The 129,457-nt window shown below is 40.4% G+C and overlaps 8 protein-coding genes across 14 annotated transcripts in view; 7 read left to right on the forward strand and 1 right to left on the reverse strand.

Moving 5' to 3' along the window:
- LOC114461779 (tetraspanin-33) overlaps positions 1-3,174 on the forward strand; it is a 10,547-nt gene extending 7,373 nt beyond the window's left edge. Inside the window, exons 4-9 of one of the 3 annotated variants that reach the window (XM_028444138.1) lie at positions 131-255; positions 328-402; positions 560-655; positions 728-856; positions 1,622-1,783; positions 1,867-3,174. In XM_028444138.1, the coding sequence (XP_028299939.1) occupies positions 131-255; positions 328-402; positions 560-655; positions 728-856; positions 1,622-1,783; positions 1,867-2,043 (764 nt within the window). In that variant the 3' untranslated portion in view covers positions 2,044-3,174. The remainder of the gene's footprint in view (positions 1-130; positions 256-327; positions 403-559; positions 656-727; positions 857-1,621; positions 1,784-1,866) is intronic. The other 2 variants (XM_028444139.1, XM_028444140.1) reach the window with 2 other exon arrangements.
- A 3,295-nt stretch (positions 3,175-6,469) lies between these two features.
- sgta (small glutamine rich tetratricopeptide repeat co-chaperone alpha) lies at positions 6,470-20,903 on the forward strand. Of its 3 annotated transcripts, none has more exons than XM_028444035.1 (11): positions 6,470-6,598; positions 13,170-13,277; positions 15,636-15,739; positions 15,840-15,918; positions 15,998-16,097; positions 16,190-16,315; positions 16,388-16,586; positions 16,678-16,715; positions 16,788-16,997; positions 18,175-18,291; positions 20,761-20,903. In XM_028444035.1, exons 2-10 carry the CDS (start codon positions 13,178-13,180, stop codon positions 18,278-18,280), a joined length of 1,062 nt encoding a protein of 353 aa, XP_028299836.1. In that variant the 5' UTR covers positions 6,470-6,598; positions 13,170-13,177; the 3' UTR covers positions 18,281-18,291; positions 20,761-20,903. The 3 variants fall into 3 exon arrangements, with proteins under 3 accessions (XP_028299836.1, XP_028299837.1, XP_028299839.1); XM_028444036.1 differs by having other exon boundaries at positions 16,211-16,315; XM_028444038.1 differs by lacking the exons at positions 18,175-18,291; positions 20,761-20,903 and adding an exon at positions 17,591-18,112.
- A 116-nt stretch (positions 20,904-21,019) lies between these two features.
- LOC114461736 (excitatory amino acid transporter 5-like) lies at positions 21,020-40,495 on the forward strand. 2 transcript variants are annotated; one of them, XM_028444033.1, is made up of 11 exons: positions 21,020-22,158; positions 22,798-22,877; positions 25,515-25,730; positions 32,756-32,798; positions 32,871-33,075; positions 33,999-34,098; positions 37,068-37,301; positions 37,751-37,945; positions 38,010-38,144; positions 38,233-38,329; positions 39,310-40,495. In XM_028444033.1, exons 1-11 carry the CDS (start codon positions 21,937-21,939, stop codon positions 39,466-39,468), a joined length of 1,686 nt encoding a protein of 561 aa, XP_028299834.1. In that variant the 5' UTR covers positions 21,020-21,936; the 3' UTR covers positions 39,469-40,495. The 2 variants fall into 2 exon arrangements, with proteins under 2 accessions (XP_028299834.1, XP_028299835.1); XM_028444034.1 differs by having other exon boundaries at positions 22,021-22,171.
- Positions 40,496-42,283: 1,788 nt separating this feature from the next.
- Positions 42,284-73,113, forward strand: thop1 (thimet oligopeptidase 1). The gene is made up of 14 exons (XM_028443536.1): positions 42,284-42,393; positions 45,300-45,506; positions 50,064-50,212; positions 50,292-50,402; positions 50,544-50,646; positions 51,728-51,885; positions 52,103-52,238; positions 56,830-56,972; positions 57,049-57,272; positions 57,347-57,548; positions 64,439-64,625; positions 64,725-64,853; positions 67,733-67,869; positions 72,930-73,113. The coding sequence occupies exons 1-14, from the start codon at positions 42,381-42,383 to the stop codon at positions 73,062-73,064; spliced, it is 2,034 nt and encodes a 677-aa protein (XP_028299337.1). The 5' UTR covers positions 42,284-42,380; the 3' UTR covers positions 73,065-73,113.
- A 1,145-nt stretch (positions 73,114-74,258) lies between these two features.
- On the forward strand, positions 74,259-77,115 carry tm2d1 (TM2 domain containing 1). Of its 2 annotated transcripts, none has more exons than XM_028443539.1 (6): positions 74,259-74,400; positions 74,948-75,021; positions 75,155-75,263; positions 75,366-75,460; positions 75,522-75,595; positions 76,853-77,115. In XM_028443539.1, the coding sequence occupies exons 1-6, from the start codon at positions 74,282-74,284 to the stop codon at positions 76,961-76,963; spliced, it is 582 nt and encodes a 193-aa protein (XP_028299340.1). In that variant the 5' UTR covers positions 74,259-74,281; the 3' UTR covers positions 76,964-77,115. The 2 variants fall into 2 exon arrangements, with proteins under 2 accessions (XP_028299340.1, XP_028299341.1); XM_028443540.1 differs by having other exon boundaries at positions 75,369-75,460.
- Positions 77,116-79,316: 2,201 nt separating this feature from the next.
- LOC114461457 (growth arrest and DNA damage-inducible protein GADD45 beta-like) lies at positions 79,317-82,137 on the forward strand. The gene is made up of 4 exons (XM_028443541.1): positions 79,317-79,455; positions 79,774-79,875; positions 79,954-80,158; positions 80,598-82,137. Exons 1-4 carry the CDS (start codon positions 79,412-79,414, stop codon positions 80,739-80,741), a joined length of 495 nt encoding a protein of 164 aa, XP_028299342.1. The 5' UTR covers positions 79,317-79,411; the 3' UTR covers positions 80,742-82,137.
- Positions 82,138-91,014: 8,877 nt separating this feature from the next.
- Positions 91,015-113,676, reverse strand: LOC114461455 (uncharacterized). Its single transcript, XM_028443538.1, has 5 exons — positions 113,318-113,676; positions 107,954-108,050; positions 93,105-93,258; positions 91,368-91,501; positions 91,015-91,282 (listed from the first exon to the last, which is right to left on the reverse strand). Coding segments are annotated over exons 1-5 (675 nt in total). The 5' UTR covers positions 113,606-113,676; the 3' UTR covers positions 91,015-91,280.
- A 3,002-nt stretch (positions 113,677-116,678) lies between these two features.
- On the forward strand, positions 116,679-128,267 carry rtca (RNA 3'-terminal phosphate cyclase). The gene is made up of 12 exons (XM_028445454.1): positions 116,679-116,699; positions 116,782-116,860; positions 117,343-117,443; positions 118,014-118,157; positions 121,119-121,242; positions 121,326-121,384; positions 122,608-122,749; positions 123,012-123,133; positions 123,330-123,388; positions 126,677-126,771; positions 127,900-128,004; positions 128,066-128,267. The coding sequence occupies exons 2-12, from the start codon at positions 116,816-116,818 to the stop codon at positions 128,162-128,164; spliced, it is 1,095 nt and encodes a 364-aa protein (XP_028301255.1). The 5' UTR covers positions 116,679-116,699; positions 116,782-116,815; the 3' UTR covers positions 128,165-128,267.
- The last annotated feature ends 1,190 nt before the right edge of the window (positions 128,268-129,457 follow it).

Here is a 129,457-nt window from a genome sequence, read left to right on the forward strand (position 1 = left end):
GTGTGTGTTAGTTACATTCCTGACGATGAAGTTTTTCCAACATGTTTCAACGTTTTCTCTGACAGCTTATCTCAGTCAGTTTTGTCTGTATTTATGGGGACCATGTGCCTGACTTTGTGTGTGTGTGTAGATGTGGTGGACACCCTCACTGTAGATCCAGCTCTTCTGCTGATTGTGGTGGGGTCAGCAATGTTCCTCATTACATTCCTGGGATGTTTCGGAGCGCTGCGTAACGCCACCTGTGTGCTGAAGACGGTACGACGTTTAAACACACACACACTGATTTAGTCACTTAGATAGTCTGACATGCTGTGGTTCCTCCTCCAGTTCCTGTCCATCCTGGTCCTGGTTCTCCTCCTACAGGTCGCTGCTGGAGTGGTTGGATACTTGTTCACAGACACGGTGAGACCAGCACACACACATTCTACCATCATGGATCTATACATTACTATTATTATTATTATGATTATTATTCACATTCTTTTAAATTATCACAATTTATTCTAAACAATTAATTTTTGATTTTATATATAATGTGTGTGTGTGTGTGTGTGTTGAGATGATGGAGAGGACAGAGAGGCTGATGATGAAGGCTGTAGTCCGGTACAGAGAGGACCAGGACCTGGAGAATGCCATCGACTTCATCCAGAAGAAGGTGAGAGGAGGTGGGAGGAGCCCTGAGTGGTCAGAGGTCAAAGGTTGATCTGATTGCTGCTGATTGGACCAGTTCCAGTGCTGTGGAGTCCAGAACTACAGAGACTGGTCCCAGAACCTCTACTTCCAGTGTTCAGACTCTAACCCTAGCCTGGAGGCCTGTGGGGTCCCCTTCTCCTGCTGTGTCCTCCAGCAGAACCAGGTCAGAACCTACAGTAATAATAATAATAAAAATAATCATACATTTTATTTATAAAGCACTTTTCAGACAATAAAGTGCAGCTCAAAGTGCTTTACATAATTTAAAAAAAAGGAAAAACACATACAGAATGACACACAGGATCAAAATAAAGACACAATGATGACAATGGCACGTGCACGGCTACAGAGGCTCCATGAGGAAACACTGGATGAGAAAAGAGATGATTAAGGACAGTAAAAATCTAAAAAAGTCTAAAGATAAAACAAGCTGTAAAACTGAAACGATGGCTCATTGTGAGTGTGTGTCCTGACTTTGGGAGTTACTAGAAGGTCAGCGCCAGAGGACCTCAGGACCTGAGAAGGTTCATAGGGTAAAAGTAGTTCTGAAAGGTGAGAAGGCCTAAGACCATTAAGACACTTAAAAACCTTAAAATGGATCCTAAAACACACGGGGAGCCAATGCAGCAATTTTAAAAATGGTGTAATGTGTTCCCGCCTCCTGGTCTTCATCTGTAATAGTTGTAAATTTGAAATAGTTTAATGTGTTTTTGTGTGTGTGTCTGTCATTTGTGTGCTTTTGTTGTGCTTTTTCTTTTGTCATTTTGTGTATTTTTGTTGTAGGTTTTATTTTTTTGTGTAAATTTGTTGAATGTGTGTGTAGTTCTTGTTGCGTGTGTTCCTGTGTGTGTGAGGTAGTGTTCCAGCCCCTGCTTAGCCATGAGCAGAGGAGATGAAAATCACTAATCTGCTACTGGTTCCTCTACAGACGGTGCTGAACACCATGTGTGGTTATGGGATGCAGCAGCAGGAGGATGCCTCTGCCTCTGAGGACGTGTTCACGGCTGGTTGTCTGCAGACCATCGTGTCCTGGACCAGGACCAATCTGCTGCTGGTGGGAGGGCTGACAGCCGGCCTGCTGCTGCTGGAGGTGACCCTCCCTTCACTGGTGCACATCACATCACAGCCCATAATAAGCAACATGTGACATCATTGTTGCCATTGACAACACAGCTGTGTGTGTGTGTGTGTCAGGTGTGTATGATAGCTCTGGCTGCTGTACAGATCTGTTGGATTAAAAGAGTGCGAGCACAGGAAGAGGAGGAGTCTGCAGGCAGACGACAGGACAGGAAGGACAGCTACTGGTACCCAGCGTTCACTGACTTCAACGACCAGTGGTCAGAGGGCTGATGATGTCATCACACGTCATACATGTGATGGGCTGAAGGTTGAAAATGGGAAAAAAGCTGAGTTATGCCCCTTTTTGTTTATATAATTATATCTCTGTGACATGTTAATTTCCAAATATTCTGATAAAAGTGTTATGTTTTTTGCCATATGTGCCTGTTTTTTGTCTCCCTCTTGTGGCTCTTTGTTTTTCTTTTAGGCTTGGTCCTGGTGGGGCGTGGACTCCGAGCAGGCACACCTGGTTCCAATGACTCATCACTGCAATACGAAAGCCTCAGACTCACCTCCACTCATCGTTGGATTGTTCTAGAGATATCCTGAAGTCTGTGCCTTTTGCCAAGTTTTATTTTTGATTCTGGACTTTTATTCTTCTAGTACCCGAGCCTGCTCTGGAGCCACTCCCAGGATCAAGCCAAGAGGACACTTTTTGTTAAATAAATTCACGTCGACCCACACTTTGGGTGTTGTTTGTTTATGGGTCCAACTTAACAACCCTAACAAAAAGTGATAAATGCATTTTTTGTGTAGTTTTATTATTCTGGAATATTCCTTTTTTCTTAATCGAGTTTAATAATTATATGAATACTCTAAAGTTTTTAAGAAACAAAAAAGATGAAAGAACTCTGTTTTTGAATGAAGAACTGTTTCCTGTGCCTCAGTAACATAATACTGTGATGTCTATATTACTTCATTATTTACTAGTGATTACTTCCCTTGCTTTATTTGTTTTATGTTGTTTTACTGATTTGTAAAATATTGCAATTTGCACATAAAATTTAAATATATATATATAAAAAACGTCATTGATGCACGTCACTTATTGATGCATGATAATTACTCCTTATTTCTTACTATTCTAATGAGCCCGCCCTGTTACCCATCGATGCTATGTGCTAAGCTAACTGCAAACATGTTTGGAGGACAACAAAAACATGAAAATTTTTCTGACCAGATGGGTGTTTGATCAAACCCAGTTCAGAATTAAGTCCAGGTTTAACCTGAGAGTCAGCCTTTGTAAAGCCTGGTTCTAACTGGGAACAGTGGTTTCATCATGAGAAAACACCTTGGTTACCATAGTAACACAGTCCATGTGTCAAACCTGCTCCTGACCAGATTTAATCTGCTGAGTCACTCTCATGAAACCACGTCATCATTATTAAAGAAGTCATTTAGTGATGATTTAAAACATTCAATAAAAACCTACGAAAAGAAAAATCTCCTTTGTGTCTCGTGATGCTCTGTCACTCTCTAATCATTAAATCTGTAAACGATTTAGTGGGTCTGATGAGAACGTTCACTTAATCTAAACATTGTCAGCTGATTGGCTGAGCTGGAGTGATTGAAGCTGAGAAATGGTAAAAGGGGGCGTGGTCACGGACGGTTTAGCTGAACCAGGTTTGAACCATAAGTCTGGTTCTACTGAGAACATTTTGATCAAATCCCTCCAGAGGTGTGTTCCATAAAGGAGGTTTAACAAACTCCGGGTCAACATACCCCATGATGGAAACTCTGGGTATCTGATTCATTACAGCTGGTATGAAGTGGATCAATCAACTCTGGTAACATACTCATAGTAAGGGTGACGGGCTCGGGGTGAGCGTCAGGACACAGGCCAACGTGCCATTTGCTGTGAACAGGTGGATATGAAGTTTTGGAAGATGTGATTTAAAGAGTGAAAGTTACAGGCCAAAATGTGTTTGCACCCATTATAAAAATTTGCGCATATTTTACCCGAACAAACTCATTTTGATAACTGGATATCACGTCCAACTGAAGACTCTACGTGCCAAGTTTCACGCTGATTGGACAAAACCCCAAGGAGGAATTAGTAAAAGTAGATATTTCAGTTTTTGTGATTTTGCGCCAAGAAAAGTTAGGTGGAAATGGGCGTGGCCTAGCCCAGGTGATTCAGTGCTATTCAAGGAATCTGTGGATATGAACGTTTTAAATTTGCAACAAACGGTGTGGGAGTTATTGGCCAAAACGCGTTGACCTTTGTTATAGCGCCACCTACTGGCGGACATATGTGAATTTTTGCGTCCAAGGTCCCCTGGGGGTTTTGGACCCAACCACCAAAGGGCACCGCCCTACCTTGCACGGTTTATTCTGCAGCACCACTTTTACCCAAGGAAACATAATAAATATAATAAAAATCCTTACGATTACAATAGGGTTCCTAGCACCGCTGGTCGTAGGTTCCTTGGCCCCCGCGGGCTTGGCCCCCTAAATATAGGAGATGGGGGAAAGAAGCTGTTTTTGTGTCTGGAGGTTCTGGTCAGTTTGTGACCGGGGTGGGAGGAGTCAGCTTCAAAATCCTGGAGGGGTTCAGGTCCTGGAGGGAGGGCAGATTGCAGCCGATGACCTTCTCTGCAGAGTGGATGATACGCTGCAGTCTGGCCTTGTCCTTGGCCGTAGCTGCAGCGTACCAGATGGTGATGGAGGAGCAGAGGATGGACTGGATGATGGAGCTGTAGAAGTTCACCATCATCTTTGTTGGCAGACTGAACTTCTTCAGCTGCTACAGGAAGTACATCCTCTGCTGAGCTTTTTTGATAAGGGAGCTGATGTTCAGCTCCCACTTGAGGTCCTGAGTGATGATGGTCCCCAGGAAGCAGAAGTTCTCCACAGAGCTCACTGTAGAGTCTCCCAGGGTGAGGGGGGTGAGGGGGGCTGGGTTGTTCCTGAAGTCTGCTATCATCTCCACTATCTTTAAAGCATTGAGCTCCAGGTTGTTCTGGCTGCACCAGGACACCAGCCGGTCTGTCTCCCACCTGTAGTCAGACTCGTCTCCATCAGAGATGAGACGATGATGGTCGTGTCGTCTGCAAACTTCAGGAGTTTGACCGACTGGTGAGAGGAGGTGCAGATGTTGGTGTACAGGGAGAAGAGCAGAGGAGAAAGAACACAGCCCTGAGGAGATCCAGTACTGATGGTCCTGGAGCAGAGATGGTTTTTCCCAGCTTCACGTGCTGCTTCCTGTCAGACAGGAAGTCTGTGATCCACTTGCAGGTGGAGTCGGGCACGTTCAGCTGGGAAAGCTTGTCCTGAAGGAGAGCTGGGATTATAGTGTTGAAAGCAGAGCTGAAGTCCACAAACAGGATCCTGGCGTAGGAGCCTGGGGAGTCCAGGTGCTGGAGGATGAAGTGGAGAACAGCACTAATCTGTAGTTCTAGTCTCAGAGATGGACTGTGCTGGTCCAGGACCAGGTTCAGGAGCAGGTCTCTGTAATCCTGGTAATAATCCCTGTTGTTCCTGGTCGATTATTGTCAGTCACCTGTGGCTCATCTGCTCCATATTGGCCTCACGTTCATCTGATCAGATTAACCCTAATCCACACACACACACACACACACACACACACACACACACACACACACACACACACACATACACGAGCGCATTTACTGGAGGAAAACGTACAGATCAAATGTATGTAAAGATGTTTTGACTTTTAATCAGTGGTTCACTAGTTACAGTGTTAGTTTACACTAGTGGGAATTATATTTCCACATGTTAAAATGTATTTTTGACATGTGGAAATGTTTTGACTAGTTAAAACTTATGTACAGATATCAGTAATTCCTTTTTCACATATAAGAATAACAATTATAGATAACAATTCCATTTATGATATCTGAAATGTGAGAACAATTATCTACAATTAACATTATGACTTAGTAAGAATTGAATTCTGCATATCAACAATTACATTTGCAACTAGTCAAAATGATATTATGATATGTGACCTTAGAATAGTAATGTGTCAGACTTGAAATATAGATAACTGAAATTAAATTTGAATGGAAGTCAATGGGACATTGTGACTGGTTGTAATGAAGTTCCACATATCTACATGGTGATTTACACTAGTGAATTGTTGATATCTACAATTAATAGTGTAGCAATACGGAATTGTAGATATCAATAATTAGAATTGCAACTAGTCAAAATACATGACGGATATGTGGACTCTCCGAATTACGTCAAAATTGTATTAAAGATAATTACAAGTAACGCTACTTATGAGATGTTTAAAGAGCTTATCATAGTGTTTGTGTAATTGCAGATGTGTATTTATAGATTTGTTTGCATGCTTGTTGTGCCATACTCTGCATGTTGATGACATTGCTTTGTACTTGTATTTATTATTATTATTATGTTCCTGTTCATGCACATTAGATAGTAGATACTCATTGGGAATCTATTATCGAGTTTTTGTACATTTAAGTCAAAGTGTAGAAAGTGGAACATAATCTTCACATAAACTTTGGTTTAAATTCTAAAGGAAAACTATGGAATCCCATTCCCGCCAGTTAAAAAAAAAATAAAACTCGGAAAAGTAAAATAATTTAAAAAGTGTTCTTTAAATTACTATTTTACTTTTACTAGTTTTATGCTCCTTGTCTTGTTGTAAAACTACGAAGAAGAAAAAGTCATCTTCCGGCGCCGTTAGTGACGTCATCATTGCTCGTCGGTGTCTAGCTAGCAGTGAACGGTAGACAGTTCGTTAACGGTTCGGTTTCCGCCTTCACCAGCGGCCCAACCTCGGACACGGCAGGTAGGACATCGGGCCCTCGAAAAGTGACCCGCAGCGGCCCGGGGACACAGCCCCCCACCCTGAAAACCAGACTGTTAGCGAGCTAACAGTTAGCTTACCGCTGCTAATACACGTTAGCGTCACCAAAGCTTTCATCGCAGTCACTAAAGTGTTAGAAATATGAAGTGTTCTCCGTACAGACGATCAGATGTGGAGGAAACAGTTGCATTAATGTTAATATTTTAATGTAAATGTGCCTTCATGTTTGGACATTTAGGACCAGATCTATTCTTGATATGTCTGTGGCAAAGGACAGAGACACATCTACAGGTGCTGGTCATATAATTAGAATATTATGAAAAAGTTGATTTATTTCAGTAATTCCATTCAAAAAGTGAAACTTGTGCATTATATACATTCATTTCACACAGACTGATGTATTTCAAGTGTTTATTTCTTTTGATGTTGATTATAACTGACAACTAATGAAAATCCAAAGTTCAGTATCTCAGAAAATGTGATTATTATTTAAGACAGATACAAAAAAAGATTTGTAGAAGTGTTGTTCATCTGAAAAATATGAAGATGAAAAGTATGATCATGTACTTAATACTTAGTTGAAGCTTCTTTAGCCTGAATTACTGCAGCAATGCAGCGTGGGATGGAGTGGATCAGTCTGTGGTTCTGTGGTAGGTGTACTCACACTGGTAACCAGGGCCGTTCCTAACCAGCTCTGTGCATGTGTGAAACCATGGGGGGCCATTGTCTGGCCTGCGTAGGTGTGAACTGCACCACAGGGGGGTTAACGGCCCGATGGTCCTGCTAGAAGAGGTGGTCCAAACAGCGTGCCAGACTGGCACGGTTGGCCGCGCATGCGCACGCACAACTCGACTCGACCTGTGCGCACAATGTGATGACGTTGGTACCGCGCGACGCTTTACGGCACATAAACATCCACATTCCACAATGATAGCGGTGTCAGAAGTGCTCGTTAGCTGATATATATGAACAACACCACAGAGAACTCATGGAGGAAGAGGACAACATGACCATCAGGACTTCTCTTTGTTCAGCCGACAGCGGGACAGTAACGGAGTGTAGCAGCTCATCATCAGGTCTATCCGGGTATTTCCGAGGGTATAAATATACATATAAACACATATTACTGGTATATTAACCCATAGAAACCAGAAAAAATGGAAATGGGACATTTTACTGCTGCTAATGTATAAATAATATAAATATATATATATATGGTGTTTCAGTGTTCTGGGACACATACTCACTAACTCTGTAGAATGAAAACAAACACAGTGTCTTGAGGAGCAAAGTGTAGTGTATTAATTTATTCATCTAAATGTAACCATAAACAGAACATCACAAATACAAGCCCAAATAAATGAAATGTCTGAAAGAAAGGTAATAATTTTCCAAACAAAAATCAATAAGCCAGAAAATAAAGTTCAACCTTTTGCAAAATGTAACATGAACCTTAAAAACAAAACATTTAAACATTGGAAGTACAAGGATGGGAATATTATGACAGCAGAACCTGGAACAAGACTGTAAACTATTTATTTATTTTTAATCTTATTTTATTTCTCTTCTTAGGTCGTGTCGTGTTAGTGAACATGTGATAATACCAATTATCAGTATGTGGAGTTCCTGTTAGTCCTGTTCAACTATAATGAATTGATCAGAAATCTACACGTGTCCTGTTCTCATAATACCAGTAATATGTTACACATTACAGCCGTAAAATGTCCCATTTCTATATGTTTTGGTTTATATGTGTTAATATACCAGTAATGTGTTTATATGCATGTTTATACCCTCAACATTACCATGGAATTTTGTGTTTTACTCAAACCCCTCATCATCACGTCTCTGCAGAAGAAGACCCTCCACTGCACCTCAGCACTTTAACAACTCACTAATTTCATAATTTAAATACACTATTTCTACCTTTGTTTTTCTGTTTACATGTTGTTTGCTTTGTATTTAATAAAATAGTTTCTCTAACAGTTAAATCTACACATTTATACTGTATATAATACACATACAGGATGATGTGTAACAATAATCAGTAAAATTAGCTGTAAACACATTTTGTAGAACTAAATATAAAGTTATGATGTGAACAGAAAGAAAGGAAGACGAGCCAGATAATTATAAACTTTAGAATATAATACAATCATAACTTTTAATCATAAATATGACTCTTCTCAAAACAACAAACTTTGATATCTTTGTCACACAATATCTAAGCTTCCAGTGAATAATTTACAAATAAAATAAGTTCACTGATGATGACATTGAGATCTCAATGTCAGTGAACTTTTTTTATTTGTAAATTATTCACTGGAAGCTTCTCTGGTGGTGTGTGTTATTATTATTATTATTATTATTATTATTATTGTATGAAGCCAACATTACTGCAGCTCTGCACATCATTGTTGTCCTGTTAAAATATTTTTATACAAAGACTTAAAAACAATCTGAAATTAGTGCTGACTCAAGTAAATCACCTTTATTATACATTATAACAATCTGTTCCTTAAGTCTCTAAATTATTGAAACAATTAAAAACATCTCCTAAAAAATAACATTACAGAAAATGAAATAATCATTTAATATACATTTCAATAAATAAGTGCATCCCATTCTGTCTGTTGTCTGTAGAAGTGATGGGTCTAGACCTGATGATGAAACTAGGATCAGCTCATGGTTTTAATGTCCAGGGAGGGGCGTGGCCACTCTGTATGGACTTAAAGAAGAAGAAATAAAAGAAGAGTTAGATAATGTCATGTTCATCAAAAGGAAAACTGAAAGTGATGGAGATAAATATGATCAGATGGACACAGACACACAAAGTTTAAACAAACACACAAATACTCTGTCCTAAACTGTCTCACACATTAAAATCATCTATTTACACTTATATTAATGTACACAAAGACTAGCTCCACAAAATCAGAACATTTATTGATCCATAAATTAAACTGATCTTACCTTTATAGGCTCAGTTTCCTCCTTTGTTTTTAAATCTATTTGAACCTCCATTCATGGTGGTTTTTATCATCAGAGACTCTTTCATTTTTAATAAATCCACCGTTATTTGGTCTGTTTTAATCTTACTTTCTCACTCACTTGGTTCTCTTTGTTCCTTGTGTCGATTTCATCAAAACAAAGCAGCATCTTTAATGTTTCTGTTACGTGTGAGTAAAATTACCACAATGTACCGACACTGGCTGTAAAGAGCAACTTCTTATCTTTCATAAACTGGTGGAATTTCTCCGATAGAACAAATATGAGCAGAGTTAGTCATTTAAATTAACATGATGCGTTCAGGGGCCCTGGGAAACCCAGTTTGTGAAAAGAGCACGTGTCTGGGTAAATCTTGGTTTATAGTTACCCTACGCAACAGAAAATATGAAATTAACAGAATGTACTGTCAACAACAAACCCAGAGTCGCTTAATGGTGACGTAATGCCATACGTGTCATAAATTAACGTGATGATGTGTTTCTCTGTGGGAACCGAGTTGAGCTGGTGATCACGTCTGTTCTACCGTGTCAGAAAAGGGACAGGGAGGGGGGGATTCCTGCTGTGAGCTTGGAACGGCCCCAGTTACCAGTGTGAGTTCACCCTAACAGATCAACCTGGGCTCTCATAACACCTGTTCAGTACCACAGACTGATCCACTCCATGCCACGCCCATTGCTGCAGTAATTCAGACAAAACCAACTAAGTATTGACTAGGGGTGGGAACCTCTGGGTACTATACGATACACGATACAACGATTACGATTATGATTATCTCACGATATGACGATACTGTGATTATCAATATATTGGTCAGAAATCAATCTACGATAATCTGACATAAGGAGAAAAAAAAGATTAATTGAAAAAACAAAAAATTATATCTCTGAAAGACAATAAATTGAAAAAGTGTCCTATGAACAGTGAGACTATTTTATTTCTGTAAATAAGTGTCATCATACCAATGTAAACTAATAAGTATCTCCAATAGTGATTTATTTATTATTATTATTCTTATTCTTATTATTCTTTTCATTATTATCTATCCTACTTTTTTCTACTACTGTAATGTGTGTGTTTCTGACCCCAATTTTTAACAGTCTTTACTTAATTATACACTTATTTATTGTTTATTCTTCTTTGTCTTTGTTAATGTTTTTATTCTTTATTTGTGATGTGTTCTGTGGCTGTAACAAAAGCAATTTCCCTCTGGGATCAATAAAGGAATTCTGATTCTGATTATGTAAACAATAAATAGGGTCTTTATTACCAGTGACATCATTATAGTGAAGTATTGCAGTAAACAATATATTGGTTCCTTCAACAAACAGTGACAACATTTCTGTGAAGATGTACCTGCACATTTTAGTGAAAAAGCAGAAAATGTTTAAAAAAAAAAAAAAAATCGATACTTAACGTGAGCATATAGATCAGTGATCCTCACTATTTTTTTCACAAGAGCCACATTGGCAGTGCAAAATCAAAAGGCGAGCCACTTTTACGACAACATACTAAGTCACCTTTGCAAATGTAAATTGGACATTCCACAAAAAAGAAATAACACGGCCAATACATTTTCATTGAAGACCAGATTTATTTTAATACTGGGATGAGCGGAAGCTGGCATGCATGCCCTTGACTTTATTCATGTTATATTTGTAGTTTGTAGGATAAGCTGCTCCACCTCTCTTGGAGTTCCTTGGCTGGGCCTCTTCTTTGCTCTTTTTCCTTAAAAATAAACAAATACATTATATATATAAATAGCTTATCAAGTCACTGTTACTTAAATAAGATCATAGATATATTTTGATTAAACATTAAATGAGGTAATGATCAACATTGTCATCACTGATATACCAAACATTTATAGATACATTTTATTTATAACAGAATGCAAAACAACTTCTGTCATGTTCATATCAGATGGTTTGGCTGCACTTGTTTCTGCAGGAGATGCTGCTGTAGCACCATCACCATCATCATCTCCCTGAACACTATCTGTTCCCTGTCCTTCTCCATCACTCATCTGATTGTTTACCTCTGAGTGACAGCAAACAATATATGAAACACATTACTATACATTTTAAATCATTATACTAGATTTAGATCCCCCACTAGAAAAAGCCCTGTGATGCATAAAGGCCTGAATATTAACCTGGTATATATTTCTATATGTCTGCACTGATAAACAAACCTCCAGTCTCTGATGGTTGACCATACTTTGCAGTCCTGTCTTCCTCAACCCCCTGCCCCATGTTGCTGCTTGTCTCTCGCGGTGAAAGAAAGGGGTCAACAAAGGACATGACAACAGGGTATTTCCACCGTTTGAAAATAGCTGGTGTTAGCGGCTAATGCTATCATTAGCTAATGCTATCCTCGCTCACTGCCGACTTTCAAAGATGAAAACTACAGAGAGAACATTTACCTGCTGCTCCACCTCCTCGCTGATTCTCCTCCACACCAAATCCTTCCTGGTCCTGGTTAAAATAACAGGCCGTGTCATACAGCTCCCTGTGGTCACACACCGCTACGATTAGCTTCTCCTCAATGGTTGAACGGGTGAAAATACTGGTTTCCGTGTTGCCTGCCTGACGTCATTGCCAACAAGGACTCTGATTGGCTTTCGCGCCTGCGCGTCACGCGAAACAGCCGCTGGAGTTCAATATTTTCAACTCAAGCGAACGGCGAATATCACGAAAATCGGGAGCGCGCTTGCAGCAGCCTTCGCTTTCCACGCGCGAAACAGTCCGCGCCGCCCCACCGGCGAATAATTCGCCTCCCAGCGCGTCTAAACCATTGACTTTGCATGTAATCTGTTCGCTTGTGCCGCAGAAACCGCGTTTGGTGTAAACGCAGCATAAGTCCATTGTTGCATTGTCGGTAAACAGTAGAGAGGATGCATTCAAAGGCAAATGGGCATTGTGAAACTGTAAGCTACCATGCAAGCCGCCAATTATAGCGTAACGAGCCGCATGTGGCTCGCGAGCCGCGCAATGAGTAACTGTGATATAGATAAACGATCGTGCGGAGAAAAAAAAATATTGCGATATATCGCCGTATCGTCACACTCCTAGTATTGAGTGCTGTACATGATCATACTTTTCAGATCGACAACATTTCTACAAATCAGTTTTTGTATAGTTCTTAAATAATATTCAAATTTTCTGATACTTAATTTGGGATTTTCATTAGTTGTTATAATCATCAACATTAAAAGAAATAAACATCTGAATTATATCAGTCTGTGTGAAATGAATGGATATAATATACAAGTTTCACATTTTGAATGAATTACTAAAATAAATCAACTTTTTCACAATATTCTAATTATATGACCAGCACTTGTATGCTCTATACATCTATGAAGGAACAGTGCCTACTGACCTTTAATCAGTGATGATTTATTCATGTCATTTGATGTGACTAAGAATTAAACTAAAGTATGAAGTAAATGTTATATTGTTTGAATTTTAATGATGTTTAAAAGTTCAAAATGGAAGGAAAGCAAACGTTTGGTTTAATTTAATCTGTGGCTTTTTTTTCTCAGACGTCATCATGAGTGATCACAAACAACTCGCCTTCTCCATCATACAGTTCCTACATGACCAACTGCATTCTGGGAATCTGAGTTCAGGAGCTCAGGAGAGTCTGGAAGGTGTATACACACACACACACACACACACACACATATGCATATTATCATTTCACAAATAATGTTTGAGATCATATCAAACATTTCATGTTTTTGACCTAGTGACGTGTTTTTTTTTTTGTACATGGCGAAAAAGGACACGAGAGAAGCAGTTTGCTTATCTAGGCCCCGTCCCCTGTTTTGTACACCGAAAATTTACATCAAAGCTTGTCTCTCTGGTCAAACATTCTTAGGTTGTTCTGAACAGTCCTTTTTTGTGTAGGATTTATTCTCATCTGTAGTCAGTGTTATCTTTTTTTTTTTTATTCCTCCTCCTCTCCATCGTTGTTCGTGTCGGCCTTGTTCCCTGCCAGACATTGTTTGCGTTCCTCCAGTTCAAGAAAAGTTCATCATCTTTCGAAGTTGTTCGATAGGTTTTTCCCTTTTCATCCTTGACGTCACCACTCGGGAATGTCTCTTTTGGACACACAAGTTTGCAGCTTGTTTTGTCTCTACATCAAGGTTATTCCAGGTGTTGTTAGTTCTATTGGCAGTGTTGTATTTTCCGCTGTTAGATTTTCTTGTATAAACACATTATTATATCTTAGTTCATAAGCAAGGTAGTAATGTAATCCTTAATCACCCCACCACCTAGCAATTGAAATTAATAAATGACAGACCTTTTTTACTCTTGGTTTCCACATTGAATTCGGTGTCAGTAAAATAATCACAGTCTGAGTTTTGTTTCCAGTGTTTATATAGATCTGGGTCCATGTCCATGATTACCATCAGTAATGTTATTGTTTAGGTGGATCCTTCGTATTTTCCCAAGTCTTCCATCGTTTTGATGAATATTGGTTTTCCGTTCTCTTCTCCCAGTAGTGTGATATAAATCCTGCAGTTTTTCGTCCACGTCTTTAGAATCTTTCCTCCTTTTTTTATTTGGCGTGCCTTCCATGCAATGCTTGCATTTCGTTTTGTCAAGTTTGCATTAATAAATACCTTCGTTTCCTTCAGTTTTTTGCCTTGCTTCAGTAGTTCTCCTTTAAATTTCACATTCGTGAAGGTGATTTTTACAGCTCTGTTATCATTTCTCTTTGGCAGGAGATGGCAGGAGTTGATGTTGTCAGGGTTCAGGACAATGTCCTTCGACTCCAAGTAGTCAATGACCTGTTGGTCAATCGATTTTGTTTCTTCGTCACTCGAGTAACTCCTGGGTTTTATCTTTAGGCCTGTGAACAACCAATTGAATTCCTCTTAAGATAAACATTTTTATTGGCAGATTTAACATAAATGCACTGTCAGCTTCTTTAAAGAAATAAGAGTTTATTTAGATTAGATTAAAAGCTGAGCTCATCTTCCTGAAATCTTCATTGTCCACCATGGACAGTGGGAACATGTCATGTTCACAATGTATAATTATTCATCTGTTCATTGATTACTATGCCTAAATTAATGGCTAATGTACATACTATGGTGTGCTCTACAACTGATGACCCTACTCTCTGCAATACAATTAAAATGAATAAACACAATATATTGTTGTTAATATAATATACCTAAACAAATAACAGACAATGACCTGCGTCAATGTGCGACCATCATAATATCATAATAATGTGAATGAAGCAATAAAGTAACTGTAGCATTTTATTTTCTAACAATACTTCACTAATACACTTTTTCACATAATGCGTTGCCATGTGGCCGTTAAAATTAATTCCCGTTCTTTACATCTGTTATTAACGTGTTATTAATCTGTCATTAACATGACGTGTCATTAACATGACACGTTATTGTGTTATTAACATGACGCGTTATTGACGTGTTATTAACATGACGCGTTAGTCACGTGTTATTAACATGACGTGTTAACATGTTATTAACATGACGCGTTATTAATGCGTTATTGACGCGTTATTAATGTGTTAACATGACGCGTTATTGACGTGTTATTAACATGACACGTTATTAATGCGTTATTGACGCGTTATTAACGTGACGCGTTATTAACGTGTTATTAACATGACGCGTTATTAATGTTACGTGTTATTAACGTGACGTGTTATTAACGTGACGTGTTATTGACGTGTTATTAATGTGACGTGTTATTAACGTGACGCTTTATTAACGTGTCAGTAACATGACTCGTTATTAATGCGTTATTGACGCGTTATTAATGTGTTATTAACATGACGCGTTATTGACGTATTATTAACATGACGCGTTATTGACGTGTTATTAACGACGCGTAATTGACGTGTTATTAACATGACGCGTTATTGACGTGTTATTAACGTGACGCGTTAACGTGTTATTAACATGAAGCGTTATTAACGTGACGTGTTATTGACGTGTCATTAACGTGACGTGTTATTCCAGTGGCAGTCCAGTGTTTGGAGACGGCGTTTGAAGTGTCTACTGACGACCACAGCCTTGCTGTCTCTATGACGTTACCAGAAATATTTGAAGCCGCTGCCCCAAAGGTAACGCCCTGATCAGCTGACTATGGGCAGAGCTTTAGTCCAGTTGGAACTGAGTGGTGTTAATGGATCAATAGTAAGTGTTGTTCATGGTTGTTTTCAGTCTCAGGTCAATAATAACTCTAGCGCTGAATCACCCAGTGAAGATCAGAGAGCAGAGGCTGAGAAACTAAAAAGTGAAGGTGAGAACCAATCATCTTCCTCGTCAGGTGACCCTGAGCCACCAATCCCTTCTCTGATTGGCTGTGTTTACTTTAACAGGTAATGATCAGATGAAGGTGGAGAACTTTGCAGCTGCCGTGGAGTTTTATTCCAAGGCCATCGCCCTCAACCCTCAGAACGCCGTTTACCACTGTAACAGGTAAATACCAATGTAACGAGTAAATGTCACTGTAACGGGTAAATATAATGTGTGTGTGTGTATATATAATGTGTGTGTGTGTGTGTATATATATATATAATGTGTGTGTGCAGGGCTGCAGCCTACAGTAAAGTGGGGAACTATGCGGGGGCGGTCCAGGACTGTGAACAGGCCATTTGCATTGACCCAAACTACAGCAAAGCTTATGGAAGGATGGGGTGAGTCTCTGCTCTGAGCTTCTCCTTAGCTCCTTCCCCTCTTGCTAAGCTCCACCCCTCTCTGTGTGACAGCCTGGCGTTGGCGAGTCTGAACAAACACGCGGAGGCCGTCACCTACTATAAGAAAGCTCTGGAGCTGGACCCCGACAACGACACATACAAGTCCAACCTGAGGATCGCTGAGGAGAAGATGGACGCCAGCAGCCCGGCCGCAGGGATGGGCGGGGTTGACCTGGCCGGCCTCCTCAGTAACCCCGGCTTCATGAACATGGTGAGGTGCTAGCTTAGCAACTGTTGCTATGTTAGCAGGTTGAGCAGCATGTTGGCTAACTGTGTGTGTGTGTGTGTGTGTGTGTGTGCAGGCGTCCAGTCTGATGAACAACCCTCAGGTCCAACAGCTGTAAGTCTTACTCAGGAGGTCCCGTGCCCCGCCCCCTCAGAGAAGCTCCACCCTCTGCTCTATGTCCTCCAGGATGTCAGGAATGATGTCGGGAGCTTACGGAGGAATGGGAGGAGCCACTGGACCAATGGGAGGAGCCATGGCTGGAATGGGAGGAGCCACGGGAGGAATGGGAGGAACCTCAGGAGCAGGCGTAGGAGGAGCTCCAGCAGGAGGAACAGCCAATGCTGGGGGAGCAGCAGCAGCAGGAGGAGGAGGAGATTTATCAGGACTGATCCATGCGTACGTACCTGGTGATGATGATGATGATGATGATGATGATGATTAGGGCTGGGTATCTCTACTTACCTCATGATACAATATATCACAATATTGTTTGCTTGTGATAATGATGATATTGCGATGCGACGATACAGCGATAATCGATATATCGCTGGAAATTTCATCCGCGATACTTCACGATTTTTGTCACTTAATAAATTCAGAATGTATCTACTGAACTGAATCCATTTAACATGAATGACAGTAAAACACAGTGTGTACAGCACATTAACACACTGACCACAACTAGTCACATGACCTTGTGTTGTGTTTAGGTCTTTAAAGAAAGACTGATACTAAATAATGTGTCGCCAAAATATTGTTAATGTTTGTGCAAATTAACTTTAAATCATTAAAAATCAAATTAATGAAGAAAATAGACATTTCAGTGCTAATATTAACTTCTCTGTAAACATGGACACATATCAGTGCTGAATGAACTGGTTTTATGAAAGCTGGAACATTTCACTGCATATGAAACATAAACATATCAGTCAGTACATTATCCTGGTATCTATGGTCTCTTCCACAACAACATGTAACTTTTCCCACAGATCTTCTGTAGCTCTGAGATGTTAACACACACTGAGAAGATGAAGCTGCTGCTCTACACGAGAAACAGACGGAGTTTCACAGGCACATTAAAGTTAAGCAGGCACTGGTGGGATCTGTGTTTAGGAGTCACTGATGATTTATGTAGATTTCTGGCAGTTTAAATGTGGTTTCTGGTGGTTTCTGAGATGTTTAATTCAGCCAGGACAGGTGGAGGAGGGTGGAGCTCCTAATAAACACCCCCAGAAACACGTATTCACATAAAACAAGGTTCCTTCCTTCTCACAGTGACGCATTTCATGCTGATTCTGTCCATTTGATTTTGTCTATGATTTTGTTAACATGGATTTTATATGGCTCTATATATTTTTATATGGATCTATGTGTAAAAGGGAGGATGAAAATAAAATAAATAAAAAAAAAAAATATATATTTTAAATAAATTAAATACTGATGTTTGGCGCCAGTGAATCAATAACATATCGCTAGCCAAAACATCACAATATATCGTCATATCGAGATATTATCACACTTCTGTGTCTGTGTGTCTGTGTGTGTGTGTGTGCGTACGTACGTGCGTGCGCAGAGGTCAGCAGTTTGCTCAGCAGATGCAGCAACAGAATCCTGAACTGATCGAGCAGCTCAGGAGTCAGATACGAAACAGAACACCAAGCAACAGCAACGAAGAGTAGCCGTAACCATGGTAAGTTTGGAACCAGATAAACTCAAATGATTCAATTGTGGATTATCAGAGGTGTGAAGACTACTGACATATCTACTTAAGTACAAGTAAAAAGTAGCTCAATTAAATAGTACTCAAAGTAAAAGTTACTATAGTTACTAGTTTATTGTTGGTAATAAATCTTCCATACAGTAAAAATCTTATTTTTTAAAATAAAATGACACCAATGAATTAAATTCAAGATAAATAAATTCTCAGGTTCTAAGTATAGATATATTTATGAACTCTAAAACTGGGGGGGGGATGAATAGTTGACTTAACTAGCGTATCGTAGTTTTATATGAAGTAAAGATTGACAATGATTCCAGATATATTTAATTAATTATTCATCATCGGTTGACCTCATTTGGTTCTGTGTTGAATAATGGAGTCCAGTCAGAGCATGATGATTTTATAAAAAAAGATTTATTATAAACTAAATGAAAGAGTAAAAAAAAGGAGAGTGTTCCATCCTCTATATTGGAAAGGCTAAATGAAAAAGAGTACAGGATGGTCCAGAAAGGTTCTTCCCTGGCTCAGGATATGCAGGACTGACCAACAGTTTCACAGCTTAAGCTTTATACTGATATAAGAAAAAGTCCCAACCCTGAAAGAAGGAGAAGAAGGGGGTCAGATGTTCCCAACAGTGGAGACGTTGGAGCAATGATATCTGTCCTGATAATGTGCGTGCTTCAGTTGGTGTGTGTGTGTGTGTGTGTAATGTGAATGTGAGTGAGTTCGGCCTCACAAAAATAAAACACATGTATCAGCCACTGGTTGTTACAGAAAAACTTAATATTGACACTAAAACATTAAAAGTCATTGTCAATCTTTACTTCATCCATACTACAGTATGCCAATTAAGTCAACTATTCATCAGAATGTATGTCTATGCTGTACTGTGCTTTTTATTGTTTGACATTTGTCAGTGTTTCATAATGAAACATTTATCATGATATTCTGTTTACTTTCCTTTTAAAATACTTCATTAAAGCTGTAAATGTTGATAAGTGTAACAGAATAATAATAATTAAGTTAATAACAGAAGTCTGCAGGTTAAACATGTTTGACCACAGACTGTTACTATGGTAACTAAGATGTTCCAGTTTTAACCTGGTCAACCCAAACTATTAAAAAGCGGTTCAAACATATGCTTAATGTGATACGCTATGAGATAGCAAAGCGCTAACGTAGCCTCGCCTCTACTACGCCACACGTGTCAAAGTGATGATGTTTCACTGTGGTCCAGCCCTACCTCACGCTTTTAGCTAAAGCTTCATGTTTTCAACATTTTTTTAAATGTTTGTTCAAAATGAAAAGATAGAAAATATTTTAGTTTGAAACACCGTAAAGAACATGTCTTTATCCCAAGATAAATATGTTTTCAGTGTTTTTCCATAAAATGAAACTTTTTAATGTGAGTTTTTTTTCTAATTAAAGGTTCTCTTTAAAGGTTCCAATGGATTAGTTTATGTATGACAGGTTGTTACTTCATTAATCTCACAGCAGTGTTTGTTAAAGCTTTACAGTTACACTTTGTTCCCAACACGGAAATTAGTTTTCACTTTTACAACTTAAAGGTGCAGTCCGCAACTCTCAGATCCCTCCCTCCCCGCTGCTCTCTTGCCCTGCCTCCAAACAAAGACTCAGAGGAGCTAACAAGCTAACATTAGCCAAACAGCAACATCACAGTAATATAACATGCTCTGTTAAAATCATATTACTGCAACACTTCTCTTTATGTGCACACACCTCAGCAGCAGCAACAACACAGTGTCACTTACAGCAGCCACACAGAGGCTGCTGCTCACACACTAACAAACACATGCACCACAGAGTTCTACTGTAACAATTACAAATCAAACATAATGTAAATCAAGCAGCAGTAATTACATTTCAAGCAGAAAAGTCACCAATTCCATCTTCTACTCCTCCAGACCATACACTGTAAAAAAGACGGCGCTACAGCCCCGGGAAAGGGGAGGAGCCTGTGAGCAACAGCTGTCAGACAGCCCATCAAACACAATCCTGGCTCTGATTGGTTCTTTTTGCTCGGTCGCAGTGCAGTGGCAATCTGCCAAAGGCTGTAAGGGGCGGGGCTCCATGAGCCTGTTTTGTTCACACCAACTACTAGTTTGATGTAAAGCTGTCCTTATATAGTGACAGCTTTAGCAAATATGACAAAAAGTCACTTTTATAAGAGTTGCAGACTGCACCTTTAAATAATTATGCCCAGTGTGTTTTATTTTTCGATAGAAAAAATAAGTTTTTATAGATAAAATAAGTGATTTTACACTAAGGTTTTCATGTGGCTAATGTGCTGAATCGTGTTAAACTGGGTTAACTTAGCTTTACAGGTCACATGACTCCAGTTTGATCTTGTGTTTTTAAAGAATAAATTGTGCTGATATCAGTAATAATTAAAGTTTAATATGTGTGTTTGTGTTCCAGGTGGGAACAGCTAGTGAGGAAGATGAAGAGAAGTTTGTTTATTATGCATGACGGACAGATGAGGTTGGGCCACGCCCACCTTTTATAGTTAGCGTCCAGCAGGGGGCGCTCCATCACTTAATAAAGATCAACCCCACCTTTTACCAACGACTCCTCTTTAACTCTAGTTTAACACTTGTTTAACTCACATTTGACTCTGGTTTAACTCACATTTGACTCTGGTTTAATTCACATTTGACTCTAGTTTAACTCACATTTGACTCTGGTTTAACTCACATTTGACTCTAGTTTAACTCACATTTGACTCTGGTTTAACTCACATTTGACTCTAGTTTAACACTTGTTTAACTCACATTTGACTCTAGTTTAACACTTGTTTAACTCACATTTGACTCTGGTTTAACTCACATTTGACTCTGGTTTAATTCACATTTGACTCTAGTTTAACTCACATTTGACTCTGGTTTAACTCACATTTGACTCTAGTTTAACTCACATTTGACTCTGGTTTAACACTTGTTTAACTCACATTTGACTCTAGTTTAACACTTGTTTAACTCACATTTGACTCTAGTTTAACACTTGTTTAACTCACATTTGACTCTGGTTTAACTCACATTTGACTCTGGTTTAATTCACATTTGACTCTAGTTTAACTCACATTTGACTCTGGTTTAACTCACATTTGACTCTAGTTTAACTCACATTTGACTCTGGTTTAACTCACATTTGACTCTAGTTTAACACTTGTTTAACTCACATTTGACTCTAGTTTAACACTTGTTTAACTCACATTTGACTCTGGTTTAACTCACATTTGACTCTGGTTTAACTCACATTTGACTCTGGTTTAATTCACATTTGACTCTAGTTTAACTCACATTTGACTCTGGTTTAACTCACATTTGACTCTAGTTTAACACTTGTTTAACTCACATTTGACTCTAGTTTAACTCACATTTGACACTAGTTTAATTGTGGTTTATAGAGTTAAACTCAGGGTTAAGTCACGTTTATTTGTGGTTTATGTTGCTCCTCCTCTTTTTCTTCCTCGCTCTGACTCTAAAGCCTCTTAGACTCAGTGATGGTTTAATCCTGTGGAACAGGTGAGCTGTGTTTGTCACGCTGCCACACACACACACACACACACAGTCACGGGTGGAGGACACTTGGCCGATGGAGGAGCTGCTACTACCGGGGACGGAGGACGAGGTTCCCGCTCCGGGACACGTCACCATGTCGGAGCGGCTGAAACACGCGGTCCTGGACCGGACCGACCTGATCCGGACCGTACGGGACTTCTGTAAGAGGAACGGATTATTAACGCTGTCTGTGGTTGCCGTGGTTACTGGATGTACGTTAGGATTCATGCTGAGAGGAACACACCTGTCTACACAGGTAACACACACAGGTAACACACACACACAGGTAACACACACACACACACACAGGTAACACACACACACACAGGTAACACACACACACACACACAGGTAACACACATACACACACACACAGGTAACACACAGACACACACACAGGTAACACACAGACACACACACAGGTAACACATACACACACACAGGTAACACACATACACACACACAAACAGGTAACACACACACACACAGGTAACACACACACACACACAGGTAACACACAGACACACACACAGGTAACACACACACACAGGTAACACACACACACAGGTAACACACACACAGGTAACACACATACAGGTAACACACACAGGTAACACACATACACAGGTAACACACATACACAGGTAACACATACACAGGTAACACACACACACAGGTAAAACACACACAGGTAACACACATACAGGTAACACACACACAGGTAACACATACACACACATACAGGTCACACATACACACAGGTAAAACACACACACGCACAGGTAACACATACACAGGTAACACACACACACAGGTAACACACACATACACAGGTAAAACACACACACAGAGGGAGGATGCTGATTGGTCCAAATGGTCTCCTTCTGTGTTTCAGGCAAAGATCTACTTCTCGTTTCCAGGTGAGCTGCTGATGAGGATGTTGAAGATGTTGATTCTTCCTCTGATCACATCCAGGTCAGACACACATGATACTCATCATCATGTCACATGACTACACCTGACTCCGCCCCTATCCACCTGTGTCCCTGCTCACTAACGGTTCTATTCTCCAGTCTGGACTTTATAGTCATTAAACAAATATCCCACATTCCATCTCCTCTAATAAGCTCCACCCACTCCCTCAGAATATAGAACTAGATCTGCTATACATCCTATCTGGTGTCGGCTGCTCTAAATGTGTGTGTTTGGGTCTGGAACATGTTCAGTAAACTACTTAGCATATGTCTCAGCTCCCTGTAATGTGATCAGCTTAGAGCTATGAACATAGACTGTTCACATCACTAATGATTAGTCACAGATATGCATTGGTTCTAGACTCACACACTCTGGAAATATGAACATATACTTTATTTATTATTATTATTGGTTCATAACTACATGTAGGAATGTGGTGGAGTCATTTATCAGCAGAGGGCGCTAGAGGAGGGGCTCTGCCCTAATTATTATAAAGTGAATATGTAATGAGCGTCAGGTGGAGAACAAACGGTTTTTACTGTGTTAACGGCACCGTGTGATCAGGCTGAATATTGTTTTTTTTCATGTCCTACAATAACTACATCCTGGTGTTTGGTCTCATCTGCTCATCATCTGTAATAAATATCAGACTAGACTTCAAAGCTTTTGCTATTTCATGTTTTATATTTTTGTTACAATAACATCCTCTACACGGCACACGTAAACCAACAACTACAGAATGTAATAAATAATCTCATGTTTTCATTTATAGTACTAATGTTACTCTTTATTTAGATATTAAACTATTTTCTTGTGAATTTTTTATTTTTTATTTTGGACTCAAACTTTGTGTTATTTCACCACTGGTGAATATTTTTAATCTTTTACATGAGGTTGTTGTAGCTTAGCTCTGTGTAATAATCATTTATTGATTAGTTTGTGACTATTTAGAGGAGCTGACATGTCCACCAGATAGGATGTATAGCAGATCTATTTCTATATTCTGAGAGAGTGGGAGGAGCTTATTACTATACCATATTTACCTTTATATGTGATGGAGTTAATATAACATTTACCTTAACATCTACCTTAACATCTACCTTAACGTCTACCTTAACGTCTACCTTAACGTCTACCTTAACGTCTACCTTAACGTCTACCTAAACGTCTACCTAAACGTCTACCTTAACGTCTACCTTAACGTCTACCTTAACGTCTACCTTAACGTCTACCTAAACGTCTACCTTAACGTCTACCTTAACGTCTACCTAAACGTCTACCTAAACGTCTACCTTAACGTCTACCTTAACGTCTACCTAAACGTCTACCTAAACGTCTACCTAAACGTCTACCTAAACGTCTACCTAAACGTCTACCTAAACGTCTACCTAAACGTCTACCTAAACGTCTACCTTAACGTCTACCTTAACGTCTACCTTAACGTCTACCTGAACGTCTACCTGAACGTCTACCTGAACGTCTACCTGAACGTCTACCTTAACGTCTACCTAAACGTCTACCTAAACGTCTACCTAAACGTCTACCTTAACGTCTACCTAAACGTCTACCTAAACGTCTACCTAAACGTCTACCTTAACGTCTACCTAAACGTCTACCTAAACGTCTACCTAAACGTCTACCTAAACGTCTACCTGAACGTCTACCTGAACGTCTACCTAAACGTCTACCTGAACGTCTACCTGAACGTCTACCTAAACGTCTACCTTAACGTCTACCTAAACGTCTACCTGAACGTCTACCTGAACGTCTACCTGAACGTCTACCTAAACGTCTACCTTAACGTCTACCTTAACGTCTACCTAAACGTCTACCTTAACGTCTACCTTAACGTCTACCTGAACGTCTACCTGAACGTCTACCTGAACGTCTACCTGAACGTCTACCTGAACGTCTACCTAAACGTCTACCTAAACGTCTACCTAAACGTCTACCTGAACGTCTACCTGAACGTCTACCTAAACGTCTACCTGAACGTCTACCTGAACGTCTACCTAAACGTCTACCTTAACGTCTACCTTAACGTCTACCTAAACGTCTACCTTAACGTCTACCTAAACGTCTACCTTAACGTCTACCTTAACGTCTACCTTAACGTCTACCTTAACGTCTACCTTAACGTCTACCTGAACGTCTACCTGAACGTCTACCTAAACGTCTACCTAAACGTCTACCTTAACGTCTACCTTAACATTTACCTCAACATTTACCTAAACATCTTAACCTTCTTCCAAGTTTATATAGCGCCAACAACAGTTCATATATATATAATATATATATAAATTATATAATCAGACCATTGCTGATATTCAACACCACCTCCAGTAATATTTATCTTTTATCAACTACAAACACATTTTATTGATCCACAGTATTGAACTACAATAGATTATTGATTTGTTTATTTAATTATTTATTTTGCTCCACCAAAACAAACAGGTTGAAAACATTTAACTGACAGTTATTAGAACATTTGAACAGAGGAGTGATCATGTGTCCTTATGACACGCCCTCATAGGGAAACATCAAAGCAATCACTAGATGCCTCTGAGGAAGTCTGACATATATACAGTATATATATACACTTTATGTGTGTGTATAAATGATGTGCTGGTCCAGTTTAATGTCAGGTCTGTCCTCCATGGAGTCCAAAGCGTGCTGTAGGATGGGGGTCCTCACCGTCACCTACTACCTCTGGACCACCTTCATCGCTGTGGTCGTTGGCATCATCCTCGTCATCATCATCAAACCAGGAGTGGGAACAGAGATGGAGAGCAACCGGCTGGGAGGAGGTCCAGTGATGACCTCGGCCGACGCCCTGCTTGACCTCATCAGGTTAGAAACAAACTCCTCCCAGTGTGTATGTAATGATCTCTGTTCCTGTATGTTTTACAGTTGTATATTGTTTTGTGTCTTATTGTTATGTGTGATTTATTTATTGTTTTACATCAGCCTGTCTAGGGACGACAGATGGAAATGAGTTTATGGCTAAAATCTGACATATTTACATTTGTTGTATGTTTATTGATATGTACTGTCCCTACTTAAATAAATTAATTAATACAGTAACTCAGGGTCCTCACGGTCAGGAAATTCATGGAAAGTTATGGAATTTGAAAAAACAATTTTCTAGTCTTGAAAAGTCATGGAATATTTGAACTGTTTTGGAAATATATTCTATTTTATTTTAATGTTAAACATATGTTAAACCCCAGATATTTGAAGCGTTATCTGAAAGTTCTGCATATCTGCAGCATCATTGAGTGAGAATCACAAGATCTCACTATTTTACACTAATTTACTTTCAGCCTCATTTATAAAAGTGCGTAGGTCAGATCACCTCAGCTAGCGTACGCTAAAAACCAGGAGACGCAAAAACAGATCAGACCATCCACTGAGCCATGGTCGCTCACTATCTTAGCGCTGCAGAGCTAACTCGTGGAAATTTGGTCAAATATTTTGGATAAGTTTTGGAAAATCATTGTGTAAAAATGTTTGGGAACTCTGATAACTCTTCCGTCTATCACCATAGCAACAATAGCTCCTCCTCCTCCAGCTCTCACACGTCTAGATCATAGGAGGAAAGTCTGTCATGGGGGGCGGGGCCACAAACGTGTTTGTTTTGATGGGAGGGTCACATGATCAACATTAATGTCAGCATTAAAGTAATAAATAATCTGAGCTTTGATATGAAGGTTTTCCTCTGATTACACTAAACCACCTGTAATGTGTTGTTTCTTCTTATTTTATGTTTTCAATCCTTTTGTGTATTTTAGAATGTTTTTGTGTACTTTGTGTAATATGTTGGGCTGTATATTCATTCCACTTTCTTAGATTATATCTTTAAAGAATTTGCTTTGAGCCACTAGTTGAACTATGTCTGCGTTGAATCTACAAAGATACAATGTGACCTTCTCTGTCAAACACTGATGATCACTATTGATCACTATTGATCACTCCTGTCCTTAGTCCAGCATCTTCTACTCTTTAACAGAACTTTATTGAAGGACTAATCAGCTTTATTATTATTATTATTATTATTATTATTATTATTATTATTATCTTCATGTCCTAGACCTCCTCCCTCAGATCTATCATCAGAACTCTTCATCCTCTCCAATGTCTTCCTCATTTATCTCCGTTACTTCCTGCTCCACAACACTCTCCTCTTCCTCTTCCTCTTCCTCTTCCTCTTCCTCTTCCTCTTCCTCTTCCTCTTCAGTCAGCTCTAATACTCCTCCCTCTCCTCTGTGTTCCGCTTGTGGAACAAACTGTGTTGAAGATTCAGCAACAATTCCTTTCTGTCTCAATGCTGAAGTCAATTAACTGACTCCATGTTTAATTTAATAATAGTATTATTAGTATTATTGTTGTTATTGATATTATTATTGTTTTTAATATTATTAGTATTTTTAGTGTTAGTATTATTAATATTATTAGTATTATTGGTATTGTTAGTGTTATTAGTATTATTAATATTATTAATATATTAGTGTTATTCCTGAAACATTGTCTGCATTAATCCACCTGATGGTTCAAACACAGCTCTGGTTTGATTCTTGCTCTTTGCTTTATCTATTTGTTTCTGTTCATTTATTAACTCAACTGTGCAACACACACACACACACACACACACACACACACACACACACAGATCCACTTAGCTAGCAGCTGACGGTGTATTTATGTTAATCCTGGAGGATGAACTGCATGATTAGCTGAGTCGGTTCCTCAACTCTGACCTTTGACCTCTGCACGTTAGGATGAAACACTGGCGGCCATGCCCACTGTGGTGATGATGGTGATGATGATGATGGTGATGGTGATGGTAGTGATGGTGGTGGTGATGGTGGTGATGGTGATGATGATGACGATGGTGATGGTGGTGATGGTGGTGATGGTAGTGATGGTGGTGATGATGGTGATGATGGTGATGATGATGATAGTGATGATGATGACGATGGTGATGATGGTGATGGTAGTGATGGTGATGATGGTGATGATGGTAGTGATGGTGATGGTGATGGTGATGATGGTGATGATGGTGATGGTGGTGATGGTAGTGATGGTGATGGTGATGGTGATGATGGTGATGGTGATGATGGTGATGGTGGTGATGGTAGTGATGATGGTGATGGTGATGGTGATGATGGTGATGATGGTGATGGTGATGGTGATGGTGATGGTGGTGATGGTAGTGATGGTGGTGATGATGGTGATGATGGTGATGATGATGATAGTGATGATGATGACGATGGTGATGGTGGTGATGGTGGTGATGGTAGTGATGGTGATGGTGATGGTGATGATGGTGATGGTGATGGTGGTGATGGTAGTGATGATGGTGATGGTGATGGTGATGGTGATGATGGTGATGGTGATGGTGATGATGGTGATGGTGGTGGTGATGGTAGTGATGGTGATGGTGATGGTGATGATGGTGATGGTGATGATGATGGTGATGGTGGTGATGGTAGTGATGATGGTGATGGTGATGGTGATGGTGATGGTGATGGTGATGATGGTGATGGTGATGGTGATGATGGTGATGGTGGTGGTGATGGTAGTGATGGTGATGGTGATGGTGATGATGGTGATGGTGATGATGGTGATGGTGGTGATGGTAGTGATGATGGTGATGGTGATGGTGATGGTGATGATGGTGATGGTGATGGTGATGATGGTGATGGTGGTGGTGATGGTGATGGTGATGATGGTGATGGTGATGGTGATGATGGTGATGGTGGTGGTGATGGTGATGGTGATGGTGATGATGGTGATGGTGATGGTGGTGATGGTAGTGATGATGGTGATGGTGGTGATGGTGATGATGGTGATGGTGATGGTGATGGTGATGGTGGTGATGATGGTGATGGTGATGGTGATGGTGATGGTGGTGATGGTAGTGATGGTGATGATGGTGATGGTGATGATGGTGATGGTGGTGATGGTAGTGATGATGGTGATGGTGATGGTGATGGTGATGGTGATGATAGTGACGGTGATGATGTCTTGCTTGGTGGGAATCCTCCACGCAGGCGCAAGGGGGACTCACCCGGGCAGCCTTGGTGTGACAAATGACCCACCAGGGGGCGGGGGGCAATGTGGGGTCAAACCGTGAGGGGAGATACCCAACAACACCCCGCCCACAACAGAGGGGGGAGGAGTTAACCGACCCGGACCCCTCTTTAAAAACCTTTCAAGGCGAGGGCTCCCCGGGGGTCCACATTGGTGCAACTTTGGTGGGGAACTTTGGGGCAAAGCAGGCAACGGCCCTGAGGAGGGTTGGTTTTCAGACCATCCATCCCCACCCAGGACCGATGTGGGGATGGATGCTGTGGTTGGGAGAGGATGAGGAGAGAGGAGTAGTTTTACAGAAGGACAATGGAGAGTCAGGTTGTGATTGGTGGAAATGAAAAGCTATAATTGGAGGTGATTTTAATGCAAATGTTGGAAGAGGGTATGAGAGAGAAGGAGTGAATGGGAGGTATGGGATAGACTGGTGTGGAGAACATGACTTTGTGAATATGAACAGTTACATGAGGCGTTAGAGGAGAGGGGCGTGGTTCAATGTGATGTATGAAGGTATGAGTTGATGGTTTTATTATGAGAAGGACAGACAGACACTGGATGGTGTGAAATATGAGAACAGATTACGAGTAGATGTTGTTGGACCACAAACAGAAAGTGATGACTGTGAGGGTGAATGAGAGGAGATGGAGAGTACCAGAGATCAGATGGAGATGTTGAAAGAGCAGAAGAAGAGAGAGGAGGATGAGGAGAGAACAGGAGAACTGATGGAAGAGGAGAATGTATGAGGAGCTGGAAGGAATGGGAAGTACTTTCTAAGGTGATGATGGAGGCAGTGAAAGAAGTGTGTGGAGTACATGAGAAGATGGTACAAAACCCATGGATGATTGGACATGAAGAGGAGATGAATGTGATGAATGAGAGAATAAGAGTGGTGGAGAGAAAGAGGAATGAGAAGGTACAACTGGTGGGTAACAGAAGAAGGCTGAGACAGAGGAGAGATGGACAAGTGATGGAGAGAATGGAGGGGGAGATGGTGGAAGTGAGAGAGGAAGTGAAGGAGGTGAGGAAACAGCTGAAGAAGTGCTTGAGGAGGTTTGAGGAAGAATGGTGGAGAGAGAAGATAAGAGAGAGTCAGGAAGTGAGTGAGAGTGGGTGAGATGTATAAGTGCATGAGAAAGATTAGGAGTAAAGGATGTAAGGCTCTGGATGGTGATACAGATGGTGAGAGATGTTTGAGAAGAGAACGGGATGAATCTTTGAATGTGGGGTTGATGTTTGTTTAAGAAAGGAGACAGGAATGATAGGAACAACTATAGGGTGTGTCTGTTGAGTATGGGAAGTAGGATTTTAGTGAGAGTGATAATAAAGAGGGTGGCATGGTGGGCGGAGCATCTGGGTTTGTTGGATGAGGAGCAAGTGGGGTTCAGGAAGGGTAGGTTGATGATGGATGTGGTGCAAATGATGGTCGAGTGTAGGAGGATGTGGAGGATGACAAGAAATGGATGGAAGGACGAGAAAATGTAGAGATGAATGAAGATGAATGACCAGTTGCTAGGTTACTAGATTTGAGAAAAGTATATCTGAGAGTGAATGAGTCTGGTCTGTGGAAGTTGTTGGAAAGGTATAGAATAAAAGGGAGGAGTCTGGAAAGAGAAGAAGGTTTGAGTGACAGTTGGTTGCAGGGATCGTTTGCAGGAGTGAGTGTGTGATAGAAAGGTAGTTCAGAGGTGGTGAGTGTGAAAGTGTCTCTGGTTCTGTTTGTGGATGTCACTATGATTGTGGGGTTGATGGATGAAGGGATGGATGAAGGGATGGATGAAGGGATGAGAGCAGTGAAGAGTGAGATGAATAAATGGGAAGAGAGAGTGGGTCATGTGATGTGAATGATAAACTGATGAAAGCCATGGTGTTAGGGTGGTATACTAATACATAATAATAACATATAATATACTTAGTTAGAAGGATGTGAGGAGAAAGATGAAAACAGTGCTGTATTGGTAGAGAATGATGAATGAGGCGGGGCTTGACTGGACTGATGTTGAGCAGTTGTTTGGTGACGGGAACAAATGGAGGGTTATGGTGGAGGAGAGAATGGAGCATTTGTAAAAACTAGTACAGTGCCCGTCGGAAGTATGTATTCATATAGTGGGAGGAGCTTAAGTAGAGTTGTCAATTATGGTCATAATAACAACATACTCTGTATTGTTATAAAGGGGTTTATTTGCAGGTTAAAGTAAAATAGCGTGTGTGATTTCCCTGGTTTAATTCTATGAGATATGTACATGATGAATGTGTTGTTTTTTTAAACTCATTTTTATATTTTTTTTGTTTGGTGTATTTTTCTGTAATGTATGTTTTTTGGAGTCATTATGTGTATTTTTGTTTTTGGTGTAGTTTTGTGCATTTCTGTTGTCATTTTAGTGTATTTTTTGTATAAATATTTAGTTTAGTGTATATTGAGTCATTTTCATATTTTTTTTGTTTGGTGTATTTTTCTGTAATGTATGTTTTTTGGAATCATTTTGTGTGTTTTTGGAGCCTTTTTGTATATTTTTGTGCATTTTTGTTGTTGTTTTGTGTACTTCCTGTATAAATATTTAGTTTTTTGTTTTACATCATTTGTGCATTCATTGTATAATTATTGTTTTTTGTTGCCTTAAGCAGTGTGACTCTGGAGTTTTTAGTGTAGTTTTGTGCATTTCTGTTGTCTTTTGTGTATTTTTTGTATAAATATTTAGATTTGTGTATTTTGAGTCATTTTCATATTTTTGTTGTCGTTTTGTGTGTGTGTGTGTGTGTGTGTGTGTGTGTGTGCGTGTGCGTGTGCGTCTAATCTCCGTTGGTTCTCACACACGCTGCTGATAAATGTACAGCTTTCAACACAGCAGCCATTATAACTTCAGGGTGAGGTCTGTCTGGTCTAAATAGTGAACGGTCAAACTAACATGAAAATAAATGTTTTGAAATGTCATCACCAAATAAAGAACAGTAAATATTTTGCTCAAAAGAGAAAAGAGAAGTCCACAGGAGCTGATGCACACATACAGTATAATGGATATAGATATAGATGGTGCTCTAGCGCCCCCTCACACTCTGAGGTCAAAAGCTGAATAGTTTTCACTTACAGTGCCGGACCGACGGCACAGAATGTGATGATGGTGGTAATTATGGTGGTCTTAGGCTCAGACTGAGTTTGGTTTTTTGAACAAAATTAGTGAAGCCATCGACGACGACGACGCCACTCGGACACATGCTTCTACCATGTGTTGTCTGGTGTTTGTGACTGTAAGTCGTACACACGTCCAGGAGAGACAGAACTTTAGCTTGTTTGTTTGTTTTGAAGTGAGTTTCTGTTGAAGCGGAGCTGTCTTCATGGAGCTCGTTCTGCCAGCAGAAACACTAACAGCCAATCAGCTACAGAGGGGCGGACCCAGCGTGCAGAAACAGCCTATCATATCTCTGGACATCACCAATAACAGGCAAACAGCCAATCATCCAATCATTCAGCAGCTGTGGTTGCCATGTTGGTTTGTTTTGAAGTGAATAGAGTGCAGTGAGTTTAGACTGGAGGAGTCGAGGAAACCGCTATGTAGCGGAAACTGACACTGGTAAGATCGTAATTCACCGTAGTACCGTTGTGTAGAATTTCTAGTATAGTAGGAACCATTACACTTTGGCACTGCGGGGTACCGTGGGTACCGTGGGTACCGTGCAACTATACATGCTATCCTGTGAAGTGTTAGCAGTAAAGCTAAAGTGTTTGATGATGACCTCATTGATTGGTTGGTTTATTAAGTGATTGATTGATTGGTTGTCCTCTCCCACAGAAACATGGTTCCCTCTAACCTGATCGAGGCCACGTTCCAGCAGGTCAGTCTTCAGCTTTCAGCTCCCCAGGCTCCGCCCTCTGTTGTCTAACTCCGCCCCTCTGTGTGTCTGCAGTATAAAACGGACCTGATCCCCATCCTGAAGGTTCCCACACGGACGGTCCAGCCCAGCTTTGTGTACGTGGTCCCGGACGGGTCAGAGAAAGGTCGTACGGTGTACCTGGAGCTGACTCCGCCCCCTGAGATCACCTATAAAACTAGCCCCGGCAGCAGCCAGCAGATGAACGTGCTTGGTATCGTTATCTTCTCCGCCACCATGGGTGAGACAACTGATAACTGCTAGCTGATGATGTTTCCAACCCACTGGTGATAAAGTTAAAGCTGCAATATGTAACTTTTTTTTGGCAAATTGTATTCAAAGGGTTCTGAGTTTACAGTGAATCTATTCTCTGTAAAATGACATTTATAAATCCAGGAGTGTGACGCTCCTAGAATCTGCACATCAGTCAGAGATCGTTCTACAAACACGTGTGCTACATCAGTTGTTTTGGGCATTTCTATTGGCTGCTCATCTAAAGTCAGACGTGTTCAGGGACCCTCGGTAGTAAAAGTGTAATGACGGATGTCCCAGCAGAAGTCTCCATCGTGGAGTTAGACTCAACAGTGACGCAGCAGACGGAGGTGGAGAAGCAACAGAATAAAGACACAAACACTGAGGAGGAACAGATCAGAGTGACACTGGTCGGCTCTGTATTTAGGAGTTAGTGATGATTTGGGTTGTTTTTTGGCAGTTTAGACGGTTTTTTGAGTGGTTTAGGTGGTGTTTAATGCAGCCAAGATTGGAGAGGAAGGGCGGTGCACCTCGGAAAGCGCTCCCCAGAAACATTTCCCCATTCAAAAACATTTGTTGCCTCACAGTGATGCATTTTATGCCGAGTCTGTCCATTTGATTCTGTCTGCGGGGAAAAATTAAAAATAAGAAAATAAATAAATATCAATAATTGGCGCCAGTGAATCGATAATGTACTGTTAGACGAAACCTTGCGATATATCGTCGTATCAATATTATGACACACCCTTAGTTGTCACTAGTCTTTACTGAGAAAAAAGTCGCTGAGAGCGTTCACAAAAGACACCGGTATGGGAGGTTGGGTTTCGGTTTCAGTTTCAAAACAGAGCAGAGAGAGGATTCTGCATACCGCAGCTTTAAATGGTGACTGGGTGTTCTATGGTGTGAGTGCAGGGTTGCTGCTGGGCAGGATGGGAGAACGTGGAGCTCCTCTCATCAACGTGTGTCAGTGCATCAACGAGTGTGTGATGAAGATCATCAACGCTGCTGTGTGGTGAGTGTTGAGTTAGACTAGTTTATCTGGTTTACTTAAGATTAGTAAGTTAGATCGTAATAATAATAATACATTTGATGCCAAATCTCAAAGTGCTACAGGATTAAAAATAAATAAATAAATAAACAAAACACAACATATATTAAAAGTGGCATTAACTGTTAAAATAAGTTTCTGTAAAAAGGTGATATTTAGGTTTTTTCTTAAAAATGTTCATTTGTGGGGCCCTGAGGTGGTCTGGGAGGGCGTTCCACAGGCTGGGGGCCCATTGTTTTGAGCCGTGTCCTGGGCGTGACCAGACGGTGCTGTTGGCCTGACCAGGTCCTGGTTGAGGTGTGTGGTGTGAGCAGTTCTGTGAGGTAAGTGGGGGCCACACCGTGCAGACAGTGATGGGTGTGCAGGAGGGTCTTATATTCTATGTGTGACTGAATGGGAGCCAGTGCAGTGTACGGAGGATGGGGGTGATGTGCTCGTGTTTCCACACCCTCACCAGGACCCTGGCAGCACTGTTCTGAACATACTGGAGCTTTTGGAGGCTCCTGCCAGGGAGTTACAGTAGTCCAGCCTGGAGGAGACCAAGGCGTGGACGAGCTTCTCTGCAGCAGGAAGGGAGAGGGAGGGGCACAGTTTGGAAATATTACAGAGGTGAAAAAATGAAGTTGTCCCCGAAAGTTCCATAAAATGTTTTAAAAAAATGAAGTTGGGGTTGGATCTAAAACACGTGGTGGATTTTACTGAGAGAACATTATCAAGTGTCCAGTGTTTCCTCAGGTAAAGAAAGACATTCACAACTGTTAAAGGATCCTCCATTGTTTTTACAAATGTGTTTTAAAATCATCTAAATGTCCTTATTAGTAGATCTATGTCTCATAAAACACATTCATATGCACCAGTGCTGACCCTCGCCTCTTTGGCGCCCTAGGTGAGATTTTCTTTTTGCGCCCCCTTATATGGCATTTTTTATACCAAGTAATTGTTTTATTATTGTTATTATCAGAATCATTTCTAACACTTACACAGTGGTCTTCACCATATCCACAAATATGCTTTAGATAAGGAGAAAACGTGAGCAAAATTACTTTTTTGACATTTTATTTAATTTTAATAAAAGTGTTTCACATACACATATAAAATAACACAAACAAGTAAATAAAAGCCAATTTAAATATCTTAGTAACAGGTTCAAAATACTAATTATTAATATTATTAGAGGAAAGCACTGCACAAAAACAAAATACAAATAAATGATAGATAGATAGTGGTGGGTTGGCTCATCAAGAATTCTTTTTAATTTAAATACTTAAAATGTTTCACTATTGATATTCACATTTTGTGAAAAAATGCAAAACTTCCAGATTTAACATAACAATACTGAAATTACAGTAATGAACATTTTAAACAATTGTAGTTGACAGAAGTATTACACAAAGAAACTATTTAATAAAAATAGTTTCATTTCCTGGTGGTGATTTATAAAACAGCTTTCAGTCCATCCATCCATCCATCCATCCATCCATCCATCCATCAGTCCAGTCTTAATAGTTTATTCTCCTGGTTTTCCTGCCAGTGATGTCATCGATGACATCATCACATCTCAGTCAATCTGAAGGAAAAATAGAATATGAACCACTAACTAGTCTGTCAATCAAACCATGTCATAGGATATGTATAATGTGATTAGATATTGATAAATATTTAGATATTTATAAATAGAAAAGAAGCTGTTCATATTTAAGATTTAGAACAAAGCAGATAAAATTAGAAGTAAGTCATTTATTATTTATGAAGTAGATTGACACAGAATACTAATAAAACACAAGTTTACATATAAAATACAGTTTTATTAAAAGTAAAAAGGTCTCGGCTAAATTAGAAATATTAACGTTCTTCTTAATAATTTATGCATCTATAATATGTTTACCTATCTATAGATCATATCAAGTCATTTATATGTATTATATATATTAAATAAATAAGGCCCCCTGTATAAAACACAAACTGTGATGTCACTCTTTACATCTACTGTACATAATAATACATAATTCTCCTAAAATGACGTTAAACTATAATGTAATAAATCAATATACAGCTGTTGTCAGGCAATCAATGTTTTTGTTAAGCCAGTATTTTATCTGTTGCTGTTTAGCACTAGCTGCTAACATTAGCATGGTTGCTCTGCTGGCTAGTTTGACTATTATGGATATTAATAAATTGTCATGGATCTTTAAACACTGACTTACCTCTGGTTTTTACACATTTTCTGTTTTTTCTTCCCTGGTCATCAGATCATTAGTTTGGTTGTTTAGACATGACGTCACTGCTGCAGCAGTAAACAGTAAACAACTGGTCCCAGGTGACGTCATGCCTCAGACAACCTGTCAATCAATTTTTTTATTCTCATTTAAACTAGACTTACTAGTTATTAATAATACTACCAAGTTTATATCAGCACTTTGATTGTTTGATTAATGATAATAATAATAATGATAATAATAATAATAAAAATACAATTAAATTTCTTTTTTTTTTTAAATTTCAAATTTTGTGCCCCCTATGATGGTCGGCGCCCCTAGCATTTGCCTGTACTGCCTATGCTACGGACCAGCCCTGATATGCACCATATTCATTTAATAACTTTTAAAAACAGGACTACTTTACAGTTTTAGAGCCTGTGTTCCTCCATCTTGAAATCATGTGATTGATGATGTCACAAGGCCCCACTGCCTGTAAACATCCATTGTTTTCTATTGAAGTGAAACATTCAGCCTGATTTTTACATTATTTAGGAACTTTTTCAGTCACAATAACTTGTGCTGCTTTTGGTTGAGAGATCTTCTTCTCTGCTTCATTGTCTACTAGCTAATTTTAGACCCTGTTTGTAAAAACAGAGCAGCGTCCCTTTAAGAACTATGTTAGGGTGATGTGAAAGATTCAGTGTGATGGATGGTTCTTCCTGGTTCTGGTTCCAGGTACTTCCCGTTTGGGATCATCTTCCTGGTAGCGGGGAAGATCCTGGATATGCAGGACCCCAGCACCCTGGGGAAGAAGCTGGGCTGGTATGGCATCACCGTGCTGGCTGGACTCTTTGTGCACGGCCTGGTTCTCCTCCCTCTGTTCTACTTCATCCTCACCAGGAAGAACCCGTTCAGCTACATCAGGGGCCTCCTCCAGGCCATGGTCATCGCCCTGGCAACGTCCTCCAGGTGAGGCTGGAATAACGTCCAATCAGCACCCACACAGACAGGAGTCATCACCTTCAAAAAAAAGATCCATATCTTCTCTTCCTACCAAACCAATCGATCACTATTAATCAATCGTTGTTATTAGGAATGGTCCGCCCACTCTTTCTTGCTGATACATATAACTGAACAGGTGTCATGCTAGGTGTAGAACATGTTGACATTTACTTTGGTTAAATAGTTGTAATATTTCCACATTTATTGATAAGAATGGATCAATGGGTCCATCCATCCACAACATCAACAACCACTGCTTTTATTTTCTGTAGTTTCTGTTTCTTTCATGTCTATTTTTTATATTTTGTCTATTATTTGTATTTTCTTTGTCTTGTGTATTTGTATGTCTGTTTTGTGTATTTTTTTTGTTGTGTGTGTGTGTGTGTGTGTGTGTGTGTGTGTGTGTGTGTGTGTAGCTCAGCGACTCTGCCCATCACTATGAAGTGTCTGTTAGAGAACTGTAACGTAGACCGTCAGATTGCCCGTTTCGTGCTTCCTGTCGGCGCCACCATCAACATGGACGGCACGGCGCTGTACGAGGCCGTGGCCGCCATCTTTATCGCCCAGGTCAACAACTACGAGCTGGACTTTGGACAGTTGGTCACCATCAGGTACACACACACAAACACACACAGTAACACACACACAAACACACACGTTAACGTCTTTCTTCAGCATCACGGCAACAGCTGCTAGCATCGGAGCGGCCGGCATTCCCCAGGCCGGCCTGGTTACCATGGTGATTGTCCTCACGTCGGTGGGCTTGCCCCCTGATGACATCACGCTCATCGTGGCCATCGATTGGATCCTGTGAGTCGACCCACTCTGTTTCTCTCTCTCTGATTGGTCAGCTGCTGTCCTCATGTTCTAAACCAGGCTTTTCAACCCGTTTCCATAGCGACAGGTTCCGAACCATGATCAACGTCCTTGGAGACGCGTTAGCAGCAGGAATCATTGCACACCTGTGTAGGAAGGACTTCCCTCTGAGCGAAAAGGTAGTGACACAAACCAGTGGTTCAGCCAATGACCCTCCAAAATAAAGGTCTCAGAGAGCGGGGACCCTCCAAAATAAAGGTCTCAGAGAGCGTGGACCCCCACTGTATCTGAAGGTGGTTGAACACAGACATGAACATTGAAGAACAGTCATGTGGAGACAGGACCATCTATAAGGGGGAATAAAGGGGAGAGATTTTTGGGGTCCATCCATAAAGTCAGTAAAATGATGGTCCATTGTTCTATGAATCTGTGATAACCACATTTATTTATTCATCTGAATAATATCCACTGTTATCCAGGAACGTTTATTATTATTATTATAGTCATCTTAAAGATGGAATTCCTGGTTTTAATCACTAATAAAATGGTTCAAAGTGAATAAAAATGGTGGTAAAAGTTGGTGAAATGTGATTTTAAAAACCACAGAGACTGGGTAAAGTGGAGCAAAACAGACAGAAAAAGGGTTGAAATTGTACATTTTGAAACATTTAGTTTAAACTGGTAAATAATGGGCATGACAAATAGTGACTGTGGTTAAATTGGCAAAAATAATCATGAAATCTGGTGAAAAGAGGTTAAAAGTGACAATAATAGGTCAACATATGTGACATTAGGTGTAAAAGTGGTAGAAATGGTTCATAAGTGATGAACATGTCTGGAAAGTAGAAAAATGTGTAGAAAAGTCATTGAAATGTGATGAAGTGTCAGAAATGGGAGAAATGTAGCAAAAAATACATTAAAAAGAGAAAAAGAAATGAAAATATGTTAAAATATGGTGAGTTTGGTGGAGTTACAGAAAAATGGTAAAAATAAGCAAAAATGAGCTCAAATTGTTAAAAAAATATTCCTAGTTTCCTAAGGCATCTGGTGACCCCCTCTCAGTGTCTGACGACCCCAAATGGGGTCCTGACCCTAAGGTTGAGAGTCCCTGCCTCACTACAAAGCACAGTAACCATGGTAACTCTCTGTCCTTCAACAGCCGGTTCCTTCCTATGGGACTCAAACGCCTCACAACTCTCACTGCGTCAACGTTCAGATGACGGAGATGCACACACACACAGACTGCATGTTGGACGCTATGGTAGAGGGAAACCAGAGACACGCCCACACCGTCTACTACAACATCTGCCAGGTGTGATGACCTGGGTGGGACCAGGACCAGGTCTGACCCATTGGATCTTCTTCACCTGGTTACGCTGACGACTCCATTCTTTCTCACAGCTACTGGTTTCCACTGATAACAAAGTGTTCTGTGCCTTTAAATCAAATCAAAGTGCATCTTAAGAGCAGGAAGTAGGCAACACTTCAAAGCCAACATTTAAGTCATACCTCCAGGTCAGAGGTCAGGGGTCAGAATAACACTCTGACCAATCAAAATAAGATCTCCTCTTACCAAACAGCAGCAAGTGTGTATACATCATCATCATACAGTAAGTTAGTGGTGATCTTTGAGCGTTGCTGGGTTCTGTTTATCAGCCTCATCATGAATTACTGAAGCCTGAATTAACATGTCATCAAACTTCATTCATTAGTGTCACATTTACTGAGGAATACCAGTATAAACCAGTATAAACCAGTATAAACTCAATATTAATCAGTATTAATCAGTATAAACCCAGTAAACAGACTGGGAGTGCTGCTGTTCTGCTCAAACTGGTGCCCATGTTAACTGATGAGCAGCTAACACGACCACCAGCTGCTTTAGAACATCAGCACTCATTGGTTAGTGTCAGTCCTCAGACGACCTGTGATTGGACGGAGAGGGGGGGCGTCTGTGACGGCCTTGGCCAAGTGCTCTTCTTCTTCTTCAGCTCCACAGTTAGCTCTGGACATGTTTCCTCTTCACATGTGCTTTATTGCTTCATCACTTCAGGAATCAGACTGTGATGAACATGAACGTTTGGTGCTTCTGATCACAGACTCTGTGTGTGTGTGTGTGTGTGTGTGTGTGTGTGTGTGTTATCACCTCTGTCATCTCCAAACTACTCATGTGTTACTTTCAGCTTTTCATTTGAAAGATTTTCAGTAACGGAATCAAAGCTGACTAAAAAAAAAGAAATATTCCAGCTTCCTGTCACAGTGTTACTAGTTGTGTAGAGGAAATGTAAAAACTCACTGTTTCATAGCCCACATATTTTGAACATTTTACTCATTTTTCTTTCATTTGAGACAGAAATGTATGTAAAACAGCATGTTCTATATCAGCATGTTCTATATCAGCATGTTCTATATCAGCATGTTCTAAAATGTATACACATGAAAAATACATCTAAATGTAAATCTAGATGTTAAATCTAAATGTTACACTACTGTGTGCGCGTGCGTGCTTGTACAAAAGGGATATTAACAGTTTATCCTGTGTTTTGGAATCTAAATGTTAAATGTAAACGTTAAATGTAAATATAAATGTTGCATCTAAATATTAAATCTATATAGAAATTATACAAAGATTAGATTTACATTAAAGATTTAGATTTAAAATTTAGATTTATTTTTTATGTGTAGACATTTTAACATTGACATAGAACGTGTTGTTTTACATGATTTTCTGTTTCAAATGAAAGTAAAATGAGCTAAGTGTTCAAAATATGTCTGCTCTGAAACAGTGAGTGAGTTTTTACATTTGACTAGTTAGTGTGAACAGACTAGTTAGTGTGAACAGACTAGTTAGTGTGAACAGACTAGTTAGTGTGAACAGACTAGTTAGTGTGAACAGACTAGTTAGTGAGAACAGACTAGTTAGTGAGAACAGACTAGTTAGTGTGAACAGACTAGTTAGTGAGAACAGACTAGTTAGTGTGAACAGACTAGTTAGTGAGAACAGACTAGTTAGTGTGAACAGACTAGTTAGTGAGAACAGACTAGTTAGAGAGAACAAAGCTGCCTTAATCCAACTATTGTCTGAACCTCAACTTTCTTCTGCCAACAAAGTGTTGAACTGTATGGTGACTACTGTTTGTTTATGAAATAAATGTATTTTATAAAGTCCTTCAAGTGAACACAATCTATTTCAGCAAGTGACATTAATACAGGGACATTAATCAGGATTAATAATCCTGATTTTACTCTGAAAGTTTAGATTCTATTCTAAAGGTTTTTTCTTTCTTCTAGCTGTAATTCTAAATTTGGATTTAGTAAAAATGAATGTCCCTGATTAGCCTGGGCCTAAATGTATGATTGTAGGTTGCACATGCTAAAATAAACAGCAACTTTTGGCAACATTTAGCGACAAACGTAATTCAAATGTATGTGGATTTTTATGTTACTTTTGACCAGATTTACAGCCATATTTGTGATATTTTTTCTCTCATAAAAATGCAATGTCAATGTTAAATCTATATGTTATATCTAAATCTAAGTGTTAAATCTAAATCTTAATGTCATGGTTAAAACAACATATTTAGAAAATATGCAAATTAACCGTAAGTACCAAAATAAAAGCAAATTTTAATTATAAATATATGAAAAATATCATTTATATTATTTCACAAATACTGCAGTAAATCTGGTAAAAAGTAATATAAACAAATTCACATATGTTTTTTAAACGTGGTTTGTTGCTAAATGTTTATTTTAGTATGTGCAACTTTTTAGCGCCCCATAATAATGCATCAACATCCTGTAGAAAGAGTTACAGACAGAATAAACACATAATAAATAACCAAGAAGTTCATATAGAATCAGTAAAGATGTGACATTTGGGCAGTGATTTTATTCTTTTCTGATGAAAAAAAGAGAAGTGTTTTACTCAAAACTCTGAATTTATTTTTACTCTTGTAAAGATAATCTCATAATTCTCAGTTAAGTCCAAAGCTTTTTTTTCTAAATATTTTACAGATCATATTCAGCTATTAAGATAGTGTGTGTTTGATCATAGTGCATATATTATAGATATAGATAGCTGATAAATGTGTGTAAGTGTGTAGATATTTATTGTGTAACTTTTGTTGTGAAAGGTGAGAGCGGATGTAGTAAGTTTCCTTCCCTCAGCTTTAAACTGGTGTCCGCTCCGCTGCGGTCATTTTTCCGCTCAGAACCAGAGACTCCACCATGGGTCCGACAGGTGAGTCCGGCTTTGGGCCGCTCTGAGTCGGCTTCACACACAGCTTCGTCGCGCTGAGCTGCCGGAGCGTTAGCCACAATGCTAACACCGCGACTAGTCAGCGAAAATAGTAAATTAGCCGTCACTAGCCAACCATGGGTGTTATTTTGTGATAAATAGCTAAGTATAAGTAGTGCTGAGTGTGTTCTGACTAGATATACAGTCTATATAACTTAGTTAAGCAGTTAAATCAGCTAGTTACGGTTAAATAGAGCTACTGAATGAGCACGCGCCTCCATTGGCCAGCGTCCGTTTATAAAACTGTGAAATTAAAGGTCGTCGTGTAAATAAACAGATAACCGGACAAATATGACTAGTGTGTATTTATAAATGATGATGGTTTGTTATATTAACTGCTAAACTAACCAGGTAGTGACAGGTTAATATGGAGCAGAAATAGTAGATATATTTATGCAGACTGACAAATCAGACAGTCTGTGAGTTCTGAGGGGTATTCCAGAAAGGCGGTTCAACAAACTCTGAGTTTATCCATAAACTCTGGGTCAACATAGCCCGATGGGAAACTCTGAGGCAGCGTCCTAATATTCCCTCCTATCTCCTTTCCTATCCACTGTTCCTTCATCCCTGGAAGTGTTTAGGTGGTAGCCATGATAAAGAGTGTTCAAGTTGTCTTTAAGCTTAGGAAAGGAGGCTCAATGCTTCTTTATGACCTCCTTTAGCCTAGGAAACATTGATGCATCCTTTACCAACTAAAGGAGGAGAGATAATGCTGACTGGTGGAATTCTGAGAGACACACATGAGTTTCAAAATGCAAAAATAAGAAATGAGGAGACAAAGAAAAATTTGAGTCAGTAATTTATTTTAAACAACAATTAAACTGAAACAGGCTGTTGATCAGAAGAGCTGATCAAAAGTTTAAGACTGCAGCTCAAAAGAACACTTGTTAATGAGTAGCTGCACCATTCTTCTTCATCACCTAAAAAATAGTTTTGGCATGCTAGATGCTAGTGTTTCCAGGAGGCTAGTGGGAACGTTGCTCCAAGTGGTGAAGATGGCTTCATGGAGGGCCTCCATTGTCTGGAACTAATGTTCACTTTTATCAACTTCCCTTTCCGTCCATCCCCAAATAAAATTGGTTTTAGATCCGGAGAACATTCAGGATGGTCCAAAAGTTATTCCTCTAGAAAAAGTCCGTCAGGTGGTGACTGTGAAGTGCAGCGTTGTCCTGTTAAAACCCAGTCATTCCCACACAGATGAGGGCCTTCGGTCATGAGGAATGAACCCTCCAACATCTCCACATAGTCAGCTCCCTCTACTGTGCCACGTAGAAAACATCTCAGTGGATCTTCTCTTCATGCAGTAACGTTGGAAGCCATCAGGGTTTTTTTTTTCTCATCAGAGAATAAAACTTTCTTCCACCTTTCAATGACCCATGTTTGGATGTCTGTGGCGTTGAAGGAGACAAGGCCTCTGGAGATGTTTTTTTGTTCTTCAAGTCCACCTCTCACAGATGCTGTTTGATGGTTATTGGACTGTAGTTGACATCAGTTCCATCTCTTGATGGACAGCCAAAGGGATCCTGTTGCTTCGGGCCAGTGAATGTTTTGGGTCTACCACTTGACTTTTTTGTTCCATAACCTCGGGATCTTTTAAGAAGTTGAAAATGACCGTCTAACTGCGTCCAACCTCAGCAGTAACGGTGCGTTGCTAGAGGCTTTGCTTATGCAGCTCAACAATTTGACCACGTTCAAAAGGAGAACGTTTTTTAGCCTTTGCTGCAGGAGGTCATCACAGTGTTAATACCCAACACTTAACAATACTTAAACTTTTGATTAGCTGATCAACCTGTTTCACTTTTATTGTCGTTTACAATAAATTGCTTACTCAATTCTTTTGTTGTCTTCCTCCCCTTTCTTCTTTTTCCATTTTGCAGCTCAACTTAGAACCTTCTTAAGATCAAACAGTGAAAAATGTAAATTATTGCCGTTTTTTAACTGGTCTTAAAGTTTTGATCAGGAGTGTATATTATTTCATAATATATTCTATCCCAATATATACCTTTATTATGTTTACTGAGTAAGTATTATTGTATTATAAATATATATATAGTTGCTCTTTGACTAACTATATATGATTCTAAAGTTGTATTTAAACATGAATGTACAATATTTACATTAATGTAATGACTTTGATACACACACACACACACACACACACACACACTGGGCCAGTTTCAGACACACATTTACATATTTATTCATCAGCTCCATCAACATTTAAACATTTTAAAATGATAAACATTTTATTTTATAGCAGCCAATCAGGGCTGTCCCACTCCTACTTATTTCGTAAGTCTGAACAATTTGAGCCCATTTGTTTTTACCCTTTTTCTGCATCTATACCAAACCTGCTTAATGTATTTTTGCTACATTATTCCCATTTCTGACACTTTTCTGCTCATTTTTTCCACTTTCAGACATGTTCATCACTTATAAACCCTTTCTACCACTTTTACACCTAATGTCACATATGTTGACTCATTATTGTCACTTTTAACCTCTTTTCACCAGATTTCATGATTATTTTTTGCCAATTTACCCACATTCACCATTAGTCATGTCTATTATTTGCCAGTTTAAACTAATTGTTCTAATATATTTGAACCCTATTCATCACTTTTTCTGTCTGTTTTTTTCCACTCTAATTTACAACTTTTAACCAATTTCTGTGGTTTTTAAAATCCCATTTCACTATTTTTGGTCACTTTGAACCATTTTATTAGTGATTAAAACAAGGATTTGCATTTTTAAGATGAGGCTAAGGGGAGTGGCTCCAGTAGAGGGTGTGATGCCCCCTGCTGGCTGTGAGCTGCTCTCCTCCTCTAATGATGCTACTGTGGGTGCAGGTGAGCTGGTGTTCTCCGACTCCTCTACAATGTCCTCAGTGAATCGTCTGCGCTGGGATCTGACCTCAGATCAGATCCTGCAGCTCTCGGAGGAACTGATCAGAGAAACCAAACAGGTGTACGACGCAGTGGGAGCGCTGCCCCTGGAGGACGTCACCTACCACAACACCCTGAAGGCCCTCGCTGACGTGGAAGTCCAATACACCGGTCAGTGTCACACACACACACACACACACACACACACACGCAAATTGAATTAAAGAGTTTTCAACCTTGGGGTCACCTGCAATGTCTAGTAATTATTTTAAAAATAATATTTACTGAATTTTTCAACAACTGTGTTCTATAATTTCACTTTGCCAAATATCTGAGCTGGTGCAACTTGTCACTAATTCTGCAAGTTTTCCCACTTAAAAAGATGAGAGGCCTGTAATTTTCATCATAGATAAACCTCAACTATGAGACAAAATGAGAAAAAAAATCCAGAAAATCACATTGTAGGATTTTTAATGAATTTATTTGCAAATTATGGTGGAAAATAAGTATTTGGTCAATAACAAAAGTTAATCTCAGTACTTTGTAATGTACACTGTTGACAATGACAGAGGTCAAATGTTTTCTATAAGTCTTCACAAGGTTTTCACACACTGTTGCTGGTATGTTGGTCCATTCCTCCATGTAGATCTCCTCTAGAGCAGTGATGTTTTGGTGCTGTCGCTAGGCAACACGGACTTTCAACTCTCTCCAAAGATTTTCTATGGGTTGAGATCTGGAGACTGGCTAGGCCACTCCAGGACCTTGAAATGCTTCTTACAAAGCCACTCCTTCGTTGCCAGGGCGATGTGTTTGTGATCATTGTGGTGCTGAAAGACCAGCCATGTTTCATCTTCAATGCCCTTAGTGATGGAAGGAGGTTTTCACTCAGTATGTCACGATTCATGTCCCCATTCATTCTTCCCTTTACATGGATCAGTCGTCCTGGTCCATTTGTAGAGAAACAGCCCCAAAACATGATGTTACCACCCCCATGCTTTACAGTAGGTATGGTGTTCTTTCTCCTCCTAACATGACGAGTTGAGTTTTTACCAAAAAGTTCTATTTTAGTTCCATCTGACCATATGACCTTCACCCAATCCTCTTCTGGATCATCTAGATGTTAGTGGCTTAAGCAGGGGGACACGTCTGGTACTGCAGGATTTGAGTCCCTGGTGGCGTAGTGTGTTACTGATGGTAGCCTTTGTTACTTTGGTCCCAGCTCTCTGCAGGTCATTCACTAGGTCCCCCCGTGTGGTTCTGGGATTTTTGTTCACCTTGTGATCATTTTGACCCCACGGGGTGAGATCTTGGAGCCCCAGATGGAGGGAGATTATCAGTGTCTTGTATGTCTTCTATTTTCTAATAATTGCTCCCACAGTTGATTTCTTCACACCAAGCTGTTTACCTATTGCAGATTCAGTCTACCCAGCCTGGTGCAGGTCTACAGTTTAGTTTCTGGTGTCCTTTGACAGCTCTTTGGTCTTGGCCATAGTGGAGTTTGTGGACAGGTGTGTTTTATACTGATAACCAGTTCAAACAGGTTCCATTAATACAGGTAACGAGTGGAGGAGGAGCCTCTTAAAGAAGAAGTTACAGGTCTGTGAGAGACACAAATCTGGCTTGTTTGTAGATGACCAAATACTTATTTTACAGAGGAATTTACCAATTAATTTAATAAAAATCATACAATGTGATTTTCTGGATTTTATTCTCATTTTGTCTCTCATAGTTGATGTAGGAGCAGTACAGGGTTTGGTTGTTTCTCACATGTTTCTAAATGAGGTTCATGCATGTGAATGGGTATCATGCACACAATCAGAGTATGCACACTTCTGCACCATGGTGATTGGGCGTGGCAATGTGGGAGTAGGTTATATTAGTACGTGCACTCACCTGGCAGGGTGTTTAGTTTGGCTTGCATCATGCTGGTGGGGTGAGTTTGGGAGAGGTACTTTCTGTTAACTGCATCATCCTGTGATCCATCTACAATCTATACTGTGAAGAGGTATCTTAAGGCAACCAATGTATGCTACTAATGTAAGTGCCTATGTCTCCAACACGATCTGGAACAATAAACCTCTCAACTCTGTGCAATTGTTTGGCGTGCGCGTCATCAGTGTTAATTCCCTCCTTGCTTAGCCTACCGTGGCGTGGGAAAAACTGGCTTTTAGTCCATATGCCACAACAGTTGAGGTTTATCTATGATGAAAATTACAGGTGAATAATACAAATTATATACAAATATAATACAGATATTTACAACAATCAAGCTGTGAAGTTACAGTGATGAATTATACAGTTTGATCTCCACAGACAGGAATGATTTCCTGTGACGTTCTGTGGAGCACCGTGGTTGGATTAGCCTTGTGCTGAAGGTTCTAAAGGTGCTGAAGGTTCTAAAGGTGCTGAAGGTGCTTCTGTGACTGACCAGCACATCATGGAGTGGGTGGGACTCATTGACCAGGATGGATTTCACCTTAGAACAGGCTCCTCCTCTCTGTCACCACTGTCAGAGAGTCCAGTTTAATCCACAACGTCACTGACCTTGTGGATGAATCTGTAGGTGTCTGTGACCCTCAGTCTGTTCCTCCAGCAAACAACAGCGTAGAGGATCACACTCACCACCACTGACTCATTAAACATCCTCAGCATTTTTCTGCAGATGTTGAAGGACCTCAGCTTTGGTCCTTCCTGTAGAGGGAGTCAGTGTTCCTCCCCCAGTCCAGTTTATTGTCAATCACCACTCCCAGGTATTTGTACTCCTCCACAATGTCCACACTGACCTCCTGGATGGAGACAGGACTGACTGGCCTCCTGGTTCTCCTCAGGTCCACAATCAGCTCCTTAGTCTTTGTCACATTGAGCTGTAGAAGGTTCAGCTCACTCCATGTGACAAAGCTGTCCACAGCAGCCCTGTACTCCATCTCGCCCCCCTCCCTGATACATCCAACCACTGCAGAGTCATCAGAGAACTTCTGGAGATGACAGGTGTCAGTGCAGTAGCTGAAGTCCATGGTATAGGTGGTGAAGATGAAGGAGAGAGGACAGTCCCTTGAGGGGCCACGCCCCGGTGTTGCTGACCACTTTGTCAGACACACAGTGTCTCAGGCGTACATACTGTGGTCTGCCAGTTAAGTAGTCCACAATCCAGGACACAATGGAGGAGTCCACCTGCATCTCTGTCAGCTTCTCACCCAGTAGAACCAGACGGATGGTGTTAAAATAATATGGGCGGAGCCCAACAGCAAACAGTTTGATGTCCAGGCAACAGATGTGCTCTTTGATGCTGATGTGTGCTGTGTTCCCACTGGTTGTTTACAAAAACAGCGACACCCCTCCCTTTCTTCTTGCTGCTCCCGGTGCACTTCCTGTCTGTCTGAACAGTCTGAAAGCCCTCGATGGAAACGTTGTCATCAGGAATATCCTGGTGCAGCCATGACTCCATAAAACTTATTAAACTGTACTCCTGATGTTCCCTCTGACTCCTGACTAGTGCCGTTAGCTCCTCCATCTTGTTTGCCAGTGACCTCACGTTGCCCATGGTAACCCAGGAGATTCTCAGTTTAAAAGGTTTTTTGTCCATAAGCTGTTTCAACCTGGCTTTGTTAGTTGTCTTTTACCTCCCCTGCAGCCTCTGAGTCCTTCTCCAGATGTTTGAGGATATTCTCTGATCTGGTCTACGTACCAGCCTCATCAGCTGATCTCTGGTGTAAACAATGTGAGCGTGTTGTTGCACTCAGCAGAGTCCGCTGTAGGAAAGTAGCGCGTCCATCATCAAACAAAAACTATTAAAGTGTAGGTAAACAAATCAATATAAGGAAGTAACTGAAGAAAAACCACTTCAAACAAGTTAAAGGTTGAAAAAGTATAAAAAAGCAGGAGTGGCTCTAACAGGCAGCATGTACGGTGGGATATGTGCACTAACACTAGTGTGTGTGTGTGTGTGTGTGTCTGTCTGTCTCAATCCAAACCACATCATTAAAATTAAACATAGCTATTACCAAAGATGATGTAAGGGGTAAAAAAAAGATAATATTATTAATAATAATAAATCCATGAAGAAATAGATTAATAATTGTATGAAAAAGTGTCAAAGCTAACTTTGTGTTATAGAGCAAACACAGTGGTACCAATGATCATGTGTTGATAAATGCAGCGTCATTAACAAGTTACATCCTTAAATATTCCTGATTCTGATACCAAAACAGACACAAACTACACAAAAGAAAGAAAATACAGAAAACAGACAAATTGCAGGTATCAGTAATAATGTGAGCCTTTTAAAATTCATTTTATTTAGTTTGAATGATTGTGTTTTGATCTGTTCTGAATGTGTCTGTTTATGCTCCAATGACAGCTGTGGTTTGTTTAATGTGATTTTCAGATTTTGCTGCTGCTCCACTAATCCAATCAGATTATCTACATCAGATCTGATGTTAGATCTGGTCGTAGTGTACGATCACGTCACTGTTGATAAATACTGAATCTTGGTGAACACACGTTGTGAGCTCAGATCTGAAAGTCCCAACGGTTAATGAATGAGGACCAGTGTGTGTTTCCTGTCTGCGTTTGAGTTCCTTTAGTTCTGTAGAACTAGATTTATATTCAAATAGTAATAACAGGAAGAATAAGGTCATAGAATGGGACTGTTGTGTTTGATATTTAGAAATGTTATTAAAAAATGTGACATTTATCAGTGGACTGATCATCTTTGGTGTGTGTGTTCAGTGCAGAGGAACATGTTGGACTTCCCTCAGCACGTCTCTCCGTCTAAAGACGTTCGTACGGCGAGCACCGAGGCTGATAAACGTCTGTCAGAGTTTGACGTAGAGATGAGCATGAGGGAGGACGTGTACCTGAGGATCGTAGCTCTGCAGGTATGACCGCCCCCTCCACTCTCTGACCAATCACAGCTCAGCGCTCCTCTGTTATCACTGACTGTGTGTGTGTGTGCAGAAGAAGAAGGAGGAGGTTGATGCTCTATCAGCTGAGTCTCGACGCTTCATGGAGCGTTTGATCAAACTAGGAACCAGAAACGGTCTGCACCTGCCCAAAGACACACAGGAGGTAACTGGGAACACACTGGGATTAAACTGAGAATGGTTTTAGACTTTCAGCACACACACAGGCTGCTCTGACTCTGGAAGAACCTCTTCTATCCCGGTTTTCTACATCCATACCTGTGAATGAAACCTGTCATCTCCACAGGAGATAAAAAAAATCAAGAAGAAGCTGAGCAACCTTTCCATCGACTTCAACAAAAACCTGAATGAAGACACCACCAGCCTGTCCTTCAGCAGAGAGCAGCTGGGTTTGTTTGTTCACTATAAACTATATTTATAATCATCATTAGTTTGATGCCTTTTATTTACTGCTCTTTTAATATATATTTATACAGTGGGGCAAAAAAGTATTTAGTCAGCCACCAATTGTGCAAGAACTGCCACTTAAAAAGAGGAGAGGCCTGTAATTTTCATCTTAGGTATACAGTAGTCCCTCGTTTATCGCGGGGGTTACGTTCTAAAAATAACCCGCATTAGGCGAAATCTGCGAAGTAGTCCGCTTTACTTTTTACAATTATTATACATGTTTTAAGGTTGTAAAACCCCTCACCACACACTTTAGACACTTTTCACAGACAGACGTCGACATTGTAGGTTTTGTCGGGGAGAAAACTTGCAAACATACAGCATTTCAGAGTGTACAGGATCAAAAAATGTCCCCATTAGCTTCATATGTGAGTTTGAAGTGAAGCCCCCGCCCACCAGCGACACATCCAACTGTCACCACCTGTGAAAAAAGCCGGTATGCTTAGCGGCTAATGCTATGCTAGCTCAGTGCTACAGAGATAACTTTTATTTGCTACTACCACCTCCTCACTGATTCTCCTCCACACCTAATCCTTCCTAGTCCTGGTTATAAAGGACGTGTCCTACAGCTCCAGGTGGTCACACACAGCTTCTACTCCATGGTTGAATGGGTGAACAGACCAGTGTCTGTGTTAACCTGACGTCATTGTCAACAAATGGCGCTCGGATTGAACCGCCGCACAGGAAAGATTTCTCATCTGGGCCGCGTCTACCCATTGACTGTATGTAATCTGGTTGTATGGACATTTCAGGACGCATCCGGTGTGAACGCTGCAGCCAATCAGAACACAGAACACAATGCTCATATACGCTGTAAAAATGCATATAAAATTGCACTGTAAAAAAAATCAGCGAAACACTGAGGCCACGAAAGGTGAAATGCGTTATAGCCAGGGACTACTGTATATAAATATATTTTTTTTTTTATTTTTTTACTTTCTTTTTTTTCAGAAATAAAACGATTTTTTTTAAAGAGTTTTTAAGTTTTAAAGTTTTCAGTTGACTTATATTTTGGCTTTCCAGGGGGTCTTCCTGAGGACTTCCTGAGCTCGTTGGAGAAGGATGGAGACAATCTGAAGCTGACCCTGAAGTATCCTCATTACTTTCCCACCATGAAGAAATGCTTCGTCCCTGAGACGCGCAGGAAGTTAGAGGAAGCCTTCAACTCCCGCTGTAAGCAGGTGGGAGAGCCGGCAAACTGCATCACTCACTCACAGGAGCAGGCGGCGCCACACGGACTCTCTATCTTATCTATTTCCACCTGTACTTCCTGCTCTACTTCATGCTGTACTTCCTCCTGTGCTTCCTGCTGTAGTCCCTGTTGTTTTTCCTGTTGTTCTTCCTGCTATACTGTACATCCTGTTGTACTTCCTGTTGTACTTCCTGCTGTGCTTCCAGGAGAACTCTGGGATCCTGAGGGATCTGGTAGATCTCAGAGCTCAGAAGAGCTCCCTCCTGGGCTTCAACACACACGCTGACTACGTCCTGGAAATGAACATGGCCAAGACCTCCACCAAGGTCCACCACTTCTTGGGTCAGTCCAAGACCACAGACTCATGATTTATACTGGTTTATACCAATGTTTCTACTGTTTTTTTTTTAGTGGTTAATCCTGAATCATACTTGTCAATACCAATGTTTATATTGGTTCATAACGGTTTAAACTGTTTTTTTATTGTTTTATGCTGAATCATATTGGTTTATACCAATGTTTGTACTGGTTCATACTCATTTTATATCAATGTTTATACTGGTTCTAACTGATTTAAACTGGTTTGTACTGGTTTATATTGGTTTATATCGATGTTTATACTGCTTTGGACTGGTTTATACCAGTGGGCGTGTACTGTAGCTGTTCCTACTCAACATTCTTGAAGCCAAAATACGGCGCTTCCATCTTGCAAATTTGACGTAATTTGTAGCCAGAGTCTGCGCAGTAGGGTCCGGCGGGGGGAGCCCTGGTAACACGTAGGGATATGCATTGTTAACCGGTTAACCTCCTGTCCCAGATGGGGGGTCAGGTCTGGTCTTGATGTAGCTGAGCTGCGTAAAGTCATCAGGGCAGTACGCTCCTCTAATCCTGGAATAAGTTATTTCCTCATATCGTCCAGGAAGGTAGATGGCGGCGCGCATAGTCGCAGCGGCTCACGGCTCTCCGTTCCAGTGCTTTTTCTCAGTTGTTTGTTCATTTTTCTCTGCCGATTTTCTTTATGTTTTGCTTGATTGGTAACGCGAACATTCATTACACCCGTCAGATGGTTCTGGATATCGGGAATCGACACCAGATATCTGTTGTGAGTGACTTTCACCACACGCATAGCATCCCAGACGACATAGCGAGACCGCCGGGCTCTCCGTGGATTGTTGTCGGGTCGAGGAGGCAACGCAGACGGAGGAGGGAGAGGAAGCAGAAGCGGGGCCGCAGGTCCAGTGTTATGCTAAGGCTCAGGAAACAACCACACAAGCCACCTCTACCGAGCCTGTATCTCTCCAATGCCAGATCCCTGGTGCATAAAACGGATGACTTGGTACTACAACTTGCTGGAAATCGCTATGTTCGTGAATGCTGTGTTCTGATTATCACGGAAACCTGGCTTCACCCGGGAATACCTGATGCTAGCCTGCAGCTAGCAGGGCGGACTCTGCTCCGCTGGGAGAGGAATAAAGACTCAGGTAAGAGTAGGGGAGGGGGGCTCTGTATGTATGTGCATGAAAACTGGTGTAACAATGGGACAATCGTAGAAAGACACTGTTCCCCAGACGTCGAGTACATGTCCGTAAGATGCTGACCTTTTTTTCTGCCGAGAGAGCTATCTGTGGCGATCGTCACGGCTGTTTATATTCCACCTGATGCCAATGTAAACACAGCACTCTCTCACCTGCTGAACAGCAGCGAGCCCATCCCGATGGTGTTCACATAATCGCAGGGGTTTTTAACAAAGCCAACTTGAAGACTGTACTCCCGAAGTTCTACCAGCATGTCAAGTGTTCTACTAGGGGGAAGAACACTTTGGATCATGTTTATACCAACATTACACATGCGTACAGAGCCGTTCCCCTCCCCCACCTTGGCCAGTCTGACCATCTTTCCCTCCTGCTCTCACCAGCCTACACCCCCCTTAGACATAGGGCTAAACCCACCACTAAGACTGTTAAAACCTGGACTGGAAACGCACTCCTCAAACTACAGGACTGCTTTGAACAGACAGACTGGGACTTATTCACACATCAGGACTTGGAGACATTCACAGGAACGGTATTGGACTATATCCAGTTCTGCATTGGGAATGTGACTGTGGACAAAAACATCCGGGTTTTCTTAAATCAAAAACCCTGGATGACCAGACAGGTCCGCACACTCCTCAGGGCCCGCGATGCTGCCTACAGGTCAGGAGACAGAGCTCTGTACAGAGCTGCTCGAGCTGACCTGAAAAGAGGAACAAAAAGAGCCAAGGCAGACCACAGGATGCGCATAGAGTCCCACCTGTCCAGCAACAACACACGGGAAGTGTGGCGGAGAATAAAAGACATCACAAATCTCAGAGGCTGTGATGTGTCCACAGAAGACGTGAGCATGGCATTGGCTGAGGAGTTAAACTACTTCTTCGCTCGTTTTGAAAAACCTCAGCAGTACTCATCTGCTCCAGCCCTGCCCCCACCCCTATCTGGCTCCTGCACCACTCCATTCACTGTACAGGAACACAATGTCAGGCGGGTGCTTCTGACAGTGAACCCTAAGACAGCTGCTGGCCCAGACGGAGTACCTGGCAAGATGCTCAGAGCATGTGCCTACCAGCTTGCCCCCACCTTTACCAGGATCTTCAACCTCTCCCTGGCCCAGGCAGTCATCCCGTTGTGCCTAAAATCAGCCACAATAATCCCAGTACCTAAGAAGTCCCCCACCACCATGCTGAACGATTACCGCCCAGTGGCCCTCACTCCAGTAATCATGTAGTGCTTTGAGAGATTGGTCCTTCAGCACATTAAGGACTATCTCCCCCCGGACTTTGACACACACCAGTTTGCATATTGTGTGAACAGATCCACAGAGGACGCCATTTCTGTAGCTCTGCACTCTGCACTGAACCACCTGGAGCAGCGGCAGAGCTACGTTCAGATGCTTTGTGGATTACAGTTCAGCCTTTAACACAATAAGTCCAGACAGACTCATCACTAAACTGAACACTCTCGGCCTTCCACCTCTCACATGTGCCTGGATAAATGACTTTTTAACCACCCGACCCCAGAATGTGAGACTTGGCCCCCACCTCTCCTCCACCCGTACACTGAGCATCGGCTCCCCACAGGGCTGTGTGCTGAGCCCCCTCCTGTACTGCCTCTACACCTACGACTGCAGCTCGGCCCACAATGACAATCTCATCGTCAAGTTTGCCGACGACACTACAGTGGTCGGACTCATTTCCAAGAACGATGAGACGTCCTACAGAGAGGAGGTCCTGAAGTTGGCAGCCTGGTGTTTGGAGAATAACCTCGCTCTGAACACCAAGAAAACATGAGAGATCATCATGGACTTAAGGAAGCACAGCACAAACCCAGCCCCCCTGTACATCAACGGTGAGTGCGTGGAGAGGGTCCACACTTTCAGGTTTCTTGGTGTTCTCATCTCCGCGGATATGTCCTGGTCAGAGAACATCACGGCAGTCTGCAAGAAGGCTCAGCAGTGGCTACACTTCTTGAGAGATCTCAGGAGATATAAACTAAATTCCAACCTGCTGCTGATCTTCTACCGCTCAGCCATCGAGAGCCTGCTGTCGTACTGTATCACAGTATGGTACAATATGGAGGCTCCAGAGAGTTGTAAAGGCAGCACAAAGAATCATTGGCTGCCCTATCCCCTCCCTGATGGACATTAACACCTCCTGCTGTCTCAACAGAGCTAAAACCATCACCAAAGACTGCTGCCATCCTGGCTTTGACTTGTTTGACCTGTTGCCCTCAGGGAGGCGCTACAGGTGCATTAAGGCCAGAACAAACAGACTCAAAAATAGTTTTTTTCCAAAAGCAATAACCGCTCTGAATTCTCATATGCGCTGATCTCATATTCATACCCACGGACTCTGCCCAGCCACTTTTTAAATACAAAATGCACATACTGTTCACTTTACCTCATTTCCTGTACTGTCTATTTATTTATTTATGTACTATGTTTTATTGTTTGTTGTTTATTTGATTCTTGCACTGCTACTGGAGTTGGCTGTTTTTAATCTCATGGTACATGTGTACAATGACAAATAAAGGCATTCGTTCATTCGCATCTAACTCGGTCAATCTTTACAGCGATGATGATGATTATGAATACAATGATGCTGATGAAGCGCTGATCAAGGAGAGAGATTTTAACTGTGACTCAGTCACACTACAATAATTTGATCAATGATTTGATCAAATCAACCTGTTATATTGTTTATCAATAAAGGCATTTCAAATTAATAGTGAACTTTATATTTTCACGGATTTAAATGACATTTACAAGCGTTGGGAAAACTCCAGGTTCCATGATTTCTAGACAGTCAACAAAAATGACATCACCGGATCCTTTCCTTCAGCCTGCCTTCATTCACACATGCGCTTTTTGGCTCAACGCGCGGTGGGCATCTCAGCAGCCTGGACTAGAGAATACGCATAGGAGAGAAGCGCGTAACTGCAGGTGCACAAAAAAGTGCAGAAGTCCAGACGGGAGAATAGACCACAAAGAGAGCTACACAAGATCCGTCATATCATCATCATATATGACGTCAAATCTCGTTTTCCTCAAATAACTTATTTAACACAAACTTCACAGAAAAATGAGCACTTGAACACAATGTAGGGTGATAATAAGTAATGATCACAGCAGAGTTTAGGGTTGGGAAAAAAAAACGGTACCAGTATTTTAACTTTACAGTTTGACCCACATCCCATCTGTTATCATTGAGGAGCCAGTCAGCAGGGGGAGCTCTAAAAATAAAAGCTTCACTTCCCCGTGAGAGTGCGTCATCCATTATTTTTAGTCTATGGTTTATATTGGTTTATGCTAGTGTATACTGGTTCATACTGGTGATTTATACCGGTTTATATTTGTCTATACTGATTAAAATATGTTCATACTGGTGTGTGTCATTTAGAGGAGCTAGCTGTGAAGCTGAAGCCGCTGGGTGAAACAGAGAGAGCTGTGATGTTGCAGCTGAAGCAGAAAGAGTGTGAGAAGAGAGGGGAGGCCTTCAGTGGAAAGCTGCATGCCTGGGACACACGCTACTACATGACCCAGGTACGACATCACTTTCTCTGCTGCTACCTGTTTCTTGTTTCCTGTTCTGACCGGGGTCTGTGGGCGGGGCCCTCAGGTGGAGGAGACCCAGTATGCGGTGGACCAGAACCTTCTGAAGGAGTTCTTCCCCATGGAGGTGGTTACTGAGGGTCTGCTCCACATCTACCAGGACCTCCTGGGTCTGAGCTTCACTCTACAGGATGGGGCCGCCGTATGGCACCCTGACGTCACCCTCTACTGTGTGACGGAGCGCAGCAGTGGGAGGGTGCTGGGACAGTTCTACCTGGACCTCTACCCTAGGTACATCCATCCTACATCCATCCATTTTTCCATCCAGCGTGTTGTTGACCTCTTGTTACCGTGGTTACCCACAGAGAGGGGAAGTACGGCCATGCCGCCTGCTTCGGCCTCCAGCCAGGCTGCCTGCTGCAAGATGGCACTAGGCAGATGTCGGTAGCCGCTATGGTGGCTAACTTTAGCAAACCTACGGCCGACGCCCCCTCACTCCTGCAGCACGATGAGGTGGAGACTTACTTCCACGAGTTTGGACACGTCATGCACCAGCTGTGTGCACAGGTAACACAATGTAACACACAGATACACACGGTTGTTGATTGGTTGGTTCCTCTGAAAATACATGTGCTACACACACACACTGTTGGCCTGTGTTCGACTCAGTCTGGTGGTGCTTCACATGCACATGATAAATGTGTTTGTTTTTTTACTCATTTTTATATTTTTTTTGTTTGGTGTATTTGTCTGTAATGTATGTTTTTTTTGTAGTTGTGTATTTCTGTATCTTTCTGTTGTGTTTCTGTGCTTTGTTTGTATAATTATTGTTCTGATTCAAAATATTTTGTGAGATGTCTCACTATGAGATACACACTCCCTGTAGCACTCAGAAGCACTTTTCTCAATCCGCCAAGCCCTGATTGGCTGGAAAGAACTTTCCATCCGACGGGGACACTCCCACCCTCTATAAGAGGGAGGGCAGATGTACAGTTCCTCATTCAAACACCTCTTCTCTCTCATGCACATTTTGCGTTTTTATCGGCTAAACTGTTCACAGGCGGATTCCTTCGGGTTTTCCAGTTGCTGGGCGCTGGTAAGTATAAAACGCATTGAGAGGACCACAACAGGTCGAGATGCAACCAGCACTTGCTCTGCTCGGTAAGTGCTACTGCTTCACAGGCAAGTGAAAATCAGAGCCCCAGCTCCGGCTGTCGGCTTCACCACCGTGTAAGGCCTGGTTCCAGCTCCGCACCACGTTACTCAAGCCCCAAAAACCAGCTACCCAGCTGCCGTTCCATAAAAGTCAATGCTCTCCCCTACATCTCTGATGTCCGGCGCACGTTGTCCTGCATCCCTGCTAGCACCTGTTAGCCGTCACATGGAAGCATAAAAGCCAATCTGCTCTTCTTGCTGGCCTCAAGCAGCGATGGGAACCGAGGCTCCTCTCACCGAGAAGACGGGATGCACTGGGGCTCGCTGCATGGCGTTCAACGCATGCAGCCTCCGTCGTAGGACATGGCCGTTATAGACTCTGCTGCTGCCCGTGGCCATAGCTGGGGCTCCCAGCAGCCTGCTGCCTTTGTTGCCTCTCTGGAGTTGGCAGTTTCCACGCCTTCCTCCTCTCTCCCAAGCTTAGACACTGTGGGGCTGTGCAGGTGCGCTGTGGCGCACAGCTTTCCAAGCTGAACTGTGTGAGGATTTTGCTAGGTCTCAGGTCCCAGCGACAGTGGAGGAAATTTCATCCGTAGCAGGTGTGTGTCTTCGCACCCAGCGGCGCGCCATGTGGGCCTTGGGTAGCGTGATAAACATCATGGTGCTTCAGGACCGAGCGCGTTGGCTCAACCTTTTCTGACGCAGAAAAGAGCCACATCCTCGACGTGCCGGTGGTCCCGGACGGGATATTCCGCCCGTAGCTGGCTTTTGTGTAGCGATGCTGCAGAGATGAAAAGAGGGATGATGAATCTATCCATCTGTGTCTTCCACGGAAGCCCCCTGCTCCCCAGGGTCCGCAGTTTAAGTCACCGCGTCCGGCCGCTCTGCCATCCACCCAGCCTCAGCGAGGCCCACCAGGCTGGCCCGCGGCTGCTGTTACGCCAACACAGCCCACTCAAACAAGGAGGAAGGAAAGGATGATCTGTCCATGGGCTCCTCACAGCCCGTCCTCCCCACCATCAAGGCACGGTCCTTGGACGGTCGGGAGAGGACATGTTTCAGGCCGAACTTCACGGGAAGTTTGGCTCACGCCCCCCTCTTCATGTTCACAAACTTGCATCCACTCACTTGTTCAAATAAAGATGATGTGTACGTTGCCCAAGCACCCTGGCCAAAGGCCAGGGGCGCAGCATGTAAAAGAAGTATCCTCAACTATAAGCAGCGTGGTAACTGTGCCTGCCGTCTCCACTCTGCAGGAGGCCTTTGCCTTCTCCGGGTTGGAGGCTGCTGAGTTCCCGTTACCACGCTGTCCCCGGGAATGAGCAGTACTGCATGCTCGTTCCTGGGGGTATGGCTCTGCTCCACCGGCAGGGGGCGCCACCTTGACAGGGTCGGCTCCTCTGCTGTTAGGCAGGCTGCCATCGACAGAGGGCTCCACCGCCCTCCGGTTGGGCCCTCTAGTAGTGTGCGATCCGTTGCTTCAAGAGGGCGCCGTTATGCCACAAATAATTTTTCCGGCCCTCTCTGGGAGAGGGCGCCACCGTCCCACTGCCTCCCAGGCTGAACGACCACCCTCTCTGTTAAGAAGGAGAAATGGGCAACGATCGCAGCTCCACCATGGGTGCTGCGGACAATATCGGGGTTACATGCTGCAGTTTGCGGCTGTCTCTCCTTGTTTTGCCGGTGTAATACACACTCAGGCCCAGGGGGACCCGGCCCATGTATTGCAAGAGGAGATCAGCTCTCTGCTGAGCAGAGGAGCTATCTCAATCGTTCCACCCGCACTGTCCCAGAGCGGTTTTTAACTCCAGGTATTTTCTGGTCCCCAAACGAGGGGGGGGGGGGCATTCACCCTAATCTGGATCTACGGGCTTTGAACCGATACTTTTAGCACAATCTGAATCGGAGGCCACAGCGCACATGCGCATTCACTTATCTGACCTAGGGTTTGTAATAAACAAGGAAAAGAGCATGTTGTCCCTTACACAGGAAACTATCTCTCGGTGTCTCGAGACGTTCAGGGCATGCCTCGCACTGTTTCGACTGGGCAAATCTGTTCAGTTCAGATTATGTCTCCGGTTACTCGGATTGATGGCTTCGACCATCCACCTCGGCCACCTCCACAGGGTTCTGGTTACGCCGGAGTGCAGCGCAGCCCTGCGCCGCTGGCGGGCCTCTGATTTCCTGATGCGCGGTCTCTCCATTCTTACATCCAGGAAGGGGATCTGCATGGACGCCAGCCTGATGGGCTAGGTGTTCGAAAGCAGGTCGGTGAGAGGCTGCTGGGAAGCAGACCTCTGATGCTATCACATTAATTATTTGGAGTTGTGAGCGGTGTTCCTCTTGCTGATCCACTTCCTCCCGTCTCTTAGGGGAGATCATGTCCTGGTGAGGACTGATAGTACCATGGTGGTGGCGTATATAAACTGCCAAGGTAGGGGCACGCCGGTGTACGGGGAATGGAGGTTACACCCACTGGTGGTGGAACACTTGTGCGCTATGGACGGGTCGAGGCGGATTTGTTCACCGAGATTTACCAGTTGCTGTGCGCTCCTCCTCGGCAGCTCCCACTGTGCTGGGATCTGCTGTCGCAGGCAGGAGTAACGATCTTCCACCCACACCCAGAGAGTCTGGGTCTGGGGGCTTGGCCCCTGAATGGCTCCGTCTGTCAGCGGTGGGACCCTCACAGTGTGTGATCTCCAGCTTACAGGGCACCCGGGCCTCTTCCACTAGCTTTCTGTATGATTGTATGTAAATAACCTACAGTGTTTTGAGGGTTGGTTTCCCCAGTGGTGTCACATCCCTTTTTCAGGGCCCGGGGGGGAGTCATCTTATCATCCCTGCAGGGCCTGATTGACAAGCGCATAGCCTGTTTCACTGTGAAAGTGTATTTAGCGGCGATCGCAGCCTGTCATGTGGATTTTAGAGTTGGAGTTAAAGTTGAGTTTATTTGTCATTGCACATGTTACAGAGCAACAAAATTACATTTCAGTTCAATCCCATCCAAGAAAACATGAAAAGACAATCATAACATGGGAGCACAGGAGCGGGAGAACTGCGGTTCGCCACAAGGGCGGCTCCCCTTATTCAGATGAGAAATGGGATAACAACGATGGGGAGGAAGAAGAGATAAAAAAGGCAAAAACCAAACTAGGCCCTTGTAAAGAGGGGCAGAGTTTGGGATCATGAAAAAAACTCTTCAGCAACATTGCGACAGAAACCCACAAACACAACATTCAATTCAATACAAGAGCACGTTAGCACAGGGGATGGGTCTTTAATATGGGTAGTTCGCAAGTTAGCCACAGTGTGGCGCTGCCCTTATGGCGTGCCTCCTACTGCCCAACCGCTGGGAGGGAGGATGGTTGGAGCCGGAGGAGACGGTGACAAAGATAGGATATGTAGTGATGAAGGGGGAGTGAAAGTGTTCGTTGAGATAAGCCTGTTTACTCAGACTCTGCTGCTGACTCTCACATAGAGATGACCTCGAGAGTTCGTTAGCAGAGCCTGGTCAAGGTGTACATGAAAAGTGAGGGAAAGGTCCGAGCGTCTTATCAACATTCCGTCCTTGGGGAGTTTGGAGAGAAGAAAACAGACCACGGGCTGTTAATTCGGGGGGGGGGGGGGGCGAATGAGAATAGAGAAGGTGTTTTGAGACGGGCTAGCCATGACATAGCTGCCAGCCTTACTGTTCCTGGTCAGTTCGATAAGTGATCCAATAGTGTGGCCATATCCTGTGAGACAAACTATCCTCCTCTTAAAGTTCCACGGTGGAATCCATCTGAGAGAGTTCAGAGAGTTTGGCTCCTTTCTTCGTTAACTGCGGCTTCCAATAATGCTGCCAACGTAATCCAATTTTTGCGATAATTCAGGAAAATGCCAGATCCAATCAGCATAAGACCCGATATCATACATTCCAATCTGGTGGTGAACGTCTTCCACATCCTCAGGACTTGTGAACTCTCCCATTGCCTGTCCTTCTAGTAGAGAAATTTGACCAAAAGCGAAGAAAGACCAGATAATCAATTCCATGATTAGATTCAGGATTGGGATGCTGATATATGCTCCTGTTAGATTTGAACAAGACAAAAGAGCAGCAAGCAGGGAAAACGAGGGAGAGGGGAAAAAAAGCGTCCGTCTCCTCTGAGAGCAAGCAGGAAAAAAAAAAAAACGGTGAGTCAGCTCTCACTGATCGGCCGTTTTTCATGAAGTGAGCACTATGGTTCCCCCCATGGCCAGACCGCTGGTTCCACCTTGGGATCTGGCGGTGGTTCTCATTACAACTTAATAATAATTATTTTAATTAATAATGATTATTAATGGTTAAGGGTTCTATTTCATAATGAGTGAGACATCTCACTCATGTTACTCATGGAACTGGGGTTATCAGCTGTTCGTCCTCTTGGCTAATTCCCACAGGGGGAAGCCTGTTGCTAAGCAGCACCTGTCACAGGTGTTACTTATGGGGCGATGGGGGCCATTGCTTTGGCAATGGCTCCCCATTACCAAGAACAATAGGGGTCAGTGTTTTGGCCTATGAGGGTTGGGGTCTGCAGCTGCCTGAGGTCCTGCACGCACACTTAACTCGATGTCCCGCCACGTTCTGGGTCTTGTTCAGGGGAGTGTCTGTTCAGGACATTTTTGCAGCGGCGAATTGGTCCTTGCCCCTCACGTATGTCTGGGTTTACATGCTGAACTGTTTGCTGTCCTGATGTATAACTGACTCTGCCTTGGGGGCTGGTTTTTTTCGCTCAATAACTTTAGGTTATGTACATAACCCCGGTTCTATGAGTAATATGAGGGAGATGTCTCACCAGACAACCCTTCTTGCTCGAACAAGTGAGAAGTGGTGCTTATTTTGAATGAGGAACTGTACATCTGCCCTCCCTCTTATAGAGGGTGGGAGTGTCCCCGGCGGATTGAAAGTTCTTTCCAGCCAATCAGGGCTTGGCGGATTGAGAAAAGTGCTTCTGAGGGCTACAGGGTGTGTGTATCCCATAGTGAGACATCTCACTCATATTACTGATAGAACCAGGGTTATATACATTACCTAAAAGTTTTTTGTTGCCATTGTAGTGTGATTCTGGAGTCATTTTGTGTAATGACTACCGGTTTCAACTAACCCAGTATTTTTTTAAATGTTTTTTGGTGTAGTTTTGTGCATTTCTGTTGTCATCTTAGTGTATTTTTTGTATACTTATTTAGTTTTGTGTATTTTGAGTCATTTTAATGTTTTTATTGTAGTTTGGTGTATTTTTCTGTAATATATATTTTTGGAGTCATTTTGTGTGTTTTTGGAGCCTTCTGTATATTTTTGTGCATTTCTGTTGTCGTTTTGTGTACTTTTTGTAGAAATATTTAGTTTTGTATATTTTGAATAATTAAAATTTTATTTTTGTTTTGTGTGTGTGTGACTCGCTACTCCATGGCTCACACACACACAAGCACGCGCTTTAGCCGCGCACATGCACATACATCAGTGACATACAATCATTGAGACTTGAGAGCTTTCCTAGTTTATCAGTGTGAGCGTGGCTGCTCAGACGCCCCTCCCCCCCCTCTCCGGTCTAAACTAACTTCCTCTCTCTCACTCGTGTGTTTATAGTACGTGTAGCTCGGGTGAGGAGCTGTGTAGTGAAATAGATATAGATGGTGCTCTAGCGCCCCCTCACACCCTGAGGTCAAAAGCTGAATAGGATGTCAGAGTTACTGCCCTCTAAGGGTTGAACGCTGCTATTACAATAGAATGTTTCTATTGGCTGACACAGATTATTGTGACCATTGAGCATCACCAAATTTCACTGTTGGCCCTGCCCCTCCTATAAAAGCTGAGAGGAGGGAGGAGGGGTTCCTCCAGTTACAGCCCTCAGTGAGCATTGATTGACTATTAATGAGGAAGTTTAATGGTCTTTGTGAAATGGCTGCTGTAGCTGTGATATTAGTAAATCTGAGCTTCTATAAAGATCAGATTCTGGTCTAATCAGAGTGCGTGCGTGTGTGTATTCCCGTCTGTCTCTCTGTGTGTGCGCGAACGTGTATTTACTCATTGCTGTGTGAGTCTTCCAGCCTGAGTGGGTGTGTCTTATTGCATCAGGAGCCCTGCCCATAATTGAGGCGTTTTTTGAGTTTCCCCCTTAGTGGCAGGTCAGCAGAAAGCAGGCGTTCAGTTACAGTGTAGAGGTCTACCTGGAGAGCTACGTGTAGCTACATTGTTGACTAGACACATTAGCAGATATACTGTATATCAGGGTTAACACACTGTGTGTGTGTGCGTGTGTGTGTGTGTGTGTGTGTGTGTGTAGGCGGACTATGCGATGTTCAGTGGCACTCATGTTGAGAGGGACTTTGTGGAGGCCCCGTCCCAGATGTTGGAGAACTGGGTGTGGGAGAAGGAGCCTCTGCTCAGGATGTCCAGACACTACAAGACTGGGAAAGCTATCCCTGAAGACCTGCTGGATAAACTCATCAAGTCTAGGCTGGCCAACACAGGTCTCACACACACACACACACACACACACACACACACTGTAGCACTATTTGTGTGTGTGTGAGAGAAAGAGAGAGCTCATTGTGTGTGTGCGTGCTCAGGTCTGTTCAACCTGAGGCAGATCGTTCTGGCCAAACTGGATCAGTCTCTACACACTCAGAACAATCTGGACGCTGCTGAGGAGTACGCACGACTATGTGACCTCATCCTGGGAACACCTGCTTCACCAGGTCTCACACACACACACACACACACACACACACACACAGTTTTACATTGTGTGGTAGAACAGGACCAACACTGACCAATCACAGCGCACCAATGATCAGGTAGTGATAAATGGCTTAATTCTATTGTCATTAACATGTTACGCCCTTAAATTTTCCTGGTTCATAGGCCCCGCCCATTGAGGTCAAAGAGCAAAAAACATTTACGCGATGAAAATGAACGTTGTCACATCTGAACAAAACAAAGTGAAAAGTGGAGTTAAAGGAGGCAGTAACTCATTAAATGATCAATCACTATCAGATTGAATCATCAATTAGTCTGGTTACAAATTGAGTCACAACAGCTAAAGTGACTCTTCCTAAATGAACAGCTTCAGACGTGTCTGACAAATGTTAGTATTAATGTATCTTCTGTTTTTAAAGAATAGAACTTAACATGTATGATCTTTGATGCAGTCAAATTCACTACAGGTACGTATCAGTGAACATTATTGTTGATTGTTACGCCCCCTGGTGGCATTGCCACACATTTATAAATTAGAACATGTGACAACAGTACATGTAGCAAAAGTCACAAATATTCCTTCATTGAAAAGATTCTTAAAGGAGAAGCAGCAATTATTTTGGGATTTTTTTTCTTTAGTTTATTTTTTTATAAAAACATATAATGATTAGTAGTTTTTCATTCATTTAGTATAATTTTAAGGAATAAATACTTTGTCAGGATATAAATGTACTTATATAGTGATATAATATTTCCTCCATATCAAACAGCACTACTGTAGAGGGAATAATCAAGACATTAATATATAAATAAAAACTAAATCACATTACTGATTAAATACTGCAGCACATTTGGAAAAGCTTTAGGTTAACTTTACATTTTAAAGACAGCTTAGTCATTCAGACGCAGTATTGATCCACATCCATGCATCAGTCTAATGATGGAACAGCTGATCACTTTGAATAAATAAACACAGACATCAGCCAGTAGGGGGCGTAACAGCGTACGCTAACATCACCATTTATAACTACTAAAGCTTAGTGAATCTTATTGAACACATCTAATCATACGACTGGTTAATCAATGATGGCCAGTGTGTAATGATGATGAATCTGTGCATCATTTGTTTTTCATTATGTAACAAAAACACGAAAAACTAAAAATTTGTTCCCAAAACCAAAATGGAAAACGAAAAAAGCCTTGTTTTTTAAATTCAAGCTCTTTTGCTTTGGTACAGAAAATGTTTACTCCATTACTGATTGGTTAAAGTACGTGACCCGGAAGTGATGCGTTACCGTGTCAGTTACATGTCTGATAACACAAGCTGTGTCATGGCTGGACTGGAGGAATATATGGAACACATTCTGAGATATCTTTAGCTCTGCAACACTTAGGAGTCTCTAAATCCTCCTAAATGTCCGTGAGGACGTTCTGTGTCCAACACCAGCTAAAGTGAAAAGGACACGTTTCTGATGCACAGTTGGAAGCAGCGATCTCATCATCAATAATTATGGCTAGTTCACTCTATTGATATTTCAAACCTAACAGCGTTTTTAATGTTATTCCAGAGATCGTTATTGTTTTAGTAGTGTTTATATTATTAATATTACACATACTCAGACTAAAGGAGGTGTCCAGGATTTTCTGCTGATGTCACTTTCAGCCAATCTCAGCACTTTTAAAAACGGATGGAGCAGCTCAGTATGTAGCGAGGCAGTCCCCTCACTTCTACTCCTGGTGAATGAAAACACTACCTGGGTCTGCAGTGAATTAGGACTCTACCTGTGATTGATGCTCATATCTGAGCACTTTTATAAAACCCATGAGAGAAGCAGCATCAAAGACCTCCTCTGTTTCCACACTCCTCTCCCTAGCTTTTAACTTTAGATTGTTATGTATTTACTTTATTATTGTTGGGTTTTTCAGAATCAGAATCAGAATCAGCTTTATTGACCAGGTACAGTTTAGAACAATACGAGGAATTTGACTTGGTAGTTGCAGTGAAAGAAGACACATCAACACACCGGGGCAGCCATTTGCGGCGCCAACACTGACTTGTGTAGTTGTTTTAACAACTGTAAAGTGTTTTTGAAAAGTGCTTATAAATAAAATGTATTATTATTATTATGATCAAAGCGATATTTCCGAGTGTGAAAAAGACAGTATGAGTTCTCATTATGAAATGGTAAATTAACGAGTCACTAACCAGGTCCATGATTATTTTCATTAGGCTATTATTTTAATTACATTTACACATTTGAAGGAAATGCAGAAGATGGACAGGTCGATAAATGAACTAAAGTATCTCCATCATCTGAAACTGTCAGGTAAAAAAACTGAATTTTTAGCTTGTGTGCAGCATTAGCTTTAGCAGCATTAGCTTTAGCAGCTAACTCGGTCATTCTGCCTCAGAGACCGATACTACGTTTATGCTAAAAATCATTCATGGAATCAAGGCTACAACTGGTAAAATAATGTAAATCTCTGTCAGACTCACTTCCTACATCGTCAGCCATGGAGAGTTTATCCCTCTGACCTTTGACCTAATGAGGAAGAACTGAACCAGTGTGAGTGTGAAAAGGCTTTTTCTGCTGCAACGCTGTTAGCATAGCCGTTAGCATAGCGTTACTCTCGGATGAGAGTACACTTCCGGGTCACATACTTTGGCCAATCGTTAATGGAGAAAATGAATAAATGTGTTTGTTTTTCATTTTCTGTACGGAAGCAAAAGAAACAAGGCGTTTTCCATTTTTTCATTTTGGTTTTGGAAACGAATAGCAAATAAAGAGTGGTTTTTTTGTTTTTTATTTTTTTGTTACATAATGAAAAACGAATGACACACGGATTATGATGTCATCCTGACCTCTGACCTCTGCAGAGACCAACATGCCGGCCACCTTTGGTCACCTGGCGGGAGGATACGACGCCCAGTACTACGGATACCTGTGGAGTGAAGTGTTCTCTATGGACATGTTCTACACTCGCTTTAAACGGGAGGGAATCATGAACGCTCAGGTACACACACACATTATACACACACATTACACACACACAGTGAAGTTAAAGGGCCAGTATATGATAATAAATCACTTTGTAATGGTGTAGCTACAGTGATAAACATCATTTAGCCTCATTCAGAAGGACAAAGTTCTTCACTTATTACACATTTTATAAAAAGTAAGCTTCAAATGGAACAGTTTGATTTTTCTCACTACTTGATGTCACGTAGCGGAAACTCCTCCTACTCTATAAGAATGTGAGCTCCTCGACTACTTCACAGCGAAAACAAACACTGTGGTTTAAAATAGAATATATATTATACTTTATTTTCATATATATATAAAGCTACATACATTACATGTTTTCTATATTTAATCCCTCCCTGAGGAGCAGTAGCATCCATGGAGTAGTTTCATTTTTAGTATGCGTTATATCCCCTCATATCACCTTTGACATTATCTGACATGTTTGTGACCCAATGCGACGCAGCGGTTGGACTAAACAGTGGACTATCGTCTTAAATGTACTATTCTTGTAGGTAATAGAGATGAGGAGACAGTGACTTAGCAGCTTAACACTCCAGTAAATGTTTGAAACAGCTGACTGACTCCGCTGCTGCTGTGATAAACACACCCTCAAGTGCTGATACGGACCCCCAAATCCCAATAGTCTCTTAAATGGGACATATCATGTTAAATCCACTTTTTTAGCCCTTAAATGCATTTTGTTGTATATTTAGATTGTTTAGAAGTACAGAAAAGTTCATATTAATCTCTTCAGGTGCTCCGTTGATATCTTTATTTTCTGTTTTGCTCATATTTTTCAATCTGTTTCGATTTTTCTATTCTCTATTACGTTTTTTGAACTATTACATCACAGTATTTGCAGCAGAACTGCCAAATTAGTTCATCAACTCCAGGTCCAACACTTCGAGTAATCCACCATTTTTATTTCTGGCTTTTATTTTGTAGTCCAAGCAGAAGTTACGAGAGGATAAGTCAAAATGTTGGGTTGTTGGATGTAGTAACCCACACGCTTCATTACACCGTCTCCCAGCATCAGAACCTTTTCAAAGTGTCTGGTTGAGTTTTATTTTTTATAGAAATGTACCACATCTGTGGATAAGGTCATTTTTGTGTGTGTGAAGCACTTCAATGATGACTGCTTCATCAACCTCCACCAGTATAAAGAAGGATTTACAGAAAGACTTTGTCTGATTGAGGGTTCAATTCCTTCTATCTTTGGAGACGATGAACAGAGCACTTCGGTAAGCTGTAAATAACGCTAAAAAGTGATGATAAGACGTCCCTGTCATTGTTTTGTTAGCATTAGCAGTTGCACCGTCTTCATATGTTAGTGCTGTGTGCTCGTTTTAGATCCTTGATAATATGGCCTACGTGATTTAATTTAAGTCTAAAGTTTTCATTAGTCATTTCATTTTGACGTTTTTGTCTTTGAAAAGACTGTATTAAAATGCATTTCGTGACGTTAGCTTGGCGCTAGCGTTAGCTCGGTGCTTGTGTTAGCTCACTTGTTAGGGTTCTGCAGGTTCATCATCTTCATTTTCATCTCGCTCCACTGGGTCAGACTCTGGCTGGAACATGTAAGGCTGGATGGACAAGTCTAACGTTGTTGACATTTTGTAAATAACGTGTGAATAAACTTTTTCTGCGCCGCTACATAGCCGTATCTCTTCTATCAAACTACAAAAACTTTTCCACCATTTTTATTCACTTTGAACCATTTTATTAGTGATTAAAACCATGATTTCCATCTTTAAGATGACTATAATAATAATAATAAACGTTCCTGGATAACAGTGGATATTATTCAGATGAATAAATAAATGTGGTTATCACAGATTCATAGAACAATGGACCATCATTTTACTGACTTTATGGATGGACCCCAAAAATCTCTCCAGGGCGCATGCACACACAACGACTGGCAGTGAGAGTTTGGCGTCCGTGTTTAAAGTTTATAAACTTGTTTTTAAATGTTTTTCACATGTTCCCCGTCAGTGTTCTCAGTGCTTTATCACCTGCTGCTGACAGCGATGGATGTATTTTATCTGCTGTGGCCTTTTCTCTTTCTTGCGCTGGCATGTGACGTGAGTCGGGACGTTAACCCGACGGGAACATGTACGATACGTGTGCTTCAGAGATCAGCTGTTACAACTGAACTGTAAGAGTTTATCTCGTGTGACACGCTACATCACAGCTGCCTAAGTTCATTCTGAAGGACTTTAACCATGGTTCCCATGGTAACTCAAACATCCAAACGAGGAAGTGAATTTCTACATTTCCTCAAATGTTTATAACCACAGTTTATATCCACCTGAAGGCAAACGCTGCTTCTGCTTCTAGCGTCATCTCTGATGTCATCATTCATAGACTACAGTCTATTTCACCTGATGCTCCTAACTTTATAATGTCTGATTTTAACCACGTTTCTCTTAAACAATCACTAACACACTTTTATCAATATGTTTCCTGTCCAACCAGGAGGGATAAAACTTTAGGTCATTTATCGACCAAGGATCTGAAACTGAAATATTGAAAGTCAAACAGAGATATAAGATGTCTGCTAATAACGATGGCTCAGTATGAAGACCATAGCAGCATCCAGAACACTCATACTAGCACACAGGTCACTGTAAACAGCTTTGCTACTGCCCTGAACTGTTTTTATAATGGTTTTAATATGTTTGATTTTAGTAAAGAAACCTGTGAACTGAGCCTTAAACTTCAGGACTATCAACACTTTCCAATAACACAGAGGGATGTTGAGAAAACTTTCTCATGCACTAAAGTAAACAGGAGTCCTGGTCCAGACAATATCTGTGCTCATTTATTTAAGTTCTTTGTAATTCTATTTTAATCAATCTTTAGAAACACAACATGTCCCTAAAGTCTAGAAGTCTGTTATTGTCCTGATCCATAAATCAAACCGTCTCCACATATGAAATGATTTTAGACCCATAGCCATGACCTCACTCCCAACGAAGGCCTTTGATAGGCTGGTGTCATCAGAACTATGAAATAAAACATGTTGACCCACTACAGTTTGTTTATAGACCCAACACTAACTCTGTCTAACCTGCTCCTTAAACATCTGGAGGGAACTAGAAGCCATGTCTGACTTATTTATTGATTTCTCATCTGCTTTTAACACGATTCAACCACACATTAGAATCTACTGAATGTTGGATGATTTTAACTAATGTAATAATGTTGTGAGCTGGATTTTAGACTTTTAACAAATACAACACAGAGAGTGAACAGGTTTTTATCAAACACTGTGTGATCTCCACACAGGTGTGTGCTATCACCTCTGCTTTTTATTCTCTACACCAGGGGTCTGCAACCTGTGGCTCTGGAGCCTCATGTGGCTCTTTGACTCTTTTGCAATGGCTCCCTGTAGCTTTAAAAAATAAATAAATAATTTTTACAGAGGGTATTGATTGATGAGTAAAAATAACTACAAATAAAATTATGATAAATTAGTTAATCTAAAAATAAATCACATTGTGCAATAACTCAGCCACCTTCTCACCTCCTACAACATCTAAAACCATCAACATTCCTTGCAGCTGCGGCGAACCTTAAGTTTTAAATCCCTGGTAAGATAACTAAACAAACAGACTATTCTGGAAGAAAATAAAGATTTTATTTGTGTGGTGAAAGATTTATTTAATTGCCAACATTAATAAACATTGATATGTTGCAAGAAATTAGCATGTCACATATGATCATGTTATCAAATTCAAGTTATTCCCTTCAAATCATTAACTCATAAAATTATTCGATACTATTTTAACTGTATAGAATTTTATACACTGTATTATCTTCATTGATCAGATCATTTTTCGGCTCCGGAAGGATTTTAATCCAGGCGAGATGAGGCAAAATGGCTCCTTTGAGAGTAAAGGTTGCAGACCCCTGCTCTACACTAATATGTGTCAGAGTACTTTTAAAAATGGGTGTATTTTAACGTATGCAGATACAGTGGTTGTTAGGACCATGGCTGCTCTGGAGGAGACTATCACTGATGAAATGTTCTGATGAATCATATCTGGAAGTTAACACTGTAAAAACCAAAGATATGATTATTGATTTTAGAAGACTAACAAAGATCAACCATGACATCACGACCATCAAGGGAGTCAATGTTGAATGTGTTCAATCCTACAAATACCTTGGGACCATCATTGATAACACTCTGAACTTTGAGGAGAACTGTGTGTAAAAGAGGTCACCAGCATCTTCACTGCTTAAAGTAGCTTCTACTCATGAACTATGATGATCCTGTTTTACAGTGTTTTTATTGAATTTGTTTGATCTTTTTGTCTGGTGTCATGGTTTAGAGGGTCACCTGAAGGACAGAAACAGACTGGGTCAGATAGTGAAATGGTCTAGTCGACTCATTGGTGAGTCTCTGCTGAACGTGGACTTCCTGTACTCTAGACAGTTACAGTGGATCACCTGCTCCATTACAGCAGATACCTCCCACCCTCTGTCTGCAGAGTTCCAGCTGCTTCTATCTGGTTGGAGGTTCAGGGTCCCAAGGAGCAGCTGTTCTTTTAAATAAGTTCTAGTTTTATTAATGTATTAATTAATAGTAGTTTTATCATTTTACTGTGATACTGTAATGATCTTTTAATTGATCAGTTGCTCCTCTTTCCTTCAGTCCTGGTCAGCCTGAGAGTACGATGACATGTTGTGAATTGTTTATTTTTGTCAGTGTTTTGTGTTTTTTTTAATGTTAATGTAGATGTCATCCTCTGTTTTTCACTGCTAAACAAATCTCCCTACGGGTACTAATAAAGTCACCTGAACCTCCCCTTTATCCCCCTTATAGATGGCCCTGTCTCCACCTGCAGTACAGTGGGGGTCCTGTTCTCTCAGACCTTTATTTTTGAAAAGGTGGAGAACCAGTGCTGTAGAGTAATGGTGAACGTAGCTGCCAGCAGGGGGCAGCACTCCCCACTGATGAGAGGATGTTAAACTGATACAAACCACCCTTACTCACGAGGAGAAGGTGATCCTGACATGCTGATTGGTTCTCCTCCTCAGGTGGGCGTGGACTACCGTAGATTCATCCTGTGTCCTGGAGGCTCTGAGGATGCGTCTGAGATGCTGAAAAAGTTCCTGGGCAGGGACCCCAAACAGGAAGCCTTCCTGCTGAGCAAAGGACTGACCCCCGACTGAGCCGACCTGCAGGAAGTGTCCCTCCACAATAAAAGCCTGATTAACCACACTGTAGTCACTTTATTTATTTACAGGGGATGGAAATGAACAACCAGAGAAAAGATGGAAAACCTGACAAGTTTAACCAGATAATCCTGTTATCCTGGATTTACTAATTCACCTTTAGTAAAACTCCCCTGAACCTCCATCAGCTGATCCTAAAGAGATCCTCAGAGTTTAATGAGAGAACGATAGATAAAGAAAGTCAAAGATTAGGAAACGAGAAACAGAGACCTCCCCCCCACTATAAATATTATGGATGATTAACAATAATGTTAAGAATATAAACTATAAGAACATTAAAGATAATATAAAAACACCTGACTAATAAATGTCCAACAGTTCAGCTCCAAACACGATGTTAGACTAAAGTGACACTAAAACAAGGTAAACCATATTTATATTAAACACACATGACCTCTTCATACTCTAATAACTCTATGATTTCTTTAATATACCTTGTAACAGAAAAATGCAATATAGTAGATAAATACGTTGTTATTGTCAATAAGGGTTTTTTTATATATATATATATATATATATTTTAAATAAAGACTTAAATCACTGGTGACTGAAGTCAATCACATTATGTATTTTAACAATCTGTCCTTGAAACATCTCATAAAACAATGAGAAACATCTAGAAATTAAAACTATGACTAATAAACTCAAGGCTTACAGAACATTAAATAATTATGAAATATAGATAACTTTTGTTAATTAAATCCACTGCTATTTAATCTCAATCTTTTTGTGTTGACGATTTCGTAAAAACAAATCGTAAAATGTAATGATTCTGTCACGTGTGAGTAAAATTACCGAAATGAAAGAAAAACTTATTAGCTTTCAGAAACAAGTGAAATATTAGCGAAGTAACGGTTATTTAAATTTACGTGTTCACCGAGATGCGTTCAGGGTCCCTGGGAACCATGCTAATTTAATTAACTGGTAAAATATTAAAAAACGTAATACAATTGTAAAATATCCCCGGACAAGACGTGGAAAGAGGTCAAACCTACGTGTGGTCACCGTAACCGAAATAAAATAAAGCTATTTCTGCTCTGAAAGTTCTAGTAAAACAGACACGACTTCAGTCGAAACTGAAGTTCTGAATTCCCACAATCTTCCGCGGGTCCTCGAAGCTTGTTTCGTCACGTGACCGCGGGTCCAGATCCAACATGGCGTCCTACAGGAGGAGGAGCCGCTCTGCTCCGGTTCTGTTGCTCTGTGTGAGTCTGTGTTTCCCACCGTTAAGAACCGAACCTGTGCTGAGCTGTGACGCCCTGAGGCCCGGACAATATCCTCTCTGTGAGCCGCTCAGTCTGCGCTCACTGCCGCTTAGCATTAGCTTAGCATTAGCTTAGCATTAGCTCACTGTTACTGTTTCTCTGACCGATAACATTCTTGGTCTTAAACGATGACGTCACCAGTTTACCTGGACGTTACATGCTGTAACATGAAGTCAGCGGCAGTGAACGTTTCCATGGTAACACATAAAAAAAGTATAGTAACCGTAGTAACAGGAAAGAAGTGTTTCCTGTTAGCATAGCATTTGTTTTTAATCATCTTTTTAATTATTTTATTAAAATTCTTCTGTGTGAATTAGAATCTGAACCTGTTTATCATTATTAATTATTTTAAATATGTCTGTGAACCACTTTGATCTACTAATGAAATTGGAAGAAAGTTTTATTGATTGATTGACATCTGTACCAACTGTTTTCTAATGGGAGGTTGTTACCGAGCGTTACCATGGTAACAAGACGTCAGTACTGCGTCCACTTGAATGTGTTTTTAGCATGTCGTTAGCATGTCGTTAGCATGTTCTCCTTCACTCTACCCACGTATCTCTGTAACGAACCAAAGATCGATGAAATCACTCAGGAGCCTGAAAACTGTACAGATGCCACAGCGTTAGGTGAGACACACACACACACACACACACATTGTCACGTTTTACATCAGTGCAGCTAAACATGAGAAACATGCAGAACAGCAGCTCTCCAAGACCACGTTTGTAAAGTGTGTGTGTGTGTGTGTGTGTGTGTCAGTGTTGTGTCTTCCTGCTCCAAACATCAGCTGTTTACTCTCTAACGGCTCAGAGTTTAAATTCAGTGGAGACGAGGTCGGATTCAACAAAACCATTTCCTGTAGGAATGTGTGAGTGAACAAACACACACACACACACACACTTTCTCTCTCTCTCTCGCACACATTCTTTCTCACACACAGTGTGCGTGTGTGTGTGTGTGTGTGTTTCAGCAGTGGTTACTACTCATACAAAGTGGCCGTAGCTCTGTCTCTGTTCCTGGGATGGATCGGAGCTGATCGCTTTTATCTGGGATACCCTGCTCTAGGTACACACACACACACACACACACACACACACACAGTGACACTTTACTGTTACTGTTTCAGGTTTGCTGAAGTTCTGTACAGTTGGTTTTTGTGGTATTGGGACGCTCATCGACTTCATCCTGATCTCCATGCAGGTGTGTAACAGCAGAACTAAGTAACCCCCCCCCACAGCTACATGTGCACCTTTGCTCTTCATAGACAGTAGAAGAAGAATAACAGAGGCGTGTGGTGAGGTGCTACTAAACCAGATTGAAAGAATACAGACACAATCTACTACAGTAGAATTAAAGTTACTGGTGTAAAAATGTACTCGAGTAAATGTTTTCCAGTAAGAGAAGAATTGCTATCTTTAGTATGAAATGCATTCAGTATGTGATATAAAGTCTATAAAACATTCTAGATGGAATGTCAAAAACTTTGATTATGAGTCACGTTGGTGCAGCAACTAAGATGTCTGCCTGAGCAGACTGATTTATGGTTTTTAATATGAAAAACAATCCTTAGTGGTGAAGAAAAGTGCTTGTTTCAACTGTTTTAATGTCAGTACTTAGTAAAGCTTGACATCTAAATACTTTAAAAAGCAGAAGAAGACGCTGCAGCGTGCTGGTTGGATGTATGGAGAAGTTCTTCACAGTAGTTTTGAGAATAAGCGACTGCAGTGTTTCAGTTATTAAACAAACTACAGTAGAGCTGAATGTAGCGCTGACGACCGTACAGGAGGAAACATCAGAGCAGCTGAAATGCACAGGAACATCAGCCTCTGAGGCTGGTTCTGATTGGTTGTCTGGATCAATCAACGAAGGACAAGGTGATTAATGCAGTTAAAGAAAAGTGAGGGTTTGTTTCCTGGTGGAGCAGAAAATAATGAAACCTGTAAAACACAGATTACATGAGTTTAATGTGAGACACGTTGGCTTTGTCTGTGAACATCAAATAGAAGAAATCATAAGAATATCAGTTTGGTCTTTACAAGACAAGTATAAGAAACAGAAGGAAGGATTGTGTGCATTGAGGCCGTACTAGAGGGAATGAAGGTGGTGGTGTGTAATTTTTATCATCAGGTTAATAAGTCATATTGTTCTGGTTGGTGACTTTAATGAAGTTCATAGAAAGCTCCTCACCTGACCAAGGAGAGGAAAGTTCTACACATGTTGAGAAGTGATGTAGGACTAATATGGAGGTCAACTCATCCAACTCTATGTTTTTCTCACACTGTCACTAAATATAGACTTTGAGTCGATCCTCTGACCAATCCCTGCTATTCAGCCCCAATAGAAAGAACCAATCAGAGGCCTTCATGTCCTCATCATGTGACAACGTTCCCATGGAGACACATGATGATAAAAGGCATGTGTGTAGTTGTGTGTAGCTGAGTTGTGTGTTCTTCACAGATTGTGGGTCCAGCTGACGGATCAAATTACATCGTTGACTTTTATGGAGCTCGTTTGACTCGACTGTCAATCAACAACCAGACGTTCAGGAAGCCCCACCTCCCTGTGTGACTGTGTGTGTGTGTCTGCTTGTGTTGCCATGGGAACACTGATATCTATTCCTTGTTTTTGAACACGTGACTTGTGCACAGTAAACACGTGATTGTTTTGTTGTTTATTTATGATGTGTTTGTAAATAAAGAGTTAAAGGATGATTTTGTAAAGTTTGAGTCTCAATCTGTGTTTGTTTCTCATAAAGTTAAAAACATGCTTTTATTCACCAAAGGATTAAATGATCCTAATCTGTACATACATACATAATTGTGTGTGTGTATGTGTGTATCACTGTGTGTGTGTGTGTGTGTGTGTGTGAGGTGTGAAGTCTCTGTGGTGCGTTCAGGTGCAACCTGCAGCTGTTGGTTTTCACACTTTAATGGATGGGAACATTTTTTTTGACTCGGGTCGACCTGAAGGTAAACAAATAAAATTGTGTGTGTGTGTGTGTGTGTGTGTGTGTGTGTGTGTGTGTGTGTGTGTGTGTGTGTGTGTGTGTGTGTGTGTGTGTGTGTGTGTGTGTGTGTGTGTGTGTGTGTGTGTGTGTGTGTGTGTGTGTGTGTAGCTGCAGGAGGACAGTAACCAGTAACTGCTCCTTGTCAGCAGGGAATCAGAAATCACACACATGTTTACCTTTAACACACACACGGTGACACACACAGTTTATTACAGTGAAGTTAAAAACAATAGAAAACACTTATTAATCCATCAACCAAACCTTTAAACTGCTGTAAAGTCAATAGTGAGTGATTAGTGTCAGAGAATGAATAAATAATTCATTACTAATTAATTGTACCAACATTCCTGAAAGTTTCTGATGTGAAAGAAAAAACTGTTTTAAAGATTTATTCTGACTTGGTAACTTATACTTTTTCTGTTTTTCTGTTTGTCTCAAAATGCTTTTGTAAAGAAATGATGAAACACGTGATTAATAATTTATGAAATGTTATCATCACTTATTCATGAAGGAGACCTTAATTTTAATCAATCAGTGACCTTTTGACCTCTGGTGACACTAAATAATCTCATTTGTATGAAACATTATTATAAACCAACAAAGACAAGGTGTCTCTATAATCAGGTAAAGCACATTGATGTGATACTAATTAAGGCTGCAGTATGTAGAATCATAGGACGCTCCCCCTCCCATCCTGAACTAAACATGCACAATGTGGAACTTTCTCCACTAAGAATAACTTTATCTGTTATTGGACAGTTTTATGAACACGTGTCACTTCCTGCTGTGAGGACAGTAGAGGCTCACAGTCACAGCTGATCTTCAAACACTAGTAGCTGATCATAACCTACTGTCCGATCCAGAACACACATCAATGTTTGACGAGCGGCTCCAGCTGCCAATAGTAACGCTTCAAACAGCTCATGGTACCGCCCTGTTTATAGAAAGATCTCTGATTGGCTGAAGTCCAGCGTGATGCTCCAATATAATAAGATGATTATGAATTTATGACCAAATAACACAAAAATGTACATACTGTAGCTTTAACTTGCTTTTCATGGTCATGCTCCCTCTCACTAAATCAATTCCACGAACCAGAGGTTGGGAACCACTGTTAAAATACTGAAGCCCGTGTGTGTGTGTGTGTGTGTGTGTGTGATGACAGCAGGGGGCGCTGCTCCATCACACGTACACGACCATATAAGGACAGAGAGGGTTCCTCTGAGGAGTCACATGACTTTCAGTTACAGAGATGCTCTCAGCACACACACACACACACACACACACACACACACACACACACACACACACACACACACACACACACACACACACACAGCTATTGGAGCAGCTTGTGATGATGATGATGATGATGATGATGATGATGACTAACCTGTTCTCTCCTCCCATCCTTCCACTGACCAATCCCGTCTCACGGTGAGGGGAGCCCATAGATGACGTCACTCACTGCTGACTCACCGATCACATGACCAGAGATTCCCACCAAAACACTTCCTGTAAACACACACACCGACCCAGAGTGTGTGATGACATCATAGACTTTAACTCAGCTGATATCAGACTACATTCCTCAACAATGACCTCATCCTGTGTGTGTGTGTTTAATATCACACATTTCTGTTGAATTATTTCTAGAATTAGTGTTTGATCTTGTTTTTTTATTGTGTTATGTTTTGTGCACAAAGCGAGTGATTTACCAGCTCACATATTTTTAAATAAATGTATTTATTTATTTAACTGAAAGTAAAAAATTAAAATACTGTTATTTGAGATCATGTGTTTATTTAATGGGGGTCACTAAATAAAGCACGTGGTGCAGAGGCGTTCGAGACTAAATCAGACCAATCAGGGAGCGGTAGAGGTGCGTGGCCCCGCCCACAGGCTTGATAAAGCGGAGCAGCGACTCTGATCCACAGACGGTCCCGGTAACCGACCGTTAACGGACGCTTTGATCTGAGACGCTTTGATCTGGACTTTATCACTTCATCATGACTCTGGAGGAGGTTTTTGGACCGAACAGAACCGACCACAGGTCAGTGATAAACATATTTATATATGAATATATATTTATAATCTGCCCATGCATGTGTGTGTATGTGTGTGTGTGTATATAAATACATCATATGTAAAAACCTGTACATAATATTTTATAACACATACATAATAGTGAACCCCTATTTTATTGTTATTTAATTGTATTGTTTTGCACAACATAAATGTTATTGTTTCTAATGTAAACATTGTTCTATGTCTCAATATTTAAACTAGTTTCTAATATATATAATAAAATAAAACGTTTTAAATGTCATTATATTTGTAACTCATCTAATGCGCGTGCGCGTGTCCGCAGGATGCAGGCGGTGAGCCGCGCGCTGGAGGAGCTGCTCGTGGCCGCGCAGCGCAGGCACTGTCTGACTGTGGGCGTGTACGAGTCCGCCAAGCTCATGAACGTGTAAGTACGCGCGTCCACGCACGTTCACGGCTCCGTGCTCGCTCCCGCTCTAACACCCCTGTCTCTGTTGGCCCCCAGGGACCCTGACAGCGTGCTCGTGTGCGTGCTCGCGGCCGACGCAGAGGACGAGTGTGACGTAGCTCTACAGATCCACTTCACTCTGCTCAGCGCCTTCTGCACCGACAACCACACGCACATCGTGCGCGTGTCCGGCCTCAGGAGGCTGGGACAGCTGCTGGGGGAGGGGGAGGGGGGGCGGGACCTGCACTGTATCCTGGTCACGGTGAGGACACACCCCCTCACATGCTCCTCCCACAGAGGACAGTCACACACACACTATGGAAACTGTTTGGTTTAGATCTTAGGTTCCCAAAGTGGGGTACAGGTACCCCCAGGGGGACGCTAATTGTTATAGAGCAGGGGTCCTCAACACAGGGCTTGTGGGCCCCAGGTGGCCCTCGAGGACCATGTGAGGGGCCCTCAGCAGCTCTAGTCTAGATTCAAACCCACAAATATAAATAGTTATTAATTAGTAAAGTTAAATATTGCTGATAAGGTTTTAGTATTTCATCATCTTTAAATGTTTATTTTCAATAAAACATTGTAACAAATGCTGTAAGTGTTTCAGATCTGCTCAGTAAAATGTAATATACAGTATAATATTCTATTCTATAACCAGTATACACTGATGACTGTGTTATCTGATGACTCCTCCCCCACAGAGCCCAGCGGTCCATCCTCTGCAGTGCCCCGCTCTTCAACATGTGGGTAGCTTCTGTGAGCAGAGCAGAGACCAGAACCAGTGGGTCCCCTTTGTGCAGCTGCAGGACCGAGCTGAGCCGGGCCAGACTGGGCCGGACCGCTGAGAGGAGGCGGAGCCTACCAAGCCGGACCGCTGAGAGGAGGCGGAGCCTACCAAGCCGGACCGCTGAGAGGGGGGTGGAGCCTACCAAACCGAGTTAAGTGGCGTCAAAAAGAGCCGAGCTGGTTCACTGTCGCTGAGGAGGAGGAGGAGGTCCAGGTCCAGGAGGAGGTCCAGGTCCAGGAGGAGGTCCAGGTCACAGAGTTCTGGTCCAAGGTCTGTGGTGAAAGCTTTGGGTCGAGGCCCTTCAGAGGACACCAGCTGAGCCACATGTTGGACACAAGCTTCCATCCTGTTGGTTACTGAGGACTCCATCAGCGTTGCCATGGAAACAGACTGTTCCTCACAGCTCAGAGTGACTCAGCAGAATGATCCAGTCCTTCCTCACGTTCCTCCAGTGTTCCCAGCAGGGGGCGTGTCCTCATGGACACACACACACACTTCCTGTAAAAAAAAAAACCACATCTGGGACCAGATGTTAGATTTCCTACCGTTGAGCAGTTACTAGTTGGTGTTGGACATGAAATGTGTCCACACATTTATTCTTATTAAATATTGTTATTATTAATCTGGACAGTGTGTAACTGTTATATTATTATTAACATGTAAAATGTTTGAAAGTGAATAAAAATCTGAGCTAACATTAGATCTAATAATAGTTAGCACTAAACATATACAAATGTATATCTATAGTTAATGTACATGATCAGAAAACATTCAACAGCTTAAAATCAATAACAAACACAATCTATGGAATCACAGGAGTGCCAAAATGAAAAGAAAATACATGTGGAAATATTAAGAGAATCAATAATAAAAAATATACAAATGTAATCATATTATTTTTCACATTGCTGTTACTTCATGACTCAAGCTGTCAATAAAAACAAAGTCAAAGCAAAGACCCGCCCCCAGCCTTTCTGTCCAGGCTGACGCTATGTATTATGTTATGTAATCAGTATACAAAAAACATGTAACTGTAATCTGTGACAGTATATTAAAAAAACATGTTATCAGATTACAGGTTGGTTTTTTTTCTATTGTAAAAACAGGAATTACATTTTAAAAACAAGCAGAATATACATTAGTGCATCAACACAGTGCACGCACACGCATTGAGACACTTCACGATAGTTCACTACAACAAAAGAACACGTAAAACAAACTAACAGTGTTGTAATGACATGAACAGCGCGATTTTAATAATCTGTCACTGAGTACGTGTGTTTTATGTTTCTGTCACGTCATCACTGTAGTACCGTGGGAACCCTACACAACAATCTGAAGCACGGCACGTATGGTGTTATATTTGTGCCACAACTCTGCTGTCAGTGCACGTCTGAACTTTATCACGACTGTAAATGATCTGTGTTATAAAGATTATCTCCGGTCTAAACTAACTTCCTCTCTCTCACTCGTGTGTTTATAGTACGTGTAGCTCGGGTGAGGAGCTGTGTAGTGAAATAGATATAGATGGTGCTCTAGCGCCCCCTCACACCCTGAGGTCAAAAGCTGAATAGGATGTCAGAGTTACTGCCCTCTAAGGGTTGAACGCTGCTATTACAATAGAATGTTTCTATTGGCTGACACAGATTATTGTGACCATTGAGCATCACCAAATTTCACTGTTGGCCCTGCCCCTCCTATAAAAGCTGAGAGGAGGGAGGAGGGGTTCCTCCAGTTACAGCCCTCAGTGAGCATTGATTGACTATTAATGAGGAAGTTTAATGGTCTTTGTGAAATGGCTGCTGTAGCTGTGATATTAGTAAATCTGAGCTTCTATAAAGATCAGATTCTGGTCTAATCAGAGTGCGTGCGTGTGTGTATTCCCGTCTGTCTCTCTGTGTGTGCGCGAACGTGTATTTACTCATTGCTGTGTGAGTCTTCCAGCCTGAGTGGGTGTGTCTTATTGCATCAGGAGCCCTGCCCATAATTGAGGCGTTTTTTGAGTTTCCCCCTTAGTGGCAGGTCAGCAGAAAGCAGGCGTTCAGTTACAGTGTAGAGGTCTACCTGGAGAGCTACGTGTAGCTACATTGTTGACTAGACACATTAGCAGATATACTGTATATCAGGGTTAACACACTGTGTGTGTGTGCGTGCGTGCGTGTGTGTGTGCGTGTGTGCGTGTGTGCGTGCGTGTGTGTATTCCTGTCTGTCTCTGTGTGTGCGCGGACGTGTATTTACTCATTACTGTGTGTGTTTATGTTTATGAGTTATGTATTATATACAGTAGATGAACAGGAAAATGTCTCTCGAGACATTTTTTGAATTTCCCTCCTAATGACAGGTCAGCAGACAGCAGGGATTTAGTTACTCTACACTCTCCTCTGAGGCTGACTGGGAGCCAGTGTAAAGACTGGACTAATGACCTCTGACCTCATTGTTCTGGTTCAGACCCTGATCTGCAGCGTTCTGAAGCAGCTGTAGATGTTTACAGTAAACATCTCATTAGAAACTTAAATCTACCACAATTGGAACTTCACTTATTTTCCACAAACACGTCTGTATAAAATAAAAGGTTTGTCAAAATGTACAATTATTTATTAAATAACGTCAATTAATTCAATTCAAAATAAAAAATAAAAGCAAAATTATTAAATTCTAAAAGTGAGAAAATAACCTCCATTTAATGCTATTTTAGTGCCGTACATTACGTTTAATCTGATTGGTCGAATATGATGTGATGCATTTCACTGTTGTCTGGAAAATTAATTTTTTGTAGTTTCACAATGTCTGTTGATCATTTTAAAACAAAAAAATAATAATTTACTCAGTAATGGTTTGGTGTAGAAATGTAATTAATTACTTTACTCATTTTAAGTACAATTACTGATTTAGAAATATATTAAAAAAAAGTACAAGTACTCATAAAAACAAGTCATTTACAGTAACATGAGAATTAGTAATCCATTGCTTTCATTCATACACAGAAAAACATTAAAACACATTTAAAACAATGATAAAGTCTTGAATTTTGTCTAAATATTGCACAGTATTAGCGTTAGTTATTTGACTAATTATGTGAATTATTAAAGTGACGTACTGTGAGCACTAGGGGTGGTAGACAGGGTGGTAGACAGGGTGGTAGACAGGGTGGGTAGACAGGGTGGTAGACAGGGTGGTAGACAGGGTGGTAGACAGGGTGGTAGACAGGGCGTTGTGTAATATCAACACCAATGATAATTTCATATGTTTCTACTGGAAAATGTTGATTCAGTTCAACTTCATCTGAACGTCTCAGACTAACAACAACAACAACAACAACAACAACAACAACAACAACAACAACAACAACAACAACAACAACAACAGCTGCTGCTGCTACGCTTCGTTAGCGTCTTTAATTAAACCTGTGGCCTCGTGGTCGGACCACGTTTCCCATAAGCCCCTCTGTTCCTCCCTCATTCAACCACCTGCTGACCACAGGTCAAAGGTCACACACTGTGTGTGTGTGTGTCTGTGCGTGCGTGTGTGAATGTGTGTGTGTGTGTGTGTAAATGTGTGTCTGAATGTGTGTGTGTGTGTAAATGTGTGTCTGAATGTGTGTGTGTGTGTGTCTGTGCGTGCGTGTGTGAATGTGTGTGTAAGTGTGTGTGCGTGTAAATGTGTGTGTGTGTGTCTGTGCGTGCGTGTGTGTGTGTGTGTGTGAATGTGTGTGTATGTGTGTGTAAGTGTGTGTGTGTGTGTGTAAATGTGTGTGTGTGTGTGTGTGTGTTATCCTGTGACTGATGTAGTAAAAATCTAACTGAAGGCAAAGTGTGAGTTTTCCATGATGTTCACTAAGTGTAACAATGACCAGATGAAGCAGCACACCTCAGATTCAGATGTTTTATTGTTATATACAGAGATAAAAACACAGTTTCACTATGTAATCAAATGCTTTTCATCTATTCTTTATATGTCTGTGATGGAGGAAACTGTCAGATTCTAACAGACAAGCTTCCTCTTCCTCTTCCTCTTCCTCTTCCTCAGCTGCTGAGGTCCATACATGGTCAGTGACGTTTAGAAGGATCTCCTTCATAACTTTGAACCTCCTCCAGTTATCGCTGCGTTTCCATGGCAACATGACAAAGGAAGAGGAGGAGAAGCTGCTTTTAGCCTCAGAGCAGAAATAAACTCAGCTCTGAAAATAACCTGCAGAGGAAACTACAGGCTTCAATCAGGTCCTCAGTCTGAGACACACACACACACACACACACACACACACACACACAGCATCAGTGTTTCAGGGTTCAGTTCCCATCACACAGGGTGAGTCTAATAGTCAGTACTCAATAACTCTGGTTTTGGTTTTTAAAAGTTCTCAAATATAAACACAAATGACACAAAGACACAAACTCTGGAACACAACGATGCAACAAACTCACACCGATGTTTGGACGATGTTTACGTTTACGTTATGAACACATGCTCATACAGATGTGCAGTGAAATGTAAAAACTGTCCCACAATGCCTTGCAACAACAACACACACTCAGTTTATTAGTAAAAATATAACACAATGCAAAAATAAAGAGAACGCACAAACATAAATACAGAATCAAATACTGTAAACAGTTTAAAGTGACCAGAGTCCAGTTAAATAGCATAACATAATTTAAAACAATTAATAAATGTACAGAATATAAAAATATAGAAATATGTAAACAGTGTCAAAGTGCTGATTTATGTGGAGCCTTACATAGTGAGGGAACACCTGAGTGGAGACTGGGTCCACCTCAGACCTGGACCCAAAGCATTATCTGCTGAGTCATCAGTTAACACGGTCATCAATTTGAACGCTACACCGTGAAGCGCTCCATGTTTTTACTTCTGTTTAATATTTAACACTGAATGTTTACAGTGTTGGACGTAATACGTTATAAATTAATGATGTTACTTTTTTAGGTAATGAAGGAAAATAACTTATACACTTATAAAATATTAATAACTAAAGGAATTCATTCTAAGTGAACAACAAGCTGAACATATTATTATTTACTGTCTGTTCACATATTTATATTTATTAATATTTACTTGTACTTGTAACAGTGAAGTTCTGTGTTGTGGGATTAACAAAGTAGAAATAATCAATAATCAATCAATCAATCCATGAACATTATGCAGACAGGATGAGTATCTACACGATCAATTAAGAAACAGAAAAATAAAGTAATTAGTCGTGAAGTTACTTTTCAAATGTAGTAATTAATAAACTAGTGATGCATTACTTTTTATTAGTACTAGTGTGTATTTATGTATATTATTTATTATTAATCCTGTTTGTAGTTTCACTGACCTGATCAATGATTATATTATTGATCAATGATTGTTATTGATCAATGATTGTTATTGATCAATGATTATGTTATTGATCAATGATTATATTATTGATCAATGATTGTTATTGATCAATGATAATGTTATTGATCAATGATTGTTATTGATCAATGATTGTTATTGATCAATGATTATGTTATTGATCAATGATTATATTATTGATCAATGATTGTTATTGATCAATGATTATATTATTGATCAATGATTATATTATTGATCAATGATTATGTTTTTGATCAATGATTATATTATTGATCAATGATTATGTTATTGATCAATGATAATGTTATTGATCAATGATTATATTATTGATCAATGATTATGTTTTTGATCAATGATTATATTATTGATCAATGATTATGTTTTTGATCAATGATTATATTATTGATCAATGATTGTTATTGATCAATGATTGTTATTGATCAATGATTATATTATTGATCAATGATTGTTATTGATCAATGATTATGTTATTGATCAATGATTATGTTCTTGATCAATGATTATGTTATTGATCAATGATTATATTATTGATCAATGATTATATTATTGATCAATGATTATGTTTTTGATCAATGATTATATTATTGATCAATGATTATATTATTGATCAATGATTATGTTATTGATCAATGATTATGTTATTGATCAATGATTATATTATTGATCAATGATTATGTTATTGATCAATGATTATATTATTGATCATCTCCTGAAACACAGTGTTATTCCAGCCTACACTGCCACCTGCTGACACACAGCTGTAATTAAATGGGTTTTTTTTAAAATAATGAATGTTTGTAATAATCAGTTCTTCTTCTGGATGATTGATCCCTGTTTTATTCATAAAAATAATAAACTGACACGTGTTTGGTTTGGTTTTGTAGAAATGTATTTTAAAATAAGTATTAATGAGTCTTTGTAGTACAGTAACAGTAACAGACCCACAGTGTTTCTGGGTGCTTGGATTATCATTTAAATATCCATATATTACACAAACACAGTATTTTCTTTATTTCTGTTTAAAATCAGTAAAAACAAACGAGCACATTGTTTATTTGATTTATTCATTTATTCTGGGTTTATCCAAAGAAATGCAAATTTCCCCGTGGATACGACATCATAAACGCTGATAATTTCACCACGTGCTATTTAACCAAATGTACCAAAAATATGAAAATGACTCAAAATACACAAAACTACACCAAAATTAAAAATAAAAAAATCACACTACAATGGAAAAAAAACAATAATTACACACACACACACACACACACACACACACACACACACACACACACACACACACACACACACACACACACACACACACACACACACACACACACACACACACACACACACACACACACACACACACACACATGTCTACCTACCAGACTCTATCTGTTCATCACTCGACCAAACATGAACTCGTCTGTAAACTGTCACATTTACTGCTTCAATAAACAGGAGGAGATTCAAATTGTGATGTAGCTGGTTATGATTTACAGTCTACATAAACAGAACTGAATCATAACATAACCACTACAGCAGCGTCTATAAACATTTACAGACCTTAGAGTCACTGTTATCTTATCAATAAACAGGAAGAGATTGATCATCTTTATAATAAGTGCTGACTAGGCACTAGGAGTGATGACCTGATAATAATGTATCATGTTTTTCTGCAGTCAGTGTCTTCTCCTCGTCTCTGCTCTGTTTCAGGTGAAGCTGATGATGTCACTTCCTGATCTGTGGTTCACGTCTCAACTAGTCTGATGTTCTATCTCTCTATCCTGTTCTGTTGGTCCTTCTGTCCACTAACAACTAGACATGGCTTTTCTGTGTCTGTTCATGTTCAAAATAAAAGCTGGAGCCTCCAGCAGACGGTGCAGTGTGAGCTTGAAGACAGCAGACTGTATCATGTCATAGAAGTAAGACGTGGATTGATCTTCAGACAGTGTGAACACATCTGGAAAACTGCTACAGAGGAATGTCTGAAATGTTTTGGTGAGGCTAAAAATACAAAACATTGCCTGAAAGAACCTGTAACATCCTGTGTGGAGGTGGTAATGTACGACTCACACATGGCATTGTTTTGTAATATCACAGTGATATTCAGACAGTTTCTGGTTCTAGTTCTACACTTGTTTCTGAAAGTGTACTTTCTGATATTTTTAATTTCCCCAAAGTTGATGGCAGTGCCTTAGTGAAACCATAGAGATGTATAATATCTGTTGACTCAGCAGTAATTGTTCACTTTTAAGAAGGTGAAAAAAAAGCACATTTGTAATTATATTTTCATTAGTTTTTAAGTGACATATGCATAGAAGTACCATATTCAGTTATATTATTAGTAAATAAAAACGTGTTTCCTCTGTGGCTGAAGAATGAGTCATTCATTCATGTCATGCTCTTCACCTAGTGAGTCCATAACATTAATAATATTATTAATATTAATATTAATATTAATATTATTATTAATATTATTATTAATATTATTATTAATATTATTATTATATTATTAATATTAATATTAATATTAATATTAATATTAATATTAATATTAATAATATTAATAATATTAATAATAATAATAATTGTTGCAAGGTATTTTGTGCATTTCTGTAGTCCTTTAGTGCAGTGATTCTCAACTGATGGGTCGGGACCCAAAAGTGGGTCGCGGACCTGTATTCTGTGAGTCGCGAACATTAAAAATAAATAAATACTTAAAGTCTCTCATGTTGGACTTGTCTTTTATTTTGAAAGAAACTTTTTCTTTTAACAGGCATGCTGTGAAGTGCATGTTGCACAGGAAAATATATGGATTTATGTTTTAAAAAAGAGAATATGTGTTTTCAACAGCTATTTTTGAAAAACGTGGGTCGCGATTTAATGGCCGTGGAAAAATGTGGGTCCCAGGGTGAGACTAGTTGAGAACCTCTGCTTTAGTGGATTTTTCCTGTAAAATGTGTTTTTTGGAGTCATATTGTGTATTTGTCTGTGTTATTTTGCCATAGTTTTTGTCTATTTCTGTTGTTGTTTTGTTAGTTTGTTATTTTGTGTATTTCTGTTCATTTTTGTAGTAGTTTTGTGTATTTTTGGAGTATTTTCTGTTTCTTTTTTGTCTTTTACTGTATTTTGCTGCAATGTCGTAATTTTTTGTATTTTTAAAAGTATTCTTGCTCTTGTTTTGTGTATTTTTCTGTCATTTTGTACATTTACTTTGAAGGTTGTATAAAATTAACCAGTTGCCAAGGTTTGCATTAATGGTTAAATTGTACAAACATGTTACATATTTTATTATTTAAATTTGTTAGTGGCTAGTCAAATAGAAACATGGAACATAATGAAAATGAAAGAATAGTATATGCTTCTTTAAATGGGACATATCATGGTAAATCCACTTTTTTTAGTCCTTAAATACATTTTGTTGTATATTTAGAGTCTTTAGAAGTACAGAAAAGTTCAAATTAGTCTCTTCAGGTGCTCCATTGATATCTTTATTTTCTGTTTTGCTCATATTTTTCAATCTGTTTAGATTTTTCTATTCTCTATTACATTTTTTGAACTATTACATCACAGTATTTGCAGCAGAACTGCCAAATTAGAACATCGACTACAGGCCCAACACTTTGAGCAATCCACCATTTTTATTTCTGGCTTTTATTTTGTAGTCCAAGCTCCAGGATGCAGAAGTTACGAGAGGATAAGTCTAAATGTTGGGTTGTTGGATGTAGTAACCCACACGCTTCATTACACCGTCTCCCAGCATCAGAACCTTTTCAAAGTGTCTGGTTGAGTTTTATTTTTTATAGAAATGTACCACATCTGTGGATAAGGTCATTTTTGTGTGTGTGAAGCACTTCAATGATGACTGCTTCATCAACCTCCACCAGTATAAAGAAGGATTTACAGAAAGACTTTGTCTGATTGAGGGTTCAATTCCTTCTATCTTTGGAGACGATGAACAGAGCACTTTGGTAAGCTGTAAATAACGCTAAAAAGTGTGATGATAAGACGTCCCTGTCATTGTTTTGTTAGCATTAGCATTAGCACCGTCTTCATATGTTAGCGCTGTGTGCTCGTTTTAGATCCTTGATGATATGGCCTACGTGATTTAATTTAAGTCTAAAGTTTTCATTAGTCATTTCATTTTGACGTTTTTGTCTTTGAAAAGACTGTATTAAAATGCATTTCGTGACGTTAGCTTGGCGCTAGCGTTAGCTCGGTGCTTGTGTTAGCTCACTTGTTAGGGTTCTGCAGGTTCATCATCTTCATTTTCATCTCACTCCACTGGGTCAGACTCTGGCTGGAACATGTAAGGCTGGATGGACAAGTCTAACGTTGTTGACATTTTGTAAATAACCTCTGAATAAAAAGTTTATGCTCCGCTACATAGCCGTATCTCTTCTATCAAACTACAAAAATGGCCGAACAGGGTGGAGTTGAACCGAGTGTCACCTGAAGAGGGGGCGGGGTATGGAGTGTCTCATTTGCATTTAAAGAGACAGCACCAAAACGAGTTGCTCTCAGAAGCACATCAGAAAAGGGGTAGAAAAGGGGTGGAGCTATAATAATGAGGAATTCAGACCCAAGCAATGCAGTTCTGTTTTATATAGACCATAACTGTATGATTTATATGTAAAAAGGAAGGATTTAAAACCATGATATGTCCCCTTTAAATACTTATGTAGTGCTTTTTAAACGGTACTATTTACTAGCTTTGAAGTAGCTCTAACATTACTAATACATTATTATATTGGTCTAATGTACTAAATAAGGCAGTGGTTCTAATGAGCTTTAAACTGGGGAGTCAATGGTTCTAATCCACAGTAGAACGTTGATAAAGATATTTTAAGACTTTTTAATGAGTAATTAGCATTAGAAACATGTTAATAATATTTACATCTGTTCATCATACAGATTTAAATAAAACGTGACAGAAACACGACTCCAACTCACACCTTAAGCTTTATTCATTCAGACAATGTTTTCACTGCTGCATCATCATCATCTTCATCATCATCACCATCTTCATCATCACCATCATCTGGAACATCTGATACAGCTGCTGTTCCTCCTCTGGCCACTGGAGGTCAGTGGAGAGCAGACACAATAAACACCTCTGATGGAGTGTGTGTGTGTGTGTGTGTGTGCGTGTGTGTGTGTGTGTGTGTACAGCAGGGGTCAGTCCAGGCTCCGCCCCCTCATCCTAAACTCCTGTGAAGCACACAAACAGGTTTATAAAACCGTTGCTTTACAAAGACAGCATTGTTCATACTCTGGGAGATTTACAGGTTCTCACAGGTGGTCAGATGAAGAGCGCTGATCAGCATCATCATCGTCATCATCACTGACAGGCCAGGGGAGGGGCAGGAGGAGTCATTGGGAGGAGCTTCTGGCTTAGAGGCGTGGCTCTCAGATAGTTTACACTTAGACCTGCACACACACACAGAGGTGAGTGTGTGTGTCATATGCAGAGTTACAGTTTTCCCAAATTCATAAGAAAAAATATAATGTACATTATATACAAATATGTTAAGTGTCATAAAACACAGTGACTGTGCAAGGTTAGTTAGTTCTCTTTTGAGACTTTAGGTTGGTTCTTCTATTGCTCAATTCTTCTTCACAATGTAAATGGTGAAGCGACACTGCCCCCAGGAGTTCATGTATGGTACATGATTTTATCATGAATCTACAACATTAATGCACATTTTTGTCATCAACATTATTAATTAGTTATTAAACATTTTTACATTATTAGTGAGGATGTAGGAGGCATCAACATTTTAAACTTTTTTTTTTGCTTTTTTTCCCCAACTTTAAAAAAAACTTTTTTCAGATATTTTGTTCAAATCATTCAAACTTTTTTTTTTAATCTTTTCCAACTTTTTCAACCCATTTAAACTTTTTTAACCTTTTTGCTAATAATCAGCTATTGTTAATAATAAGAATTGTTAATTCTATAAGCTTTTTCACACTGTGCATATGTGACCTGGGGGGTCAAAGGTCAAAGGGATATAAATGTAAACAAGCTCGTTCTTTCTGTTGATATTTTCAACTTAACAACATTTGTAATGTTATTCCAGAGATCGTTAGTGTTTTAATAGTGTTTATATTATTAATATTACACATGGAGGAGGTGTCCAGGGTTTAACGCTGACGTCACTTTCAGTCACTTTTATAAACTGATGTGAGAAACATTATAAAAGCGACAGGTGTCCTTTTAACTTATGATTGATTTTTTCAGTATTTACGTTATTATTGTTAGTTTCTTTTTTTGACTTGTGTAGTTGTTTTAACAACTGTAAAGTGTTTTTGAGTTTTAGCTTTAGCAGCACTAGCTTTAGCAGCACTAGCTTTAGTTGCACTAGCTTTAGCAGCACTAGCTTTAGTTGCACTAGCTTTAGCAGCATTAGCTTTAGCAGCACTAGCTTTAGCAGCACTAGCTTTAACAGCATTAGCTTTAGCAGCATTAGCTTTAGCAGCACTAGCTTTATTTGCACTAACTTTAGCAGAATTAACTTTAACAGCACTAGCTTTAGCAGCACTAGCTTTAGTTGCACTAGCTTTAGCAGCATTAGCTTTAGCAGCATTAGCTTTAGCAGCACTAGCTTTAGCAGCACTAGCTTTAGCAGCTAACTCGGCACCTTGGAGACCAATACCATATTTCCACATGTTTGTCTCCAGAGTCAATGGTCCAATGGGAAACGTTTACACCATCAGCTGTGGAGAGTTTATATATCTTGACCTTTAACCTCAGAACTGAACCAGAGCGAGTGTGAAAAGGCTTATTGACAGGTGAATGTTAATGCTAATGTTAGCTCATGTTATTGCTAGGATAATGCTAAGCTAATACTAGCCAATACTACTGCTAGCTAATGCTAAGCTGATAAAGTGTGACGCGGGCTAGCACCTGCATCATCACTTAAATATTCAAGTTATTATTGCTGTAACAATAATCTCCAGACACTCTATATATTTCATTATTTCTCAAACTCCACCTATTGTGTGTGTGAGTGTGTGTGTGTGTTAAACTCACAGTTGTCTATGCAGGAAGTCCTGGTCCCTCCTACAGGCCTCGGTCTGGCTCTGAGCCGCGGTCATGTGACTCTGAGCTGCTTCCTTCAGATTGAAGCAGACGTGAACCTCCAGCTCAGTCTGAGTGACGTTATGAACCAGTAGCTCCACCTGCTCTGAGGACGCACAGCAACGACACATTAGTTATTGTTAGTTTGTACAGGTTAGTATCACGTGAAGGACCAGAGAGAACGACAGAAGACGCTGAGAACAACTCTGTGCTTTTTATTTGAACTGTTCTTTGGTTAAACAGGTTGTTCACCTGGACAAACGAAGAAAAGGGAAAGTTAAAATCAAAGCACAATTTTCTCATGCTGGGATTTTGTACCTGCATTTAAATTAAAGAATAAATTTAGCAGCACTATTATTTTAGTTAAATTGATCCCTTTTCCTGCTTTAAACTAAATACTTTTGTAATATTAAACAGTATGCTCAAATTATACTCACCTAATAAACAAATACACAATATACCAAAAATCAAACCTAAAATGTACTTCATTTATAAATAGTTATTATAAATTGTTTTTATAAATCCTTAGTTTGAAATTTATTTGAACTTGGAAATACTTGTATTCTCAATTACATTTTCCTCAAATTTGCATGCATTTACCTATTTAATGTTATTTATTTATTTATGTATTTACTTATTTATTCAATGTTAATTTATTAATTAATTTGTAAATACATTTTACTAAGTGTTAAATAGGAATAGCCATCATTTTAAACCAACTATTATAATTTTCAACTTATTACATAACCTGAAACTTTTTCTTTATCTTTAACTAAAGACTTAATTTAATTTTTTTTAACTTAAACACGACTCAAATCAAAATATTATAACAAGAAAGAATGATGTCTCACTGGTCAGGCCGCACCGTCTGCTGCAAACACACACTGACCTGTCTGTCAAACTCATGCCTTCATTTTATCCTTAACGCACATTAGCCACAGATTAACATCAGCTGGATGGATCTGCTCACGCTGTGGGCCCTGCTGCTCTGAGGTGTGGTCCTCTGCCTATTATGCAGCGTCTCCAGCTGACCCAACGCGACCTGATGGTGCACCGCCCTTTTAAGGCCCTGCCCCACGTAACTAGACAGCCCAGCATGAGAAAATTATTTACTTTAAAAGAAAGAAGATGAGAAGGAAAAGGTGGAAATAAGAAAGAAAATATTTCTAATTCTTTTTTGGATGGTTTACTTCACACCTCCCACTTGACCGGTTGGTTCTTCAACAAGTTCCTCTTGTTCTTCTATTGGTAGTATCACAACAAGATGTCTCACATATCTGTGGATAATTGTGCTTAAGTTTTTTGGATTGCATGGTTCTTTTGTTACTTTCTTATGTTCTTTCTGCTTTCCTTCAATATTTGTGATCGGTACCGAATAGTTGGGGAAGGTCCGTACATGGACGTCTCTGACAACACCCTTTTCATCAGTGTTGACTTTTCAACTCTCTCCAATTTATACTGCCACCTTAGAGCATTTTGGTCTGCCAGCCAAACAATGTCACCAATAGCAACACTCTGTTTTCTGGTGTGCCACTTGTTTCTGGCGAAAAGGTTTGGACCTGCAAATTGACAACACATTTTTCCAAAACTTGCTAACCTCAGATTGAATATCCTGGATTTTTGTACGGATAACCATCAAATTGGAAGTTGCCAGGATTGCCTTGCGGACAAGCTTGCCCCAACAAGAGAGAGTTTGGGCTGATGTACTCTACGCAATCTTCTTAACTTTGCAGCCTAGCATCTATCGGCCTCTCGTTTGCTAGATTTGCTGTGCTGATCAGCTGTCTCCAGTGTTCACAGACATTTTTAACACCTCACTGGAGACATGCACCGTACCAGCCTGTTTTAAGGCCTCCACCATCGTTCCTGTCCCTAAAAAGCTGAGGATCACAGGACTTAATGACTACAGACCCATCGCTCTGACATCTGTGGTCATGAAGTCCTTTGAACGCCTCATGCTCTCCCACATCAAGGACATCACCGACCTCCACCTGGACCCCCTGCAGTTTGCCTATAGATCCAACAGGTCTGTAGACGATGCCGTAAACCTGGCTCTCCACTTCATCCTCCAGCACCTGGACTCCCCAGGCTCCTACGCCAGGATCCTGTTTGTGGACTTCAGCTCTGCTTTTAATACAATAATCCCAGCTCTCCTTCAGGACAAGCTTTCCCAGCTGAACGTGCCCGACTCCACCTGCAAGTGGATCACAGACTTCCTGTCTGACAGGAAGCAGCACGTGAAGCTGGGAAAAACCATCTCTGCTCCAGGACCATCAGCACTGTATCTCCTCAGGGCTGTGTTCTTTCTCCTCTGATCTTCTCCCTGTACACCAACAGCTGCACCTCCTCTCACCAGTCGGTCAAACTCCTGAAGTTTGCAGACGACACGACCATCATCGTCTCATCTCTGATGGAGACGAGTCTGACTACAGGTGGAGACAGACCGGCTGGTGTCCTGGTGCAGCCAGAACAACCTGGAGCTCAAAGCTTTAAAGACAGTGGAGATGATAGCAGACTTCAGGAAGAACCCAGCCCCCCTCACCCCCCTCACCCTGGGAGACTCTACAGTGAGCTCTGTGGAGAACTTCTGCTCCCTGGGGACCATCATCACTCAGGACCTCAAGTGGGAGCTGAACATCAGCTCCCTTATCAAAAAAGCTCAGCAGAGGATGTACTTCCTGTAGTAGCTGAAGAAGTTCAGTCTGCCAACAAAGATGATGGTGAACTTCTACAGCTCCATCATCCAGTCCATCCTCTGCTCCTCCATCACCATCTGGTACGCTGCAGCTACGGCCAAGGACAAGGCCAGACTGCAGCGTATCATCCACTCTGCAGAGAAGGTCATCGGTTGCAATCTGCCCTCCCTCCAGGACCTGAACCCCTCCAGGATTTTGAGGCGTGCAGGAAAGATTGTGGCCGACCCCTCCCACCCCGGTCATAAACTGTTTCAATATCTCCCTTCTGGAAGGAGGTTTCGGTCCATCAGGACCAGAACCTCCAGACACAAAAACAGCTTCTTTCCCTCTGCCACCATCCACATGAACACACCCCAAGTCACCCACTGAACCCCCCCCCCCCCCTCCACCCGATCACCACCTCCATGATAACATTATCTGCTGCACTGTATAGATATTTATATTTATATTTATATTTATATTTATATTTATATTTATATATATATATATATATTTATATTTATCCTATTTATCCTATTTATCCTTTATTCTCTATCTATCCTTTATTTATCCCTCATCCTTTATATTTATCATTATTATTATTATTGTTGCTGGGTTGTTCTTTGTTTTTTTTATTTTTTTTGTTGTTTGTTTTGTGCACCAACTACCAAGACACATTCCTTGTACTGTCCTTAAAACTGTACATGGCCATTAAAAACATTTCTGATTCTGATTCTGATAAAAAGAAATGTCTGGAATTCCCCCCATGTCAACTCTCCTCTTCCCCCAAGATTGTTGAGGGCTTTCTTCACCACCTTAACAGCTCTCTGCTGATTCATTTCTGTGGGGTGAATCTGTTGGGTGAATTTCCCAAGACCATTCTGTTCCATTTTTGGAGGCTTCTTCCTCAATCTTTGTTTATCAAGTTTTTCCAGAAAGGCATAGAGTTCGATGAGGGCAGGTTTTGCTCCTACAAAGTTTGTACCAGGGTCTGACCACAATCTTTGGGGATGTCCTCGAATGGCCCTCGAAAGCCATGCAGCTGAAGACTACTCCCCAGACCTTGAGTTTTACTGTCTTTTTGACTTCATCTCTTACTTCATAAGGGCCAAAGAGATCAAGACATGTATATTGAAATGGTTTTGCAGGATTTGTCTGTTCAGGTGGGAGGTCACTCATGACTTGTTGGGAGTACTTTGCTCTCATCTTTCTGCAGACACAACATGAGCTTACTACTTTTTTAGCTAGTCTTCTCCCTTTAATCACCCAGGCTTTTTTCCTCATCCTCAGTAGTGTTCCTGCAATTCTCGTATTACATCTTCACGTTATCCCATAGTAAGCACAACTATTTTGGCACTTTCTTTGAGAGTTTTGACCTCCCGCTTTGGCTGAGCACTACCTTGCCTTGTTTTCATTGCTTGCCATTTTTTTGCGGCACGCCAGACAAGACCAACTACTCTGGGCTTCAGATGAAGGACGACTCGTCCTTCATATATGCATATACACACATATATGCATATGTGTGTATCCATAAAATGAAGAGTTCGTCCTTAAGACTGCTCTACTGTAAAGTGTCTTGAGATACCATTGGTTATGATTTGACGCTATACAAATAAAGATTGATTGATTGATTGATTGATATATACGTATATACACATACATATGTATCCCACACCCAACATGAATTCATCATGGCGGCAAGGAAAACCTTCTGTTAAGCAGCAGGAACCTTGTGTGGATCCCATTCCTATGATGAACAGCCATCCACGTTATGCTGTGTTGGGTGTGTGCAGAGGAAAGGGTGGAGACAGAGTTGTTGAGACTCTGTAACTCCACACTGAGGATCCCACGGACCTGCAAGACAAAAGCCAGAAGGAGAACAGGAGCAAACACACAAGGGAAGAAGCAGACATAGAGGGAGTGTTTGAGAGAGGAATGGGACCCTCTCCGGTCCCTCTCTAACCTAAATGACCTCTCTCTTAACGCCCCCTCCAACCTCTCTCCAACCGAGCATGCCAGACCCCCCTGGCAGTCTATGCCTATTGCATCTTAACTATGAGCTATGAGCTGGTTCCTAACTAAAAGCTTTACCAAAGAGGAATGTTTTGAGCCTAACCTTAAAGGTAGAGAGGGTGTCTGCCCCCCGAACCGTGGTTGGTAGATGGTTCCAGAGAAGTGGGGCCTGATAACTGAAAGCTCTTCCTCCTATACTACTTTTAGAGACAAATGGAACAACGAGTAGTCCAGCATTTTGAGAGCGTAGTGTTCTGGGGGGATTGTATGGCACTACAAGCTCCTTGAGATAGACTGGTGCCTGTCCATTTAGGGCTTTATAAGTGAGAAGAAGAATCTTGAATTCTATTCTATATTTTATGGGAAGCCAATGCAGAGAGGCTAATACAGGAGTAATGTGATCTCTTCTCCTAGTTTTAGTCAGTACACGTGCTGCAGCATTTTGAACCAGCTCAAGTGTCTTAAGCGACTTGCTCTGGCAGCCTGCTAAAAGAGAATTACAATAATCCAGTCTAGAGGAAACAAAAGCATGGACTAGCTTTTCGGCGTCGCTCTGAGACAGGATAGGTCTGATTTTAGCAATGTTACGGAGATGAAAGAAGGCAGTTCTTGAAGTTTGTTTTATGTGAGAGTTGAAGGATAAGTCCTGATCAAATAGAACCCCAAGGTTTTTAACAGTTGTGCTGTGTGCCAGAGTAATGCCATCTAGGGCAGTTAGGCTAGCATAGGTTTCTCTAAGGTGTCGTGGGCCCAGTACAATGACCTCACTCTTGTCTGAGTTGAGAAGAAGAAAATTTTGGTCCATCCAGGCCCTAATGTCCTTTAGACAGGCCTCAAGTTTAGATAGCTGATTTGTCTCACCTGGCTTCATTGATACATACAGTTGGGTATCATCAGCATAGCAGTGAAAGTTAACAGAGTATTTTCTCATAACATTACCAAGGGGGATCATATAGATACAGAAGAGGATTGGACCTAGCACAGAGCCCTGAGGAACCCCGTAGCTTACTTTAGTGTACACAGAAGACTTATTATTCACGTGTACAAACTGGTACCTATCAGATAGGTAGGACTTAAACCAGTTTAGGGCAGTCCCTGTGATTTCAAGTAATTCCTCTAATCTCTCTAGTAGAATATAGTGATCTATAGTGTCAAAAGCTGCACTAAGATCTAATAAAACCAGCACTGAGAGTCGTCCTTCATCTGAAGCCCAGAGTAGATCATTAGTTACTTTAACTAAAGCAGTCTCTGTGCTGTGTTGAGCTCTAAAACCTGACTGGAAGTCCTCGAACAGGCTGTTGTTTTGAAGGAAGTCACAGAGCTGAGCTGCCACAACTTTCTCAAGAATCTTTGAAATAAAAGGAAGATTAGATATAGGCCTGTAGTTTGCTAAAGTGCTGGAATCAAGAGTAGGTTTTTTGAGAAGGGGTTTGATTACAGCTACTTTAAAGGACTGTGGCACGTAGCCTATTGATAGGGATATATTTATTGTCTCCAACAAAGATGGGCAGACCAGGGGAACAACTTCTTTAAACAGCTTAGTTGGGATCGGATCTGAAAGGCAGGTCGATGGTTTGGAGGATGAAATAATAGAGTTAAGTTCCTGAAGTCCTATATGTGTGAAACAGTTTAGGTTAGGCCTATTTACATTTAATGGTACAGCAGGCCCAGGTGAAGGCAGGGAGTGGCTAATTTTATCTCTAATCTTGTGAATTTTATTGTTAAAAAATGTCATAAAGTCCTCACAGCTGAGGGCTAGAGGAATCATGGGCTCAATAGAGCTCTGACTTTGTGTTAGCCTGGCTACAGTGCTGAAAAGGTACCTCGGATTATTTTTATTTTCTTCAATTAGTGAGGAGTAGTATGTAGATGGACTATGTCGTAAGGCTGTCATGTATTTACTATGGCTTTCTTGCCAGAGTATTCGTGACTCCTCTGTTTTATTGGAGCGCCACATTCTCTCTAATTTACGGGTTGTTTGTTTAAGTGTGTGAGTTTCAGAGCTAAACCACGGAGCTTTCCTCTGACGTTTAATGGTTTTTTCCCTCAATGGGGCAATTGAGTCCAAGGTGGATTTTAGTAGACTAGCAGAGCTATCGACAAGCAGATCCAGTTGAGAGGGGTTATAATTAATATCATAGTTATTTATTGGATGGTGCACTGAGTTTAAGGCAGCAGGAATGGCCTCTTTAAATTTAGCCACAGCACTATTGGACAGATTTCTACTCCTAACTATTTTATTGCACAGTGCGAGATCCTCTAGGATAATGTTAAAAGATATTAAAAAGTGATCTGATAGCAGAGGATTTTCAGGGTAGACTTTTAGTTCATTAATATCAAGGCCATATGTTAGAACAAGATCAAGAGTATGATTTAAATGATGAGTAGCTTCATTAATAGTTTGAAAAAAGCCAACTGAGTCTATTAGGGTCATAAAGGCTGAGCTCAGGCTATCACTATCTTTATCCACATGGATATTAAAATCTCCTACTATGAGTATTTTATCAGAACTGAGGACTAAGTTTGATATAAACTCAGAGAATTCTGATAGAAATTCAGAATAAGGGCCTGGAGGACGGTAAATTATCGCAAATAAGACTGGCTGGCAGGTTTTTGATTTGGTATGAGATAAATTTAGAACCAGGCTTTCAAAGGAAGTGTAACTGGCCTTTGGTTTAGGATAGATTAGGAGAGAGGAATGATAAATAGCTGCTACACCACCTCCACGGCCTATGTCTCGTGGCATATGAGTATTTAAATGACTGGGAGGAGTGGCTTCATTTAAACTAACATATTCATCTTGATACAGCCATGTTTCAGTTAAACAGAATAAATCAAAGTTATTTTCTGAGATAAGGTCATTTACTAGTAGAGATTTGGATCTCAGTGATCTAATATTTAATAGAGCACATCTAATGGTTTTATGTTTTGGTGTTTCTAGATTTGAGATTTTAATTTTTTTCAGATTTTTATAATTGATAGCTCTTTTATTTGATTTTATGTTAAAATCATTGTGAAATTTGGGTCGGGGGACTGACACCGTCTCCATAAAATAATATTCATCACCATCACAGCAGTTGCCATGGCGATGAACACAGCTATCATAATAGCAATGGGAGGGAAACTGTCCTAAGGCAAGCGCAGAGGGGCGTGGAGGACTCCGCCTCTGTAACATGGTCTCATTCATGAGATATATATGGATATGTGTGTATCCATAAAATGAAGAGTCCGTCCTTAAGACTGCTCTACTGTAAAGTGTCTTGAGATACCATTGGTTATGATTTGGCGCTATACAAATAAAAGATTGATTGATTGAGATTGACCAACTACCTTGACCAATCTAGCCAGGCTATTGAATTTCCTCACATCTACAAGGTTGAGAATTGCATGACCAGCGGGCGGCCTTCTGGTTAGGAGATAAGATTTCTCTGTTTTTGTAGATGTTTACAGGATACATTTGCTCTGAAGCCTTTGGGAACAACTTTACTTTGGCTCTCGTCAATGTGGCAGAAAATGTTTTCCTCTGGAGCTTGTTTATCTCTTCTCTGGCTTGTGCTGCATCCTCCCAAGCTGATTTTATTGGCCACTCCTCTACTGGTACTTTAAGGAATTCTGGCCAATTTTGCCATGTGGAGTGATCTTTTAAGTCATCGAGGATGCCATCTCTCGTGATGATGTCTGCAATGTTGTGTTTGCTAGGAATCCACCACCAGTCTTCTACTGGCCAAATTCTCTGGATTTCAACCACCCTGTTGGCAAAAAAAGTATAGCTTTCCCTTTGAATTGCCCCCAGGGTGGTTTGGCTATCAACTAAATGGAACCATCTGCCTATCTTCATCTGACTTTGTTTCTCCACATACTTCCTCAGCCTGGCTGTGAAGACTGCTCCACAGATTTTGGCTTTGACAGCATCTCTTTTTGGATTGAGGGGTGTCAGCTTGGCTTTTGATTCTACCAATCGCACTTCAACACCTGTCTTTGTGTTCCATCTTAGATAAATCACAGTGCCGTACATTTTATCGCTGCCATCTGAGAATGTGACTCCAAAAGGCTCAACTTCCCAGTCATTTGGCGTGAGACACCTGTGGAACATTATCTGTTCAAGCTGCACGCACTCTTTGAATAGTTTTATAGCTTTTTCTCTTAAGCCTTCTAAAAGTGCCTTGTCCCATGTTTCACAGTTTAGTTTCCCTCCGTCTGCTTCTTGAAAAGCTTTTCTGACGAGAATTGCACCCTTTTGTTTGATAGGTGTAACAAAGCCAATGGGGTCGTACAGTCCAGCAATTTGGCTTAAAAGCTGTCTCCTTGTCAGTGGGTTTGGTGTCTGGTCCCTGATTTCTTCTTGAAGAACATTTTTCCCTGTTCTCATTTTCTTTTTCTTTTTGGAAAAGTTAATTATTGACATTACGTACAATTTGTCAAATTCAACATGGTAACCTATCCCCAGAGCTTTGTTATCTTCATCCCTCATTTGGTTTGGGAGGATGTATGTTTGACTTTCATTTTTCTTTTCTACAGCTCTCTGGGTCTCCATCTTTAGTTGTTGCCTCCCACTTTGCCTTGATTGTAGCCAGGGTTTGAGAAAGAACCCTCCAGTATCTCTTCAACTCCTTTTATGATTTTATTCAGTTCATCTCAGCTGCTGTGGGAGGATAAAATATCATCAAATTAGCTGTCCTCCTCAAGGACTCTGCGTTCCACTGCCATGTGACCAAATTCGGGTAGTCTTGCCACTTCCCACATGGCTAACTGGGCAATAGAGCCAGCTGAACGGTCCCCCATGTTGACTCGTGTAATAGCATATTCTTGAATGGGTTCCTCCTCACTGTCTCTCCAGAGGAACCTATGGAGGTGCATTTCACGCTCTTCCAACCACAGAGTTATAATATCTATATTATATCTATAATATCTTCTAATGCAGCATACACACCTTCCCGGAATCTTAAAAGGACAGTTCTGATTGGGTTGAGAACATCCGGCCCTTTAAGTAAAATGTCATTCATGCTCAGTCTTCTAAATTTCTGACTGCTGTTCCAAACTAATCGAACCGGTGTTGTAACTGAATTACGGTTCGGTGACAACAAGGCCTTCTTTTTTTATTTCCAACTCTCGTTCCTCTGCCAAAGTCATCTGCTTTCCTCCTGGTTGACAAATGCCACAGCAACATCCTCCACATTTGGGTTCACATCCTGCGCCGATGCAACTATCTCACTTCCACGAATCTAGGAACTCATGACCAGTATCAGATGTAGTTGTCGCTTCAGCAGTATTTTTGTCCAGGTCTGACCCCATGGTCAGGGGCACCGGTTCATAAACTACTTCACTGTACTTTGCTGCTGCCGTTCTCATTGACTTTGCAAAGTGCTTTTTGGATCCACTGGCTGTGACCTCTATGTCCTCATACAGGTCTGGATGTGCTCCACCTACTGTTTTTCCAAGTGGGCTTTCCCACAACATCAGATCTCCAATGACTTTAAGTCTGTGAGGGACAAGCCTCCCCTCCCCGTGGCTTATGAGAAGGTCTAACCCTAACCCTCTGCCTCTTTAGTTCTTCCAGCTCGACCTCTGGGAAAAACAGCCTCTACTTTTCTGTAGTAATGTTTTTATGCACACGGGCAATTTCATTAAGACTGTAACAAATGAGTTCATGGGCACACGCTGTTCCCATGGGAGTCTTAACACAGACTTTGAGGTGGTAGCGTTTGGTGTTGACTTTCATGGCCATGCCTCCCACACCTTGCACGATCAGGGTTACTTTCTCACCTCGTAGCTTCAGTCTACTTGCAGCCTTGTGAGTAATGTAATTCATGTCGAAAGCAAGATAAATTAGTGTTCCAATTTTCTTGCCAGCATTTGCAGTTACGTCAAGTAACATCATAGTGACAGGTAGGTCCTTTGGACTGTTTAGCATCTTTGAACTGTCCCTGATGATTATTTTTGTAGCTCTGGCTTTGTTGCTGTTCATAAATGCTCTTTTGCACATTTCTGCAAGCCCTGGCATCAGCTGGGACAAAAATTTCTCCTGTTCTTCAGGTTTGGACTTCACAGTTATAGAATGCATCCCAACAGCTGCTATAGTCACTATATACACTACACTTACACTACATCCTGTTTTTCATTCATCACACAGATGCATTCTGGGAAAATTCCCTATTTTCCGGGTAATAGGACGCTATATTTTTCATTTAAAGTTGAGGGTGTGGCCAATACGGTGGAAGGCTCTGTGTTTATTTGTCAGTCAGTCACACACATGCACAGGTGGCAAAAGTACTAGTATTTAGTCCTCAAGTAAAAGTATATATACTATCTTTATTTATAGATACATTAATAAAACATGACTCAGGTAAAAGTAAAAGTATTGAAGTTGCTCCCTTACTTGAGTAAAAGAAAAAGTACATGCTACTAAATGTACTTAAGTTAAAAAGTAAAAAAGTAAAAAAAAAAAACACATCTTTTATTTTTTTATGAACTTGTAGAAAACTGATATATGAAACAAGATAAATCTGTTACTTTTGAACATCTGGAGAACTTAGCATTAATTTTAAATACAATGTGTAAATAAAATGTTTCAAGTAAAAAAAAATTTAAAAAAATGCAAATGCTCAATAAAACCCAGAGCATTTTTTAAACTTGAAAATATTAACCATAAAACTAAGAGAAAAAAGCTCAAACTACCAAAAATGTGTGTTTTTTATGTCATGACGTCATCTTCAAAGGTTTTAAAAGTAATGAGCTCAATTTTAAACTGTAAAGAGTAGAAAGTACAGATATTTGTTCAAAAAAGTAAGGAGTCGCCAAAAAAATAAATACTCAAGTAGTTTTTTTTTCTTGCATCTGTACTTTACTTAAGCAGAGTAACAAAGTATTTGTACTTGGTTACTTGTCACCTCCACACGTACGTGTCCAAAGCTTCAATAACAGGACACTGAGTCGTGCTCCGTATGTAGAACATACTGTATGTTGTCACATCTGTAATATATATGGGTTTATTTTCTCTGCCTAAAATAAGATGTTTGATTAAATACAAATAAAATAGCAGTAATGTTAGTTTGTGGAGCGGTGCTGGATCCTATATATTTACAGTGGGAAGAGAAGAGCGTATAAAAAGTTCAATAAGGTTTAAAATATAATATATCTCAGTTTTTACTAGTTGGAAATAATGATAAACAGAATAAAGTTGTTAAATCACCACACATTGAGTTTGTACAGAGGAGATCACGTCTGTATTCTGATATTAAACAACTGTAAATTAACTGATATGCAGATGTGGAGCAGTGAGGAGGAGACATTATGCGGAGATGAAACTCATCAGAAAACACAGAAATACACCAAAACCGTCTGAAGGACCTCATCAGCCAATAGGGTGCAGCCTATGTGACGGTGACGCCTTTACGGAAAAATTACAAAATTATTTGAACCTTGTTAATAAAGCAGTGCATTAACCTGGAAATACAGTACTTTCCCATTTTTCCATCAGTTTTTCTTTAACGCACAGCTCTGTGTGTATGAACTTACAAGGTAAAGTCAGTCTTATCTCAGTGTTTTTTGTCCTGCTTCAGTTGAGCTGATGACACACACACACACACACACACACGCACACACACACACACACACGCACACACACACACACACACACACACGCACACACACACACACACACACGCGCACACACACACAGCTTCCCCTTAAAACAATGCTGGACTGATTTTGGTTTCTTACTGGAATTCATGGCTTCACTCCCAACTTTGAACAGGAAATCACACACATTAGGACTGGAAACACTTCCGTTACAACACGTTAGCTACTGCTAAACCAGTCATGTTTGATCATTTAAAGCCTGTACTACGAAGGTAGATAGATAGAAGCTAGATCATATTTATATGGGATATCCCATTCAATGGATTCATATCATAAATAATGTGACACTTTTACGCATCCACGGCTGATGAAGCCTGTGTCATAATCCGTATGCGGGACGAGTGAAGTTATATTAATTTCATTGAATTAATATATGACTTCACCCGTGCGCACATACGGAGCGTATACCATGTGCCTGTACACACACAGGATGACTGAAACAATTTTAAAAATTTTGTGAACAAAGTACAAAACATTAGGGCAAGTATCACTCCTCCCTTCTGCACTGCATCAGCCCCTGTGAGCTCATGGTCCTCCTTCACTCCTGTCAGCCTACAGGATGTTCAGGTTTTAGTAGGAAAGATGAAACCCTCATTGAGCTCTGTAGACATTGTTCCTACTTCCTATAAAGCCTATAAACTACTGACCCATATCTAAGCTTCCCTTCATGTCTAAAATCATGGAGAAAATGGTTGCTAAGCAGCTAACCTCATACATGGAACAACATGATATTTATGATAAATATTAATCTGGTTTTAGATCAATCCACTGAAACTGATCTTCTGAAAGTTTCTAGTGACGTGATGATGTCACTGACTCTGGTCGTTACACAGTTTTAGTTTGACTTGATCTGATGCTGCCTTTGATACAGTAGATCATAGTATACTGGTTGATCCACTTACATCTGAGATGTGTTTTCTGGTGCTGTTCTCCAATGGTTTACCTCTTATATTAATAGAAGAACCTTTAATGTTACTATTAATGATGTAATGTCTAATATGTCCAACCTGTCATGTGGAGTAGCCCAGGGCTCTGTTCTGGTTCCTGTTTAGTTTTTATTGTATCTGATGCCTCTTGGTCGGTTGATCCATGGTTTTAAAAATATATCTTATCATTTTTATGCTGATGATATCCAGTTGTTCTGCTCCTTTAATGACTCAGAGTTTCACTTTTTATCAGAGATCTTAGACTGTATATCCTGTATCAAAAACTGGTTGTCATCAAATGATCTCCAGATAAATTCTAATAAAACATAAACTCTGATCATGTGATTAAAAGTCTCTTGGTGATCTGGGCTCATCTGTTAAAACCTTGTGTTTGATCAGTTCATGTCTTTGGAGGGTCACTGTCATCTACTGACTAAAAACTGTTTTATCATCTGACAAATATCTCTAAAGTCAGACATTTATTATTAAAATCAGATCTAGAACTGGTCATACACACATTTATATCATCACACATTAACTATTGTAATTCTACATGTTTTAATAAGTCGACCCTAAACAGACTCCAGATCGTACAGACGCTGCTGTCAGACTTTTAACTGGTGCTTCTAGAACATCCCACATTACCACCATTCTTTCTACTCTGCACTGGTTCTAGTGAAGTTTAGAATAAACTATAAATATTAGTTATTACATTACATGAGCGTTACATGGTCAGACCCCTCAATATATCTCAGACTTGTTGTACCCCTACACTTCAGGGTGAAGTCTTCAGTCTTCAGACCAGGGTCTCCTAAAGACCCTAAAACTAAATGTAAAACCAGAGGAGACCTGGTGTTCCAGACTCTGGAATAACCTGCACCAGTCTCTCAGGGAGCTCAACTGTGTGGTTACTTTTAAAAACTGTTGAAGACTTTACTTTACAGAAAAACTTTTAGTTACTGGATTTTAAATGTTTTTATCCTTTTATAATGCTTATGGCCATGGTTTATTATTCTATTATGATGTTACACTTGTTGTAATATTAATATTTTCACCACTGCTCTGTTCAGCACTTTGTGATTTTATCTGTAAAAAGCACTTTATAAATAAATGACTTCATCAGCTGACTGTAGATCAGTCCATCAGATATAAATCTATATGTTTCCTAAATGATGTCATCGGTAAATGAAAGGATTGCATCATTGTATAAATATTATCTCTCCTGTCAGCATCAGATCAGATCCACACAGTGACGTGTTCACCTTTTATTGGACAGCTCGCTTTCTAAGAGATCTGATTGGTCAGGAGGCGGGACATTATCACTCGCTAAAATCCTAACAAGAGCAAAACCTGCTCGCGACCAGTCTAGTCATTCAGCCTAAGTTACCATGGTGATTTAGCTCCATAAGACGGTTAGCGAGCTTCGTAGTCCAGCACACACCTGGAAGTTCGCGTGATAAGAGCTAATCTAGTTACGTAGTACATGAGTCAGGATGACGTCACTTATTATTATTTTGTTATTTATTAGTTATTGTTTTGTTGTTGTTACCTTGGTGCTGCTGCAGCAGAGCAGTGAGGTTCTCCTCCTTCTGACGTAGTGTCTCCACCTCCTGCTCCAGAAGGCTGATGTTCCCTCTGAGGATGACCTGTGGGACAAAACATCTGCACCTGTCAGCCAATCAGAGCAGCTGTAGTTGAGTAGTGACTAGTTTAATCAAACCTCCATAAAGTGGTTGTCAGCGTAACACACATAAGATCAGCTGTTTTCATAAATATGATTTATTATTATTATTATTATTATTATTATTGTTATTATTATTATTAATGTTTCTCTTGTTGTTGTGTAGGAGCTCAGGTGGATGTTGAGGTGTTAAAGCTGTGGTCCGTGGTCCTTCAGGTTTTCTGTTTTGGTTCTGATGCAGTGTTCCTCAGGAATAAATAAACGCTCCTGAATGTCTCACAGCGGCTCAACATTCCACGTGTGTTTGACGTTCCTCAGCTGATGCCTCCGTTCCACTCAGAGGAGGAGGAGAAACTATTAGTCTGTCAAACATTATTAATAATAATAATTACACCAATAAACCAATGTTCTCTTTGTAACCTTTGTATTCAAATCTGATTAGCTCTATATACAGAGCATTAGTGGAACTGCAGCTCATTTCATCGTTCTCCCTAACTTTATTTCATTTTATTCACCCAATAAGACGGTTTGAAGCCTACATGCTAAGCTAACCAAACATGTGGGACTGGTGGCTACATGCTAAGCTAACCAAACATGTGGGACTGGTGGCTACATGCTAAGCTAACCATACATGTGGGACTGGTGGCTACATGCTAAGCTAACCATACATGTGGGACTGGTGGCTACATGCTAAGCTAACCAAACATGTGGGACTGGTGGCTACATGCTAAGCTAACCAAATAGAGTTTGTTCAGTTGTGGATGAAAAAGAATATTTAGCGTCTGTAACCCATGGAACACAAAGATTCATTCAGTAAGTTTCCTTCTTTTTCAATTTAAGATAAACAACATGTTTGGAAGGAATATGAAGACAGAATAAAGATAAGAATAGTTAAAGGTGCAGTCTGCAACTCTTATAAAAGTGACTTTTTGTCATATTTACTAAATCTGTCACTATGTAAGGACAGCTTTACATCAAACTAGTAGTTTGTGTGAAATAAAACAGACTGATTGTAGTGATGATGTGTCATTGATGTGTCGGTCGCGAACGAACTGGCTCTAACAGCCAGCTCTTTGACGTGAACGACGGGAGCCGCTTTGTTTCTCTCTGTCTTTTTTTCTCTTCAAGCCACATTTGATTGGTCAATGTGTGTGTGTCGTCTCTGTCTGCGCTGAGCAGAGGGGGGAGGGGCTATGGTTTTACATTAGTTTCAAAATCCACACGCGAGAAAGCAACAACCGTGCGCATAAAACCAGTAGTTAGTGAGCGGGCATGTGCTCGCGGCCCCTCTATGAGGTGAATTCTCTTGCGTTTACATGAGCTGTCACTTTCTACGCACTCTGTGCATGCTCGACATCACTTCCTGCTTGCTCGCCTGCAGTTTACCCACCAGGATCAACCCCTCAAAGCTGAGACACTTGGTTTTTGTCAAAGAAAATTTTTACCTGGATGCAGAATTTTTTCCATTTTCTTTTCCATTTTAATTTATATGTTAGCTTCTGTATGTTGTTACATTAAATTTGTTCAGTAGTAAAAAGCAAAAAGTTAGTTAAGGTCATTTGTAAATAGTTAAACATTTGTGTTTCTAATTTATTTTATATTTTATCACTCTGCAAAGTGTATAAATAAAGGTGTATTTATATAAATATACAGTGCATGTATTGTTACATTAGTAATTCATATTACACATATTTTACATTATTGTTGGTAATTTATTAAATTAAGCACCAAAAAATCTTAAGGAGCCTCTTGGGAGCCGAAAGAGCCAGTTCTCCAAAAAGAGCCAGAATAACCATCATTAACTCATTGAGTGAATTTTATTGTCATTTTATTTTTTATAAAATATCTTTAGTTATAAGTTCTAGAAGCTTCATGTGTTGCTGATTGTAAAATGGGAAAGGACTTTGTCAGTGGGGTCAAAGGGCCTTCTGGGTAATGTAGTTAACAGGAGGGGCAGAAACAGGGAGGTTTCTCAGAGCACATCCAGGGTTTTCCTCTGGGGCGGTGGCCAAGGAAAACGCCTCCTGACTCCTCAGGAATTCACAGCACGAACGGAGAAACAGAGTCGAGAGGAAAAAACAAGCAAAGGTGGAAAAGCAGCCTCAGAGTTTCCTGAGAGGAGGAAACTGTGAGTAAACGTGATCATGTTGAAGGTTCTGAGCTCTGCAAACATGGAGGAGAAGAGGACTACAAAGATGGACAAGGACTAGTTTTTCACTTTAGATCTGAATATTCACCCTCAAGTTCCTTTGAACATGTTTGTTTTAAGCTCCACCTTCTTTCCCACCTTGTCTGTTTTTATTCATCCTCAAACTCCTCCTCCTTTCACTTTCACTCCTCCTGTTTCTGGGAAAAGAAACTCAGAGGCTCCATTTGAGCAAACAACATAAAATACACCAATGATTAAAATAGACTAAACAATAACTAAAATACACTAAACAATGACTAAAATACACTAAACAATAACTAAAATACACTAAACACTGACTAAAATACCCTAAACAATAACAAATACACTAAACAATGACTAAAATACCCTAAACAATAACAAATACACTAAACAATGACTAAAATACCCTAAACAATAACAAATACACTAAACAATGACTAAAATACCCTAAACAATAACAAATACACTAAACAATGACTAAAATACCCTAAACAATAACAAATACCCTAAACAATGACTAAAATACACTAAACAATAACTAAAATACCCTAAACAATAACAAATACACTAAACAATGACTAAAATACCCTAAACAATGACTAAAATACACTAAACAATAACTAAAATACACTAAACAATAACTGAAATACCCTAAACAATAACTAAAATACACTAAATGACTAAAATACACTAAACAATGACTAAAATACACTAAACAATAACTAAAATACACTAAACAATAACTAAAATACCCTAAACAATAACTAAAATACACTAAACAATAACTAAAATACACTAAACAATAACTAAAATACATTAAACAATGACTAAAATACACTAAACAATAACTGAAATACACTAAACAATAACTGAAATACCCTAAACAATAACTAAAATACACTAAACAATAACTAAAATACACTAAACAATAACTGAAATACACTAAACAATGACTAAAATACCCTAAACAATAACTAAAATACACTAAACAATAACTGAAATACACTAAACAATGACTAAAATACCCTAAACAATGACTAAAATACACTAAACAATAACTGAAATACACTAAACAATAACTGAAATACCCTAAACAATAACTAAAATACACTAAATGACTAAAATACACTAAACAATGACTAAAATACACTAAACAATAACTAAAATACACTAAACAATGACTAAAATACCCTAAACAATGACTAAAATACACTAAACAATAACTGAAATACACTAAACAATAACTAAAATACCCTAAGCAATGACTAAAATACACTAAACAATAACTGAAATACCCTAAACAATAACTAAAATACACTAAATGACTAAAATACACTAAACAATGACTAAAATACACTAAACAATAACTAAAATACCCTAAACAATAACTAAAATACACTAAACAATAACTAAAATACACTAAACAATAACTAAAATACATTAAACAATGACTAAAATACCCTAAACAATGACTAAAATACATTAAACAATGACTAAAATACACTGTACACTGGCCATACCAGCCTGTCATTGGCTGATCCCGTTAGATCTATGAAGCTAAGCAGGTCTGGGCCTGGTTAGTAGATGATGGAGACCACTGAGAATTCCAGGTGCCACAGTGGGGTGACAGTCACCCAGTGGTATCTGTCATTGTGTCCTTGGGCAAGGCACTTCACCTACATTGCCTAGTATGAATGTAGTGTGTGAGTGAGTGTCGGTGGTGGTCGGAGGGGCCTATGGTTCACTATGGCAGCCTCACTTCTGTCAGTCTGCCCCAGGGCAGCTGTGGCTACAACAGTAGCTTACCACCACTAAGTGTGGAGTGAAAGAATAATGCCTTAATTCTGTAAAGTGACTTTGAGTGTCTATGATAAAGCGCTATATAAAACTGATGCATTATTATTATTATTAAACAATGACTAAAATACACTAAACAATGACTAAAATACCCTAAACAATGACTAAAATACACCTAACAATAACTTTCACAGTGCGTAGACTACGTCACTTCCTTTCATTCCAGTCTTTACGACAGAGCTGCTGGGACGTGATATTTGAATGTAAACCAACCATACAATGTTTGTTAAATATGTTAATAGTACACATTTCAATTTGTAACTGTTTTGTGGTGTTTTTAATTGTTAATTAAAAAAAGTGGATTAAAACACAATACACACATTGAAAATCAAAAACCAAACACAAAATAAGATAAAAACCAAAATAAATTGGAATTCACTCAAATCATAAATTTCTTTTTTTTTAAACAGCAGTGTTTTAACCTTTTAAATAGTTTACGAACTGTTGTAAAATAGGCCGACCAGATGGAGACGCGTTTCACGCATGTGTTGAAAGGATCCGGCCCGCGAAAGGATTGGGCACTGACAACTCCAAAGTTTTGAGACTTTAGGTTGGTTCTTCTTCTGTTGTTCTACTCAATGTAAATGGTGAAGCAACACTGTCCCCAGCAGTTCATGTATGGTACTACAGCAACAATTATTTTCATGATTTTATCATGAATTAACAACATTAAACGACACGTTGACGTAAAGTTTTGTAGTCAACATTATCAATTATGTTACTCGTCATTTTTGCATTATTGTAAATGGTACACACATTGTGGTTGGCGTGAATATCCTGACGGTCTATTTTCTTTTGCCCCCCCCCCAGTGTCACGGACTGAGTTTACCTCGTACTGAGCATATATGTGCATGCGCACTACCGGAAATTGAATTTTTGCTAAAAAAATTACAATTTCGTTTTGTGTATATTTGTTTTCAAAGTGAACGGACGCGTGTTTTCTTTGTTTATTGGATTAGGTTAGGGTTAGGGTTGCATTCGCATATATGCTCATAATAGATCTCAGTACAAGATAAACTCAATCTGTGACACTGGCATGAATCTTAAAATCCACCTCCATTCAGTTCATAGACTATAATAAATTATTTTTCTAGTTGTTTGTGTAAATATTAGTTGTAAAGTTAGACTGAGTTTAAACTTTCCTGTTTAGAACACATTTATGATTCTAAGTCTATTTTCTCTCAGCATGTTTGTCTCTGACTCACATTCTCCTGGCGACTGTCCCACAGTGAGCTGTTGGTGGAGGCCAGGACGCCCAGGAGGGAAACTCTGCGCTCTCTCAGGTTCTCTGTGTCCTGTCGGGCCTCGTACAGCAGCAGTTGCAGGTTCTCCCTCTCCTCCAGGTCCTGTTCACACCCAGCAGAGGCGTTCAGCTCCTGCTTGGATGACCAGACCACGATCAGGGCCACAGAGGCCACTAACCACATGGTCAGCAGAACCAGCAGAACCTTCATCCACAGGGGGGAGGAGGGGGAGGAGGGGGAGGAAGACATGATGAAGAGCAAGTGAGGAAGACTGACAGAAGAGAAGAGAAGCCTGAAGGGAACTGAGCCTGAAGGAGACGTGAGAGAGAAGAGGGAAAAGTGACCACGCCTCCGTGTGTGTGTGTGTGTGTGTGTGTGTGGGTGTGGGTGTGTGTGTGTGTGTGTGTGTGTGTGTGTGTGGGTGGGTGTGTGAGAGATGGAGAGAATTGTAATACTACTAAGATACACTTAACAACATGTGATTGTACCTGATCTGAGGTTTATTCCATAAAGCGTGTTAAGTTCAAACTCTGAATATGTTCAGGCTCAAATGAGGGAAACTCTGAGTATCTCATTCCTAAACGTGAGGTATGTTATTCTCTGAGTATGTTACCATGGTAACATTGTCTGTGAACTAAACCTGGTCACTGACAGGTTTTATCAAAGAAACCCTGGGTTTCTACCTGGCTCCGCCCACCTGAACACTTTAATGAACCTTAACACTTTTCTCTGAAACACATTAGTGACATCACACACCACAGACGTGTTCACATCATTACTAATGTTGTGTTGATTTATGTTTGTTTTTTTTTTGTGCTAACAGTAGTTTTCTTTATAACATTATAGATGTAGATCATTTAGTGAAACACACTGAGAGGTTGATCTACATTAAAACATCTACTGACGTCTGTAGTAAAGTTCACTGAATACAAACCTGTAGATAATATAAAGTAGAAGATGATCATTTAAATTAATACACTTTTAAGGCTTAATTGTTGTTTTATATTATTATACAGTTAAATCTGTAGATCATACATCTATGATGATATGATGTCACAGTGAATTGTGACGCTGCTCTTAGAAGTGATAGATCACAGGTTCACGTCCTGCTTCAGTGTTTTTTATGACATTATTTATGACGTAGAGATGAATCTGGTGATAATAATACATTAAAAATCAATATAAATGATTAGATATGAAGCATCAGTCACTGTGTTTATATCCAGTGTAACAGGAGGACTCTCTATACAGACATCCTATGATGCTGACACGTCTCCTCAGACACATTTTATTATTATTATTCACCACTCGTCACATCACTGAAGAGATAAAGTGATGAAGTGATCATAAAGTGTTATTAATTACAGGTGATTTAATCACTATAATCACTGAAGACTGAACACACCTTTAGAACAGGATCATATTCATCAAACACCGACTTATTTCACCCATTACGGTGAATAAATCACTATTTTCCGTTTGGTTGCCATGGCAGCTCGATTAAATCTCTGATGCATTAATGATGGCTTTTTATCGCACACGTGCACGTCAGTAACCCAAGGTTTACATACTCAGGGTTGATTGATCCACTTCATACCAGCTGTAATGAATCAGATACACAGAGTTTACCATGGAGGGTATGTTGACCTAGAGTTTATGGATAAACTCAGAGTTTGTTAAACCTCCTTTATGGAACACACATCTGAGGATCACATGATCAACATTGATGTCAGCATTAAAACACGACCATTCTAAGTGACATAATAATAATAATAATAATAATAATAATAATAATAATAATAATGAATCATTCTTGTAGAGGAAGTTTCATAGAACTGGACTCTGGATGATGCCTCAATGGCATCATTGAGGGTTTGAAGAAGTTCAAGATGGCGTCCAAGATGGCGTCCAAAGTACATACACAAACAAAAACGACAGATTGGATTATTTAAATAAATGAAGTTATTTTTATTTTTATAAATGAAACGACTCTAGAGGCATTTCTACCATGAAGAAAAGATAAAGAATCAGCAAAAAGTTTAAGCTTGTTTTTCCAGTAGATAAAATTAGGCTTAGATTTAAAGAAAGGACATTTATGAATATAATATTTACCTAACAAAACAATATTATTCACACCAAAATCAACCATTTTATTATTAACAAACAAGCCAAATGTCACATCTGATACAGTGAACATTGAATCTTTTTAGATAGAAACCAACATTATGTCACACAAAAAGAACAGATGATTCAAATCCTCAATCGTGACTTCACAAAATACACAATAACAACATCCAAATTAAATCTCTGTAATTCTTTTGTGGAGTAAACATAATTAATAACCTTAAACTGAAGTACTTTCACTTTGGCCAAAACTGAATAAACTAAACATTTGTATCTTGTTCTTTTCCTTACTGCCAAAACACCTAAATCTAATGCGATAGAATTGCGCGATCAGCAGGTTTGTCCGATTCATACAAAATTTGCCACATGTATTCTTGACCCCAAGATGAGTAAAAAGTTACATTATGACCTTGCCCAAAACCAAACAGGAAGTCAGCCATCTTGGCTCAAATGTCAAAAATGGCGTTTTGATCTGGAAACTAGTCTGAGCAGCTTTGTTCTATTCGCTTCAAACTCGACCAGAACACTTAGGACCACTGAGACTAAAAATCCTTGACAGAATTTGTAAAACTCTAATGGTTTGGTTGTGGCGCCGCCGCAAAGTTGCAGTGCTAATTTTTGTAAGCAACAATAACTCTGACACACAAAGTTCAATCAGCCTCAAATTTCACACAAATGACATTTGTTCAAGCCTGTTCACGACTGCCTTGAAACATTTCCCATCATGCCTTGCGTATTTGACTGGCGCCATTTACGGTCATGTTCACGGTTGGCAACTATGGCACGCCATAATAGAAAAATGCATATAACTCTCATATACAAAGTTAAAACTGCCTCATATTTAATGCACATGATGACTGTCCATCCCTAAACAAGACTCAATGTGAAAATTACCCATCATGCCTTGCGTTCTAGTCTGGCGCCATTTACCATGCCAGGTTAGGTGAATCCTAATGCTAGGATAATGTTAATGCTTGGCTAATTGTAATGTTAGGCCAGTGCTAGGTTAATGGGATACGTGACCACTAATTCGGACTTTACGATTCCATTTTTTTCCATGGTTTTATGGTTGGTTATTGGAATGGATTTTTTTCTGTGTTTTTGTCCAGTGTGTTTATTTAGTCTGGCTGCAGTTCCAGTGTGTGTGCAGCAGGGGGAGATATGGCGCTAAGCTCTCCGTTAACACTGTCCGTGTAGCTACAAAGAAGAAGAAGCTGAGGTTTGTGTGTGTGTGTGAGAAATCTATAGAAGTGAAAGTGTGTGAAAGTGCGGTGGAAAGTGCGAATTATCGTTGTGAATAGCGTTCAGACGCTGTTCAGACTGTTTTCACAGAGGATGGACTCTACTATGGTGGAGATAGACGGCAGTGTGATGGAGGGGGTGAGTGCTAACATGCTAACAGCTAACAACCAACCGGCCACGAGCGTCCGCGGGAGCGCGCACAGGACGCCAAAGCTAATTTTATTTCAGTCTTTTTTTTAATTAATTTTTTTACTTCATTTTCCTTTACGTTTTAATTAATGATATTGATATTTCTTGCAAATTTTTTTTTTTATATATATATTTTTTTTTTTTTTTTTTTCTCTAAACATCCCCCTTATCTATTTATTAAATATTACTGGTAGTATTATAATACAACTACTCACGAATTAACTTTTATTACTATCAATGTAATTGTTTTTATTACTTTTATTTCGACCCCGATTCATTTTCTAAAACAAAATTTTTGTGTTATTAAAATTTTGTAAGACAATCTTTAATTAGAGAGGCTTGTCCGCGCTCCCGTGGATGGCGGTCATCGGTTAGCTGGGGGTCACATTTCTCCACAGCACCCCTGGTGACGTGGTGTTGATTCTCTACAGGGGGGGCAGATCCTTCGGGTGTCCGCGGCCCTCAGCGCCATCTCCGGGTCCCCGGTCAGGATCATCAAAGTCCGGGCCGGACGGAGCAGCCCGGGGCTCAGGTGAGCACAGCCGGCTAACGGTAGCCCGTTCAGACCGGTGTTGTAGATGAAGTGGTGACTGTTTAAACTGGTAACTTCTGTTAGCTTGGCTCGTTGCTACAGCAACAGCAGGTGCTGAGCTGCCCTCATCGATACTAGTCTGTTTATTTTAATCAGATCATGTGCTCATTGTTTTATTGAATCATTATATTATAAACATTAATAAAAGATACATTATTATTATTATTGTTACGGAAGCAGATAGGGTCAATTTTAATGAAGAAAATCATTTTGGGCAAATCATGATTATAGTCAAAATGTGGACAATAAAGTTGAAATTTCACCATATTGTATTTTGAGTTCATTTGAGAAATTTTGACTTTGATCTTGAAATTTCTACTTCATTTTCGACATTTCAACTTTTCCTAAAATTATTTATTCCATCAAAATTGGTCCCAATCTGTTTCCGTAGATTGTAAGAATGATGAAGTTGTAACACATTTACTTATTTGTGTATCATAGAACACAAACTATTAGTTTAAATGAATGAAACAGGGTTAACAAAAACCAAACTGTGTGTGTTTGTTTCAGACCGCAGCATCTCAGCGGGCTGCAGCTGGTCTCAGACTTGTGTTCCGGCACTCTGCAGGGCGCCTGCATCGGGTCCACTGAGGTCAGTCTGACTCCAGGAAGGATTCAATCAGGGAAGCACACGGCCGACACGCAGACCGCAGGGTGAGAACCACCAATCAGTGTTTGTTACAGAGGAATGTGGTTACAGTGCATGTCAGCATTTATCACGTTGATGATAAATACAACAACACGTTATTATGACCGTAACGTTAGCTGTAGTAGAGATGTGAATCTGTGGGTGTCTCACGATTCGATTAGATATCGATTCCTAGGGTCACGACTCCATTCAAAATCGATTCTCGTTATAAAAAAGTATACAATGCATAGTGTGTTAAGGCATCAAAACTATACAGTTTGTAATAGATCATTTTAAATAAACTGATTCCAATGACGTTATCACACAAAGGCAACCGTGTTTTGACCTAACACTGTTGCCGTAGTAGTCTGAGGTCGCCATCTTGAAAGCCCATGGCCTACTAGTCTCTACTAAGTTCTTGTGAGTATATTTAATTGTACTATTTAACACTCCTAAGACTGTCTGTGAAAGTTTAGCATAAATCACGTGTTATATAAATCACCGCCGATCGCGGCAAATGTTAGCATAAGCATATACATGCGTTTTCCCATAGACATTAGCATGAAGCTGGCAGACTTTTTGTATAGTGGTATTTTCTATTTGTCCAGTTTACAGTGTTTCCTGAGTTAAGACTCAGTGGAAAACAAAATAAAATTGAATTGACTTTTGAAGTTTATGAATTGAGGAATTGTGGATGATTAAAATCACGATTCTTGTGTGAATTAATTTTTCCCCACCCCTAAGCGGTAGCATGTTAGCGGTGTGTTAGCCTAGTTAGCTCCGCTCTGGGAACACTCCTAAAAACTAGATCAAGTCAGCCTTGAGACTATTTTAACTGGTGACTGACGTTGGTTAGCGTGGCTAGTTGGTTAGCGTGGCGAGATGGGTTGTGCATTGTCATTTGTTAAAGCTGCCACTATGTAAATACCGAATAAAGTATTGATACCAAAAAGTGAGTATTGAATACGATACTCACTTGTAAAAGTATCGATACTAACAGCGCTGTGTTCATCTCCAGTTTTTTCCCTCGCCTGTTTCAACTGACACAACTTTATTCGCTGCTACAGACACACTTGTAGCCCCTCCCCTCAGCTACAGCTGAACACTAATAGGACCCTAAAAATCTTGGAATCGACCAATGAAAACGGTTAAACGTGGAAATGGACTGAACCAACATGAAACACCGTCACCGTGAGGCAAGGAACGTGTTTTTATGGGGATATGTTCTGGGGACCACTGATTACCAGTGATTGTAGAGTCTGAAACATCATAGATTAATAATAACTTCTGAAACTGTAAATATTCTCACCCCTAGTGGTGAAATAACTGATGTATCCTTATGTCCATTTGTTTTTGTTTAATCATTATGGTCTGGAATGATGTCATCAGAATCATTTAAGTTAAGCTTTGATAAACTTAATTTAAATGAACCTAAACATTAAACCTGATCAGATTCAGTAAACCATTGATCCCTGAGGTGAAATATGATGACTGTGACATTAATGCTGTTATCATACATTTTTATATAACATAAATAATTAAAAAAGAGCAGACAGAATAATCCATGTCACTACAACTTATATCTACCGTTTAATTGTATGTACTATATTTTTGACATACATTTTTGTTTAATTATGGTTTTTTATTTATTAGTATTTATTTTGTAGTATATATTTTTTTTTATTATGAAAATAAATTATAAATATTTCTCATATAGTTTGTAACTTTTAAACTTTTTGAGCTTTTTTTTCTTTTCATCGACTTTCATTGGAAATTTCAGCTTTTTCAACTTTTTCAACTTCAAATTTATTGCTAATAATATTCAGTTAAGGCTAATGTCAATGCTAAATTAATGCTAACATTAGGCTACTGCTAATGTTAGGGTAATGCTGTTGCTAGGCTATTGCTAATGTCAATGGTAGGTTAATGCTAACACTAACCTAATACTAACGGTAGGTTAATGTCATTGCTAAGCTAACAATAATGCTAGGCTAATGCTAATGTTAGGCTAATGCTAGATTAATGCTGTTGCTAGATTAATGTTAATGCTAGGCTCATTATAACATTAGGCAAGGTTATTGCTCATGCAAGCCTATTACTAACGGTAAGCCAATGTTAATGCTAGATTAATGTTAGGTTTATGCTAACACTAGGATCATGTTAATGCTAGTGCTAAGCTAATGCAGTGCGATGCGGGCCAGCACCTGCATTCTCACTTGCATTTTCTTCAGGAAATGCAAATATTCTAGTTGCAAATTTCATCTTTACAAGTACAAAATGGTATGAAATAATTTTTTTTTATTTGAAACTTGTGAGAACAAGTAAACCAGCTGTCATTCCAGGACAAATATCAAAAACAAGTTGTACGTTTATCATACTGTCAAATTACATTTTTCTAAAAAGTTAAACTTTTGCTTCTACAACAGATTCTGATTCTGTTAAGTTCTTAAATTCTTTAATAAAAACTAACTACATCCATCTGTCAATGTGTCCAATATGTTTAATGTAAATGAAGCTAAAAGTCATTGAGGAGTGAGATAGTTTAACAAGGTCTGATGGTGCGTTCACTGACACCTAGTAACCAGGAGTTTATGTGCTATGCTAATGTTAGCGACATTAAATGGTTTTACTGTTAAAAGATCTGATTTTAAAAATAAATGTGGACATTTTTTGGATCAATACGATATTAATGCTGTGGAATATAAGATATATCGCAGAATCTATTTTTTTATGCCTTAGTGTCTAGTGCACTTCATGCATGTGACGTGTCTCAGCACTCTCCTTTGTCAACATCTGACAGGAAGTCAGTCACCAGTTAAAATAGTCTCCAGTTGATGCATAACACCGGCATCGTCCTATAATCACTGATAATGTTCAAACCTGAACCTGCTGCTAAAGATTATAGAGCATCGTTTATGACCAGATATCAGTAGCATTATTTAAATAGACTACGGTGTGTGTGTGTGTGTGTGTGTGTGTGTGTGTAGGAGTGTGTGTCTGCTGCTCCAGGCCTCTCTGCCCTGCTCTCTGTTTGCTGAGCGTGTTTCTGAGCTGTGTCTGAAAGGAGGAACTAACGCTGAGTTTGCTCCTCACATTGACTACACTGTCAAGGTAACACATTCTGAGTGTGTGCGTGTCACCTCCACTGTGTGTGTTAGTGTGTGTTCAGCTGAATGTTGTTTCCTCTTCTACAGGTTTTCAAACCAATGGTGGAAAGATTTGGAGTTCATTTTGACTGTGACATCAAGATGAGGTGTGTGTGTGTGTGCACACTTGTACAAGTGTGTATAATGTGTGCGTGTTGCAGGGCCTTTGACCCTAATGCTGCCTTCACACCGAATGCGTCTTCTGTCGCACAAAACATTCCACATGTGTCGCAGGATCAAAAAATGTCCTCATTGGCTTCATCTGCATGTTTGAAGTGAAGCCCCGCCCACCAGCGACACATCCAACTCGGTGAGTTTCACTACCTGCTATAGCGAGGAGCTGTGCTCCTTTGCCTCCTCTCATAAACATAAACCACCAGTGAAAAAGCGGCTAATGCTATGCTAGCTCAGTGCTACAGAGAGAACTTTTACCTGCTACTACCACCTCCTCACTGATTCTCCTGCTAATCCTTCCTAGTCCTGGTTATAAAGGGCGTGTCCTACAGCTCCAGGTGGTCACACACAGCTTCTACTCCATGGTTGAATGGATGAACAGACCGGTGTCTGTGTTAACGTGATGTCATCGTCAACAAAGACTCTGATTGGCTTTCATCATGAGAAACAGTCTCAGACCTTCAATAATTTCATCTTGTGCGAATATGACGCAAAATCGGGAGCGCGCTCGCACAGCTAACGCTGTTGATGCACGGATCGGACTGCACCCCCGCACAGGAAAGATTTTGCCTCTGGGACGCTATCCATTGACTTTGTATGTAATCTGGACGTACGGGCATTTTGTGATTCATCCGGTGTGACCGCAGCATAAGGGTTAGGTGTGTGTGTGTAAAATGTGTTTGTGTATAATGTGTGTATTAGGCTTTACACGATCAGGATTTTTGGTTCAATCACCGATCAGTGAGTTTTTAAAAAACAATCACTGAGCTGATCATATGAATTCAGGTTGTTTTTTTAGGTACTGACCAATTTTTGTTTATCTTTTTTTTGTCTCCATTTATTTCATTAAAAAGTAAAAAATAAAATGAAAAATAAACAGTCTTAGCAACAAAATTTCCAAATTAACACATTTTGAATGAAAAAGAGCAGAAGAGAACATGACTCTTATAGTATCTGCCCCTTTGTTGCCTTTCCATCGATACGACCTGATACAGATTCACTGAAAATCAAACGCTCCATGTTTCTGGACCTAAACGTATCCATGTGACTGTGAGGGAGTAGGAGAGGTGAATTTCCATGCAGGACCTAAACATTACATTTTGTGTGTGCGCGTGTGTGTGCGTGTGCGTGCGTGCGTGTGTGTGTGTGTGTGTAGGGGCTTCTACCCGAGGGGAGGGGGTGAGGTGGTGGTGAGGGTGAACCCAGTGAAGCAGCTCCATCCTGTGGTTTTAACCGACAGAGGAAACATCACAAAGATTCATGGACGAGCGTTCGTAGCAGGTGTCCTGCCCTTCAAAGTAAAAGTCCTCGTTCACGCTCTTGTTCTGAAGGCTGTTTGTTGTTGTTGTTGTTGTGTGTCTCTGATTGTGATTCTGTGTTTCTCTTCTGCTTTGTCTGGATTAGACTCAGTAACATGTAGAAGAAGTGTTTGTTTTATTTGTGTAGTTATTTATCTCCTAGTTTTAAGTTTACTCTGCTCTGACTTAGCAGTATTTGTTATTTGTCTGTTGTGTGTGTGAGATTCTGACTGTGTGTGTGTGTGTGTGTGTGTGTGTGTAGCTGGCTAAGGACATGTCTACTGCTGCAGTTAAAACCATCAGGAAGGAAATCAAAGATCTGTACGTTAACATCCAACCACTGCAGGAGAAAGAGAACGCCTACGGCAACGGGACCGGCATCATGTGAGTCCACAAGGCTAACGTCTGTTAGCGACAGAACTATAACTACTACCACCTGTTCGCTACTGACTGACTGTTAGCAACCCACCGTCTGTTAGCTACCGCCTATTGGCGACCTGTCCGTAGCTAACGAACGTTGGGTTGCTACGGTTCATAAACAACGGTTGGGTTGATTAATAATTTGTTGTTTGTGTTTCAGAATAATTGCTGAGTCATCAACAGGTTGTTTGTTCGCAGGCTCTGCTCTTGGAAAAAAAGGTTAGAGGTCAACACAGACACGCACACACCTGGATGACAACTAACATAAATATATCAGTCACACGTAGACGCAGGTGTGGTGGTCAGGCCACTATGTAGCACCTTCTGCGTGACATGTCAACACTTAGAAAAAATTGCTAGGCGTGTACGTGCATAAGCTTGTGTGAGTGTTGAGTATGGGGGGTGGATCCATTCTATTCTATGGATTCACCCCCATACTCAACACTCACAAACTTACAGATGTGCACGCACATACACACCTGCACACCTGTGTTCACATGTCATGCAGACAGTGATTGATAGTGAAGCGTGTCTGACCACACGCGTCTGACCACTGTAGCTTCACTCACGCCACACCTGTCACTACACCTAACTACTTTAATTAAGTAAGTTTAGTGCAAGTTAGACAGGCAGGTACACGTGCGATGGACTGGTGCGCAAGAATTTAGAAATGATCCACCACCGGTTACAGACACACACGCACACACACAGCCTTTGTCCTAATATTCCCTCCTATCCCCTTTCCTATCCACTTTTGTGTGTTTAAGTGGCAGCCATGATAAGGAGCATTCCAAATCTCTTTGAGCTAAGGAAAGGAGGCTCAATGCTTCCTTTATAACCTCCTTTAGCCTAGGAAACACTGATGCATCCTTTACCAAAGGAGATGACATAGTGATGACCCACAATTCATTGCAGTGATATAACAAAATGAATACTTCATATTCATTTATGTACCTTATTCATTAAACATGTGCTTACTTCTTGTTCTTTGGAGGGAGTCAGATGACATTCACATGTCCTACACATGAGATAACCACCAGCTGCTTCCGAAGGCCATAGGCATACTCATGCAGACACACACACACCGTACCAACTGACGCGCACACACTATCAAAAGACAAATATCAATGGCGCCGATGTCCCTCTCAGGAACGTCTGACCCCCTCCTTTCTTTGCCCTCAGGGTGGGGATCTTCTTATCTGTAAAAGTTGGTGCGCAGCAAACTTTGCAGTCACTCCTGTCGGGTCTCCCTCCTTCTGATTTAGTTTAGTTTTAGTTTATTACTTCATCACCTCTTGTCTGGACCTCATTCTCAACACAGAGCATTCGCAACTGGTTAAAAACGAGGGCAACCGTAAATTTGCCGTGACAAATTGGCATCACAAACAGGATCTCACCTCCGGTACCGTGTGGGCATCTGTCACGGTTCCAACAACGGGAGCGCGGACACGCGAATTCCCCGGAGCCAGCCTTTGATGAGCAAGGGCCCCCCCGTCAGCGCGCCCTCGCACCCGTAGACTGGAACACAGACCTTTGGTTGACCCTCAAGTACCAATTGGAAAAAGATAAAACTGCTGGTTTTACACATGCTTTCTGCCTTTCCCTAAAACCTCTGTGGTGATTTATGAGATTAGAAGCGACTGGTTTCACTCCTGTCGTCATATATTTCAGCAACCGTATATCATTCTGTGCAAATTTCTCAGTTTATGATATTAAGATTGTGCGTTCCCTTACTTAAGGGTGGGACTGTTAGAGGAGACGCTTTGTTGTGACGTGCCACGGCTGTGTTGGCACACTTTATGCTTTGTGTGGTTGGTAGCCTCTTTTCCTTTGATTTACATTCAAACCTTGTGATATTTGACATATCAGTGGTTTGCTCAGAGGCGGCAAACTCCAGTCCTTGGGGGTCGGATTCCTGAGACTTTTAGATGTGTCCCTGTGTAGAATAGTCCGGCCAAAGTGTCAAGGACGGTGATAGAGAAACAACATCAGAAGTCCTCTTTGCCTTTTTAGTGCTTTTATTTACAGTGTTTCTTTAAAAGCAACACGTGTTCTCCAAAATGACATGTCAAAGCACAATCATCTTTCCTTGACAGACACATGTTTATAGCAGCATGACCTCCCCTCTCTCCTTCATCCAAACTCTCCTGGAGTGGCCCCTGGGTTAGAGGCACAGGGGAAAGTGGTATAAGTTAGCTTTTAGTCCATTTTAGGAAATTTGTAGTTTTATCATCGCGGCAGACGTCACTAACATTATTATTATTATTATTATTATTATGTCACCTAATGCAGGTGTTTCTGATTGTCTAAACAATGTGATGTCCTTTCCCTAACTCCTTTAGGAAGTCTCCTAATACCTTTCATTAACATTGTCACCTCATCCACAGGGTTAAGGAAAGGAGATAGGACGCAGACTGAGACACACACACACCGACCAAAGAAGTCATACACAGGCTGCATCCGAATATATATCTTTTTTCCTATCCACTTTTCCTTAACCTCATGAATGAGGGTTAAGGAAAGGTGTTAGGAAAAGGCCATCACATTTGTTTTGACAATCAGACGCACTTCCACTCGGTGATGTAATAATTTGACGGCCGTGAAGGTTAGTGACGTCTGTCGTGGTGATAAAACTACACATTTCCTAAAATACCGTATTTTTCGGACTATAAGGCGCACTTAAAATCCTTTAATTTTCTCAAAAATCGACAGTGCGCCTTATAATCAGATGCGCCTTATGTATGACATTAACTACTGTACTTCAACATACTGAACTGAAAAAGTGAGTGTATTGTTGTGTATTTTATGTGTTAAACCTGAACAATGTTGAGTTATTGTTAATGAGCTGAATAAAGTTTGACTTATCAGACTATTTTATTTCGCCTAATGTGTCTTAATAATAATAATAACAAACCGGTGCACCTTATGTATGAAAATAGACCCAGTCAGACCCATTCATTGATGGTGTGCCTTATAACCCTAAATACAGTAGACTAAAAGCGCATTTATAACACTTTCCACTGATATAATTTCATAATCACACGGTTGATCCCTTTTTATCGTCTGATAATATGTCTTACATATAATAATATATTTAGAATGTTTAAAGTTGTTCATAATATTGCATTGGTAACTTACATGATCTTTGTTGGTCATCGTGAGTTTCCATAAGTGCTCCGGTGAGCGTGTCCCTTTAAATGTTGTTGCTGCAATGAATTGTGGGTCATCATTATGTGGTTTTTTTTTGGTAAAGGATGTCAGTGTTTCCTTGGCTAAAGGAGGTTATAAAGGAAACATTGAGCATTTTTTCCTTAGCTTTTAAAGAATTGGAACGCTCCTTATCATGGGTTAAGGAAAAATGGATAGGAAAGGAGATCGGAGGGAATATTAGGACACAGCCGCAGAGAGAAATTGAACAAATATGTAGGAAATGAGGTCATAAAACCTGCTGCTCAATCTTCAACATGTCTTCTACACTGACTGAAAACAAGTGTGTGTGTGTTTCAGGTGTGTATGCAGACAAAGTGGGTATTGAAGCTGCTGAAATGTTGCTGAGAAATATTCGACACAACGGCTGCGTCGACGAATTCTTGCAGGACCAGGTTACACACACACACACACACACACTTAAGCCTGATTTAAGGTTCTGCCTAAAATCCCCCGCCGTAAATGCACGTAGGCGTAGACCCCCTCTCCCGTAACCTTACATGACTACTAGCTAGGGCTGTGATTGGTCAGCTCCATATCTCAGCCCCGGTCTCTGCCTATTCCAGTCACACCCCCATGTTTTAACTTTTAGCGTAGCATTACAAGAGTTGTTTCTACAGTGGATTGAGTCGCATAGAGAACCGAGACGGACTAAAAGTACCAGAGTTTTATTTTTTTTTTCATGGCAGCAGCACACGAAACACCGCCAAACGGAGTCAATCACAGACTGTACGTGTGTGTGTGTGTGTCATTAACAGTAAACAATGACCAACATACATGTGGTTATGTTTTCAGCGCTATCAGAATCTTTTTATTGTCATTGTTACTCTTTAGAAGCACAATGAAATTAAAAAATAGCAAAAAAAAGTGTGAACAGCAGAAAGAGGAAAAAAAAGTAGTGCAAAAAACATTGAATCAAAATCTGTAAAAACTGCAAAATAGAATAGAATAGATTAGTGAAGAACATTATGATCTTAAAAAACTAACTCCACTTCTCGGGGTTGTAGACCAGGTGACCTCACTGCTCTCTCTCTGCTCTACGGGGGTGGGGGGGGTGTTGTGGGTCTCCTCACCCCCGGTGTGACTGTTGACCAGAGCAGTCGTCAGTCCGCTTGATACACTTTTATACTTTGTTTACGAGTTTCCTGTGTTTATATTGAATAATAAAGTGCACGTTTTCAAACCGTTGTTTTAATGTTTGTGTCCAACTAAACACACATAGTTAGGTACAGTAGGTCAAAGATAATCCAGAAATAATTTACATTTTGAGATGCTTAAAAAACATAAAACATATTTTTCTGTGACTGGAAGATAAACAAGAGCTTTTTAATGCTTATTTTTAACAACAACAACACAGCCACACCCCCTAGCGACAGGGCGGCTAGTCGCATAGTGAGGCGTTCCCTCCACGCAGAAGTAAAAGGGCCGACCTCTGCGTCACATTGACTGCACGCCCCCGACGTAGGTCCTGATGCTGAACCTTGAAGCAGGGTTTACACACACTGACGTTTCTTCTTCTACAGATGATTATCTTCATGGCGTTGGCTAACGGAACGTCTCGGATCAGAACCGGAGCTGTTACACTCCACACACAGACGGCAATACACATCGCAGAGCAGCTCACACAGGTGTGCGTGTGTTAATGTGTGTGTGAGTGTGTCTCACACTCATCATGTGTGTCTTTTTCAGGCCAAGTTCACGATAACAAAGTGCGATGACGAACTGAGCTCAGACTCCACCTACGAGATCCACTGTGAAGGATCAGGAGCTGTGAACCAGAACCTGTAGACACATGCACGCGCACACACACAGACACACACTCCTGTTGCGTCCACTGCACTCTCAGGGTTTGTCTAATGCTGTAATGATAATAAAAAGAATCACTCTGACACTGTGTGTGTGTTTGTTGAAAACCAAACAACAAAAACCCACAAAAAAAGATTAATGTAGAGGAATCTAAAGCTGTGGAGGAGACGTGGTGGTGGTCAGGTCTTTGTGACCCACGTTCTGGGAGAGTTTGCACTGGTGCTTCTGGTTTTGGTCCTGGTCCTGGTTCTGCCGGTGTTTCCGTGACGTCTGTCCCGCTGACCTGCTTGGCTCACCTGAGCAGGTGAGTGTGTGTTGAAACCTGATCGTACTGTAAACTCACACCTCTCTGAGTCCCTGGACCTATGAAACTCGACCCGGGTCACAGGACACCTCCTGCACAGACTCGGTCTGCAGTCCGGTCTCTGGCTGCAGCATGGTGGACGTCCAGGCCTGGGGGGGTCGCCCCGACCGGGACATGGATGTGGTCCTCCAGGCCGGACCAGCAGCAGGTCTGAACCAGGTGTGGATCTCACTGGTGGCAGGTGAGTGTGACGCAGACAGAAGCTCTGAGTAACCATGGCGACCTGCTCCTCAGGTGGAAATCTCCTTTTTTGTGTAAAAAAACCAAACTACAAAGCTAATGCAACATGATTTAAAAAGCGTCTCATCAATTTATTTCATTTTTCATCTTTGTAGTTTTTTGATCACTTCTTTGCTCAATGTTTATCTCTTTACACTTTCCTTTGTAGACCTTTACCTCCACTGTGGCCCTGTTCACCTCCATCACTGCATTCTGTTCATCTGACAGTGTTTGTTAATGTCATCATTGTGGTTTTAAATGTTTAGAGCAGTGGTTCCCAATCTTTTTTGCCCATGTATCCCCTCTTATCATTAGTACCCTTTCCATACGTTCATATGATTTTTAATTTGTAGAACAGTGAGCTCTCCTAAACCCCTAGATGTTTCCAACTTTGGTTCTCTAAGGATTCATCTACAAATTCATAACAATGAGTGGAATTTATTTATTTAATTTTCATGCAGTTTTATGTGATTACTACAATAGTAAGTAATGTAGCTAATTAATAAAGTGGTCTCTAGACTGGAGCATAAAATAATCCTGTTTCAATAAATTACAATTAATCATAGTATTTTATTGATCAATAGTACTGCTAGTTTGTGGTGAATTTGTCCCAAAAAAAAAGCCTAAAAAGGAACTGGAAACAATTCCCAATTATTTTTAAATCAATTGTTAAATCTTTCCCCATGCAATGT

The sequence above is a fragment of the Gouania willdenowi genome, chromosome 4 (genome assembly GCF_900634775.1).
Source record: "Gouania willdenowi chromosome 4, fGouWil2.1, whole genome shotgun sequence".
Lineage (NCBI taxonomy): Eukaryota > Metazoa > Chordata > Actinopteri > Blenniiformes > Gobiesocidae > Gouania > Gouania willdenowi.

What these genes read in the sequence shown, in the direction of transcription:
- sgta (XM_028444035.1), top strand. Translation starts at nt 13,178, where the DNA reads ATGAGTGATCACAAACAACTCGCCTTCTCCATCATACAGTTCCTACAT. An exon ending in AAAGCTTATGGAAGGATGGG is followed by an intron (nt 16,316 to 16,387) that starts GTGAGTCTCTGC and finishes TCTGTGTGACAG; the next exon opens with CCTGGCGTTGGCGAGTCTGA. An exon ending in TTATCAGGACTGATCCATGC is followed by an intron (nt 16,998 to 18,174) that starts GTACGTACCTGG and finishes GTGCGTGCGCAG; the next exon opens with AGGTCAGCAGTTTGCTCAGC.
- LOC114461736 (XM_028444033.1), top strand. Translation starts at nt 21,937, where the DNA reads ATGGAGGAGCTGCTACTACCGGGGACGGAGGACGAGGTTCCCGCTCCG. An exon ending in GAACACACCTGTCTACACAG is followed by an intron (nt 22,159 to 22,797) that starts GTAACACACACA and finishes TCTGTGTTTCAG; the next exon opens with GCAAAGATCTACTTCTCGTT. An exon ending in ATCATCAACGCTGCTGTGTG is followed by an intron (nt 34,099 to 37,067) that starts GTGAGTGTTGAG and finishes TTCTGGTTCCAG; the next exon opens with GTACTTCCCGTTTGGGATCA.
- thop1 (XM_028443536.1), top strand. An exon ending in TGAGGATCGTAGCTCTGCAG is followed by an intron (nt 50,213 to 50,291) that starts GTATGACCGCCC and finishes GTGTGTGTGCAG; the next exon opens with AAGAAGAAGGAGGAGGTTGA. An exon ending in CTTCAGCAGAGAGCAGCTGG is followed by an intron (nt 50,647 to 51,727) that starts GTTTGTTTGTTC and finishes TTGGCTTTCCAG; the next exon opens with GGGGTCTTCCTGAGGACTTC.
- tm2d1 (XM_028443539.1), top strand. Translation starts at nt 74,282, where the DNA reads ATGGCGTCCTACAGGAGGAGGAGCCGCTCTGCTCCGGTTCTGTTGCTC. An exon ending in GACGCCCTGAGGCCCGGACA is followed by an intron (nt 74,401 to 74,947) that starts ATATCCTCTCTG and finishes CACTCTACCCAC; the next exon opens with GTATCTCTGTAACGAACCAA. An exon ending in TACAGATGCCACAGCGTTAG is followed by an intron (nt 75,022 to 75,154) that starts GTGAGACACACA and finishes TGTGTGTGTCAG; the next exon opens with TGTTGTGTCTTCCTGCTCCA.
- LOC114461457 (XM_028443541.1), top strand. Translation starts at nt 79,412, where the DNA reads ATGACTCTGGAGGAGGTTTTTGGACCGAACAGAACCGACCACAG. An exon ending in CCGAACAGAACCGACCACAG is followed by an intron (nt 79,456 to 79,773) that starts GTCAGTGATAAA and finishes GCGTGTCCGCAG; the next exon opens with GATGCAGGCGGTGAGCCGCG. An exon ending in TGCACTGTATCCTGGTCACG is followed by an intron (nt 80,159 to 80,597) that starts GTGAGGACACAC and finishes CCTCCCCCACAG; the next exon opens with AGCCCAGCGGTCCATCCTCT.
- LOC114461455 (XM_028443538.1), bottom strand. Translation starts at nt 113,605, where the DNA reads ATGTCTTCCTCCCCCTCCTCCCCCTCCTCCCCCCTGTGGATGAAGGTT. An exon ending in TCTGCTGCAGCAGCACCAAG is followed by an intron (nt 93,259 to 107,953) that starts GTAACAACAACA and finishes GTGCGTCCTCAG; the next exon opens with AGCAGGTGGAGCTACTGGTT. An exon ending in GACTTCCTGCATAGACAACT is followed by an intron (nt 91,502 to 93,104) that starts GTGAGTTTAACA and finishes GTGTGTGTGCAG; the next exon opens with GTCTAAGTGTAAACTATCTG.
- rtca (XM_028445454.1), top strand. Translation starts at nt 116,816, where the DNA reads ATGGACTCTACTATGGTGGAGATAGACGGCAGTGTGATGGAGGGG. An exon ending in GACTGTGACATCAAGATGAG is followed by an intron (nt 121,385 to 122,607) that starts GTGTGTGTGTGT and finishes GTGTGTGTGTAG; the next exon opens with GGGCTTCTACCCGAGGGGAG. An exon ending in GGCAACGGGACCGGCATCAT is followed by an intron (nt 123,134 to 123,329) that starts GTGAGTCCACAA and finishes TTTGTGTTTCAG; the next exon opens with AATAATTGCTGAGTCATCAA.